The sequence below is a fragment of the Myotis myotis genome, unplaced genomic scaffold, assembly GCF_014108235.1.
Source record: "Myotis myotis isolate mMyoMyo1 unplaced genomic scaffold, mMyoMyo1.p scaffold_m19_p_1, whole genome shotgun sequence".
In the NCBI taxonomy this organism is placed as follows: domain Eukaryota; kingdom Metazoa; phylum Chordata; class Mammalia; order Chiroptera; family Vespertilionidae; genus Myotis; species Myotis myotis.
This window is the reverse complement of record NW_023416313.1, coordinates 167974393-168079223: the sequence shown is the minus strand read 5'-3', so window position 1 is coordinate 168079223 and position 104831 is coordinate 167974393. Positions and strand designations below refer to the sequence as shown.

The window sequence follows — 104831 nt, the reverse complement described above, 5'->3', positions numbered from 1 at the left end:
GCTTTATTGTTGTAAGCTGTCTCTGTGATAAGGATCAGCCTGAGGTATAAATGTAAGGTCTTTTCTGAGCCTTCGCCTTTCCCTGAGCATGCACAGTCACTTTCTAATTATCCCCATACATGTAGTTTTTTTTCGAATGTCCTGGTCTTTAATATCTGGCTCCCAGAAAGGAAAAATGAAGAGGAGAAGGTGCCGGTGAGGAGATAAAAGGTAGCGAGGCAGTTAGGGACGGGTCCTGGAGAAGGGAAACTAAATAGAGAAATCCAAGAATATCAGGACATTGCAGATATGACAGGATAGAGTTTGCTGGCTGTGCCCTGTTCTGAGAAAAACCACAGAAATAAACAAGATGACCCAGGGCTGAACCCAATTGAGCGAGGAAAAGATAGTGACGTCACCTCAGACCTGACATGTCAGTCCTCAATCAGGTCCGTCCCACCAGTGGGAACTTGAGCTTTAAAATGCATGGATGTTGCTAAGGCGGAATTATTTGAAATGTTCAATCAGGAGCTAGCAAAGCATATATTTACCCCTGGACAAAGAAGCTTCACTGGCAACCAACTTGGGCCCCCTCCCCACTGTGGGGAGTCTAACTCTCTCAATAAAATTTTGTTTTCACTTACCTCTTTGTCCATGAATTCATTGTTCAACTTCACGAGACAACAAACTCAGACCCAAACAGAAAAATTGGTATCACCAGCTCTTTAAATCCCCTGGAAGTCACACCAGCTAGAAGGTAAAACACAATTATGGGAGGTGCAGCAACACCATAAATGACCACCTGCCTCTTTGCATCTCTGTGATCAGAAGTCACAATTAGTGATCAGAACCCATATTTGGAAGACAGGATCCTTTTTGACCAACCTGATTTCTGCAATTTTGTGCAAGCTGCTCAAAACTGAACATGTGCAAAGCTGCCTGCCACATGGCTGGGAATAGGGAGTAAGTAGCTGCTACTGTGCTAACAGCTGAAATTGACCAAAATTAACCATCCAAGCCTTCTCATAGAAGTTGTAAGCCTTATTGATAGACTCCAGAGTTCCAAAATAGTTTACATCAGACAACTTCTGCCAATGAAATTGTTGTCTTTGTGGGGAGACATTTCCTGTTGCCTCTTACTCTACCATCTTCCCAGAATCATCCTTGGCACATTTACTCTAGAGTCTCCTGCCTACTCTCCCGTGCCCTATCACATGTACATATCCATGACCTCCATCCTTCATGGAGATCATGGATATGTATCTCCTGCCACTTAGGCGTCCAAACCATTGAAGAGGTCGTGAATTCTGCTCAGCAATGGTCATTGGCCAAATGCAGGATTTTCAGTCTAGGACAGCCGTGGGCAAACTACGGCCTGTTTGAAATGAATAAAACTAAAAAAAAAAAAAAAGACCGTACCCTTTTATGTAATGATGTTTACTTTGAATTTATATTAGTTCACACAAACACTCCATCCATGTTTTTGTTCCAGCCATCCAGTCCAGTTTAAGAACCCATTGTGGCCCTCTAGTCAAAAAGTTTGCCCACCCCTGGTCTAGGAGGACTAAGTACCCACCTCTTTAAATCTCTCAGCTCCTCAATCATGCATCCTTTCACATTTTCTACCAATGTGATCAAAATCCCAAGAAAGAGGATCTTCATGCTGTGTTTGTGTATGTGTACACATATGTGTGGATGTACAAAAACTTCTTTTCTAACTCCCAAAACCACAAAAAATATATATATTTAGTGTAAAATCCTATTGAGACATTTCCCCAACCTCTTCGAGTTAACTACAAACAACAGGATTGCTTGAAAGATTCTTGGCAAAACTTAACATCTCCAAGAACTTGAACAAGGAAAGCCAGCCCATGAGCACACGTGCTTGATGCCCCTGAACTTGGAGCAGGTTCTCTGACCATCAGTAGTGGAGACAAGTGGTGACATTTCACCTCCCACCTCTCCCCTCTCTGCCTCTCACCCTCTGTATGATGTCGGTCTCACTGTGGGCCAATTAACACTGGGTTGATGTGAGGGGAGATTGCAGACCCCTTCACTCAGCAGGGAACTTACTGGGCTGCTGAACTAGGCCTTTGTGAGGGACTTGTTTCCCCTGACTCTCCTCCCCCACTGTGTAACTGCCCTGGGAGAAAAGGCTTACAGGGGAGTGGGTGTCCCTCACAGTTGAGGCTGGCCAATTCCTCACTTGCCTGTGAGTTCCCAGAGGAAATGCAAACAAACCAGACTACACTTGGCTGCTGGCCAGTGAATCTTTGAACTTCTTCAATAAGTCTTTAAAACTTTGGTTCTGACCCAAATCTTTTGCTCCAACATAAAAACTGCTGGGCCTCAAGTCTCTCTGTGTAGGGAAACAGTGTGTCTGTGGCATCTGAATAAGGGTGTTTATCTAAAAATGGTTCCTTGAGTTCTACCAGATTGTACAATGAGCTCACTGTGCCTCACCTTCCGCCTTCAAACCTTCCTGAATATCTAGTGTGTTCACCTACAGCCCTCCCCTCGGCTGTTGGGTGTATTTACTTGTGAATGTTCCTAACTCTGTCTTCTTTCTTTGTAAGCCCCCAATTGTGCTTTGTAAAAGGGCCCAGAGGTTGCTGAGTTTCCACTGAAACCAGGATGAGAGAGAACAAATGCTCCAGCGGGAGGCGTTTGGAAGGTATTGGCCGAGGGTATTCCCTATGCAAAGTGGCTGTGGAGCTACCCCTGTTACAAAAAACTTTTTTAATTTGAGAAATTGGGAAGATATAAAGTACAGTTTTTTCTTTTAGACTAAATGGTACATTAGTTGTTGTCGTCGTTCGTTGTTTTCATTCTGTCTTTGTTGCTTAGTTTCAAAGCAGATTATATGGCAGATACCTGCTCTCCAAAGCCACATATCCTGCCCTGATAAACAAGTCTCAAGGGAGAACCAAGTGTTCTAGACCAGGCTTTCCTCTGAGTCCCAAACCAATACCCTCCCCACCTTCACTCCCACACCCTCCTGGAAATACTATTATTGGGTTCACTGTAAGACCGAAAGGAAGCCAGTTGCCAGCGAACCACTAAGCAGAGTTTTTTTTTTAATCTACCCTCCCGCAGCATGGACATTCCTACAGCAACCAAATCCTCCCAGGGTGTCTCCTTAGGTACTAGACTTGAGACCTCCTCAACCTGAAACCTGACTGCTCCAGACCTACAGCAGATCTGGGGATGAGAGGCATCAAGCCAGTTCTCCCAAAGAGTCCTAAATAGCTTGAAATGTAAGTGGGAGCAAAGGAGGATTCCAGACTCAAGGAAGGAAGAGAAAATCACAGATAGCACCCTAGGCGTCTTTTTAAAGAAAATTAGAGTGATCAATAATTGTTAACCCACCCTAGCTGGTTTGGCTCAGTGAACAGAGCATCAGCTCTCAGACTGAAGAGTCCCAGGTTCGATTCTGATCAAGGGCACATACCTCAGTTGCAGGCTCCATCACCCACAGGGGTCAGGGAACATGCGGGAGGCAACCAATCGATGTCTCTTTCTCACATCCATGTTTCTCTCTGTGTGTCTCTCCCTTCCTTCCACTCTCTCTAAAAAACAATGGAAAAATGTCCTCAGGTGAGGATTAACCAAAAAAAAATTGTTAACCCATTTCCATAACTGCTCTCTTAATCAACACCTCCATAGAGTCAGGCCTGCTGTTCATTTTCATCTGAGTGACTTTTAGTGACCATAGCTGGAAACAGACTCCATTTCAGAATTAGTTTTCTTTATGGCACACTTCCAGCATGTCATAGGGCATTGAGTGTTGTGAAATAACATTTTGTGTTACCCTTAAAGTGTCAGCTTAAACTTATCCTATATAATAAAAGCCCAGCTACCAAATGGGGGAACGACCAGAATGACTGGTCGACCAGTCACTATGACGTGCACTGACCACCAGGGGGCAGATGCTCAAAGCAGGAGCTTCCCCCTGGTGGTCAGTGTGCTCCCACAGTGGGCTGATCCCCATAGGCCATGCCCCCCACCAGTGCACAAATCCCGTGCACCAGGCCTCTAGTATAATTGTTCTATTTTATTAGTAGTTATTGTTATTCTCTTACTGTGCCTAATTTACAAATTAAACTTTATCATAGCTTTGCAAGCATAGAAATAATATCATATATAAGGTTTGGTGCTATCCAAGGTTTCAGGCATCCACTAGGGGCCTTGGATGTTTCCCCCATGGATAAGAGGCACTACTGTACAATATTTATTTTATACACTGGTGGCCTGGTGCACGGATTCATGCACATTGAAAGGAATTAATTAGAGGAAATAGTTGGTTTTCAGACATATTCTGTCGCTGATGCTGGCTGTGGGGAGGAACCTCAAGGAATCGAGCTCCCTCCTCCCTCCTGTCAGGGTCCGGGGTGCAGGTGAACAGTGTGCAGGTGAAGAGTATTCAGGGCTGTCAGGGTGCCGGCAGAAGCTAACCAATGACTGACTCTGTGAGGAATCGGGCTCCCTCCTCCCTCCTGTCAGAGTCAGAAGTGGGGAGGGCCGACTGGGGGCAGGGCCGGCTGGGGGGAGAGGCTGCGGGAGGTTGGGGGAGCCAAGCCTGGATCCAGCTGGTTGGACTCCACAGTGCATGGGTAGGGTCACTAGGCCTGACTGGCAATCAGGACCTATCAGGGCTTTCCTTCCCCTAGCTGCCGGCAGCTGCCCCCACCCCCACTGCTGCCACTGCTTGCCATCTATACAGCGCCGTCCCCCCTTCCCCCCGCCAACGGTCACCTCCCTCTGTGGGCAACAGGTGTGGGGTGCAATTGCTTGGCTGGCCTGGGCCTCCCTCGGCAGGGCAATCGCTGGCTGGCCCTGCCCACCTGCCACAGCATCTCTGGCCGGTGGCCTGGGCCTCCCTCTATGGGGCAATCAATCGCAGAGTACCCCAATTGATTGCCCCGCAGAGGGTGGCCTGGGCCTCCCTCTTTGGGGCGATCACAGAGACCCCCCCCCCCCCCGATTGATCGCCCTGCCAGCCAGTGGCCTGGGCTCCCTGACCAATCACATCGCACCTGCCTTGGCTGGCCTGGTGCCAGTGCATGTCATAGCGTGGTCGTCCAGATGGTCATTCTGCTGTTTGGCCGTTCAGTATATTTGCAAATTACACTTTTATTATTATAGATATTTTTTACTTAACTGAAAGCAAGTTGCATACATGATGTCCCTTTATCCCTTTATCCCACTCCAGTGGATATTTCCTAAAAACCAAGCCATTTTCTAACTTAATCTCAGTACAGTTATGAAAATTAGGAAATTATCATTGATATAGTATTTTATCATCTGATCTCAGACATTATTCAGATTTCCTTCATTGTCCCAATAATGATCTTTTTAACAAAAGCAAATTTAAAGTACAGTATAAGAAACATAGTTAATAATCCTACATAATAAAAGGCTAATATGCAAATTGCCCCCTTGACTGGGAGTTCAACCAGGAGTTCAATCGTGAGTGTGACCAGAGGGCGGGGCCAGCCAGCCAACCACCTATGGCCCCTCCCCCTGGCCGTCCCCATCCCGATCGGCTCCCCTGACCCTGATCAGGGGCAGGGCCGGCCAGACAACTGCCTGCAGCCTCCCGCCCCCTCCCCGCCCCCCAGCTGGCCCCGCCCCCAATCGGCCACCCCACCTTGATCGGGGTGGGGCCAGCCTGCCAAACGCCCATGGCCCCTCCCCCCAGCTGGCTCTGATCGGGACAGGCGGGCTGGACCCCACCTGTGCACGAATTTGTGCACCGGGCCTCTAGTATGTACATAAATGTGCTGGGCCTAGTATTTCATGAGACCACCAAATCATTTACAAAGATGGACAGCATCACCAGAGAAAAGAGGAGCTTCCAAAGATGCCTGCTCCTCACATTCCCTATTTAGGCATCCTTTTTCTTTTTAGATGTGGCGATAATCACATCATCTTCCCACCACCCCCAAGAAGGGTTTACTTTAACCACCCATAAAACAACTTCATATTCTATCATAATATTTGTGGATTATATGTGATACTTGACCTCATTTTGTTCTGTTTTCATTTTTTCTGTACCCATTATATTCAGATATTTACATAGAAATTTCTAAACTTGGCCAGAATGCTGACAGAGCAGACAAGTTATGTGAGCAGATGAAATAACATATTCATGGATATTTATGATGTTGTAACTTTCTAAAATGCTGTGAAGTCAACTCCTCATACAAAGATAATATTGCTAGTGCTGGTATTTATGGCAAGTCATAAATGAAAAGGTGGGGTGCCTATTTTGGGTAATGGCTGCTTTTAGGGCTTTGGAAGAATCAATCCCTCACTGTAGGTCACTTTGACATTACTCTCTCCTATCGAGAATTTCAGGATGGCAGTTTGAGAGCAGGCTGATCTTGGACGGAGGCAGCCCAGGCTACATGTAAAGGGGTGCAGTCATTGTCACCTGCCCAGGTAAAGAGTGGTTTCTGCTGTCCTACCTCGGCTGCATTGAGGTAGGTGGGGAGTCACACTGTGCACTCGCTTCTGCTTCTATCCTTGTGCTAGTTATCCCCACAAGAGCTAGGACCTCATTGCTCTGGAGCTCAAACACAATTACAGAAATACAGAAAATCCAGTGAGGGATGGCTCAATGTCCCTAAGGAGATTACTACCATGGGGTGAAGGTGAAGTGGGCAACATTAAGCACAAAAGAATTATGACCAAAAGAAAACAGGGGAGCTGTCTGAACCAACCAACGTTCAATCAGAAAAACAAAAAGCACTCCAGACATTTCAAACAGAGAGGGTTTAGTACAGGGAATTGATTACCAAGTTGATGAAAGAGCTAAGAAGCCTAACAGGATACAGTAATGCACCCCAGAGATTGGCAATAACCATGAATCCAAATTCCACCAATCTTTAGGGCTGGAGAGACCAAGCAAAGGAGGCAATGTTACTTGCTCTCAGGAGCAAGGGCATCCAGTTTGGATAAAAATGTGAAGTAGATTTTGAGTACATTCCAACCTCCATTTCCATGTAACCCCCTTTTTCAGGACTCCCAGCCGGGGGGGGGGGGGGGGCAAAGCTTTCTTTATAGATTACTTAAAAGGTCAAAGAAAGCCATTGTACCTCATCAGTCTAGATTCCATTAGGTAACAAAGAAATGCCAGATCCTCTTAGGTCTTTGAATAAATATAAAGGAGAGTAACAAATACAAGTGTGGCAAAAGTAGGCTTATAGTTGTTTGTGAAACAGTTTATTCTTTTTTTAAAATATATTTTTATTGATTTCAAAGAGGAAGGGAGAGGAAGAGGGAGGGAGAAACATCAATGATGAGAGAGAATCATTGACCAGCTGCCTCCTGCATGCGCCACACTAAGGATCGAGCCCTCAACCTGGGCATATGTCCTAACTGGGAATTGAACCATGACCTCCTGGTTCATAGGTCGACACTCAACCACTGAGCCATGCGGGCTGGGCTGAAACAGTTTATTCTTGCATTATTTTGCATATAAACTGTAAATCTACTTTTGCCTCATCCTGTATATATTGTTATTAACATAATAATCATTTATCCTATATAATAAAAGGCTAATATGCAAATCAATCGAATGATGGAACGACCAGTTGCTATAACATGCACTGACCACCAGGGGGCAGACGCTCAATGCAGGAGCTGCTCCCTGATGGTCAGTGCGCTCCCACGGGGGAGCACCGCTCAGCCAGAAGCTGGGCTCATGGCTGGCGAGCGCAGCGGCAGTGGCGGGAGTCTCTACCACCTCCGTGGCAGCACTAAGGAGCAGCAAGGGATCCCAGACATCCCCCGAGGGCTCCCAGACTGTGAGAGGGCACAGGCTGGGCTGAGGGACCACCCTTCCCCCCTCCTCCAGGAGTGCACAAATTTCGTGCACTGCGCCTCTAATATTAATATAAAAACATAAAAGATTTTTTCAACCTTTGCCCCTGCCCTCACCTACCCGAAGCTGGCTCTCTCCCATAGTCCATCAGAAGTACGGAGACCAGATGTCATGGTTTGCCAGGGACAACTGTAATACACTTATTGTCCTGGTATCCCATCTTTTTAGTATGTGTCCTGGAATTTTCATCTCTTTGAAGAGCTAAAACTTGAAAATGCTAAGAAGGAAATATAGGTGAAAAATCTGTGTGACCGTGGATTAAGCAACATTTTCTTGGATATGACACCAAATGCACAAGCAACTGAACAAAAAATTAAAAACCTTTGTGCTTTCAAAGGACGCTATTAAGAAAGTTGGAAAACAACCCACAGAATGGGGAAAATATTTGCAAATCATACATCTGATAAGGGTCTAGTACAGGGGTGGGCAAACTTTTTGACTCGAGGGCCACAATGGGTTCTTAAACTGGACCGGAGGGCCGGAACTAAAGCATGGATGGAGTGTTTGTGTGAACTAATATAAATTCAAAGTAAACATCATTACATAAAAGGGTATGGTCTTTTTTTTTTTAGTTTTATTCATTCATTCACGGCTGGTCTAGTATCTAGAATATCTAAAGAACTTATAGCTAAACCATAAAACAAGTAACCCAATTTAAAAGTGGGGAAAGGATTACTGATATTTCTCCATGGTGTTAAGCACATGAAAGGATGCTCAACATCATAAAATTAGGGAAATGCAATCAAAACCAATGAGATGCCACTTCACCCCTAGGATGGATATATATAAATAATAGACAATAACAAGTGTTGCTGAGGATGTGGAAATATTTGAATACATTGCTCTATAGGCCACGCCCACCTTGTTCTCCAATGGGGGGTCTGGGGGCAACATGGGAAGCCTGGTGTGACCACTGGCACTTGTTCCCTCTCCTCTCTAGGCTTCTGGGACTGGCAACCACACCTCCCTTGGACCAGACAGTAAACCTCAAAATGTGGCCTCAGACAGCCGGCCCCACCCCTGGCCGAGAGATGCATCCTGAACTCCAGTCCTACAGCACTGGGCTTGTTCCCAGCACTCTGGACAGGAGCTGGTGGTCTGATGATTCTATATTGTGCCCTGTTGGGAGCAGGCAGGGCACATTAGCTGAGAGACTTTATATTCAAAGGGTCTCAAATTGATGTAACTGAAATAATTCATTTATTTTAAAAAGGTATTTCATGTATATAAATAAAAGAGTTAATAATTTCAAACACATTTATTTCATTAAATAATTATACATATACTTGTGAGTGTATCTGTGTATGTATTCTAGATTAATCTGATTATCACTTACTTTTAGGTGAGGGTTGTTCTAATACGAAATACACACAAAATATCAGTGAATAATCAATTGTCAATGAATGACTCATTGAAAATAGTATTCCTCTGGATTCACAATTACCTGCTTCAATTAAATAAAGTAATTGTAGCATAACTTAATTTCCTGACAACTGGCAAATTAATCTAAAATTTAAAAAATGGCTGAGAACCAAGATGGCGGCATAGGTTAACGCCGGAGTTTGCTGCTTTGAACAACTACTTCAAAAGTGAAACCAAAAAACGGAAGGGACATCACCCAGAACCACAGGAACGCTGGCTGAGTGGAAGTCCTACAACTAGGAGGAAAGAGAAACACATACGGACACTCAGAGGAGGCGCAGTGCTGAAGTCAAATTCTGAGGTGCGGAGTGCGCGGAGCGGGCCGGCGGCGGAGGGCGCGGTTGGCGTTTTCAATCGGGAGGGAGTCGCAGACTCTGAGCTCCAGATCCGGGCGAGTCTTTAGGGACCCAGACTCAAACGGGAGAAGCGGGACTGTCTGGCTTCGGTCAGAGCGAGTGCAGCTTTCTCTCTGAGCTTTGCAGCGGGTGCTGGGACTCAGAGAGGCAGAGCCCCTGGGGACAGGACTGAGAGCCGCCATAACTGCTCTCTCCGGCCCACCCTGTTGATCCTGTGCGACCCGCCCCGCCCAAGCCCTGCACACAGGCATTTGCCGGATAGCCTCAGGCAAACGCCAGATTAGCACCTCCCTAGGGGACAGAAGTTCTCTCACTGCTGACACAGCTGATTCTCATAGCCACTTGGCCTGGAGGTGAAACCCTCCCTGGAATTAGCTACAACAATCAAGATTTAACTATAAGACTGCTAACAAAGACCACTAGGGGGTGCACCAAGGAAGCATAACAAAATGCGGAGACAAAGAAACAGGACAAAATTGTCAATGGAAGATATAGAGTTCAGAACCACACTTTTAAGGTCTCTCAAGAACTGTTTAGAAGCCGCCGATAAACTTAATGAGATCTACAAGAAAACTAATAAGACCCTCGATCTTATATTGGGGAACCAACTAGAAATTAAGCATACACGGACTGAAATAACGAATATTATACAGACTCCCGACAGCAGACCAGAGGAGCGCAAGAATCAAGTCAATGATTTGAAATGCGAGCAAGCAAAAAACACCCAACCGGAAAAGCAAAATGAAAAAAGAATCCAAAAATGCGAGGATAGTGTAAGGAGCCTCTGGGACAGCTTCAAGCGTACCAACATCAGAATTATAGGGGTGCCAGAAGATGAGAGAGAGCAAGATATTGAAAACCTATTTGAAGAAATAATGACAGAAAACTTCCCCCACCTGGTGAAAGAAATGGACTTACAGGTCCAAGAAGCGCGGAGAACCCCAAACAAAAGGAATCCAAAGAGGACCACACCAAGACACATCATAATTAAAATGCCAAGAGCAAAAGATAAAGAGAGAATCTTAAAAACAGCAAGAGAAAGAAACTCAGTTACCTACAAGGGAATACCCATACAACTGTCAGCTGATTTCTCAACAGAAACTTTGCAGGCCAGAAGGGAGTGGCAAGAAATATTCAAAGTGATGAATACCAAGAACCTACAACCAAGATTACTTTATCCAGCAAAGCTATCATTCAGAATTGAAGGTCAGATAAAGAGCTTCACAGATAAGGAAAAGCTAAAGGAGTTCATCACCACCAAACCAGGATTATATGAAATGCTGAAAGGTATCCTTTAAGAAGGGGAAGAGGAAGAAAAAGGTAAAGATACAAATTATGAACAACAAATATGCATCTATCAACAAGTGAATCTAAGAATCAAGTGAATAAATAATCTGATGAACAGAATGAACTGTTGATTATAATAGAATCAGGGACATAGAAAGGGAATGGACTGACTATTCCTGGGGGGGAAAGGGGTGTGGGAGATGAGGGAAGAGACTGGACAAAAATCGTGCACCTATGGATGAGGACAGTGGGTGGGGAGTGAGGGCGGAGGGTGGGGCGGGAACTGGGAGGAGGGGAGTTATGGGGGGGGAAAAAAGAGGAACAAATGTAATAATCTGAACAATAAAGATTTAATTAAAAATAAAATAAAAATTAAAATTTAAAAAATGACTGTAATTTCTCAATTTTCTTTAGACTACCTAGATTCTCAGCATTCAGAACAGCTTTAAATCTGGAAGTAACCAAGAAAAGAAAATGTAAAACGTGTCTCTCTCTAGCAAAAAAGGATGAACCCATCCAGTGACAGGCATGTGAATCTGCTCACATGAGTTATGGCACCTTCTAGTTGGCAGAACTCCCAGCTGCTTCTCACCAAAACCAAGAGGTATGGAAGGAAAAAAAACTGAAATAAAATAGGCAGAGGATATTTAAGGACAATCATAATATCCCAGTCTAAGTACTATCTCTACTGCTATATATCTGTATGACCTTAGGAAAGTCACTTAAGTTCTCTGAGCCTCAATTTTCTCATTAATAAGATAGGAAAACAGCCCAGCTGGTGTGGCTCAGTTGGTTGAGCAAGGTCCCATACACCAAAAGGTTGCCAGTTGATTCCTGGTTAGTGCACATCCCCAGGTTGCAGGCTCAATCCCTAATAGGGGATATACAGGAGGCAGCTGATAGATGCAGCTCTTACATGGATGTTTCTCTCTCTCTCTCTCTTCCCCTCTCTCTAAAAATAAATAAAAATATCTTTTTTAAAAAATAGGAAAATAGTATCTGTGTTCAGGGATTTAGGGAAATCAAGCACATGACTGTGTTTGGATTAGCTTTTCATCCAGTGGCACTCAATAAATGTTTCCTTGTTTTTGTAATGACAAATTAATTTCTTTGGAGACCTTTAGGATTTAATTAGGGATTATTATTCTAGACTAGAAGCCTGGTGCACAAAATTCGTGCACTTGGGGGGGCGGGCGCCTCAGCCCAGCCTGCATTCTTTTGCAGTCCAGGAGCCCTCAGGGGATGTCCAACTGCTACGGAGGCAGGAGAGGCTCCCACCACCGCTGCTGCGCTCACCAGCCATGAACCCAGCTCAAGGCTTCTGGCTAAGCAGGGCTCCCCCTGTGAAAGTGCACTGACCACCAGGGGTCAGCTCCTGCGTTGAGCATCTGCCCCCTGGTGGTCAGTGCATGTGATAGCAACCAGTCATTCTGCCATTCAGTCAATTTGCATATTAGCCTTTTATTATATAAGCTAGCAGATAAATTATAGAGAGAGGTAAGACTGAGGGGTACTTGCAGTCTTCAAGCTGGGAACCCTCTAATGTGAGGGAGTTTGATACTTTAAACCAACTTTGTACTCCTTAAGATAGAGGGCAAATAGGCTCATTTCAAATAGCTAACTCAGACTAACCAGTGATGGATGCCTGAAGAGATGTGGTTAGGAAGGAAACTGAGTCTTGAGTCCAGTGGTAGGAGGAATGTGGTAGGTTGCAATGTCTGCCTTGAGCTCAGAAGAGGAAGTGAGGGCACCTTCCATTCCTGATCTTCTATGAACAAAGGACACACCTGCCATTGGCTGTGGTAGCCATCTTCCAAGAGAAACTCAGACAAGTAATACTACTTCTTAAACCAAGAAATAATTTAGTAGAGAATCACTTCATTTAAAGAAAAATCTAACAGAAATGCCAAGACTGGTCAGATCCACAGCGTGACAAGGACACCATGAATACAGAGGAAGAGGTTGGGAAGGGAAACTCTGTTGTGCAGCCCAGGAGCTAACAACACTTTCAACATGTGTAACTTTCATGTCTGTTAGGAAACTTTAAAAATAAGAACGCTCTCCAAAAAAACAAACAAAAAGCCCCTATTATTATGCACAGACAAATCAGTAGTTCAAAGTCCACAGTATTCTCCCAGAAAGAAAATTCCCAAATACCACTCCCGATGCCAGGGAGAGTTCAGCTCAGACCAGCCCACCATAGAATTCTTAGCCTGAGGCTGCCTCTGCTTGTGCCCTCCTGGCTAGTCAGGCAGTGCTTGTGGATGCAAAACTTCAAAGGCTTCATTCTGATGAGATTTCAGAAGTCGTTTTCTACTCCACTCTGCTTTCTTAACACCTTACTGCCATGCCAAACACATAAGGGGCTCTTACTTTTTATCCTAATTGAACTTTCTGAAGGTAGGCTTATATCTTTAACTAGGAGCCCAGTGCACAAATTTGTGCACCTTGAAAGGAACTATGGGCTGTGAGGCTTCGGTGGGCACAGAGGCGGGTCTCGGCCCATCCGCCATGCCCCCTCCCGCCACGGCCCCGGTCCCCTGTCTGCCGGCAGCCCCACTCCCGCTGCCACCATTCCCATGTACTGATGGCGCCGGCCCTGCTCGCCCCCACTGACAGTGCGGAGCAACTGGGGCCAGCGCCAGCAGCGGGTGCAAGTGGGGCCGGCACCGTCAGTGGGTGCAAGCAGCAGTCGCTGCCCCGATCGCCCCTCAGGAGCAGGGGGAGGTGGAGAAACCCTCAGGGGCAATCGGGGCTGGCAGCTGCCACTCGCACCTGCTGACAGCGCCCAGCAATTGGGACCAACGCTGGGCACTGGCAGCAGGTGCATGCGGGGGCTCCGGCACCGGCTGCAGGTGCGAGCATGGCCAGCGCCAGCAGTGAGTGCAATCAGTGGCTCCGGCACCAGCTGTGGATGTGAGCGAGGCCTAAACAGGCAGTCAGACATCCCTCTCACAATCTGGGACTGCTGGCCCCTAACTGCCCCCCTGCCAGCCTGATCACCCCTAACCACCTCTGCCTGCCAGCCTGGTCGCCCCCAACTGCCCCCCACCCTGGTTGCCTGCAATTGCCACTCCCCCTGCCAGCCTGGTCGCCCCCAACTGCCCCCCACCCTGCTGGCCTGGTCACCCCACACAGCCTGCTGTTCAGTTGTTTGGTCATCCCTTACTAACCCCTCTGCCGGCCTGGTCACCCCACGCAGCCTGCTGTTTGGTCATCTGTCCAGTTGTTTTGGTCATGACAGCCCCTGGCTTTTTATATATTAGGATAACCTGACCAAACCTAAAATATACAGAGAAGGGTTCTGTGTCTACACACAGTAATACATATCTCTTTCTCCCAAATTCTATATGGAATTTGATCAAGGGCCTCAGGAATTCCTAGAACAGGATAGGGATGTGTCCCTCACAAAAGTATAACCTGGCTGGGGCACTAACCCTTCTGGCCAAGAGTAACAAAGACTGGATTTACCCTCCTGCCTTAAACAACTAAGAAACTAGAGAAATTATATGAAATCATGAATTTTTTAGGAATTGAAAACTAATCAACACAGGACTGATTTCCCTGAGAGACAGAAACAAGAACAAGGCAAGGCCCGTGACTGCCCCAGCTTACTGCCTACATGCAGTTTCCAGGGCACAAGATAAAGAGGAAAAATTCTAAGAGTTCAGGGAGGCAAGGATGGCTAGAATTTGGGGTGGAAATAGTTTATGTTTCCACCAGCCACAGTGCCATCATGATACAGAGGTAGAATCCTCAGATGGGTGTTGTCTTAGTGGGGATATAGTATCACTAGACTAAAGGCTGCTCTAGACTCAACATAATAAAGTTTATAGGCAGCTCTTGAAATGAGCAAACTCCAAGTGATCGAACTGTGCACCAAAACAAACTCTAACACTACATAAAAGAATACAGTAAAATCCAGCACCCAACAGGGTAAAACTCACAATGTCTGACATCTAGTAAAAATCACTAGGCGTGCAAAAAGGCAGGAAAATGTGACCAATAACTAGGAGAAAATGCAATCAGCAGAAACAGACCCGGGCCCCATTATGCAGTGGTTAGCATTCTGGACTCTGAAAAAGACAGAAAGCACAGAGATGCCAGAATTATCCAACAAAAACATTACAACAGCTATTACAAATACACTCCACAAGTTTAAGAAAGTAGTAGGAAACATAAGCATGTTGAAGAGAGAAATTGAAGATACAAGAAGGACCCAAATAGGAACCTCTAGAGATGAAAATTATTATATCTGAACTGAAAAACATATTAATAGCAGTTTAGACAAAGGTAAGTTAGATATAGAAAAGAGACAAACACAGGAACAAATAAAAATTCTTCCAGAAGTAGAGGGAAATTCTTTCTTTTAAGAAGACATAATTCTCTCTGAGTTGCCATTAAAGTTTAAGAATAATGGATTTAATGTTAGGATTAGCAGTAAGGGATAGAATAATCACTGATTGCTTTTTCTAGATTTAATCTTTACAGGACTATACATTGAGATTTTTTAAGTAAAAAATATGCCATTATTGATTTCAGAGAGAGGGAGAGAGAGAAACATCAATGATGAGAGAATCATTGACCAGCTGCCTCCCACACACCCCTACTGGGGATTGAGCCCACAACCCGGGCATGTGCCCTGGCCAGGAATAGAACAGATGACCTCCTGGTTCACTGGTTGACACTCAACCACTGAGCCACACCGGTCGGGATAAATTGAGATCTTGGTTAAACATTAGATCCAAGAGAGGACCATCCAATAGAAATATAATGAAATGCAGTCACATATGTAAGTTTAAATTTTTCTAGCAGCCACAGTAAAAAAATAATAAGAAACATGTAAAATTAATATTTATGTGTTTACTATTTTACATTTTTGTACTAAATATTTAAAATCCAATGTTTATTTTATACTTAGAACACGTCTCAATTCTGACTAGCCACATTTCCAGAGTTCAGTTACCACACACGGCCAGCGGCTAACGTATTGGACAGCATGGGTCAGCAGTTGCATCAATCAGGGTAAAGCTGGGTGCTGAAACAAACCCCAAAATCCCAGTGGCTCAACACAACCCAATAGTTATTCTTAATTCAGGTTACAGTCCAAGGAGGTTGACAGGGAAAGAACTCTGCTTCCGCCCCAAACCCGAGCTTCTTCCAGCCAGTGGCTCCACTGTCTCCTTTCTGGAGACTGTCACTGGACTTGCTTCATCCATCACCTGATGAACAAAGGTAAGGAATGCCACTGAAGGAGCAGCAGCTACCAGCTCACAATCTCCACATGGCTAATCACAACTATACAAGAGCCCAGCCAAACCACATACACATTTAAGATCTCTGCTCTCTCCTATTACATCACCAAAGAATGGAAGGGAAAGGAGAAGAGTGAAATGTCACATCTTGTGGATGGTTCACTGTGAAAAGTCTTTGGAAAGGAGAGAAACTAAAACTGAGCAAATGATGTGTTTCCTTCTCCACAGGCAGTGGTAGTCTTGCTGCCCCATCTTCTCCAAAGAAGATACAACAGAGATTAACATATTGTAATTATTATAGATAATCCTATGTCATAAAAGGCTAATATGAGTGACTTAATAAACTATCAATAAGGGGAAACGATTGTTATACCACTTAGATCAAAAAATAACACTTTGCCAGTCACACAAAAAGCCCCATTCCAATCATCATTTCCTGCCCCCAAAATAATACTACCGAGGCTGTTAATTCAATCACTTTCTTGTATTTCTTTTAGTTTTAATACCCAGCTGTGCATCCCTGGACACTATAGTCTTGCCCATTTTTAAGAAACTTGATATGTCCCTTTTAATCTGAAGATTCCTCTTCATGCCTTTCTTTTCCTCATCTGTTGAAGAACCCAGGCCATTTGGCCTCTAGGATTTTCTAGTCTGAATTTTGCTGATTGCAAACTTGTGGTGCAGTTAAACTTATTCCTCTGCCCTCTGTATTCTGAGTTGCAAGTTGGCAATTCAATCTAAACATTTAAACAAACTCACATTACTCTATCATTTTGGATAAGTCCATAGGTGATTTGTATTCTTTCATCAGGAGACACAAAACATCTGGTTGCCTTTCTTTTCAGTATTAGCAGTCATTAATTGGTGTCCACTGCCTAGATCTATTAATACACTGACCATTGCAAAGTATAAGTATTCCATCATTTGTTTTCATTTATTAGGAGGAATACTTAAAAGGTGCTTCTCTTGCCGAAACCGGTTTGGCTCAGTGGATGGAGCGTCGGCCTGCGGACTGAAGGGCCCATGGTTCGATTCCGGTCAAGGGCATGTGCCTGGGTTGCGGGCACATCCCCGGTGGGGGATGTGCAGGAGGCGGCTGATCGATGTTTCTCTCTCATCGATGTTTCTGACTCTCTATCTCTCTCCCTTCCTCTCTGTAAAAAATCAATAAAAATATATTTAAAAAAAAAAAAAAAAAAAAGGTGCTTCTCTTCATCTATTTTGCTACCCAGTGGTTTAATTTCTGTATTTGGTAGTTTTCAAGACAATGAATTTATTCCCTAGTAAGCATTATGAATTCAAGGATTTAAGCATATTTGGATTTCAATGCATACCTGTACTGAAGCTCAAATTGTGTAATTTTTGGCCAGTGGGAGTCTCTTCAAGTTAGCTACTGTGTTTTTTGTTATGACTTAGTAGTTTTTGATAGTTTATTTACTACTATCTGGTATAAAAGGCATTCAAGGCTCATTTTGTACAATTTCTGCCCCAGACCTGGAATGAACCATTTCTACAAGAAGCCTTAGCTTCTTTCAGTGGGACATGGTGTTATAGTATTTCAGGACCATAGTGTGGGTACTAGGGGTGTGTATGTGTATCCTCAACACAAAATGAAAACTACAGAGTTTATTCACCCTCTTCAATAACTTTACTTTCTTCCACTGAGAATCCAAAGATACAGATTATGACAAAATTAATATAGCCCATAATCAATCATTTGTTTTATCCCACATTAGAATCTTAGATAATACTACCACTACCAATCACTAAAGGTGCTTTTTAAATTTTGCATATGCTTTTCCTACTTCCCTCTTTTTTTCAGTTGTACTGTATCTACATTGTCAGTGCACATAGCCATTACATACTATACTTTCTTCCTTTTAATTCTCTCTATTCCTAGTTCTGCATGTATTTCATGCTTACAACCAGCTCTTCTGAATCTCATTCTCTAGTAAGTTCCTCAGGAAGGGTTCATAGGAACGGTATTCTGTGACTCCTTATATGTTGACAACAGTTTGTGCTCTTTATACTAGTACTTGAAAATCAATTTTACTGAGCATAAAATTCTTGGTTTACATCTTTCCTGGAATATTTAAAATGTATAATTCTATTTTCTTCTGGTATAAAGCACATGTCAAAAAGTCTGATAATAATCGAACTTCTTTTCCTTATAAGTCACTGGCTCTTTTTTCTTAGATGGCCAACAAATTTTTTCTATTTTTAAAATGGTTTAGTAATCTTACTAGAATGGCGTCTTGGTGTTTGCCAGTTGAGATCCTCGGGTATGCACTGTCTTTTTAGTTTCAAATCTTTTTTTTTTTTAATTGCACTTTCAGGAATGTTCCCTGAAATTATTGCTTCATATTAGTTTTAGTTCTGTGCTTTGAATGTCTTCTATAGGAGCTCTTACAATCCATATGTTGGACCTTCTTTGCCTAGCTTCAATATTTAACACTTTCTTTGAATATATACCAACATTTCACTTCATTTGAGTTTATATAGCTCTAATTTATGTTGTTCTTCCTCTTTCTTTCTCTCTCTCCCTCCCACTCCCACCCCTACAGAGTTTATATGGGATTTGACCATAGTATCTTTTTCTGTTGTTTATATCTCTACAAAATTAGTTTTCCTAAATATTTAGGAGGGATGTTTCAGAGTAACTTTTCTGACTTTACAAAGTTTTTTTCTGTGTGTTTTTTATAATGTTAAAATACTAGTAAAATGGCAACTTGCTTTCTGATGTTTTCTGACTGTTTTTACCCATTTTTATCTGGACCTTCTTTTTCCTGTATTTTTATTGCCTTCTCTTTGTTTTTTGTTTTTTCTCAAAATGATGCTAAGAAACTGATATAGAAACTGACAGATCATGATCACACGAACCACCATGTGCATTAACTCATTTCACAGTCCTATAAGGTAGGTATTATTATCCCCATTATACAGATGGGAAACTGGAGCACAGAGTATTTAAGTAATTTCCACAAAGGTAAAAATTAGTAGTAAGTGGAGCCAGGAATCAAATTTGACAATATGATTCCAGCACCTATGTATCTTGCTCAATTTTGATACCTCTCCAAGCAGTTTTTTACTCAGTATGTTGTCCTTTTCTGGAAGAGAACCATAACTAGTCAGTTTCAAGGGTTCATACAATCTAGAATGCTTCAGACCTTACTGTGACTTGCACTCATTCCCTGTGAATTGTGCAAGACCCTGTCCCGTTTCAGATGCTAACCTCAATTTGACTCACTGTGCCTTCCAGAGACCTGTTGGCTATTGTGGAGTAGTCCTGTTCTCGGGTCTATTAGATAACCATTGCTTCCCTTTGCTTCCTCCTGCAAAGATGCAAATAAGATGCACATATTTTGGCTTTGATGACTTGTTACCACCTTCTTGCATTTTGAGACCCTGTCACTTAGTTTTGTTGAAAAATTGTATGTGGGTTTGTGGTTTTGCTATCTAGTTTCTCTGACCATTTTTGTGTGGAGATTCAGGGAAATTCAAACCCTAACTGCTACTGCCACTATCTCTCCAGGACCTACAGCATTTTATATACTCACATACGATTCCTCCCCCACACTGCCCAATCTTTCCAAATAATTCCCTTACTTGCCTCCCAAACACTCAATAGCGAATTACTTGTAATCGATCTCAATTGCAGGAATGGGGATGGGGAAAACACAATCACAAACAATCCCATTGAGGAAGAGGAGGGTGAGACTGCATCTAAAACAGTAGTAGTGGCTGTGCATTGTAGTTACCTGTGGAGTTTAAAAATTACTGAAGCCTGAGTCCCACACCTCAGAGACTCTGATTTAATGGCTTAGGGTATAGAATTTTTAAAAGGTCCCCAGTCTAATGGACAGCATGGTGATTATAGTTAATAATACTGTATTATATACTTAATTTTCTAAGATCTTGTGTTTTTACCACACACACAACAAGTAACTATGAGGTGATGGATGTGATAATTAACTTGACTGTGGTAATAATTTCACAATGTATGTGCATTAATTAAGCCATCATGTTACACACCTTTAAAAAAACCACATTGTACAACCTAAATGTAAATCATTTTTGTTAAATGATGCTTTTTTTCCCACACCATGAAGCAATTCTCTAGTTCTTAGCAGACATACACTAGGTGTCCTACAAATACACTCAATTCTGACACTATCTACTTGGAGACAGCATCACAAGTTAAAGGCTCAGTCCCACAAGACTGCCCCCACTCCAGATGCCAATCGCAAGCCCAGGTTGTCACCTGTGCTTCTGACCAACTGGCTATAAATTGGAGGCTCTCACAACCCCCTTCTCAATTAATTTGCTAGAGTGGCCCAGAGAATTCAGAGAAATATTTACCAGGTACTTCGGTTTACCAGTTTATTACAAAGAATATTATAAAGGTTACAGATGAACAGTCAGATGAAGAGGTACATAAGGTGAGAAACAGAAGGGTCCTGAGTGCAGGAACTTCTGTCCCAATGGAGCTGGGATGCATCACCCTCCCAGAATGTGGATACTTTTACCAACATGGAAACTCATCAATCCCATTGTTTTTATAGAGCGTAACCTCCAGCTCCAAACCTCCCCTCGCCTGAGGTCAGTGGATGGGGCTGAAAGTTCTAACTCTAATCATTTTGTCTTTCTGGTGACCAACCTCATTCTGAGGCTAAATACAGGCCCCACTCTGTCAGCTCATTAGCATAAACCCGGTGTGCTCAAAAAGGTTCCGTAGCAGTAACAAAAGATACTCATTGAAAGGACAGAGCAGGACTGATGGCTGTGTCCTTAACCCCTCTTCCAAGAAAAAGCCACAGGGTGTATCAGTTACTCAGCCTGCCCTTACCTCGGCCAATGGGAAAGCGGGGGAAACTAGCCCAAGGCCAAAAGTATGCTGGCCACCACCCTCTTTGTGTAACCAGACCCTAGCTGCACCCTGCCCCCACCCCCGACCCCAAGCCCTATAAATTCTTTGTTCTCTTGGGACTCGGGGCTCTCTGTTGCACCCAGTAATGGAGGCAAGGGGGGGACCAAGCGAGCTTGTATAAAAGACCCTCTGCTTTTGCATCGGACTGGCTCCCTGGCGTGGTTTTTTGAGGATCTTGAAATCTGGGCATAACATTTTGGGGGCTCATCCAGGATCCCCAACACCACCGAGGGGCCCCCCAGTCTGGAGGGCCTGACTGACCACGGTAGGTCCTGTTTGTGACGTGTGTGTTTTGTTGTGTTTTGTATCTATCTTGCGTGAGCTCACTTCTGAAATCTGTAATCGTAATTGCCCGCATGATCTAGGGGATCAAGGGCGGGAGGAGTCGGGGGACACCTCGATCCTCCATCTGGAGGGGTATAGCTTTGCTTCCGCGGAGTTGGAAGGTCTGTAGAAACCCCCTCAATCTGAGACGGGCGGAGGAGTCAGGGGACACCTCGATCCTCCATCTGAAGAGGGGAAATTTTGCTTCCGCGGAGTCGGAAGGTCTGTAGAAACCCCTCAATCTGAGAAAAGGCGGGTCGCTCCCGCTGGTTGGCGCGCAGCCATCGTCTAGCTTTCGGTTTTTGCTTCCATGGAGTTGGAAGGCTGTACTTTCTTGGGCCCTTTAGTTGTGTGTGTTTCCGTTTTATTTTGTGGACTTGCTGGATGGACGTTATGGTGGACTCAGACTGCTCTTTTGGGTATTGTGATTAATCATTTCAAGGAGATTGGGGGAGGCTTTAGAGCTCCCTCAGGAATGGGGAAGTTGTTAGGAATCGAATGGATTGTTTAAACTCTGAATGAATGTCTGGTGAAAGTGTGGAGGGAGGGGGACTGCTCTCCCCCCTCCTTTGTGTGGCGGTCGGGCGGCCGCCTGAGTGAGGGTCTGTGGAAACAGGTCACCCCCTCCCCAAGTATTCTAAAATTAAAATCCTTCTTGTAATCGAAAAGCTTTTACAAATTTATAAATGCATCCGGGATTTCTGTGCACATGTAAAGGGAAAAGGCCAGTTTAAAAACGAGTGCACATAGTTTTGAGCTGAACTTGACTTTTTGCTGTGTACAGAATAAAAACCCGAGACTGTTTTGGCCTTAAAAATGGCGAAGATGAACCTGAAAAAGAAATACAGGCTGGTTTCCCACGGCCATTTAAAGTAGCTCTTTTGAAATTTCCCGCCCTGAGGCAAGTACCACCAGGAAGTTGATAGTCAAGTTTACATATGAATAGCTATGACTTCCCCAGCAGGAAAACTGTGACCATTTTGAAATTTAGCAGCTATGCCAGGCTTATTGGCTGGAAACTTAAAACTTTTAAGTTCAAATCATCTAAAAGCATTGAAATTTATAATACTGAAATGTTGATCTAAATATGCCTAGTATGAGGTCTAAATGATAGAAGTTAATCTATTAATTGAAAATGCCTTTGCTTATTGATCTGATTGAGAAGAGAGGATTGATTTTGTGACCTCAACTGAAGATTTTTGATGCAAGGACCAGTTTAAATTTAATTGATATTCTTTAAAATGATTATAAAAGGTATAAACAGCTAATATATGCCTAAGTTTAACCTACGTTCTAGATAATGTGTTTACCCAAAGCTGTGGTTTAAATTGCATGCTGTCTCTGCTTAACTAGGGAAATTTCTGTGTCTCTTAAAATGTATTGCTAATCACCTAAGAATTAAAGCTAAGAATTCTAGCTACCTGGAAAGCATGGCCTTGGTGTGATAGGAGGAAAAAAGAAATGTTAAATGGATAATATACCAGTGAGCTGGGACTGGTCACTAATGATGGATTGTGAAAAGGGCTGAACATGGCCTAACTTCTCCTTCCTTGGTACCCCTGAAACGTCAGAGGATCCAATGTGTTTAATCCTCTTGAAGGACACTGAATGGTTCTTTCCTTCCTCTTTAACTTTTAGGGGATTGTATAAATGGATTACTGATGTAGATTATCAAGAATCTCTAAGGGGCCCTGACCGGTTTGGCTCAGTGGATAGAGCGTTGGCCTGCAGATTGAAAGGTCCCAGGTTCGATTCCGGCCAAGGGCATGTACCTTGGTTGCGGGCACATCCCCAGTAGGAGGTGTGCAAGAGGCAGCTGATCGATGTTTCTCTCTCATCGATGTTTCTAACTCTCTATCCCTCTCTCTTCCTCTCTGTGAAAAATCAATAAAATATATTTAAAAAAAAAAAAAAAAAAAAGAATCTCTAAGGGACTTGTCCTGTATCTGGAGGAATGGCTTCTAGATGGTATTCACTGTCTCTGGGACTTCCGGAGGGAAGTCGAGACTCGGACTGGCTAAGGGTTCAAATCTGGCCTATCTTTTAGAAAGATAGAAAAGAAGGGGAAGAACCAAGATGGCGGCATAGGTTAACGCCGGAGTTTGCTGCTTTGAACAACTACTTCAAAAGTGAAACCAAAAAACAGAAGGGACATCACCCAGAACCACAGGAATGCTGGCTGAGTGGAAGTCCTACAACTAGGAGGAAAGAGAAACGCATACGGACACTCAGAGGAGGCGCAGTGCTGAAGTCAAATTCTGAGGTGTGGAGTGCGCGGAGCGGGCTGGCGGCGGAGGGCGCGGTTGGCGTTTTCAATCGGGAGGGAGTCACAGACTCTGAGCTCCAGATACAGGCGAGTCTTTAGGGACCCAGACTCAAACGGGAGAAGCGGGACTGTCTGGCTTCAGTCAGAGCGAGTGCAGCTTTCTCTCCGAGCTTTGCAGCGGGTGCTGGGACTCAGAGAGGCAGAGCCCCTGGGGACAGGACTGAGAGCCGCCATAACTGCTCTCTCTGGCCCACCCTGTTGATCCTGTTAGACCCGCCCCGCCCAAGCCCTGCACACAGGCATTTGCCGGATAGCCTCAGGCAAACGCCAGATTAGCACCTCCCTAGAGGACAGAAGTTCTCTCACTGCTGACACAGCTGATTCTCATAGCCACTTGGCCTGGAGGTCAAACCCTCCCTGGAATTAGCTACAACAATCAAGATTTAACTATAAGACTGCTAACAAAGACCACTAGGGGGTGCACCAAGGAAGCATAACAAAATGCGGAGACAAAGAAACAGGACAAAATTGTCAATGGAAGATATAGAGTTCAGAACCACACTTTTAAGGTCTCTCAAGAACTGTTTAGAAGCCGCCGATAAACTTAATGAGATCTACAAGAAAACTAATGAGACCCTCGATCTTATATTGGGGAACCAACTAGAAATTAAGCATACACGGACTGAAATAACGAATATTATACAGACTCCCGACAGCAGACCAGAGGAGCGCAAGAATCAAGTCAATGATTTGAAATGCGAGCAAGCAAAAAACACCCAACCGGAAAAGCAAAATGAAAAAAGAATCCAAAAATGCGAGGATAGTGTAAGGAGCCTCTGGGACAGCTTCAAGTGTACCAACATCAGAATTATAGGGGTGCCAGAAGATGAGAGAGAGCAAGATATTGAAAACCTATTTGAAGAAATAATGACAGAAAACTTCCCCCACCTGGTGAAAGAAATGGACTTACAGGTCCAAGAAGTGCGGAGAACTCCAAACAAAAGGAATCCAAAGAGGACCACACCAAGACACATCATCATTAAAATGCCAAGAGCAAAAGATAAAGAGAGAATCTTAAAAACAGCAAGAGAAAGAAACTCAGTTACCTACAAGGGAATACCCATACGACTGTCAGCTGATTTCTCAACAGAAACTTTGCAGGCCAGAAGGGAGTGGCAAGAAATATTCAAAGTGATGAATACCAAGAACCTACAACCAAGATTACTTTATCCAGCAAAGCTATCATTCAGAATTGAAGGTCAGATAAAGAGCTTCACAGATAAGGAAAAGCTAAAGGAGTTCATCACCACCAAACCAGGATTATATGAAATGCTGAAAGGTATCCTTTAAGAAGAGGAAGAGGAAGAAAAAGGTAAAGATACAAATTATGAACAACAAATATGCATCTATCAACAAGTGAATCTAAGAATCAAGTGAATAAATAATCTGATGAACAGAATGAACTGTTGATTATAATAGAATCAGGGACATAGAAAGGGAATGGACTGACTATTCCTGGGGGGGAAAGCGGTGTGGGAGATGCGGGAAGAGACTGGACAAAAATCGTGCACCTATGGATGAGGACAGTGGGTGGGGAGTGAGGGCGGAGGGTGGGGCGGGAACTGGGAGGAGGGGAGTTATGGGGGGAAAAAAAAGAGGAACAAATGTAATAATCTGAACAATAAAGATTTAATTAAAAAAAATAAAATAAAAATAAAGAATTAAAAAAAAAAAAAAAAGAAAAGAAGCATTCCTAGACAGTTTTCTACCGCCTCTGTTCAGGGACTTGTTCTGTATCTTGACACAACTGAAACTGATTTGTTGGTATTTTGTGGTATAAATGTGGCATGCACCTCAAAGTTCTTAATGGGGAATGTATCTAGTTATCATGTCTATTTAGTCTTGATTTCCTTGTTCAATATGAGTACCGTTTCTATCTGGATGAGACATAGGTCAAGAATCCCATCCTGGGACGTGGGAAAGGGAGGCCCCCACATCTGTTCCTGTCAGACCCCCATCAGGGGACTTGGGCAGTGTTCCTGTTACCTGCTCAAGATCCCAAGACTGTATTTGTTCATGTAAGTGTGGAAATATATTCTGTGCTAGGTTGGGATTTTGGAATTCTGGGGTAGACTTAAAAGATATTTGTAACTTTTCTAGTCTGATTGGGACATTTAAGGGTGGGGCTCACAGTTCCTCAGGGCAGAGATTCCATGGTCCCTTCCCCCTGCCTGTGCTGAATTAAATAATACAGGCCAGTGTCATTTAGCTTGCTGGTTAAAGGAAAACAATGGGCCTTAGAATCTGTAAAGGTGGGCGGGAATGAAGCTGGTCAAATGTACTGAAAGAGTTTGGTACCTGTTGCTGCTAGCAAAGGAGGGGCTGATACCCACTTCTAGTGCACTCTCTTGAAAGAGGCCTGGTTGCTGCTCTGCCACAAAGGGAACTGGTAGAAAGACAAAAAAGCAGAGCGCTGTAACTGATAAACAGGGTTACCCTGAAGCCATCAGGACTTTGAAGTTCTCCAAGAGAGGAGGAATCTGACTCAGAGACTGGCGAGGACTGGGTGGCTTTTCTTTAATAATCTCTTTCCTTGAGAGGGCTCCAGAGGGCGCATGAGGACATTTGGCCGCGCCTCCGCGCCATCTACGGGACCAGCCCAACCCCAACTCCTCATCAGCATAGACCAGGAGATTGGGTCTACATCAGAAGGCACTGCTGGGAGACCCTAGAGCCACGTTGGAAGGGTCCCTACACTGTGGTGCTGAAGACCCCCACCGCTCTCAAGGTAGACAGAGTCGTGACCTGGATCCATCCGGAAAGACTTCATCACCAAATGGAGCATCGATCGATCAAGATCAACGCAACCCGCTCAAGCTCAAGCTACGGAGTGCTTGACCTGCCTGATGCCGGAAACATGACTCGCGATCGCTCCTGTCACCAGGAGCCCCCACAATACTGTGTAATACACTTAGATAATGCCTGCATCTTCATGGACATGACTCCAAAGAGACAAGGACCATTTATAGGATCACATGTTTAGTAGAAAATTTGGCTACCTGAAGCGGCCATGATACCAATATTATGTTTCATTGTATTGATATGTTATATTAACCTTTGATTCTTTTGCAGGTTTGAATGTATGTTGGCTGTCCTGGAAGGGAGCTGTGTGGGGTGACCCCCAAAAGTAAAGGGTGTCTAGCTGCCAAGAGGGCAAGTGCCCAACTGGGCAGGGAAGGGTGCCCATCAGGTTTTGGTCTCTGTTGAGAGACAGCTAACAGTTGACAGCCTGTAATACTGTCTTGCAGGCCTGAGTCACCATGCCCATGTCAGGGGTAGTAAAGCTGGAAAAAGCCTGTTTAGACTAGAAGGTCTGAGGCATGGTTATGCATAGAAAGAAGGTTTTATACCAACAATTACTGTTTTGTTTTAAATCCATGAAAAGGAATTAGCAAGGAAAGTCAGAAAATCTTAGAGTAGGTCAGTATGTTTTTCTCCTTATGTAATTCCTCCGGAATCTGGCAATGCTAAATAAGTACGTTTCTTTGCATAGATTCAATAATACTGGTTCCTAGTAGTGGTTTTATTAACGGAAAACTTTGACTGGAGTATCATGTTTTAAAGAGCCCTGTCTGAGCGCTAAAGACTTGAAGCCAGTAAAAATGCCACGAAGAAAGCCTGGTATCCTGCTTGGGAGCCCTGAAGATGGCTGGCGCTGGAGCGTCAGGCCCATGCCCTACCATCACTGGCAGTTGGTAAGAGTAAAAGGGGAGCAGTAAAGATGCCTCTGCATCCCTGCGGAACCCCCACACACTCTGGGCCGCAACGAGTAGGAGGGCTACTGAGATGGGCCTTAAAGCCTGGAGCGTGGGCTCAGGTGGAGTTGCTACAGGTGAAAGATTCACCTAGCTCAGCAGATACCGCAGGCAGGCCTGATGGCAGCTGGATGGCTTGGCTTCCTGGCCCTACGGGGCACATTAAGGTTCAACCATGAAATCCCAGCAAAGGTAGTCAGTTACCATTCTTGTTGTGTTTATGCAAACATCAGGACAGTAGATAAATTAATCTTGATTTGGCTTTTTTTGATAGCCATGGAGGAATTTTAAGAAGAAAAATCCTATTTCAATAGAAGTTATTAAAGCCAAAATGGTTTCTTTCCCTTCCACCGGACCATTTGTTAAGCTTATAAGAATAGTTCAATTGATAGTTCTGTGTGCCCAGTATGGGCCTCTAGCAACGGTGGAATAGAAATGCAGTCCATCTCATGATTGAGCCGGAAGTTCCAAGACAAGGGGGGAATGAAAGGACAGAGCAGGACTGATGGCTTGTCCTTAACCCCTCTTCCAAGAAAAAGCCACAGGGTGTATCAGTTACTCAGCCTGCCCTTATCTCGGCCAATGGGAAAGCGGGGGAAACTAGCCCAAGGCCAAAAGTATGCTGGCCACCCCCCCGTCTTTGTGTAACCAGACCCTAGCTGCACCCTGCCCCCAGACCCCAAGCCCTATAAATTCTTTGTTCTCTTGGGATTCGGGGCTCTCTCTTGCACCCAGTAATGGAGGCAAGGGGGGGACCAAGCGAGCTTGTATAAGAGACCCTCTGCTTTTGCATCAGACTGGCTCCCTGGCGTGGTTTTTTGGGGATCTTGAAATCTGGGCATAACACTCATCACTTCTGTAGGTGAAGACTGGTCCAATGTTTGGGTTCAAATCATTTCATTTTTCCCATAGCTCACAATAACTCTTCTACTTGACCCCATCAACCATTAGTCAGTCAACTAGATGAAAAAAATAAATTCTTTTTTTTTTTAAATCATGTTGTTGTTGTTGTTTTAATATATTTTATTGGTTTTTTACAGAGAGGAAGGGAGAGGGCTAGAGAGTTAGAAACATCGATGAGAGAGAAACATCCATCAGCTGCCTCCTGCACACTCCCTACTGGGGAGGTGCCCGCAACCAAGGTACATGCCCTTGACCGGAATCGAACCTGGGAACTTCAGTCCGCAGGCTGATGCTCTATCCACTGAGCCAAACCGGTTAGGGCGAAAAAATAAATTCTTATACCGTGATAATCTATCATCAAGGGACCAGCTCGTCCTAATCACTGGTTTTGCCCTTACCTTCATTCAATTACGTGGTAACAATTCAGACCAAATGCCTCTCCCTAAGAACACCCATGCCTTGCCTCTGTTCTTACTTGTCACATAGGCATAGAGAAATGTACAATTAAATAGCTTTCTAATTACTTTTCTCTCACTGAAATATAATCTCTGGGCTCCAGCCTCTAACCATTTGGCACATGTCCTGCCAGACCCCATTAGGGAAAAACTTCCTGAGGTCAGCCATTTAGTCACATTGGCAATTTAATGTTTTAGGGAAGTAAAAGTACTCATCCACTTAGGAAAATAGTTTAAAATAACTAAAGGAAATTGATTCCTTCCCTTGGAACAAAGCCCACAAACAAGCTGCAACCCACTGCTTTTTCAGCGTTACAGCCGCTTCAAGCAACTCCTGAGTTCGACATCATCTGTACTTACCTCACATCGAGGCCCATCTTCAAGTGCTCAGGGTTCTCTGGGGCTCATTTTTTGGGTACCCTCCTATCTTGGATTCATGCACCTAGCATACATTTTCCCATGTGACACAAATGAAACACATTTCCTTTTAAGTATCTCCTTTTCCTGATGCTTTATCCCAGAGGGCCTGCTCCTTCCCTACTTTCCTGATGCTATTGACCTATTAATGTCAATATAGTTGTCTCTTCCGTTATCAGTGTGCTTTTCTAAACAGGTGATGCTAATTTAGCTGGTAAATCTGCCTTGTCATAGTCACTAGCTCCCAGTATTTAACTTTAACTTCACTGATCAAATATCTGCTGCTTTCTGTCCTAGCACTAGTTCTTCTAGACCAGTAAAACTTTACGGACATCTGCAATAACTCAGGTCCCCCTCCTCCAAATCATAATTTCTCTTTTTTTAATTTCTTTTTAATATTTTTATTGATTTCAGAGAAGGAAGAGGGAGAGAGAGATAGAAACATCAATTATGAGAGAGAATCATCGATCGGCTGCCTCCCGCATACCCCACAATGGGGATTGATTGAGCCTACAACCCTGGCATGTGCCCCGACCTGGAATGGAACCGTGACCTACTGGTTCATAGGTCAATGTTCAATCACTGAGCCATGCCGGCCAGGCCCAAGTCATAATTTCTAAGAGATCTCTTAAATGCCATGGAAGTTTTCACAGGACTTAGCCTTCAGGCTGGCAAGAATCTCATCAAGCAGTTATGTTTCTTCTCTCCAAACTGGCACAAGGTATTTTCACTGGAACCTTTTTTACTGATTTATATCTGTAAACCACATCAGATCACTTTATTTCTGAGAAAGCCACAGTATTACTAAAATCAATCCCTGGACATTATTTGGTTTCAGATTACTTATTTTGAGGGGGTAGGTCATTCACTCAATAAACCAATTGCCTATTACTGAGTGCCTATTATGTACCAGACAAAAGGGACATAAAAATATACAGATGGTTCCACCATAAAAAGCTCAGTCTCTCATTATGCACACAAACAAATAACTTTCATTCAATCATTAACCCTGGTCCATTTGGCTGCAAGCCACTCTGCCCTTCAAGAGCCCTTTTCCTTTCAATTACTACTGTGGGCATTTAAACTCCTCGGTGCCCCAAAGATGAAGCTTCACATCTTATGTTTTCCTGCCCTACATTTTAGCCAATAGGAGGCATAAATCAGTGAGATTTAAAAGCCACTTCTGATCTAGCTTTGTGTTTTACAATATGCATACAACAAGATGGCCAAAAGATCCAGAGTCTTATCTGACTTACTGTGGTTCATCCATCTGGAGGCAGCTGTAAGGAGAGGGCATTAAAGAAAGAGAACTCTGGGATCTCTGGCCAGGCTAGACTGAAAGCTGGGGGTCTGGACAGGCACCTGAGGATCATCCACACTCTAACCTGTCGGAAGCCCGCAAAGTTCTCTCGGAACATAACATAAAAACAGCAATATCTTTATTTTTAATAACCCATCAGGCCAGATTCTTATGGGCCTTAATGAGTAACTTACTCTTTTCATCCCATTCCAGTTGTTTCTACTCTTTTTTAGCTAATGTTTATCAAATTACTGAATAGTACTACTTATTATTCAGCTATTTAAATAAAAAATACACAGACCAAAGAACCGTATAGATCACTTTGTATTTATTAGATGTTTCACTGAATTATTTCAAATTACAGAATTCAACTCCAAAACAAGGTAATCAATGGTTACTAAGTTGTTATTCTGTTGCATTTTTCCCTCCTAAAATTTTAACACAGCAAAACACCTTGAAGACATATGAATAGGTTCAGTGCACTTTAGTGGCTCACAATCATGAGATAAAGACCACATTTATCCATAAAAATTAAGACAAATAGCTCGATATTTTAAAATATTATTAACATGAAATAAAATAAAGGAAAAAAACAAAATACTGCATTTTTACCACAACTATTTGGTAGATGATAGAATATTGTTTCAAACAATGCTCCTCTGAAGAGCATAGGCTGTGGTTGGCACGCTTGGCACTTAAGCACTTGGTACCTGCTCAGCTCCCATCTGCAGTTTTTTAGAAGGATCCTTACTCAGACCCACGTTCCCTGAGCCTGCTCTGCCTGCCTCCACAGGGACTATTCTGCTGGGAGCTTGATCCTTCAACCTGCTCTTAAGACTTTGCTACCTTCCCTTCATTCCCTCCAGATTCACACTTGCTGCCACCTGCATTCTCAGCAAAGATGCCTGGCACAAAATTCACACAGGTGAGTAACCCCACCCCCTAGCTTTTATTCCAAATGATGCCCCTTCACTTGACTAAATGATGACTATAAGGTGAGGAGATGATCTACCAACATCAATCATTCTCCCTACTTTGTAGTCACATCTATAATACAAAAAACGATAGTGATGTCTGATTTAGAACTTAAAACACTGAAATACTTTAGACAGAAAATATAGTGCTCTGAAGTTCTTTAAAATCTACTCTTTCCTACTATTGTTTTTAAAACCATAAAAATATAAAAATTGTAAACATTCTACTAAACATTTCAGTAGAAATCCTGTAACCCTACTTTTTATTTAGTGGGTTCAGAAAGAACAAAATAACACCACTCTCCCTTTGGAAGACCCAAAATCATGTTCCCAGCCCTCACCTACCACTGCACGTCTCTCACCACTGGACAATCTATAGGCCAAGCATGTCTCTCATGACAACTGCTGCTGCACCCTTGTAACAACGCAGCAGCTCATTGTAATCTCTCCCAGATCAGCTGTCCTCGGGTTTGCTGGGCACCTTACATTCACTGCTCTACACTCAACCCAGCCTGAGTGACCATGCAAACACATGGAAGTAAGGGCGCAAAAAATCGGGGCATCTCCTGTGCCACAAACTGCATCCCTCTGCAAAGTGAGAGGGCACTTCCTGTCTCTTTGTCAGAGTAACAGCAGAATCAGGTGGGGGTGCTGCCGACAGAGGCAGAAATAAAGAGGAAGCTGATGCTGCAGCCGCCAGCGCCCACCACACCTCCACAGACAGCATGTCCCCTTCACCGCGACACTGCTAGGAGCTTGAGGATGAATCTCACCTTCTATTTAAAAGGAGAAACCTACACAGGAAACTCCAGTCACTTCTCATTGCTCTTATATAAAGATTTTGCTGTTTCTAAAAGCATGAAAGTAACAAGGTATGACATATTTTTTAAATGAATAACTTAAAACTTAATTTTAAAAAATACTGTTTTGTTTTTAGGAAGGAATATGCTAGACACAAATAACTAATGAAATATATCAGCTCTGGGGAATCCCCTTAGCGTCTTTCAGATCAGCTATGATTAGTGAGATAGCCTATAACCAGAATTCCATACCTGGTCGACACACAGTACCAAGTAACCAGAGCATTAGCTTCAATAACTTAAAACTATATTACCTGAATAGTCTCCATGGTGAAGTGTCAGAAAAAGAGAAATAATAAATATCTCCACAGCACCATAAGGTTTTATAAAATATAATTTCTGTTTTTAACCTTAATGTACAATCTCAAGATTATGGTCCATATTAGACTGATAACAGTTCTGACAGAGGCCACAAAGGCACAACTATAACATGAAAATGATGTCTTTTACTGAAGACCTGTATGGTATACTTAGTCACTGTTGCGGTGGCATCCACTGCATACTAGTGGATTTAAAGACCAGGAAAATGGTTTTACTATGTATACTCTAATCACAAATTTCAACTTGCTAAAAGAACCAAAGTGGTAACTAAGAGATTTGCCATAACTAAGAAGTCCTTTTATATGTTTGCTTTAGTACTGTGTGCGCTTGTGGGTTTTGTTTCTCTATGATAATATTTTGTAAATGGCTCTGAGTTTTTAACATAAAAATACAGTGATTCATTTTTAATATTAAAAATAAACACAAATGGAAAACAAACTTTCTAGCCAAATTATCTGCAATTACGTATAGCAAGTTATCTATAATAACTGTATCACAGATTGGATCCCCAATACCCAGCATGCTCATGGATCTTTTGAACTAAGTGTGTGCTGTGCCAACTTAGTTCAACACCGATCTAAGCAAAACATAATTGAAAATAATGACGTGCCTACCAAAAAGCACACACTGCATTCCAAAGCCAAATGTGAATTAGGTCTGGGGTTATCAATTCCATGTCTTCCCCACATTAATGCAGAACTCAAACTTGACTTTACTACAAATCGGCTAACACTAGAGTAAATTTGCTATAAAATTACTTATAACAAAATAAATATTTTCAGTCCCTCTACACTAAGTTATATATAAAGCATTAGCAGTTTATAACATTAGCTCAGGTCACTCTTTAGGACCCAAACATACTGTACAATCCTGAGTAAAAGATTAAGGATACAGTTTCCTGGGGATCTTTCTTGATCAGGAATCATAAAGGAAACACATAATACCACAATTTGCAATTATCCCCATTTTCATTAGAAGTACCATGAATTATTTACTTTGGTAAATAAGTTTATATATGTAAACCATTTGTTTTGATGGAGTAAAATATAAGAGCTTCTGCTAGGATCCCTCCATCACCTTTTGACACTGATACAATAAATAGTCAGGAAGAGTAGAGCAGGAGGATCTAAACCATAGGGCTAATACGTCACCATGAACTCGGAAATGCAGCAAACAGGGGATGGATGGGAGCAGCTGACAGGCCAACAGCCCTTCACTGCCTACAAACAACAAAAATTAAAAATTCTTTAATACAAAGGAACTTCAGTAGACAGTTCTACAAAGAAGACACACAATGGCCAATAAGCACATGAAAAGATAATCAACATCACTGCTCATTAAGGAAATGCTTATCAACCCCATAATGAAATACCACTTACCACTTCACACCCATGAGGATGGCAATTATCACAATAAATAAATACAAGGGTTAGTGAGGACATGGAGAAATTTGAACCCTTGTACATTGCTGATGGGAATGTAAATGGTGCCGTTGCTGTGAAAAACGATATGATAGCCTGGTGTGGTTCAGTGGTTGAGCGTTGACCCATGAACCAGGAGGTTACTGGTCCAATTCCCAGTCAAGGCACATGCCCGGTTGCAGGCGTAATCCCCATAAGGGCTGTGCAGGAAGGAGCCAATCGATATTTCTCTCTCATCGATGTTTCTCTCTATCTCTCTCCCTTCCTCTCTCTCTAAAATCAATACAAAAACATTTTAAAAAATAATGATACTACTTTTCCAAAAATTACATATAGAATTACCATATGATCCAGCAATTCTACTTCTGGGACTTGAACTCTGGTATCTGTACACCTCTATTCAGAGCAGCATTATTCATAGTAGCCAAAAAGTGGAAGCAACTCAAGTGTCCATCGACAGATGAATGGGTAAACAAAATGTGGCCTATTCATACAATGGAACAGAATTCATTAGGAAAGCTTGACACATGCCACAATACAGATGAACCTTGAAGATATTATGTTATGTGAAATAAGCCAAACACAAAAGGGCAAATATTGTATGATCCCACTTCTATGAGGTACCTAATGTCAAATTCATAGAGAGAGAAAACAGGATGGTAGGTGTCAGGGACTGGAGAGGGAGATGATGAGAGCTATTGTTTAATGGGTAGAGTTTTAGTTAGGGGAGAAGGAAAAGCTCAGGAGATGATGGTGGCAATAGTTACACAACACCACGAATATACTTAAAGCTACTAACCTGTACATTTAAGAAAAGTTAAAGTAGCAAATTTTGTTATGTATATTTTACCACAAAAATTCTTTAATAAAATCTGAAGAACACACTCCTCTAAAAGATACTAACAACAGGAAATACGGCTCTAAGATATCTGACCCTTGTGAGAGCTGATCTGTGCTCTGGCTGTGAGAAGCCCTCATAAACACAGGAGGGCCTTTTCGTAACTACGAACCTATAATGTCAACAACATGGAGTCTCAGTTTCCGTCGCAGTGTCTTCAGGGCAGAAGGCAGAGCAGCTTGAGATTCTGACATTTTTACATTTTGCTTCACATCATTTGCAAAGGATAACCAGAGTTTGCCAAAGGCTTCAGTTGAAATTTTTAATGGTCTGAAAATAATGTTTAAAATTAGATTGATGTCCAAAAGAATTAAATAATTCTAAACAAAAAACATACATTTTAAATGATTCCCGGGAATAAAACAATTACTGTAAATCTGGGTCCCACAAAAAATTAAGTTTTTAAACTAAATATGATTAGAATGCTAACCATTTTTTCACCCTCCAACCTGAAGCAAGAAATGTTATTAAAGTGCAAATGTTTTTTCAATAAATCACCTAGTTCTTTTCCTTAGTATTAGCGATTTCAGTAAAATGTTTCCAAGTAATTTCATGAATCATTCAAATATAACAAAACTTTTCTTTCAGCCCTAACTGGTTTGGCTCAGTGGATAGAGCGTCAGCCTGCGGACTGAAAGGTCCCAGGTTCGATTCCGGTCAAGGACATGTACCTTGGTTGAGGGCACATCCCAGTAGGGGGTGTGCAGGAGGCAGCTGATCGATGTTTCTCTCTCATCGATATTTCTAACTCTCTATCCCTCTCTCTTCCTCTCTGCAAAAAAATCAATAAAATATATTTTTTAAAAAAAACAAAAGTTTTCTTTCATATACATTCTGGATTAGGGGATAAGGAGACACTCTATCAAAGTCATATACAGGAGCATGAATATAAAGACCAAGCACCTTAAGTAAATTAGACCAACAGAAAAGATTTTAGCAAATGCACATATTTTAAAAATGATTCATGAGACTAAAGATCAAATAGCTAACACTGTGGTATACTGAGGTGGAATTATAGAGAACTTTTATGTTCTACTTATATTTTTCTACAGCATTTAAATTTTTATAATATGTATATATCAATTTTATAATTAGGAAAATATTTTAATAATATGTATATATCAATTTTATAATTAGGAAAATATTTTTAAAGACAGAGGATTTTATTAATATACACAGAGGAATTGTTATATATATTGTGCTTCTTCGGGTTATGAATGCACACCATGGGAGATACCTCACAGTCAAAGAATGTAAGTTCTTATATAGCAACATAAGTATAAATACTCTGACAGATTAATAGACATGTTCATACTGAAAGACTTTAGAGAGTAGGCAAAAACTGAAGTACTGTAACACAACCAGAGTGTGGAGAGTTTAAAAGTTTTACAGACAATCCCCGGTATTCTGCATTCTTGGTTCAAGCAGCCTTCATTTAAAAAAATGTTTGAATACAGCCCTGGCTTGTTTTGCTCAATGATTAGAGCATCAGCCCGTGGACTGAAGGGTCCCAGGTTCAATTCCTGGTCAAGGCATTGTACCTCAGTTGCAGGTCCATCCCTGCCGGTCGGGGCATGTGCGGGAGGCAACCAATCAATATGTCTCTCTCACCTTGTCTCTTTCTCTCCTCTCTCTCTCTCTCTCTCTCTCTCTCTCTCTCCCTCCCTCCCTCCCTCCCTCCCCCCCTCCCCATCCCTTCCCTCCTCTCTAAAAGTCAATGGAAAAAATATCCTCAGGTGAGAATTAAAAAATGAATTTAAAAAAATGTTTGAATACAGTACAAAAATATATTCGTAACACTAAATGAGAGACGAGTTAGGCAGTTTTCAATTATTTTGGTAACACTGAACAGTGCCTAGCATAATGCTAAATACTAATATAATCCTATATAATAAAAGGCTAATATGCAAATCAACCAAACGGAGGAACAACCGGTTGCTATGACACACACTGACCATCAGGGGACAGACACTCAATGCAGGAGCTGACCCCTGGTGGTCAGTGCGCTCCCACAGGGGGAGCACCGCTCAGCCAAAAGCCGGGCTCATGGCTGGCGAGCACAGCGGCAGTGGTGGGAGCCTCTCCCCCCTCTGTGGCAGTGCTAAGGACGTCCGACTGACGGCTTAGACCTGTTCCTAACGGGGAGCGGGCCTAAGCCATCAGTTGGACATCTCTGAGGGCTCCTGGACTACGAGACAGCGCAGGCCGGGCTGAGGGGAACCCCTCTAAGTGCACGAATTTTGTGCACCGGGCCTCCAGTGTCTAATAAAAGTATAACTTTGCTGAGTAATTTTCTTGCAGATCTCTAAAGTTTAATAAACAGAATTAATCAAACAAAATACAAATGAGAAATTTGAAAAGCTTTAAGAAAAGCCATGTGGAATCTTTAAAGTTATTTCAGTTTAAACATTACTTTAATATCAGTTTCTCTCAGAAGTTTTCCAGGATCACCAACCAACCCCAACCTAAATCAGGTCCCATATTATAATTGGTCACTGTACCATTTATTTTCTCTACAATTCACAATTACATATGCGTTGATATGATTGTTCAATGTCTCCTCCCTAGGCTGGACAGTAGGGGCTGTGTCTGAATTGTTATACTCTCTAGCACCTAGCATAGTACTTCTGTCCAGAGAGGAGGCCCAATGAACATATGCTGAATGACTGAATAACCTGAGTTAACATTCCAGAAAATACTTACCTAATAAAATCTAACAGTGATAAGTTCACTGAAAATTCTAGCTGAACAGCATGAGTGTTCATCATTTGGTAATTTATAAAACCAGAAAGATTCCCTTCTGTAAAAGGTTTTTCCATCTGCACACTATATTGAAAGTTTTTTGTGTTCTCTGCTTCTATTATAGGCAAGCAGCATCCGGGTTGCTCAGTGATCTGTAGATAAAAGTAATACAAGTATTGAAGAAGGGATTGATAGAGACTATCATATGAATACCAAATTTCTATTTAATTTAAGTAAAGCACATTACTGTGAGATGTTAATAACTACATTATGAAGATGACTAACAACTTCACTTGAGAAAAATTCACTAACACAGATAATCAAGAATAGTACACATATAAAAAAAAGTAACAAATGTCATTACAATGAAAGCCTCTGTATAATTTGAGAACAAAAAAGTATGTATTAAACTCTAGTCTTGTGGCTCTCGATCCTGGCTAGCACCAGATCTTTAAAGCTAGGAGAGGTAAAAGATATATACAGGTGCCTTCCCTTTCCATTTTCCACCCTTACTCAACTACTGGTGCTAGAATTCAGGCAACTGAATTGGGTTTTGTTTTGTTTTAAGTTCCATAGGTGATTCTTATGCAAATCTAGAACTTCTGCCCTGGTCAGGCCAAGGTACTATCCCATTCAACACAATCTAGCTCATAGAAGAAATTAGGTCAGTTTTGTGGAATACTGATCTACTGGTCAAATCTCATTATAACTCCACCAAGGATAGCCACATAATAACACAAATAGCATTATTTCCAGAAATCACAATGGAGGTCTCTTGGAGCCAGGCAAGAAATGACTGAAGCCTGAGCACTCTATGATGCAAAGGCACTATTAATATCTTCACTTAAAATGCCAGGAAACTATGGCACAAAGCAGGTATATAACTTGATAATGGAACACAGCTAAAAAGCAGCAGAAGCAAGATTCAAAGGCAAGCAGTCTGAGTCAAGCGTCTATATTTGTAACTACTGTGCTCTATCAAAACTCATTTTATATAGGGTGGAGCAAAAGTAGGTTTACAGTTGTTCACATGGAAAATAATGCAATAATTAATAAATAATACAAGAATAAACTCTGTTTCACGTATTCACAATTGTAAACCTATTTTTGTCACCCCTGTATTTGTGGCCTTCTCCAATACAACCTTTATTATGTTTCCTTGAATCTTTTGAATAATTCACCCCTACACAAATTAAATAATCTGTCATATCTTGTACTTTCTTTTTTTTTTGCTAAAGAGGAAGGAAGAATGTGAAAAAAAATGCACAAACCATCAGAAGAGCCAACAGCAGAAATGCTAAGCACTGTACATTTAAGGCAAGAAATAACAAACGATTGTCATACCTTGAAATTTTCTGCAGGAGCAATTTCTAAGTTAACACCTTCCAATTCTGAACCACTCTTATTAGAAACTAACCACACCATGAGTAAACAATCATCTTTCCAAATTCTGTAAGAAGACAATGACATGGCTTCAGTGCCGCAGACCTCCGTAAGATCTGAGTGCATGTGGTCAGTAGTTTCTTCCAACAAAGAAGCTAGGGAGCTCTCACTGGCAAGTGAGGCTGAGGTGGACCGGGGAGGGTGAAACACTTCCATGTCATCAGCAAACAAGGAAGGTGCGGGTCGCCTGCACTCTGAGAGTTTCTCCACCAAGGGCGGTTCTGCGAGTGACTCGGAACCCAGAAGTTCTGCACTTAGAGCAAATTTCTCTAATTCTTTGTCTCTTCCATCCCGCAAATTATCCAAGTAATAATCTTCTTCATAAGTCACATTTGTAGGAGAACTAAAGGAAGAACGGGTCATATTATGAGCACTGGTTTTTTCTCCACTTATGGCTTCTTTGACTTTTGATTTCCTTCTGAACTTGTGAGAGATGGTATCTGCTTTTCCTAGCTGTGAAAATGAAACATAATAATATAAAAAGAAAGCATTCTTCTAATCATGAGTTTTAAACATTTTTCTATAATTTCAAATGAGCAATTTAATAGCTTGCTGAAGTTCTATCTATAAAGCACAGAATAAAAAAGAATCAGAGATAAATAAAATGTTAAGCCCTGAAATTCTGACAGCTATATAACATTGAACTACTAGCTAAATCCTATTTCTCATTTAATAACACATAAAATCAGCCTGGCCATGGGTGGGTGTTTGAGTGTCAACCATGAACCAGGAAATTATGGTTTCATTCCCAGTCAGGGCACATGCCAGGATGCGGGCTCAATCCCAGCAGAGAGTGTGCAGGGAGCAGCTGATCAATGATTCTCTGTCATCATTGATGTTTCTCTCTCTCCTTCTCCCCTCCTCTCTGAAATCAATAAAAATATATTTTAAAAATAAAAGTAAATAACACATAAAAGAAAGAAATGTTAAAAAGTCCAATGTAAATAATTCTAAAAACTTGCTAGATTTCAGAATACTAGAGTACAGAATTGCGTAAATTAAAAAGAGTGAAAAACCCAGCTATTTTTTTGTTCTTGAGTTTTCTTATAGAGTTCTCCTCAAATACAGGGATGGCTCAAACCCTGACTCAGTAATATACAATAATCATGATTTCATGGCCTATGAGTCAATAAACAGGGAAGAAAAACTGGTTTTACCTCAAGAATCAACTGGCAATGGCTGACTGGAACACATAGCAGGAAAGAATTCTATAAGTGACTAGTGATGTTTGCTATGGATTCTAGAGATGGGAACAGTAAATTTGCCATCCTTGAGCTAACCCTCCTGAGGAATGGCTTGCAAATCTATGTAAGAAGAGTGACTCAAGTGTCCCCTTGCCTCTCAAAGTCCTATCTAAAATCAGTAGAACAGACTGGCACTCACTACTCTAAGTCCATGCCTACACCTTCCTGGGGGCTGTATCACCACATGGCTAACCTTCACATGACTCTAGTTTACCAGAATTCTAGGTCCCTGTCCATACTCTCTCATTCTTTCAAGTCCCAACACCTCTTCCAACTCTCAAAAGTAAGGCATGAGTCTGTCTCCTCCCATTCAATTCAGAAGTCATCACACAAAAACTAACAGTTTTAAGACAAAAACAAGTGGGGGTGGGTGGGTGAAGGATTTCCATTCCAGTAGCCATAGAACTTGAATTAGACAGACAGTAGTCCCCCTTATCTGTGATTTTGCTTTCCATGGTTTCAGTTACCTACAGTCAACATCAGTCCAAAAATATTAAATGGAAATTTTCAGAAATAAATAATACATAAGTTTCAAATTGCACGTCATTCATAGTAGTGTGATAAAATCTCTCACTGTCCTGCTATGTACATCCCAGGACGTGAATCATTCCTTTGTCTAGCATATCCAGGCTGTATATGATAGCTACCCCATTAGTCACTTAGCCCCCTGGGTTATCAGATCAACTGTCTCAGTATTGCAGTGCTTGTAATTCATGTGCCCATATTTTACTTTAATAATTGCCCCCAAAATATAATAGTGAAGCTGGCAATTTAGATACACCAAAGAGAAGCAATACAATGCTTCCTTTAAACGAAAAGGTGAAAGTTCTTGATTTAATAAGAAACAACAACAAAAATCATATGCTGAGGTTGCTAGAAACAAATCTTCTGTTTGTGAAACTGTGGGGAAGAAAAAAGAAATTTGTACTCGACTGTGGTAGCAACTCAAACAGTAAAGTTACAGCTAGTCAGTGAAAAGTACTTAGTTAAGATAGAAAACACATTAAATTTGTGGCTGAGAGACATGAACAGGAAACATGTTTTAAATGATGGTAATGTGTTGCTCCAGAAAGTACTAAGCCTACACAAAGACTTCAGCAAAGGATCCCCTGAAACGAGTGACAACAAGCCATTTACTGCAAGCAATACTGTTAGGCTAAATTTGTTTTTTCTTAGGAGGGAATGAATATCAAGTCTAACAGAAATGGGATCTGTAAAAGACAGAGATACAGTAAAGAATATAGCCTGGAGTCTGGCCTAGTGTTGACAGGGATGGAGAGAAAATTCCACTAAGGGAGAAGGAGGATGAAAGAACTGGGATCATGTAAAACTGAAGAAAATGTAGCTCTAATCACAATTTTGCACTAGGTATGTTCATCAGGCCACCAAATGGAAAATGACATGGAATTTTCAGACACTCAAAAATAGTACCTTGCCCAGCAGGTGTGGCTCAGTGGTTGAGCATCGACCTATGAACCAGGAGATCATAGTTTGATTCCCATTCAGGGTACATGCCCAGGTTTCATGATCAATTCTCAGTATGGGATATGCAAGAGGCAGCCAGTCAATTATTCTCTCTCATCAGTGATGTTTTTATCTCTCTCTCTCTCCCTCTCCCTTCCTCCCTGAAATCAATAAAAATAAATATATTTTTAAAAATAGCACCTGCCCTTCTTTTACTATGAGAATAATACATTAGGATAAAAACTTTTGAAAATCACTATAATCGTAATGCCTGAATGTAGTTTCCATTTTTGTATAATTCACTCAATCTCAAAACACTTTTATCTTCTTAACAGTTATAGGCAAGATGTAAACAGAATTTTATATTATTTTTAATATACCCTAAGTATTTTTTATTTTACAATGCAGTACTTATCATTTTTAATGGCTGAGTAGTATTCTGAGCTGATGTAATTTATGTACCCTTTCTCCTGTTAGACACCTAAATTGACTCCTATTTTTCACTATTAAAAACATCATTTTGAGAAGTACTTTTTTCACAGACAAATCAATATTGTTGAACTATTATTGTTGACAGTATTTCCATCAAACCCCTCCCACTGAGAACTGTTCTCCACCCACTAGGGTGAGAATACTCTTAGTTACAGTTATAACTTTATTTGGGCCCTGCCCCTTGCCTAGCTGACTAGACAGACTAGAGAGAACTCCTTACTCAAGCTGAGCCAATTAGATTTTCTCTTTCAGGAATACAAAGGTGTGTCATTGGTGGCTCTGGAGCTGGGAAAGCGATTTCCCACTAGATAGATAGATAGATAGATAGATAGATAGATAGATAGATAGATATAGATAATGGCCTAGAGCTTTCATAGAGCAAGGTTTTTTATATGAAACAGGGGACACAGACTCTCAGAGGAATATAACTGGCTACTTACCAAATTGACTGTACTTTCTGATCCTAGCCCAACAAATAATGATGATGCCAGCAGCTGCTTTTCTTTCTCCTCTTTAGACTGGGTAAGGGCTTGAGATGGGTCCTTTTTTGTTATCGTTTGGTCGACATTCTCTATTATGCTCTCTTGAGAAACAGGCGGAGCTTCCGTTTCATCACCAGTTTTGCTTTCCTTCTTGGGAAGATAGCCCTCTTTCCCCCACAATTTCTGTATACCTTCCAGCTTCAAGCTACTTGTCCTAAGGAGATTGATAATGAAATCAAGTCAATTTAAGTAACTGCTAAGCAATTACTTTCTTGAGGCATTTTTTAAAATCTGTCGTTGCCACGGCCTTTTAAAAACAGCTTTTTATTTTATTTTGTATGCCCAAAGCAAAATCTAGATCTCTAGATTTTATTTTAGTTACAGCCAACCCCCCCCCCCCCACCATCCTTCAGACAAAGGATTTAAGGCAACAGAACTCTAGACATAGTTTAAAATTTAGATCATTTAATTTTCATTTAATTGCTTACATAAGGTGTCCACAAATAGAACTACTGTAAATCAGTTCCTTAACCCCAATGACTTTGCAAAATATCTTCAATTCTGATGAGTTAAAGATGAGAAATGACTCTTAAGTTTTTTAGCTATAATCACTCAATGAAAGAATTAGCTCTACATAAATTCATCAAATAAAATCCTGTTGTAAAAAAAATAATCATTCAAATCCACTCCAATGTATAAACTTACCTTTAATCCAAAAGGTTTTCTTGATATGAACACTAGCTACATTTTCAACCATTACAATATACCTTTATAAAAATGAAGCGAGGTTTGATTTATAAAAGAAAAAAGATTTTTAAAAAAAACATGAAGATTAGGAGGTTTTTATACCTGAGTTGAAGAAGAATTAAAGTAGTGATTAGAATTTGGACTCACCTACTGCTGTCCCAAAAATGACAGCTATGAATCTGCAGTGTCTAATATAACCATAAGTACAGGCTGAAACAGCCAAAGATTGCCTCTATTATGTTCATATAAGAACTGTGTGTCCTTGGCACTTGGCTCGTTTAAGTAGCCCTGCTGTGGTCCAAAATAGCATTTTGGAAATTTTCACTACAAGATAGGCAGATCATAAAAGAAAGACTCAGAAATGTTTGTACTGATTATGATTCCCTTCTAATTAGTTAGAATCGTGATCACTTTGATTTTCTGTATAATGCCAGAAACAAAAATAGGTAGTTATACTTCATACTGAGTGAAGAACTAATAGCTATTAAGTACTAATTGGCTGAAAGAAAATCTGAATGTTAATAAAGAATGACCTACAGGGAATCAGTCCATTCCTCCTCAATAAATTTTGCTGCTAAATGGTCCTTTACAAGTATCTCCATTTCTCTCTTTCTTTCAGGTACCAAAGAATTTTCTAAAAAGTTATTAAGCCCAGACCAGGTGGCTCAGTGGTTGAATGCCCACCTATGAACCAGGAGGTCACAGTTTGATTCCCAGTCAGAGCACATGCCTAAGTTAAGGGCTCAATTCCTGAGGGGGTGTACAGGAGGCAGCCGATTGATGATTCTCTCTCATCATTGATGTCTTTCTCTCTCTCTCCCTCTCCCTTTCTCTCTGAAATCAATAAAAATATTTTTTTTAAGATAAAAATAGCCTGGCCAGCATGGCTCAGTGGTTGAGCATCCACCTAGGAACCAAAAGGTCATGGTTTGATTCTTGGTCAGGGCACATGCCCAGGCTGGGCTGCAGGCTTAATCCCCAATGGGGGGCCTGCAAAAGGCAGCCTATCAATGATTCTCTCTCATCATTGATGTTTCTATCTCTCTCTCCCTCTTTTTTCCTCTCTGAAATCAATAAAAATATATTTAAGAAAATAAAATAAAATAAAAAGTTATTTAAAAAATAAAAACTGTTATCTATCAACCTCTTACAAGAAAACTGGTTGTCCTTGCATGAGCAGATCCAAAAGTGCTCATGGTAGCCACTAAAATGACCCCCAGTATCTTTAGGGTGCTCACCAACAGCAATTCAAAGGGATCCATAATGTTCACAGCAGGATTATATAGAGCTTCTATAACCCAGCTTTCCAAGACATATCCTTTAATGATTTTTTTTAAAAGCAAGTCCCCAAGTTTTACTAATAAATGATTCAAATACTAGTTTTTTTAAAAAGGCAGGTGTTTTGGACACCAGGATGCTCCATACAGATCTCCCTTCAATGCAGAGCTGTACTGTCCCTGCTGTTGGCAGTGCCACCCCCCCCACTGCCTTAGGCAGAAGGCCACCTCACCGAAGATAACGCTGCTTCCGGAGCAACCCACACGCAGCAACTGATGAACTTAAGCACAGAGCCCTGTCCACCCATTTTGTCCACCTGAGGATACTCTGAAGGGCCATTCTAGCTCCAGAGCTCCCCATGGGGTCAGTAAAATCTGTCATTGCACTGCATGGCATCTGAACTACTTCCTCTGCCCAAACCTGTTTCTTTCCCCTTCCTTCCATAGGCAGACAAGTAAATAAGAGAGCAGCATAAAGCCTTCATATACAAAATATGATATAAAACATACTGTAAAAAAATGTTTTTAAACATGAGTCATCTTGGTCTGGATTTGGATAATAATAAAAACCTAATACAAATGGTATACCTTGTATTATTTTGACTCAGACCATTCAAACGCAGAAGTAAATTCTGGCCAAGCAACCTTCAAAAGATTGAGGACATATTTTACACTCAGCTCTAGGAATTGCCATTTGAGGTATGGTACTGCCTATAATAGGACTTAGGGTAAGAAATTCTCAATTGGGCTGGCAACTGCTTTGCTATCACCTTGCTAGAGACTACAAAGAGTGACAGTCTCCTCCCTAAAGCTGATTCACCTGGCCAACTACCACAGAGGTTTCTAATCTGAAATAATGAGTGAGCTGTGGTCCTCTTTGGAAAAGAATTTTCAATGCACCCTTGTGTTCCATTTTATGGTAATACAGCATATGTGTAATTCCTTAGCTGCTTTGCCAAATGCCCTGTCTCTGAGAGTAGTACATGTTTGCACATAGAATTTACAAGGCCCTGTTTAATACTTAGTTCAATACTAAAAAGCAGATGCTGTCAATTGTTGTGCAGGTAAAGGGACTATGTCTCCTCCCTGGGTTTGGAGCGTTGTCTCTCCTTCCCTTGCCCCTCAGTTCCCTATTTGAGGCACTTAATTGCTATCACCTCCACTAACACATGCCTACAAACCATACCTGCTTTCCATGCTTGGAATGCCAAAAATTAAATGTCTGAGAAAGAAATGGGTGTCCACAGAGCAGGAAAAAAGGCTAAGGAAGAGAATTTGAATTTATGCCACTTCATTCAGCATATCATTCTACATTCCTCATGATCTATGTGTTTTTGATCTGAGAAATACTTCTTACAACCATCTCCCTGGAAGACTGACAAATGTAAAGATGAACATAAAATAAGGTGAATGACTCCTTAATGAACATATGAAAACTCAAAATTCAAATGTCATCTTTGAAAGTTGTCACCTTTGAGATTTTATCACATTTATTCCAACAATGCTGCCATTACTCAAAACACTTGAACTCTTTTAGAAGAAGCTCCTACACAAACAAGAAGGCCATTTTCATTTACTTCATATCACAACAGAATAGTGACCAAAGTCATCCAGATTAATCAGAAATTTTATTTGATAAACTCAGCTTTTGGATAACGATAATGATGACAGCTACCATTTATTAATCACTATGTACTCAGCTATATGAGGCACTTTGCATAATTATCTCATTTAATTTAATCATCTTTCTGAGAGTAATTTATTTATATTTCCAAAATCAAAACCTACTTAACAAGGTTACCTTTTGGCTGCACATAAGACATTTAGACATCTGTATCACCAATTTTCAAGGAAAGGGACTCTAAAAGCATTTTGAGTAAAGCACACAACTTCCTCAGGTGAAGTCAATCACCTTATTTTATGTTCATCTCTATATCTGTCAATCTTCCAATGAGATGGTTATGAAAAGTCGATTATGAGAAATGTAGAATTATATGCTCAATATTCACCTGGGTATGTAAGTTGTGATATACTTCTTTAAATATATTATACACACACATATATACACACACATATACATACAATATGTAGTAATAATACACACATCATTACTATGTGTAAAGGTCGTATACATCCTATGCTATCTTGGAAATAAGCAATCTCTCTCTCTCTCTCTGTCTCTCTCTCTCTCTCTCTTTTATTTTTATTTTTATTTTTTTGTTGATCCTCATCCAATGATATTTTTCCATTGATTTTTAAAGAGAGTGGAAGAGCCCTAGCTGATTTGGCTCAGTAGATAGAGCGTCAGCCTGCGGACTGAAGGGTCCCAGGTTCTATTCTGGTCAAGAGCACATGCTGGGGATGTGGGCTCGATCCCCAGTAGGGGGCGTGCAGGAGGTAGCCAATCAATAATTCTCTCTCATCATTGATGTTTCTTTTTTAAAAAAATATTTTTTTATTGATTTCAGAGAGGAAGGGAGAGGGAGAGATAGAAACATCAATGATGAGAGAGAATCACTGATTGGCTGCCTCCTACACCCCCACCCCTCCCCACACTGGGGATCGAGCCCACAACCTGGGCATGTGCCTTTGACAGGAATCAAACTTGGGACTCTTTAGTCCGCAGGCTGAGGCTCTATCCACTGAGCCAAACCAGCTAGGGCATCATTGATGTTTCTATCTCTCTTTCCCTCTCCCTTTCTCTCTGAAATCAATAAAAATATAGTTTTTAAAAAGAGAGAGAGAATGGAAGACAGGGAGAGAGACAGAGAGAGAAACATCGATGTGAGAGAGACACATCGATTGGTTGCCTCCTGCATGCACCCCAACCAGGGCCAGGGATTGAGCCTGCAACCGAGGTGTGTGCCCTTGGCCAGAATCGCACCTGGGACTCATCAGTCCATGGGCTGGCTGATGCTACATCCACTGAGCCAAACCAGCTAGGGCGCAAACTCTCTTAAAGTGTAAAGGCATACTGTATCGTATCAATACTTTTTGGAGAGCAATTAATAGAAACAACAGCCCAAGCAGAATTTATCTTTCAGGAACCCCTCTACATTTAAAGACATTTAAATATTCCCATGTTCTCAATTTTAATAAGAAAGGAACTTACTCTTTCAGCCCTATTTCTGCACTGTTTCCAGATATATCTGAACCCAGAGAAATGCCAGCAGGAGACTGTCGTCCAGTAAAGCCAGATGAAGAAAAGGAGAGTCCATATGGTTCAAAATTGAGAACTAGAAATTTAAAACAATAAGAATGGTTTATATTTAAAACAAAGCCAAAATTATTTTTAAAAAGGCAAAAATTATCAAAGTTACCATCATTACTAAAATAAAATAACTGAAGACTAGAATCCAGTGACAATTTTTAAACTGGAAGGGAACTTGGAAATGATCTAACCAAAAATTTATAACAATAACAAAGCAGCTATGATTTATTTAATACTACTACAGTCTTCATACCATTAGCTGATCAAAGACAGTACTTCATTTTTATCATTTTACCTCCCTTAGAACCTAAAAAAAAAATTCAATTAGGAAAGAGAGCTAATAAACCAGATCTATTGAAAAGTTGCTGCTCTCAAGCAAAAACGTTTAAGCAGCTATGAACGAAGAGATGGCTGCATTTTGCTTAACAAAATGGCACATTCCTGTACTGAACAGACCGACATAGCCCTCGATGTGAAACCTCCCCTCCTGATGAGGAACAGGCTTACTCAGGTTCGGATTCCATTGAGCCTGTACACCCAAATGAACTCAGCCAGAGCCTTGAAAATTCATGTTATTGTGGTAGAGCAGATGCCAATATACATTCTCTTCTTTCTCAGTAACAGAACCCTTGATTCTTAGCTAGGTACATGGCCACCCAGAAAAGAGATGGCATTTCCAGACTCCTTTGACATCTTTCTTCCCTCCCTTCCTCTCCTATATTCATGAAGCCAACATCAATCCTAGGCTGGATACTTATATTTCTTTAATGGGAAAGAGCAATAACCTTCTGCTTTGTATAAGGTCCCACTATGTATATTTGTTTTCCTAACTGCCTCATATATCTTTTTTCTTCTTAAATCATAAAAAGTACCTAAGAATATATTAATGTGGATATACTCATTTTACAAATGAAGAAATTGTGGCAAAGAAGTTGCCACGAACTTACCCAAGATTACAAAGAAAGGAAATGATACAGGCAGATAAGAAAGAAAGAAAAAAGAAATGAGACATTCTGGTTCCAGAGTTTCACTCTCAACTACTATATTACATTGCCTCTTCCAAAGACACATAGCCCTCAATGTGAAATCTCCCTTACTGACGAAGAGTATGTGACCCAAAAAGTACCAATTAAATGTTTGTTTGTTAGCTAAATGAATGATATAGAAGAGGAAGCAATGTGCAGTAGAAAAAAGTAATGTGCAAATTGATAACCAGGAAAAATGAGTTCTTGATGTAGGTCAGGTGTTAACTAAGTATATGAACTAGACCTTTATTCCTTTATAAAGTGAAGAGTTCAGACTAGGTCAGCAGTTTCCAAATGCTGATTTGATAATCAGAATCAAGCTGACTTCACCGATCACCCATAGACCTTTGTGTACATACAGCGAAGCTTTCAGAGATTTAAATATAGAAGGTATAGGGACAGGGCTATGTCCTGTCTTATAACTGATTTCTCTCCCCATGATGTAACAGATAGCCTAAGCTCATGAAATTTGGATTTTACTTTAGAAAACTTTTGAAAAATAGATTTTGGAAGAAAAGGGAAGAGCCTAATTTGAGAGCTTAACCCCATTTATAATGATGTTCTATGGGGGAACAGTACTTGGCAAAGGAATTCATTCGTTTGGGGAATTCCAGGATTATCTATTATATTTACATCAGCCACTTACCTTATTTTAAGAATAGAGACAGGCAATGGCAGGAACTAGGCTCTTCATCCTATCTCCCCTTCCCTACCTGACCCCTGAACTGTAGTAATAGCAGGCTGATGGCCCAGGCACACTGGAAATAAGGAATATGGCAAACGGACCACATCTCCCACTCTGGAACTCCAGATTTTCACTCCTTGCCCTGGATGTCATAAGGCTTCTATATGCACTACAGTCACAGGTCGAGCAATTATAACTCAAAATTTATTTACCGCCCCCTCCCCCCCCCACACACACACACATATTCTATCAATACAGGGTATCACTGTGCTAAACAATATGTCACAAACTTTAAAAGAACAAATACTTCTACAAAAAGATAACATCATGCTTATTATTATTGTTTGTGCTTTTTGGTCTCATTTTAGGATCAACCATTTAGTTGTACTCATATGCCTAGCACAGAGCCTAGAAAATATTAAGTACTCAACAAAACCATTAAATTATTTAAGCCATTAAGTAATTTCCTCTTTACTAAAATCATGACAGAAATCTTTCCCTGACAGCTACATTTCTTAAATTCTTTCCTGCCTTCGCTGTTCCTAACGTCACTGATCACATATTTTGTTGGAGGAAGTGTTCTAACACACTTAAGATATACAAGACTGCACAGAATGAAAATGAAACTCACTAGTCCATAGAACCAGTTTCTTCCTAAAATTGTTTCACAGGTATGCTCATACTACTATCTGTCAGCCCTCTATCACAGTGACCAACATGATAATTCCACCTGCCAAGCAGGTCTTTTGAAATTCCTGGATGGCTGTCATATCTTAGGCACTGCTGTATAGGAAACCTATGACTTTAGGAAAACCTCTAGGCTAACTGTTTTTTCCTGGGTTTCCAACGACCTAGTCAGGGTAAACAAGTCACAACAGATTTAAAGAGGAAAAATAAAAGTAAATACCCTCAATTATTTACTTACACACATAAAAAAAGATGCCCCACCCTGGCCGGTGTGGCTCAATGGTAGAGTGACAGGTTCAACTCCTTGTCAAGGGCATTACCTGGTTGCAGGTTCGTTCCTCAGCCCCAGTACTGGCACATGCAAGAGGCAACCCATGGATGTGTCTCTCTCACATTGATATTTCTCTCCCTCTTCCCCCTCCTTCCACTCTCTCTAAAAATCAATCCTTACCCATGGATATTTTTTCCATTAGGAAAAAAAAAAAAGAGATCCCTATAACCTAGCCTATAAACTCATAAAAATTACCTTTTTCCTGGGAAAGCTTTTCCTCCTGCCGTTGGTGGTGAGGTTTGTACGGTGCTGCCCCCTGACTGAGTTCTTCAGCCACATGACTATCCAGAAAAGATAAGGAAGCATCTACCTATATCAAATTGAAGCAAAAATCAGGAATTAAAAAATCTGCCCTAAAACAGTAGATTGTATGTTCACATAGGTACTTTCAGCCCATATATCCTAAAAACATTTTTTAGGTGAAAAGCAGAGATTCAATTCCAAAAATACTACCTAACTCTGTAGCTTTCTGAAACATCTATAATCAAATCACTTAGCTAAGTCATTTGCAATTATTACTGAGTTTCACTGCAACAAGGAATACATTTTTGAGCATCCAATATATTAGGGCATCATGTTAGCTCCTATGATAGAGACAAAAGAAGACACAGTACCTGCCCTCATGAGACTTGTAACCTACCAGAGGAGAAGACACATCATATACTAAAGCTATAATCTGTATTAGTTTCCAGCTGTTGAGGGATAAAAGGGGAGAGAATAAGTTCCTTATCTCTTTCAGCTTCTAGAGGGCTGCCAGCATCCCTTGGCTGTGGCCACATCCCTCTGATCTGTTTCTATAGCTACTCTGCCTTCTCTACACTGAACTCTTGCCTCACTTTTCTAAGGACCCTTGTGATTATCTCATGGACAATCGAGGATAATGCCATCACAAAATTCTTATCTTAATCACATCTACAAAGTCCCTTTTACCATCTAAGGTACATACACACAGGTTCCAGAGATTGAGATGTGAACCTCTTGGGGAGCTATTATTTGGCCTCCCACAGTGCCTTTTATTTAACTACCCAATTCCTTTCTACCTGAAAATGCTTTTTCAAAAATCTATGGAAAATTACTTAACTAATTTCAACAGGAATAGAGAAGTACTAGAGAATGATTAAATGGGGGGGGGGGGGGACAAGAGATGGAGAATGAGTAAGGGAAAAAGGAGAAGAGAAAAAGTAAGAAGAGAAAGAAAAATGAGATATACACAAGAGGATAGTAGTGATAACCTCAGAAACCAGAATAGCTTCTCCTGATTTAGCCAAACATATGCAAACAACTCAGATAATTTAGAACAGCAAGTAATTCTCAAACATTTAAGTGGCTTGTCACACTCTGAATCTGGAAAGGTTTAGTTTCACTAAGATTCTTGGAGAAAAGAGGAAGTGTGGTTATTTCCTAATTTAATTTTATATGCAGCATATTTATTGATCATCTCAACGAACGTCTCTGAAATGTCTGCCAAATGTTAAAGCAAGGCCTTTGCCTTTGAGGACCTATTGAGAGAACGAAGGAACAAAGCTTCAAAATTAATACAAGTCATGAAAATCTGATTCAGAATTAGTGGGAATACCACCCATCCTCTCTATCAACTATATGACATCTAACATAAAAATTTGAGCAAATCTGGTTTCCTTTTGGAAGTTTTCTGATTTACACCAATCTGAGGGACAGACTGAGTGCATTGGGTTAAAAGGGGTGGTAGCTAAAAGGAGGTGGGAGAAAGAAAGGTTGGTGATCAGATTCCAAAGTGGTAAAGAATTTAGACAGTAGATGGACAAAATAAAATGGAGAACTATCTTTTACATTCTCAAAGAAAAGAGCGGAATAATAAAACGACGTATTAGAGTTCAAAGGAGATAAAAATTCTTGAATTATTATATATTCAAAGAGATTGTCAGAGCACAAATCCTTCATTGCAGTTCTCCAGAAGAGACACTCTTCAATTCCTGACTTAGGAGCACTACTGCACAGAAGCTCTCAAATTCTCTTCTACTAACGAGAGAAAAATTCCAACCTACAGAAACTATATTTTGATACATTTCTGACATAAAAATTATTGTTTAAAGATTATGCAATTTTTAAAAAGGTAGAACACAGATGTCTTACCACCATGTCTTCACAACTCTTATTAACTGGAAGCAAACTCTTCATAAGTTCTGCATTCTCATGCAAATGCTTTAGTTCAAATGCATGCTGTCTCAGACAAGTATCCAAAGATACCGTAAATTCCTGGATTAATCTCTCAACAATGTTAGAAGAGTGTGCCTGAGGTGTCAATTTGGTCACGGCAGCAATTAGCCAGGCTTTTGTTTCTGAAGAAATGGAGTCATTCATAAGTAACTTGTAGAGCTTGGTTATAACTTCTTCTGGCGTTTCCTTATCTAAGAGATAGGAATACTCCCCTAATACCTATGAGTAAAACAAGGAGATGTTTATATACAAATATCAAGTTATACAGCAAACTATACTTGGAAATCTAAACAAAGTGCCTATTGCTGAAGTGAATCTAATCTAGATTAAACATATTCTCGTGGTAAAAAAATATATTAAAGATCAAATTGTACATATTAGTTCAAAATTATATCAAGAATTGGAACTTAATACAAAAATGTTTTCTACATCTTAATCATTAACAATATACAAAACAGACACCTTGACCAGTTAGCCTTCTTCTGAACTTCCAGGTTTGGCTGTTGGTTTTTACCAGCATTTTCACATTCTGTTATTACTTTCCAGTAAAGTATTTAAATGAGTGGTTTCACATGCTAGCATGCATAAGAGTCACCGGAAGTGTTTCATTAAAATGTAGATTTCTAGGCTTTAACCACAGATATATTAAAAGAGATTGTCAAAGAGTACAAATCCCTTCACTGCAGTGCTCCAGAAGAGACACTCTTCAATTCCTGGTTAGGATCACTACTGAACCAAAGCTCTCAAATTCTCTCAGACTAATGTGAGAAAAATTCCAACCTACAGAAACTATAGCATGCCTGCGGTGATAATCTGCACTGCACGTTTTGAACAAGCATCAGCTGATTCTGATGAAGATGACCCACAGAACTTTGAAGAACACTGATTTATGTTACATATCATTTTTCTTACATCTAACTTATCCAGGAGATATATAATCCTACTCGTCTAAAAATCACTAATAAAATGAGAACTCATGGACTGTGAGACCTTTCCTAAATAGTATTTATTAAGTATTTTCATGTCTTTGGTGTAACATTAGCACTAGCAAGAAAAAAAAGGGAGGTGAGGTGACAGTCAAGGAAGGATGTATCGCTTAGTAACAAGAAGAGGAGGAAAAAGAAATACGACTCATTGTCCTAGCAGGTTTGGCTCAGTGGATAGAGCATCAGCCTGTGGACTGAAAGGTCCTGGGTGCCATTCCTGTCAAGAGCACATGCCTGGGTTGCAGGATCGATCCCCAGTAGGGAGAGTGTAGGAGGCAGCCAATCAATGGTTCTCTCTCATCATTGATGTTTCTACCTCTCCCTCCCTCTCTCTTACTCTCTGAAATCAAAAATATTTTTTAACAAAGAAATACGACTCATTAAGTTCAATCCTTAAATAATAAGATAATTTTTGAGTGCTTTAATAAAAGTAGTTACCTCTCTAGAAGAGCAGGTAGCCTAAATCCCAGTTCAAAAATTGGTGAATTTATATTTCTAGGAAGATGGAATAGAAGCATTTTCCCCCTATTCTTCCCATGAAATACACCTAAAAACCCTTGATGTTATAAATAAAACACAGTAAAAAGACTGTAAAAGGTGAAAAAAGGCGAATCGCTAAGGACCTTGGGACCTAAGGAATAATACAGTGAGTTATCTGTTGCCTCATACACCCCAGACTGGATACTAGAGAACTAACAACCTGGAAACACCAATGGGCTCAAACAAAAAAGTCCCAGGAAAAGCCAGCCCTCTAGCCAAGTAGCCAAGAAGACAAAAAGCTTGGACTCCAGCTAAGCACCACAGAGAAAAAAACGGCAGCCCTACACGTACCAACAGAGGCAGAGTGAAGGGCCAAGACTTGAACCCCTGCCAGGCTGTAAGAGGCACAACTCCCCCACAAGGATGGTGACCGAGAAGGCCGAGCGGGGGGGTCAGGACTTTCATCCCACCGAGCTGCAGAGTCCCACTCTTTGGCAGTGTCCACGAAGGCCCCACAGGAAGCCTACATCACCTCCACCCAGGTAGAAAGAGGTGCCTGCCCTTCCCCTCTCTGCTGGGGATGCGAAGCCTGTGGAGCAGGGGTCCTCAAACTATGGCCCGCGGGCCACATGCAAATACAAATATTGTATTTGTCCCTGTTTTGTTTTTTTACTTCAAAATAAGATATGTGCCGTGTGCACAGGAATTTGTTCATAGTTTTTTTTAAACTATCGTCCGGCCCTCCAACGGTCTGAGGGACAGTGAACTGGCCCCTGTTTAAAAAGTTTGAGGACCCCTGCGTGTGGGGAGTCAGCACTTTCCCCACTGCTCAGCAATAACAAGGCCACCCCTTCACAGCGTCAGCAGAGGCCACTTGTTTAACCTTAACACCCCTGTCGCCACACCATCTCCAAAGGAATGCAGCCATCATTTATGGAACACACCACCCAACGGCAGCAGAATGCCCATTCTTTTCAGGCACCCAGAGAACAGAGCACCACCCAGACAACGGCACAGGCCGTAAAACAAACCTCAACAAGTGTAAAAGGAACTGAAATCACACAGTATTTTCTCTGACAATAGAATCAAACTAGAAATCAGTAACAGAAAAGATAACAGGAAATTTTCCAAACACTTAAAAATAAACAACTCTCTTCTACACAATCTTTCCAGAAAATAGAAAAGAACACCCTCACTCATTTTATGAAGCCAGCATTACCTTGATACCAAAACCAAACAGAGAAGAAATATGAAAACTACAGACCAATATCTCTCATGAACAGAAATGAAAAAATTGTTAATGTTTCAAGAAATATACAAAAACAATTAGAGATTGCCAGGCAACAAACATAGAAACCAAAATTAAAAATACATTTACTACTTCTCTAAAGAAAATGAATTACTTAAGTATAAATCTAACAAAACATGTACAGGATTTATATACTGTAGAAATAAAAACACTCTAAATATATGGAATGTAAATAAATAAATAAATAAAATGACATGTCATGTTCATGGAGAAAAAAAGCAAATGGCCACCAAATATAATAACCAATTTAGCATAAGGATTATCAATGCTAAAAGCACTGGCGAAAGAGAGCTGAGGAAAAGATGTTCACAGAGCCTCACAGAATCACCTCACAGATTAGTTATAAATTACTGAAGAGAAAGCACTCCTTGACAATGGAGAAATCTAAAGGTCAATGTCTTCACCAAACAAACTTACAATCACTGATATTTGAAGGAATTGAAATTATATGCATCCTGATATAATGCAGTAGAAAGTACATATGATTGCCAATGTAGAAGTCTTGCTAAAAATGTTTAACAGAACCAGAAATAATCAGAGAAATTCAGAAATGTTGGACATTCTACAACTCAATAGTATTCATCCAAAAAAATCAATGTCAGGAAAACAAAAAGAAACTGAGGCTCATTATAAAATTCTTAAAAGGCTAAAAAGGATATAAATAAACAGAATTTGCAAACCCTTACTGGATCTAGGATTGGGAAGAACAGAAAAACAGCCTTAAGGAGACTTTTTCTTTTTTTGACAACTGAATAAATCTGAATATAAACTGTATCTTAGGTGATATTAATAAATTAATATTTCTTAGGTATAATAATGGTTTTATCATTATCTAGAATAATGTCATTCTTATGAGATTCATGTTCAATTTTTTTATGGGTCAAGTGTCATGATGTCTGCCACTCAATTTTAAATGGTCCAGTAAAACAAACTGTATAGAGGTAGACCTAGATATAGATATAGGTGTTGACAGAATAAAGCAAAGATGATTAAAAATAATAACTGGGATGCCCGGCCAGTGTGGCTCAGTGGATGAGCATCAACCCATGAACCAGGAGGTCATAATTCAATTCCCTGTCAGGGCAAATGCCTGGGTTTCAGGTTCAATCCCCAGTAGGGATCGTGCAGGAGGCAGCTGATCAATGATTCTCTCTCATTGATGATGTTTCTATCCCCCTCTCTCTTTTTCTCTCTGACATGAATAATTTTAAAAAATAAAATAATAATAATAACTGGGAATCTAGAAGAAACGTATAGTGGTTCTTGTTATTACTAGTGTTTCAACATTCCCACAGATAAGAAAATTAAAATTCTTAAATAAAAGTGTAGATAAAATTTAAGTTAACATGCTAAGTTTTGGCAAAACTATAAAATATTAAAATGTGCATATCCTATGACCCAAAAGTTGCACTTCTCCAAATCTCCCCTATAAACACCCCTATGCAGAGAAGGAATACACAAAGATGACAGATATATGTGATTGTATGTGGTTAAATTACATAAAATTGTGACTTTCATCTTACAAAGAGATGATTTCCCTTGCTGGCTTTCATGAAGCAAACAGTCATGTTGGGAAGCTCACATGGCAGGAAACTAAAGGTCATTCTAGAAGCCTACAATTGACAGTGTAAACCTCAAACCCTCAGTTTTACAGCCGAAGAAACTGATTTCTGAGCTTGGAAGTGGACTCTTTACCAGTCGAATGTCAGATGAGACAGCAGCCCCAGCCAATACCTTGACTATAACCCTAAGAGGCCCTAAGCAGAGAATCCAGCTAAGCCATGCCTATACTCCTAACCCACAGAAACTATGAGATAATAGATTTATGTTGTTTTAAGCATTAAGTCTGTGGTAAGATTATTTTACAGCCATTGTTAACTAATATGTCATCATTACATAAGTATTCACACATTCAAATATAGATTCACAATGGAAACACAACAAATGTGTTGTAGACAGAGAAATCTAAACAAATACCCATATTTAAAAGACTAGACATGTGAGATAGCAGGAAGAATGAGCAGATAAGTAAATAGTTAAGTGACAGAAGGTAGTTGGCCACTGGGAAGAGAGGGGGAAATTGACAGCTGAAGGAGTTAGCTGAGTAAAACTGAATGATTTCTGAAGGGAATATATTGTTAGCATTTGCTTTTATATATAATTTTATAAACATTTATGATTGAATATACTTTGCTCACCCAACTCATAACTTGAAGAAATCTCTGTGGATAGAACACATTTTCCACATCTAGTAAAGTGAGATAAGACTGAACTGCATAAAGTCTTAATTGTTGATCTTCTGTTTCATCATCAAAACCTACAAAGAAATTGATACATTATTTTAATTTTCATTAAACTCTCTAAGGACTCTGTAGTAAAAACCTTTAATTTAAAAGTCTTTACAGAATGCAATTGTTTACTGACCTTCCGCTAGCAGTCTCAGGAAGTTATTGGGAATATCAGGATTCATCACATCTCCTCCTACTGAAAACACAGCATTCATTGTCTGAATAAACCATGCATTATCAGGAGCATATGTGTCCACAGTGTTAAGAACAAGTACACTTCAAATGCCACTTATTAAAACTATATTTCTGCATCAACCTTTTAAAAATAACCAATTCATCCTAGTTTGGCATTTTTACCTTTAATCTCTGCCAATAAATTGTTCTATATTCCAGTTTTATGTAAAATAGGTGCTCAATAAATCTTATTTAATAAATTTTAAAAACTAGTTCATGTTGCTTTATCTAGCACTCTGCCTTGTACATAACAACCATCCAATAAATAAATGTAAAGTAATTGAAAGAAAGGTTACAGCGAATTACGGACAATACATAATGGAAAATAATATACACTCCAAAGAGACTGAATGTTGTGATGTATCTACTTGAACAAGTTGTTTAACCTCCTATCTAATCTGCTTCTCTTCAGTTCTAATATTTTATCATTTTGCTGGCCAAACCTAGAGCACTGGCTAGGATTTAAGCAATTTCCAAGATAATTTAATTAACATTATTCATTCATTCTTCCTTTGCTTTAACACAGACATCTTAAAGAGAATGCAACCCTAAGAGGCCCTAAGCAGAGAATCCAGCTAAGCCATGCCTATACTCCTGACCCACAGAAACTATGAGATAATTAATTTATGTTGTCTTTTTTTTTAAATATATTTTATTGATTTTTTACAGAGAGGAAAGGAGAGGGATAAAGAGTTAGAAACATCAATGAGAGAGAAACATTGATCAGCTGCTTCCTGCACACCCCCTTTTGGAGATGTGCCCACAACCAAGGTACATGCCCTTGACCGGAATCGAACCTGGGACCCTTCAGTCCACAGGCTGACGCTCTATCCACTGAGCCAAACCAGTCAGGGCAATTTATGTTGTCTTAAGCATTAAGTCTTGACCAGTAGAAGTTCCTGACTTTTAAAAAACTAATGTGAAGAAAAGTAACATGTGAATGGAGTTCCCAACTACTTTATTATGACAATTTCTAATATAAACAATACAGGGGTGAGCAAAAGTAGATTTACAGTTGTAAGTATGCAAAACAGAGTATTATTATTCATTAATTATTCTATTATTTTCCATACAATGTAAACCTACTTTTGCCAACCCCTGCAGTTGGATAAATGTTAGCATCCTGATCCCTCCAGCCAACCCACACACCCCTAAAAACAACAACAACAAGAACTTTTACTCAGAAAAGAAGCTGAGTAGGAAGTAAAGTCAAAGACAAGGAGGGACTGATAGAGAAATCAGGCAGAGGCTCCTGTATCTTCTTGCTCATAATACTGACCAACTGAATGAAAAGAGCCAGGAAAAAAGCCATCCCCTAAGAAGTCTACACAAATTCCTATTTTTGACCAGAGAGGCTTAAATATCAGGAATGGAAATTACTGCTGCGTCTCTGAACTCAACTTGCAAGTGAACATGTCCTTAGCAATCATTTTAAACCACTGTGTAACTAAAGGCATTGTATGATTATGGTTCAAACAAAGGATATTTTTCAGCCAGCTCAGCTATTTTGCCAACCAAATTGACGATAATATACTCTTCTTTGCTCTGATGTAAATATTCAAGCATTTTCTGGACAATCACTGTTATATTCTGTGCATTAGTAATTCTGTAAAGAAGTTCCAGTGTCTATTTAAGGAAGAGAAATAAAAACAGTATTATAAAACTATGCATGATAACACCAATAAATACAGTAACACATATTTATAACATGGTTGATTCTTCCACTTTTATATAGATCTCCTGAGCAGGTCATTTAATAGGTGTGCAAAAAATGCACAGAACTTAATAATGGTAACTATTAGAAATAAATAGAACTTAAGAAAAATAAAATTACTGTTAAAAAAAATGAATTATGGCCCTTGTCGGTTTGGTTCAGTGGCTAGAGCATTGGCCCACGGACTGAAGGGTCTCAGGTTCAATTCCAGTCAAGGGCACGTACCTCAGTTGCAGGCTTGATCCCTGGTCTGGGACGGAATGTGTGTGGGAGGCAACCAATTGATGTGTCTCTCTCACATAGATGTTTCTCTCTCTTTCTCTTTCTCTCTCCTCCTCCCTTCCACTCTCTTTCTAAGGATCAATGAAAAAAATATCCTCGGGTAAGGATAAATACATAAATAGTAAGAATAGTTTTGTTTCAAACACAGTACCTTTTAAAATTAATAATCTTTTTTTAAAAATTACAATTGCTTAACGCAATACAATGTTCTCTCAATAACTATTTTTAACTCATTGCTTTTAAGTAACTTACATGTTTAGTGTCTCTTTTTATCTTTGGTACTTTTAAAATCAGAAATTCTCTACATGAGAATTAACAGAAATATTTATATAGACACCCACACAATTTTATAAAAGGAAAAAGTTGAAGAAAATTAAGCAAATAATACACCTTTCCTTCCAAGAAGTTAACATCATTTTAGGAATGTTTCACACATTCCTACATATGTAATAGGGAATGCATTATCCCATTTTACAAATATTATAGAGAACAATGAAAGATTATTAATCATCATATAATATATCTTAAAATTGTACTAATAAAAAAAAACTGGGAATAAAATGCAGGTCTCCTATTGGACCAAAAAGATATTAATGAATCTATACAGGTAATTGGACCTAATTTCTCCAACTCATAATTTAAAACCATTCCTGTGAATACTAACACAAGAAGTTTTTAGAAAAGTTCCTTAAATTTAGCAGAAAGAATAAAATGCTCTCAAAAGTTAAAATACACACACACACACACACACACACACACACACACATACTCACTGCCCATCACTTTAATTTCTCTCCATAATGGTAACAAAAAGTTTTAAAATTGTAATACTTTCACATACATAATTCAAAATATCAGTTTACCTCTCTTTTAATAATGGGATCAGGATGGTCTAAGCATTCAATTATTGTCATCTGGTGTTGAAGAGCCAGAGTGGGATCCTGTTGGATAACATAGGTAAGAGCCTTCAGTCCTAAAAGCAAAAATCGCATTGTATGAAGTGACCTGCAACAAATACCCAGCAAATCTCAAAAGCTCTCTTTGTAATTTTTGTGAAAAGAACCAATCATCTTACCTAAATATTTGAGATTTATTTTAGGTGACAGGACAAATTTTCCAATGCACTTGGCAGCCTTCTCAAGTAATTCTGATTTGGGATAAATAGAATAGACTGTATGCACACATTCAAACAGAATGGCTAGAGAAAGAAAACATAAAAATGTCAGGGATCATGTTAAGGCATAATGAAAGAAAACATTTGTGTGGAACTCATAACAAAGCAAACTAATTAGAAGGCCAGTTGTAGTCAAAAATCTTTTTGGAAAATTTTCAAAGATATAAACGTTACTGTTTTCAGACTTATACAGTTTTTAAGATATGTTAACAGAGTACAGTTTAAAGAGAATTACGTATAGTAACAGATAAAAATAATGCATTCATTCATGCAACATTTACTGAACACCCCTATGTGCCAGACATTGTTCTAGTAGTACGGATACAGCAGTGAACAGAACAGAAAAAACCCTTCCCTCAAGGAGCTCACAGTCCAATGACACATAGGTAACGTTTTCATTGTTCCTATATAAATAGATATTTCTATTTGAATGCTTTAAAATAATTTATTAAAATAATTTACTTATTTAAAATAATTTCTTTTCAGACAGTTTCTACCACTTCTATACAAAAACTCTATATGTGATTTATTTCAATATAATCATTTTGGGATACTTTAGCATTTATTTCAAAGTAGAGTCACTGCTCAAAAATCTTCAAATCACTTCTTTAAAAATTAACCACAAAGAATATAAAACAATCTATTGAACACTTTGATAGTGTTCAATATGATTTCCTTATACAGTCAAAGATCTGATAACTATGACAGGTGATCAAAGTGATACTAACATTTTTTTCAAACTCTTTTAAAGAGCATTAGTTGTGGGGCTGGGCTTTGCCACGGTAAAGAAGAATCAAGTAGGCACCACTAAGTCCTGCATGGCCTATTGCAATCATAGCATGAGAAGTGAGACAGATTCTGCAGCCTTAAAAACAATTCTAATGCAAGTTGAAGCATATCAAATGTCCCTGACAGAATCACTCCTTCTCTATTTCCAAAAGTTTAAAACAGGGGTCCTCAAACTATGGCCTGCGGGCCACATGCAAATACAAATATTGTATTTGTTCCCCTTTTGTATTTTTACTTCAAAATAAGATATGTGCAGTGTGCATAGGAATTTGTTCATAGTCTTTTTTAAAACTATAGTCCGGCCCTCTAATGGTCTGAGGGACAGTGAACTGGCCCCCCGTTTAAAAAGTTTGAGGACCCCTGGTTTAAAACATAACAATCGGACACTTCTTTGCATGCATGATAGATTCTGAATATTCAACTAGCTATTTTTTATACTTGCCTATCAATTGAGGCACACATAAATATTGTGTAAAAAACTTTATATAAACCCTTTCTATAGAAGGAGAAATCAGAAATATAAAGTGCTAATTAAAAAGAAAACTGACTTCAAAAAAAAAAAAAAGAAGGGAACTGACTTGCCCTGGCCAGGTGGCTTGGCTGGTTGGAGTGTCGTCCCATACACCAAAAAGATTGCTGGTTCAATCCTGGGTAAGGGCACATACCTAGGTTGCGGGTTCAGTCCCAGATCGGGCTGCATAGGAGAAGCAACCAATCAATGTTTCTCTCTCACACTGATGCCTGTCTCTATCTCTGTCTCTCCCCCTCTCTCTAAAATCAATAAATATATTCTCAGGTAAGGATAAAAAAAAAAAAACAGGAGGAAAAAAAGGTCAAGCTTTTTTTTCTTTAATTAAAGAAAAACCTACAAATTAAGTTAACTTAAAAAGATACTTTGTATATTCGGATGCCTCACTATAAAATGTCTGCTCTGTGCTATGAAAAAGTGGACTTTACAACTTTATGAACTACAGAGCCTTAACCAGCTACCCTCAGCCTATTTTTGTAAGCCTGTGAACTAAGAATGTTTTTTACATTTTTTAATTGATATAATTGACATATAACATTATATTACTTTCAAGTATATAATTACACTTTCTTTTTAATATTTTTATTTATTTCAGAGAGGAAGGGAGAGAGAGAGGAAAACATCAATGATGAGAGAGAAACATCGCTGATCGGTTGCCTCCCACACACCCCACACTAGGGATCAAGCCTGCAACCCAGGCATGTGCCCTGACAGGGAATCAAACTGTGACCTCCTGGTTCATAGGTCGATGCTCAACCATTGAGCCATTCCAGCCTGGATCTAATTACACTTTTAAAGGTTGTAAAAAAAGAAAACACACACAAAGGAAAATATGTGTCAGAAACGTATGTGACTTATGAAGCCTAAAATATTTATCAAACCCTGAACTAATAATGTGACAGCCCTGAGCAAGATTAAAAATGATGATGCTCTGCCCTGACTGGTTTGGCTCAGTGGATAGAGCATTGGCCTGTGGACTGAACGGTCCCAGGTTCGATTCCGGTCAAGGGCATGTACCTTGGTTGCGGGCACATCCCCAGTAGGAGGTGTGCAGGAGGCAGCTGACCGATGTTTCTCTCTCATCGATGTTTCTAACTCTCTATCTCTCTCCCTTCTTCTCTGCAAAAAATCAATAAAATATGTTTTTTTTAAAAATGATGATGCTCCATTTTCTATCATAATTGGCATTTCTTCCTTATTGGATTCCTGCCATTCAGAACTCTATTTTACTACAAAAACTTCTTGTTACTCATCTGAATACTAAACTTTTATATATAGACTAGAGGCCCAGTGCACAAAAATTTGTGCACTCGGGGGGGAGGGGGGTCCCTCAGCCCAGCCTGTGCCCTCTTGCAGTCTGGGACCCCTCGGGAGATAACGACCTGCTGGCTTAGGCCCGCTCCCGGGTGGCAGAGGGCAGCCCCAATCCCTAGGTGCAGCCCCTGGTCCGGCTCAGAGCAGGGCCGATTGGGGAGTTGGGGCGCCGCCACCTGTCATGCACAGAGCAGGGCGGATCGGGAGGTTGCGATGCCACCCTCAGTCACGCTCAGGGTAGGGCCAATTGGGGGGTTGGGGCACCGCCCCATCACACTCAAGGCAGGGTCGATGGGGAGGTTGTGGTGCCACCCCCTGTCACGCACAGAGCAGGGCCAATCAGGGGGTTGGGGCGCTGCCCCCTGTCACACACAGAGCAGGGCCAATCAGGGGGTTGGGGGGCCGCCACTGTCACACTCAGGGCAGGGCCAATGGGGAGGTTATGGCTCTACCCCATCACACACAGAGCAGGGACCGTGGGGGGGGGGGGGTTGGGGTGCCGCACCCTGTCACACACAGAGCAGCTGGGCGATCAGGGGGTTGGGGAGCTCCCCCCTATCAGGCACAGAGCAGGGCTAATCAGGGGGTTGGGGCACCTTCCCATCACGAACAGAGCAGGGTGGATAGGGAGGTTGTGGCCCCACTCCCTGTCACACACAGAGCCGCAGGGCGATCAGGGGGTTTGGGCACTGCCCCCTTTCACACTGATCCCGGTGCCGGGAGGCCTCGTGGCTCCGCTGATCCCGGTACTGGGAGGCATATTACCCTTTTACTATATAGGATAGAGGCCTGGTGCACGGGTTGGGGCCGGCTGGTTTGCCCTGAAGGGTGTCTTGGATCAGGGTGGGGGTCCCCACTGGAGTGCCTGGCCACCCTGGGTGAGGGGATGATGGCTGTTTGCAGCTGGTCACACACCCTTCAGGGTGGGGGTCCCCACTGGGGTGCCTGGCCAGTCTGGGTGAGGGGCTAAGGGCTGTTTTCAGGCTGGCTGGGTGACTGAAGCTTCCAACTGCTCCTTTTTTTCTTTTTTTTTCTTTTTTTATTCTGGGCCAGCTTTAGCTCTGGCTCCAGCTCTGAGGCCTCTGCTGCTGAAAGCAGGTATCTGGTTTGTTTGGGTTCTATAATCGAAACACTGTATCAACTCCAGCTCTGAGATCCCGGCGGGCTGAAAGCAGGTTTCTGGGGTTTTGTTTAGCTTCTATATTTGTAACAATGTTTCAAACTGCAAGGTCAGAGGCCGGCAAGGCAGGTAGGGAACGTTGGTTTCCTCCATCACTGAAGCAAGCAAGCCTCATGTTAGCTTCAAGCTACCTGGCTGCCGGCCGCCATCTTGGCAGGCAGTTAATTTGCATATCTCGCTGATTAGCCAATGGGAAGGGTAGCGGACATACGCTAATTACCTGTTTCTCTTTTATTAGATAGGATGCTCATAAGATTTCTAGAAAGCTAATATAGGTAAAATTAATAATTCAAAAACTGCATTTACTGGTCAACTTAGGTGTAAATGACCTGAAAATGAATTTAATAGATGTTTAAATTATTTTCCCACCTAGAACTAAGTCCTTTTATTCTCCAACTCTACAATATCTGAATATCCTATATAATAGTAGAGGAATATGCTAATTAACCCAGACGCCTTAGCAGTCACAACCAGTCAGGCGTGGCCCGGGAGTGGCCCCTGGCAGAAGTGGTGCCTGCAGCACCACCCAGCCCAGAGGCCGCCAGGCCAGGGATCGTGAACAGGCACACTGCGCCACCTGGCCTGGGAGCGGCCCCCGGTGGAAGCGGCCACCAGCGGGGGCGCATGCAGGCCCGTGGCGCCGCCGGGCCGGGGGTCCACCGGTCCCAGATTATGAGAGGAATGTCCGACTGCCAGTTTAGGCCCGATCCCGCAGGGCAGTCAGACATCCCCAGAAGGGTCCAAGATTGGAAAGGGTGCACACTGGGCTGAGGGACACACCACCACCCCCGGTGCATGAATTTCGTGCACTGGGCCACTAGTAAGTTTATAAAAACGGTCTTCTTTCCACAATGGTTCAGATAAATGTGCTTCTGAAGATTTCTAAACATAAAAAACATAGCTTGGAGCTTTATTTACTCTTCCAGAGCAACCCAGGTCCTAACCAAAATATCATCAAGTGAAAATTACCAAATTTAAAACTAATAGCTTTCTAACATCCATGACATTGTGAATTTATCATAGATATGTTGGGTTGGAATATGCACAACATTTGAAGAAGTTCTACAGGTACCTTATCCTTCAGATGACGTTACTTTCTTTTTAATTAAGTTACGTCTCTGTCTACTGACACGACTCTGGCAGGGAGATGGGGTGCCACCCAATGGAGCCCAGGTTTTCCACGCTGCCTCTATGACACCTTCAGAGGAGGGAATCCTGATTCATTCTGGGTGGGAGGTGCGAGTAGCTGCTAACACTACCCTGCCTGGGAGAGGAAGGGATACTTCATTACTGCTCCCTATGTTGCCTCCACTGACATTGAGGGGGTGGCCTTCACTAGCTTCCTCTAACACCAGCCCAGCAAAGGGAGGGAGAGGTACCTTGCTCCTCCCTACTCCTGGATAAAGCAAAATCCAGGCTTCCCACATTATCTCTACTGATAATGAAGCGGGGGTGCCTCCATTAACATCTGGCAGGAATGAAATTCCTACTTCCCTCCTAGGCTTCCCTGCCACCAGCCCAGTGGGATGGTTGGGGCAACTCCTTACACCTGGTGAGGGTGGAAATCTCAGCTCTCCTCTAAGCCTTTGCTGCAGTTGGTGGACCCAGTTTTTCTGTGTGGTGCTTGGTTAGGATAGAGGGGCTATTCTCTAAATGTTTCTATCTTCCTAGCTTGTCCTTTTCTTCTTGGGGTGTTCTGTCTGCACCTGTTGGCATTTCCAGGTTGCTGTCTGGGGTATGCAAGGCAAAAAGAAAACCTAATACTCACCATAGTGTCATTCCTTGTGTACCAAGGTCCCTAACCTGTCTACCTTCATTTCCCCACCTTTCAGAGTCTTATGTTTATTTTACATATGATGTCCAGGGTTTCTAGGTATACTTATGGTGAAAAACAGGGAAAGGTACTTATATCTACTCCTGATGGTTCTGTATCTTGTACTCCATTTTATGTAATTCTCCCAATTTACCAGTCTACTAAAAATGTCATTCTCATCTTATCAGTACCCTGCCCAAAAATCTTCCATACCTCCAGATTTACTAGTCCAAACTCATTTGGCTACCATGAAGAGACTTCCACAACATGGCCTTTCCCCTGCTCCCACTATGAGCTGTCCATTCAGGCTAGTAAGTCAGTGTTCTCTGAAAGTGTATTAAATATCTCCAGTTCTGCACCATTTCTCATGTTCCTTCTTCCTAGAATTCCCTTCAACATCCCTCTGGCTACCTAAATCCTACCTACCTTTCAGGGTCCTATCTATAATAACAAAAGCGTAATATACCAATTAGACCGGACGTCCTTCCTTCCAGACAAAGCTGCAGCAGGCGGGAGCCGCAGCAGAGGTGGCAAGAGACCCCCAGCCACGGCCATGACAGGCAGGGGCTGGGGCCAAGGCCCTTGCATGAATTTCGTGCAAAAGGCCTCTAGTTACATTAATAAAGCCCCATGATCTCCATCACCTCTGAACTCTTGCAATACTGACTCCCTGTACCATCCCTCTACATTCTGTCTTATACTGGTATTATGCTTTCATAAGTAAGTTATATCTTCCATTATTTATAATAATGGAACTTTCACAAAAATATGGTTTAGAAAATATCAAGGCTGAAACTCAAACAGATAACCAATAAAAGTAAAATAACTTCCTCTTCCTTCCATTCAGTTAAAACATATTACTCATTGATCAATCCAGTGCCAGATACTGGGATATGCTGATGAGTAAGACAGACACAGTCCCTTCCCTTATGAAGTTTATAATTTAAAATTCACATTCTTAAGCAATCAAATATTTATATTAGAATTACTAGAGAGTACTATTGATAAAACTCATGTTAGCTATAAACTATATTAATATAAATATGGAATAAAAAGCATAATGTTAGAAATAAACAAAACTACCAAAACTGTAAGGTTTCTGTAGAAGGTGATATGCTGGACTGACAACCTACAAAGAAGCAAACTGTTGGTGTTGGATGGTTCCAGCAATCTTAATAAGAGAAGGGTGTCCTGCCCTAGCTGGTTTGGCTCAGTGGATAGAGCTTCGGTCTGAGGACACAAGGGTTCCAGGTTCAAGTCCAGTCAAGGGCACATGCCTTGGCTGTGGGCACATGCCCAGTGGGGAGTGTGCAGGAGGCAGCTGATTGATGTTTCTTTCTCATCGTTGTTTTTAGCTCTCTATCCCTCTCCCTTCTTCTCTGGAAAAAATCAATAAAATATATTTTTTTTCAAAAAGAGAAGGGTGTCCCAGTGGACAACATTAAGAAATATCTCATCAGGTATACAGTATTCTCCAAATCAAAAGGAACAGGTAATAGCAGTTATCTCCAGAAAGGGGAACTGGGTGGTGGGTGATAAGGATTGAAGGGACATTTACTGTTCACTGAATACCCTTTTGTACTTTTTGAATTTTGAACCATGTGCATATATTACCTATTCAAAAAAATAAAAACATTAAAGCTGAAATGCAATTATAAAAAAAATGGGCTTTCTTCAAGAAAAATAAATTCTTAACTAATTTTAAACAGAATTTCTGGAGAGCCTTTAAAACTTTTACCCTAGACAATGACTGATTATATCTCAGGAAAACTTTTTAACTTCCTTTAGCTGCCTGAAAAGACTCTGACACTTCTCTGGATCTTCTGACAGCTCCTAGCCAAACCACCTGCCTTGGTAAGGGTCATCCTTACCTCTGGGCCCTTAGTCTTCTCATTACATAGCAGGATCCTAGATCCGTGGTCGGCAAACTACGGCTCGCGAGCCACATGCGGCTCTTTGGCCCCTTGAGTGTGACTCTTCCTAAGCCTTAGGAGTACCCTAATTAAGTCAATAACAATGTACCTACCTATATAGTTTAAGTTTAAAAAATTTGGCTCTCAAAAGAAATTTCAATTGTTGTACTGTTGACTATGTTGACTAAAGAGTTTGCCGACCACTGTAATGTCAACTGTTCATTATACTATCCTATCTAATAAAAGAGTAATATGCAAATTGAATGTCACTCCAACACAAGACGGCCGCTCCCATGTGGACACAAGATGGCCGGCAGGGGAGGGCAGTTGGGGAAGATCAGGCCTACAGGGGGAGGCCAGCAAGAGAGGCCCAGGCCAGCAGGGGGAGGGCAGATGGGGGCAACCAGGCCAGCAGGGGAGGGCAGATGGGGGCAACCAGGCCAGCAGGGGAGGGCAGTTGGAAGGAGACCAGGCCAGCAGGGGTAGGGCAGTTGGGGATGACCAGGCCAGCAGGGGAGGGCAGTTGGGGGCAATCAAGCCAGCAGGGGGGCAGTTAGGTGTTGATCAGGCTGGCAGACAGAGCGGTTAGGGGCAATCAGGCAGGCAGGCAGGCAAGTGGTTGGGAGCCAGCAGTCCTGAATTGTGAGAGGGATGTCTGACTCCCCATTTAGGCCTGATCCCACACCGGGCAGTCGGACATCCCTCGAGGGGTCCCAGATTGCAGAGGGCGCAGGTTGGGCTGAGGGACATAGCCTCCCTCCCCTTCACGAATTTCATGCACCGGGCCTCTAGTATACTCATAAGTGCAGGGGCCATGTCTACCTTATTCTTCCTTTAATCTCCCATACTGAGCATGGAGAAATATAAGTCAATTAATTCTTTCCTCAATCTGTACCTAGTTTACAAATCAAGGTTTTGTTTTGTTTTGTAGGCATTCAATAAATACGGGTTGAACAAATGAATAAACCACTCTTACTGACTTTAATCACCATTTATACATGCAAAACCTAACTCTATCCTCTTAAATTTACTATCCCAATTCACTACCATTTGCATTATTTTTCCTGCATGAGTCTTACGCACACAAACCTTTCTCCTTATTCCTACTGCATCTTTGTCAATCTTTTCCTTCAATTAAACTAGTTCAATTTCTGCCCTCTACCCTACACTTCTACAACCATTATTCTTAAAGACCAACAGTTTATCATTGTCTGAAAGAAACAGCAACACTCTTCATCCCCATCTTCATGGTACTCCACCAGATTAAGAAATGACTTCTCGAAAACCAAGATGGCGGCATAGGTTAACACAGGAGATTGCTGCCTCGAACAACCACTTCAGAGATACAACTAAAGGACGGAACGGACATCATCCAGAACCACAGGAAGGCTGGCTGAGTGGAAATTCTACAACTAGGAGGAAAGAGAATATCATACCCAGACTCAGAGGAGGCACAGTGCTGAAGTGAAATACTCAGGTGCGGAGTGCGCGCGGAGCGGGCTGGAGGTGTAGGGCGCGGTTGTTGTTTTCAATCAGGAGGGAGTTTCAGACTCTGAGCTCCAGATCCGGGCAAGTCTCTGGGGACCCAGACTCAAACGGGAGAAGCGGGACTGTCTGGCTTCGGTCAGAACTCGAAGGCAGCTTTCTCTCCGAGGTTTGCAGCTGTTGCTGGGACTCTGAGAGGCAGAGCCCCTAGGGACAGAACTGAGAGCAGCCATAACTGCTCGCTCCGCCTGCCCTGTAGATCCCCAGGGATCCGCCCTGCCCAAGCCATTTGCTGGATAGCCTCAGGCAAACGCTAGATTAGCACCGCCCTAGAGATCCAGCATAGAAGCTCTCCCACTGCAGACACAGCTGACTCTCATAGCCAGGTAGCCTGGATGTCAAATCACCCCCGGTATTGCCGACAACAATCAAGGCTTAACAACAAGACTGCGCACAAAGACCACTAGGGGGTGCACCAAGAAAAGATAAAAAAATGCGGAGACAAAGAAACAGGACGCAAATGTCAGAAATGGAAGATATAGAGCTCAAAACCACACTTTTAAGGTCTCTCAAGAACTGTCTAGAAGCCACCGATAAATGTAGTGAGATCCTCAAGAAATCTAATGAGACCCTAGATGTTGTGATAAAGAACCAACTAGAAATTAAGCATATACTGACTGAAATAAAGAATATTATACAGATACCCAACAGCAGACCAGAGGAGCGCAAGAATCAAGTCAAAGATTCGAAATGTGAAGAAGCAAAAAAAACACCCAACTGGAAAAGCAAAATGAAAAAAGAATCCGAAAATACGAAGATAGTGTAAGGAGCCTCTGGGACAGCTTCAAGTGTACCAACATCAGAATTATAGGGGTGCCAGAAGATGAGAGAGAGCAAGATATTGAAAACCTATTTGAAGAAATAATGACAGAAAACTTCCCCCTCCTGGTGAAAGAAATAGACTTACAGGTCCAGGAAGCGCAGAGAACCCCAAACAAAAGGAATCCAAAGAGGACCACACCAAGACACATCATAATTACAATGCCAAGAGCAAAAGACAAAGAGAGAATCTTAAAAGCAGCAAGAGAAAGAAACTCAGTTACCTACAAGGGAATACCCATACGACTGTCAGCTGATTTCTCAACAGAAACTTTGCAGGCCAGAAGGGAATGGCAAGAAATATTCAAAGTGATGAATACCAAGAACCTACAACCAAGATTACTTTATCCAGCAAAGCTATCATTCAGAATTGAAGGTCAGATAAAGAGCTTCACAGATAAGGAAAAGCTAAAGGAGTTCATCACCACCAAACCAGGATTATATGAAATGCTGAAAGGTATCCTTTAAGAAGAGGAAGAAGAAGAAAAAGGTAAAGATACAAGTTATGAACAACAAACATGCATCTATCAACAAGTGAATCTAAGAATCAAGTGAATAAATAATCTGGTGATCATAATAGAATCAGGGACATAGAAAGGGAATGGACTGACTATTCTTGGGGGGGGAAGGGGTGTGGGAGATGCGGAAAGAGACTGGACAAAAATCGTGCACCTATGGATGAGGACAGTGGGTGGGGAGTGAGGGCAGAGGGTGGGGCGGGAACTGGGAGGAGGGGAGTTATGGGGGGAAAAAAGAGGAACAAATGTAATAATCTGAACAATAAAGATTTAATTTAAAAAAATAAATTTAAAAAAATGATAAAAAAAGAAATGACTTCTCATTTGAGTTAATACCTCTCAATGCCTCTTCTACTACCCTTCTGCATGGCATGCAAATTCAAACTGTTTCATATCTATCTTTTAAATATCCCAATTTCTTCACCCAGCTTTCTCACATTGATCAGTAGAAAACTAATAGTTCCTCCCTCTGGCTATTACAATTGGAAGTGTTTTTGGTTACCTTTCTGAGTTCTCCCCACTTCTCCCCTCAAACCTGTCTCCTATCACTAAATTACCTTTTCAGATTACATAAAATATATATAAAGAGCTCCTGTCTCTTCACAAAATAGTGTTATTATTCCATATATATATATATATATATATACACACACACACACACACACACACATATATATATTATCTATATCCTACTCATACTTCAGTTGTGTTCTTAAATATCACTTTTTCATAAAAACTTTCCCTGTTCTCCCCCTCACCTAAAACTAGCTGCTGTGTTCTCCCACAGCACGCTGTAATTCTCCTTTATAACATTTACAGCACCTGGCCCTTTCTAGTCAGTGAGCTAAATGATAATAACACTGTTTTATTCACAGCTGTATTCCAAGTATCTTGCACAAGACCTGACAAAATACAGAAATTTAAAAAATATTTCACAACTAGTTGACTAATTGATGTATTTAAGAACTTTCCTATTAAATATGGAACAGGTCTACTAAGTTGATGAGTATTTTCAATAAAAAGATAATTTCTCTTTAAAAATAAAGTCTTAAAAGAGAGACAAATATAAAAATGAATTTAGGTCAACATTTAAAATAATGCCATAGCCCTAGCCAGTTTGGCTCAGTGGATAGGGTGTCGGCCTGCAGACTGAAGGATCCCGGGTTTGATTCCAGCCAAGGGTACATGCCCGGGTTGTGGGCTCAATCCCCAGTGGGGGGTGTGCGGGGAGCAGCCAATCAATGATTCTCTCTCTCATCATGCTTCTATCTCTCTCTCTCTCCCTCTCCCTTCTTGTCTGAAATCAAGAAAGATATACTTAAAAAAATAATAATAATGCCATAATTTCAAATAATTTCCACTAGTTATTCAATGCTTCCACTGAAAAATAATAACCCACCCGGCTAGTGTTGCTCAGTGGTTGAGCATCGACCTATGAACCAGGAGGACACAGTTTGATTCCCAGTCAGGGTGCATGCCCGAGTTGCGGGCTCAATCCTCAGTGTGGGGCATGCAGGAGGCAGCCAATCAATGATTCTCTCTCATCACTGATGTTTCTATCTCTCCCTCTCCCTCTCTGAAATCAATAAAAATAGACTTTTTAAAAAAAAAAAAGAAAGAAAAATAATGACCCAAAGAATCACCTTAAAAATTGACACAAAATTCTATTGGAATTTGTAGTATTCTAACACAGATTCAGCTATAATACTGAAAAATACCGTTAGTCGTTAGAGTAGCATTCACATGTTACCTACCATATGTGACATTGTGATTTAACTCGGCTCTTCGTAAGGATTCATCAAGAACATCATACATTAATTCACTTGTCCTGTTTAAAAGATATTTTATTTGCAGTAAAATTATAGTATTATAACCCAATAAAACATAGTCTTTCAAACTTCTCCCTCTTTAAAACTGAGGATCTACAGAAAAGAAGTGAAAAAAATTCATTTTTTGAAGCTATGGGAATGTCACTTTTTAAAAATTCCATTTGTTCTTTTTCATGAGTTTAACTTCCTGCTTTATCGAAGTTGACTAGTCAATGAAGATAAACATGTCAATCAACTCTTTCCTAAACCTGTACCTAGTTTACAAGTCAGGCTTTTGTTTGGTTGAACACACTATCTTTTATAGTTTTCTTTATAATAAAATATTCCTACCTGTTTGAAGTTGCTACAGTAATACCTCACAGATCCAGATTATTCCAGACAGTACATTTTCTGTATTTAAACCACATAATTTTTTTAAAATATTCAAACACTAGTCTATGAGCAGCATTGAGTTCTTCAGAAAGAAAACTTTAGCTTTCATTTGTGTTAAATATAAAGAAAATTAACAAATTTGTCCATTGCTATGCCATTATGATCACTGATTACTGTTGCAATAACTGGGTGGAGGTAGATGCTGTAAGAAATGCGGTGCTTTACAGAGTCCTAGCACTCATCCTCCTGCCTAGAAAAGTCCTCTACAAGATGCCAATGTGAAAACTATGGCTTCTCAGCTGGTATTTTTGTAAGTTTTACAAATTCAAACACTACTAACAGAAATAAAAGCTACTTCAACCTCGCATGCACAAAATAGTCTTACAGAGAAAGTACACTGTAAAGCAAACAAGCAAAAACATCAAAATAATCTGGGGCTACACAAATTACTTCATCATTTGTATCTTTATCAAAAATTTCTTCTTCTCCAATACACAACTATCAAATTCAATCTGAAGTGTGTGTACTTTGATTCCATCTTGATCAAAGTATAAATATCCAGTGAGAATCCATAACCATTTTCTAAAATCCTTCATTTTACTGTGTAAGCATTTCTTCCAGAGAAAATAACCATATAGTAGATGTTACAAATTCTCTCCCCTCGCCCCCCAATTTAGTTAATTCTTCACCTGGATTACAATCTAGTTTCTTAATTATAAAAGCCAATATCTGGCATAAATCATATTTAACCACATGAAATGTAGAAACATTTGCAGACATGATCAAGCTAAATATAAATAACCTAAGAAGCAAAATGCTGTAAAACACAAGAAAATACTCAAACAATAGATATAAAAACCCATCAATAAATAATTACTAAATTATTTCTTTCAATTAAATACATTAGAATCTGTTATAACATTTTTTCTTTGCCACATTGAGTTAATCATTTCTTAAGAAATATAAGGTTTATGTTAACATAAAATCTCATTAGCGTTGGAACAACAAAGGAGAAAACATTTTAATGTTCCATAACATTGTAAGAGTTCCCATCTTTATTCACTTTAATTGCACCTAATTTCTATTCAGCTGAGCCCTTTGAAGGTAAGCGCTCTTAGTCATCTTTGTATGTATGCTCCAAATTCATCCATGAAAGAAAGGGAAGATGATGAGTTACTACATTTAATAAATTCACTAAAAGCCTCAAAGTTCTGCCCTGACAAAATATGATGGCATTAAATCTTTTTAGACCATTAAGGCCTGGGTGCATTGCTATGAAATTTGTGTTTTTAAAAGAGAATTCCAGTGAACTCCAACTAGAGCTCCACAACAAGATAGGTTGGGTTACATAAAATAATATGTATTTAGGACAAACATTTTTCATGTGTGTCTGCTCCATGAGATCCCTAGTTTCAATCAGGGTTGAGATTCATAAACACAGAAAAAAGTAAAATAGCAATACACCAAGAGTGATATAGCCCAGTTAGCACTTATCAGGAGTGTAAAGGGCAAATGGATGCTGACGAGGCATTACTAGGAGCGACATCCTCAAGGAAAATCCCTTCGTAAAGATAGGCTAAGAATCAGAATGTAAATGAATCCTACTGCATAAAAGAGAACCGAATCTCATAAAGTCAAAACACTGAAACTCTTGAGGGACTCAAGCCATGGTCCTTACTCTCAAGAGAACTAAATCTAGTTGGACTTGCTCTCAAATAGTTCAGAAAAAAAATGAAAAGAATGTGTGCCCTACCTGGATTGGCTCAGCAGTTAGAGCACTGGCCCTGGGGTTTGATTCTGGTCAAGGGCTCATACCCCGTTTGCAGGCTCAATCCCAAGCCTGGGTCAGGGTGCATGTGAGAGGCAACCAATCGATGTCTCTCTTACATTGATGCTCCTCTCTCTATCTCTCTCTCCCCCTCCTCCTCCCTCCCTTCCACTCTCTCTAAAAAAAAAATCAACAGAAAAATATCCATGGGTGAGGCTTAAAATAATAATAATAATGTGTGCACACATGCACATACAGAAAGAGAGAAAATGCAAACAATAAATCTAGATAAAGGGCATAAGAGAGCTCCTTGTACTATTCTTGGAACTTTTCTGTAAGTTTGAAATATATATAATAGGTAAGATACCCATAAAATATAAATTATTGGTTAAAGGAGTATTCAGACAAATGAATTAAGGTGAAGCATCCAGCTAGAGCCAAGGGTCAGCAAACTATAGTCCGCAGGCTCACTTAGCTTGTCATCTATTTTTGTATGGCTGCTGGCTAAAAATGGTTTTTACATTTTTAAATGGGGGGGGGGGGGTGTCAAAATAGTAACATTTCACAACACATAAAATGTATGAGATTCAAGTTTTAATGTCCATAAAAAGATTTTTTTATTAATTGTGCTCATTTGTGTACTGTCTATGACTGCTTTGAGCTACACAAGAGCAGAGTTGAGTGGTTGCAACAGGCAACATATAGCTCACAAAGCCTAAATATTTATTACTATCTGGCCCTTGACAAAAAAAGTTTCCCAACCTCTAAAGTAGAATGACTAAGAAAGTTTCAGAGAAGACATAAAGCTTCACCGGTACCTTTCACTAGGAGTAGGATTTAGATAAGCAGAGAGCCAGGATTATCCCAGCAGCCTGAATTATATACTTCTTATAAAGTGGCTTATTTATCACTACTAAGCCAACCCAAAGCATTAGGAGAGTCTGGCTTATCTTGAACCCTCCAGGTGACTATCAAATTTACTTAAGTTTACCTCTGATCGTCTTTTCCTAGAAGTCTTAGTATTCTCAAGAGCTGGATTTGTAACCATGGTGCTGGGACACTGTGGTAATTGAAATCTACTGGGAGCTTTCCTCCAACTACTTGCTTCAAAATTGTTACAAAACTCCCAGTCAAATCTTTATATCCAGATGAATTCTCCTACATCCAAAAAATAAAAAACAAAAAACATTCTGTTAATAATAATGTCTTACTACATATAAAACAGACTTGGTTGAAATGCCATATAGAATCTAACTTAATACATGTTGGCTTAGAAGTTCCATGTTCACATTTAATGAAAGTGTTCCAGTCTGATTAATTTCTTCCATGATGAAACTCCTCTGGCCACTGATCCAAAGCTGAATCATCCCCCAAAAAACTTCCACCACTCCCTACTTGTTCCCACACACAGTATAATCACATTTCAAAAGTTCTTATAATTACATTTTATATAGAACCTTTAATAGTCAATACTGGCAATAAATAAAAAGGTAAAAAGAACTGGCATACTGAAAAAGGGCTGTAATATCTCTACTTTTGAGGAAAATTAAGACTTGTTTGCAATCTCTAAATTTTGCAAAAGTCTTCTCATGTAAATGAGCTAAATGTGTTCTGGGTAGAAGAGTATAGAGCACAGCTAAGACTACTCAAACATTTAAGCCCTCCAAAGTCAGTGAATCTGTCTATTAAAAACTAATCAGCCCTACAGTACTTAAATATGTTGGGATTCTGAATGAGTGTACCTTAATTATATATCTGACTAATCTCTTGGCCTGGGGGAATTAAATACAAATTCCTCAAAATGAACACTGGATTCGTCATCATAATTTTATTACATATCAAGAACACATTTTTTTAAAGGAAATAATAGCTCTTTCAAAGTTTAGTAAATGTTAGAGGAAAAATAAGATTGAATATCAAATATCTATTTATATCATATTGTTCTAGAACACAATGCATTAAAGATACCTTCAATTCTATAATTTTAAATTGAATTCAACAGCATATTCCATTTCATTATGAGGTACTCATGAAATCTCTCACAAATATATACTTTCAGATATAAAGTGTTTCAGGCAATTCACTGTGGCTGAATTAGTAGAAATCCATGTCACCAATTAGAAAATGTTTTTACCATACCATTCAACCCTCCTAGCTTTTCTGATATAGTATCAATGTATGGCATCAACACTAGTCTCTACCTTGCAAAACCCCTACAGGCTCTGCTCATTTCTATAAGCTGTTATGCATCACATAAAGTTGTATAAAACACAATCACTACTTAAAAAACCACAAATCTGAAAATTTCAATCGCTTTCCTACCTATCATTTTTCTATGCTTCTTCAGTAACATGAAAAAATTTTAGGCATTAAAAAAAAAAAAAAAAAAAAAAAAATAAGACTGCCATGGCAGGTGTTGCTCAATGGTTGGAGCACTGGTTGCTCTCAGGTTCAATTCCCAGTCAGGGTACATACCCAGGTCATGGGTTCAATCCCTGGTCAGGGTGCATATGGGAGGCAACCAATCACAATCACATGGATGTTTCTCTCTCTGCCTCTCCCTCTATTTTCCTCTCTAGAATCAATGAAAAAAGCATATGCTCAGGTGAGAATTTAAAAAAAAAAGACTAATTCTATAATGTGCCTACTACTAAAGCTATCAACAACTTGCAAAGATTACTATTTAAAAGTCAATAATAGCCCTGGCTGGTTTGGCTCAGTGGATAGAGCGTCAGCCAATGGACTGATGGGTCCTGGGTTGGATTCTGGTCAAGGGCACATACTGAGGTTTCAGGCTTGATCCCCAGTAGGGGGCGTGCAGGAGGCAGCTGATCAATGATTCTCTCTCATCTCTGATGTTTCTATCTCTCTCTCCCTCTCCCTTCCTCTCTGAAATCAATAAAAATATATTTTTTAAAAAATAAAAGTCAGTAATAAAACATTGAAATTAAGCATTTGACTGAAAAACCTGAGGGTTTTTTTTATTATGCCATAATTATGTTTTTCTAATGGCAACTACTGAAATTTTCAACTTACCTTAATCATCCTATGGTATATGTGCAAGGAAGCAGCCATGACTCCAACATCTCTGTCACAAAGTGCTTTCTGAAACTTAATATGGATATGTTGTACTTGATTAGGAGCAATGAGATGGAATTTGTATAATGCCAGAACAGCTTTTCTTCGTATAATCTCCCTAAAGATAAAAAATGAAATCTGAACAAACCATCTGAATTTTCAGGCATTTAATTTTAAAAGATTACAGACCAAATGATTTCAATATATTAGCTATCACCTTAATCTAAAAAGAGAAATACACATTCATTAATTTCCTTTCTTAAATGTAGGGCGCCGCTATAGGGTTAAGCCTCGGACTGACCTGTTGGCAAAGCCACCAACAAGTCCCAGCTTAGAGGGCACAGTCCTCTTAGTATAATTAGGCTTGACCTTATGAACCTCCCTAGATCTTATCTGGGAAGCTAATGGGCTGAGGGAGAAGTAGCAAGTGCTGCCAAAACAGGTGAATCTCACAAGAACATTGTAACTATGGTGACCACTACCTTGTTTACCTCTGGCTATAAAATAAAGGCTCAGCTTGCCTCTGGATCTCTCTCTGTGGCCTCAGCCAGGCACAGGAAGACCCACCAAGACCCAGCTTATTCTCTTTGTCATTTCTTCATCCTTCACCGCCCTCACTCAGGCTTTCAAACCCTTGGCGGAGCTGGCTCGGCACATGTGGCGCCCAAAGCGGGGCATGAGTTTGGGGGAACTACAGTTGTCAGGTGAAAGGACGCTCCAGTGAAACAAATGCAGAAAACAAGAAGGAAGATAAGGAGCGAAGTTCAGTGATATAACTAGCTGTAAAACATGGGAAATTCAGGATCGTATATACGTATCCATGCTTAAGGCTATGTTCCAAGCACAGGGCTGTTCTGTGAGGTATCAACAGCTTTTCGATTTGTTGGATTTTGTAAGTAAAAAGGGCCCATGGTTTCCTGAGGAAGGAAAGGTAAATGTAGAGACATGGGAGAAGGTAGGAAAACAACTTAGAGATTCGTGTTTGTGCTGACACTGGACCAGCCTACATTCAGGGAATAGTATCAGCTGCTGCATTCGCTCGTCAGCAGAAAAAGAAAGGGGCTGCTGTGGCAACCAATGCCACCTAGGCAGGGAAACTTCAAGCAGGGCTGGCCCCACCAAACAGTAGGGGCCTTATCCTTAACCCCACTGCACCCTTTCCAGCCGGCTCAGTAAATCTTTATCATGCCACCCCGGGAAGCGCAGGATTGGCAAGTTCTCCCTGGGGTGATAGATCAGGACTCAGGCAATAGCAGAAAGAGCCAATCCTACTCTTAAAATGCAACTATAAAAACAAAAAAGGGGGGGAGAAGAATGCTGTGTGTTAAGTTGAAGAATGTTATGTGTTAAATTTTTTGAATTACAATACAGACAGAAGCCAAAAGGCATTGGGCCTCCAGTGCAATAGCCGTGTCCACCTAGGTAGCCCAGTGGAGTGATGCACAAACCAGACAAGAGTTTTACCAGATCTAGTAATAATGTGGGGAAGAGGTTGTGTTTTGTATCTTTCCAGAAGGAGCAGCGCAGCCTATTTGAGGGCCAGAGCATTACGTGTGTCACCACAATGGACCCAGAGAAGCTCCTTGTCCCTTCATCCCTTCGCTCAAAAGACTGAGAGTTGCCCCGATGACAGCAATACAGAAAAGGAAGATGACGAAGGCTACGCAAGGGACCGAGGTGCCAACATGGGGTCAGCTGAAGAAGTTAACAACTGAGGCCCAGCAGATGGTAGAAAAACAAGATGTGGAAGCTACTCCCTCAATCATGTTTCTGGCTATGCTAGCATTGGATAGCTGCCAGTCTTCTGCAAAATTTTGCGCAGCCAAGTCTGAGGACTCTGAGTAAATCAGCAGAAGAAACTTTCATTTAGCAGAAACTCACTTATTGCTGTTTTGCATTGGCACTGTTTTGTTATTCTTACTAGTTTTAAAAATGTTAACACATTGGCATTGTTTTGTTAATAGCCAGAGCTTTATGTTTAAGTTTTAAAATGTTAACATGTCTGTAGTTTGGGTTTTGCATTGGCATTGTTTTGTTATTGTTTTAATAGCCAGAGTTTTGTTCATGATGCTTAAGTTTTACTGCTATTACTTAAAATCAGAGAATATCAAAATTGAGATTATTCAAAGCAATCCTCTGTGTTCTATTCAATAATTCCTTTCATAAGATTCCTAACAAATGGTCATCTAGCTTCTGCTAAATTCCATTAACAAGCAACTCATATCTTCCTAGCCAAACTATGCCATGATGAAAAATTACTTTCACGTAGAAAAAATTAACACACTTGTCATTAGTATTAATACTATGGTGACTGTAAACAACATCCCAATGTCTTGCTAGTGGGTATTAAGCAATATTAATTAATCTGGGAGAGAACAGGTAAATGAGATCAGAAAAAAATGAACTCTGAACATGCTCAGGAATGCCTAAGCCTGGCCCTAAGTGATGGTACTAACACAAGACCTTAACACATTGTATGCGGGAAACGTATTTATACGTTTTACGCTGACTGGTAGTAGAGCAGCATGGGACACGTATTAATACGTTTTTTATAGACTAGCGGTAGAATGCAGGTAACATATAAATACGTAAACTAAAGTTATCGTAATTTTACTGAAAGTTCCCATTTGCGCAAAAAATTAGCAAAAATGGCCCGCGCCACCTGTTAGCACGCAATAAAAACTACCCGCAAACAATGTGTTAAGAGACGTGGATTCGAGCTCTAAATCTGGCATGCCAAAATACAGCAGGGATTCAAAGTCGAGTCCAAACCCTGTCTCACATCTTCTCTGTGACATCCACTAGCCTACCTGTAGCTCTACCTGTCCCATATTCTTTAGCTTCACTCTATAACATGGAATAGATATAGCCATAACTGCAGAATCAGAGTTTCAAGTCTAAACTTTAACTAGTAGAAGACGGGAAGTCCAGGATTTGAAATTAGAGTAGATGGGAAACAGTAAGAAAAAACTTAAAAGGGTAAATGGGAAGCAATAAAGAAAAAAAATCAATTCCCAGAAGAATCTATCTACACTAATAAAAGACTAAGATGCTAATTGACAGTACCTTCACTGCACCCATCAGCCAATCAGAAGAGTATGCAAACTAAACCAACAAAGATGGCCATTAAATTTGCATACTGCAGGCAGGGCAGAGCAGTGCGAACCACCATCCGGGCTTCCCGTGTGTGACCCGGGGCAGCGGAGCGGGACAGCGCGAGCCACCACCCGCCCCGCCTCCATCCGGGCCTCCCGTGGATAAGCCAGCAGGTGATTATGCCCCGAGGGGTCCCAGACTGGGAGAGGGCACAGGCTGGGCTGAGGGACCCCCCCGAGTGCACAAATTTTTGTGCACTGGGCCTCTAGTCCTATCTAATAAAAGAGAAACATGGTAATCAGCCATACCTCCGCTACCCTTCCCATTGGCTAATCAGGGCGATATGCAAATTAACTGTCAGACAAGGTAGCACCCGACAGCCAGGCAGCTTGAAGCTAACATGAGGCTTGCTTGCTTCAGTGACGGAGGAAACTAACGTTCCCCGCCTGCCTTGCCGGCCTCTGAGCTTGCAGTTTGAAACATTGTTACAAATATAAAAGCTAAACAAAACCCCAGAAACCTGCTTTCAGCCCGCCGGGATCTCAGAACTGGAGTTGAAACAGTGTTTCAATTATAGAACCCAAACAAACCAGATACCTGCTTTCAGCAGCAGAGGCCTCAGAGCTGGAGCCAGAGCTAAAGCTGGCCCAGAATAAAAAAAAAAAAGAAAAAGAAAAAAAGGAGCAGTTGGGAGCTTCAGTCACCCGCCAGCCTGAAAACAGCCCTCAGCCCCTCACCCAGACTGGCCAGGCACCCCAGTGGGGACCCCCACCCTGAAGGGTGTGTGATCAGCTGCAAACAGCCATCATCCCCTCACCCAGGGTGGCCAGGCACCCCAGTGGGGACCCCCACCCTGATCCAGGACACCTTTCAGGGTAAACCAGCCGGCCCCCACCCGTGCACCAGGCCTCTATCCTACATAGTAAAAGGGTAATATGCATCCCAGCACCGGGATCAGCGGAGCCGCGAGGCCTCCCGGCACCAGGATCAGTGTGACAGGGGGAAGCGCCCAAACCCCAATTGCCCTGCAGCTCTGTGTGTCAGGGGGTGGGGCCACAACCTCCCTATCCGCCCTGCTCTGTTCGTGACAGGGGAAGGCACCCCAACCCCCTGATCAGCCCTGCTTTGTGCCTGATAGGGGGGAGCTCCTCAACCCCCTGATCGCCCTGCGGCTGTGTGTGTGACAGGGTGCGGCGCCCCAACCCCCCCCCACGGGCCCTGCTCTGTGTGTGACAGGGTGCGGCGCCCCAACCCCCCCACCACGGGCCCTGCTCTGTGTGTGACAGGGTAGAGCCATAACCTCCCCATCGGCCCTGCCCTGAGTGTGAGAGTGGCAGCGCCCCAACCCCCTGATCGGCCCTGCTCTGTGGGTGATAGAGGGCGGCGCCCCACCCCCCCCACACGGGCCCTGCTCTGTGCGTGACGGGGGGAGCTCCCCAACCCCCTGACTGACCCTGCTCTGTGCGTGACAGGGTATGTAGCCCCAACCCCCCTGATGGGCCCTGCTCTGTGCGTGACAGGGTACGGAGCCCCAACCCCCCTGATTGGCCCTGCTCTGTGCGTGACAGGGGGTGGCGCCACAACCTCCCCATCGACCCTGCCTTGAGTGTGACATGGGGCGGTGCCCCAACCCCCCAATCGGCCCTACCCTGAGTGTGACTGAGGGTGGCATCGCAACCTTCCGATCCCTGATCCGCCCTGCTCTCTGCATGACAGCGGGCGGCGCCCCAACTCCCCAATCGGCCCTGCTCTGAGCCCGACCAGGGACTGCACCTAGGGATTGGGCCTGCCCTCTGCCACCCAGGAGCAGGCATAAGCCAGCAGGTCATTATCTCCCGAGGGGTCCCAGACTGTGAGAGGGCACAGGCCGGGCTGAGGGACCCCCTCCCCCCTGAGTGCACAAATTTTTGTGCACCGGGCCTCTAGTCTACACTAATAAAAGAGAAAAATGGTAATTGGCGTACGGCGCTACCCTTTTCATTGGCTAATCAGGGCTATATGCAAATTAACTGCCAACTAAGATGGCAGTTAACTGCCAACAAAGATGACAGCTAATTTGCATATGTAGGCACAATGCAGGGAGGCGAAAGGGAAAGCAGGAAGAAGCCCCCTGCCACTGACAGTGATCGGAAACCCAGTGGGGAGCTAAGAGGTGGGCCCTTGGGCCGCCTTTGCCCTGCCCCCCAGCCATGATCGGAGAATCAGGCGCCTTTGCCGCCCTGGCCAGTGATAGCAGGAAGTAGGGGTGGAGCCAGCGATGGGAGCTGGGCACGGTCAAAGCTGGCAGTCCCGGGAGCTAGGGGTCCCTTGCCTGGGCCTAAAGCGGAGCCCACAATCGTGGGGCTGCTGCAGCTGCAGGTCCCCACTGCCCGAGCCGGACGCCTCAGCCAGAGGCGTCCTGCAGGGGCGGGGGCGGAGCCCGTGCGATCGCGGCGCCCCCCCCGCTGCCACTGCGGGTCCCCACTGCCCGGGCCGGACGCCTAGGCCAGAGGCGTTAGGCCTGGGCAGAGACGGAGCCTGCAACCGCGGGGAGCTGGGGGTCCCCTGCCCAGGCCTAATGCTTCGGCCAGAGGTGTTAGGCCTGGGCAGGGGCAGAGCGGGAGATCGCGGGGAGCTGGGAGTCCCCTGCCCAGGCCTGACACCTCTGCCAGAGGCTGATCCAGTGATTGGTGATCGGAGGGTGATGAGGGTCAACTCCTCTGGCCGAGGCATCAGGTCTGGGAGGGGGGCTGGGGGTCCCCTGCCCAGGCCTGATGCCTGGGCCAGAGGCATCAGGCCTGGGTAGGGGGCGGAGCCGGGGATTGGGGGGATATGATGGTCCCCTTGCCCAGGCCTGAAGCCTGGGTCAGAGGCGTCAGGCTTGGGCGGGGGGTGGAGCAAGCGATCAGAGGGAGATGCGGGTCCCCTGCCCAGGCATGATTCCTGGGCCAGAGGCCTCAGGCCTGGGCGGGGGTCAGAGCCAGTGATCGGGGGGAGATGGGGGTCCCCTGTCCAAGCCTGACACCTTGGCGGAGGCGTCAGGCCCGGGCAAGGGGCCGATCAGGCGATCGGAGGGTAATGGGAGTCTACGCCTCTGGCCGAGGCATCAGGCCTGGGCAAGGGGCAGAGCCAGCAATCGGAGGGGTCTGGGGGTCCCCTGCCCAGGCCTGACGCCTGGGCCAGAGGCATCAGGCCTGGGCTGGGGGCAGAACCAGTGATGGGGGGAAATGAGGGTCCCCTGCCCAGGCCTGACACCTCTGGCAGAGGCGTCAGGCCTGGGCAAGGGGCCGTTCCTGCTATTGGAGGGTGATGGGGGTCAACGCCTGAGGGCTCCCAGTATGTGAGAGGGGGCAGGCTGGGCTGAGGGACACCCCCCCCCCCCCACACACACACACACACACACACACACCCAGTGCACAAATTTCGTGCACCGGGCCCCTAGTATATATATAAAAGGCTAATATGCAAAGTGTCCCCTCAGGAGTTCGACTGCTCATTATGATGTGCGCTGACCACCAGGAGGCGGTGGAGAACGAAGGAAGGCCCTGGCTGGCAGCCAGAAGCCAGAGAAGGAAGGCCCCAGCCAGCAGCCGGAAGGCCCCAATCAGCCCTGATTGCTGGCCAGGCCTCGGGACCCTACCCATGTATGAATTTCGTGCACCAAGCCTCTAGTTTCATATAAAGAATCAGAATGTATGATTACCACAGAGTGGTGGTATGAAAATATTATATAAAAATATGTTCTGCTATGATCAGATCAACCTATAATTATCTAAGAAAAGCTAATATATTATTTCCAGTAATTAACTGTCATTACCCAGCATTTGTTCTAATAGGTTTGACATTAAAAAAAACATTATAACAAGTCTGAAAAACCTATAAAGTTATTCTACCATTCTTAGTGAAACTATCATTTTAGCTTTTTCTTTAAAAATACAAACCATGCCGTGATTGGTTTGGCTCAGTGGATAGAACATTGGCCTGCAGACTGAAGGGTCCCAGGTTTGATTCTGGTCAAGGGCATGTACCTTGGTTGCGGGCACATCCCCAGTAGGGGGTGTGCAGGAGGCAGCTGAAATAATATATTAGCTTTTCTTAGATAATTCTCTCTCATGGATGTTTCTAACTCTCTATCTCTCTCCCTTCCTCTCTGTAAAAAATCAATAAAATATATTTAAAAAAAATAAATACAAACCATACTCAGCTAGTGTGGTTCAGTGGTTGAGCATCAACCTATGAACCAGGAGGTCATGATTTGATTCTGGTCAGGGCATATGCCCAGGCTGCAAGCTCAATCCCTAGCAGGAGGTGTGCAGGAGGCAGCTGACCAATGATTCTCTCTCATCACTGATGTTTCTAACTCTCTCTCTCTCTCTCCCCCTCTCTGAAATCAATAAAAATATGTTTTAAAAAAACAAACAGCCCTTGACGGTTTGGCTCAGTGGATAGAGTGTTGGCCTGCGGACTGAAGGGTCCAGGGTTTGATTCTGGTCAAGGGCACATACCTCAATTGCAGGCTTCCTGCCCTGGTCATGGGTGTGCAGGAGGCAACCAATCGATGTTTCTCTCTCACATCAGTGTTTCTGTCTCTCCCTCTCCTTTCTACTCTCTCTAAAAATCAATAGAAAAAATATCCTCGGGTGAGGATTTAAAAAAAAACACAAACCTATAAGTCAACAATTTATAACCTTAGAACACTAAAAACACTGACTTAAAGAGGCATAAGAAATACAGAAATGTTGAGTAACACATAAATCTTTATCACGAATGTACGCATAACTAAAACACTATAATCACAAAGGAAAAATAGAAAATAATTGAAAATTTTTTCCTAGCTTTAAAGGTTACAAAGTTAAGAAACAAAAGAATTCAAGTATGTGGGGGGCAGGGGAGGCCAGGGAAATGTCAAGGGGGGAAAAAAAAGGAGACATATGTAATACTCTAATACTTTAAGCAATAAAACAAAATTTTTTAAAAAAAGAATTCAAGTATGGTGAAGACAAAAGAATTCAAGTATGGTGAAAAAACAAGCCAAGCATTAAGGAAAGAGTTACGGAACCTTACAGGATAAGATTAGCAAAATACTAAAAGTTAAGGTTTATTAGGATTTATTCTACTATAAAATAGTATTTGAATACTGCAGTTTTAATATAAAAGCATCCCCAATACATGAAGCTCTCTGCATTCATAGCATTTGAATTATTTCTAAATGTTTTCTATTATTTGACTCTATCCTCAAACCATTTTGTGAGAATTAAGGAGCTTCAAGCAACCCCACACAACCAAGGGAAAACCAAGCCCACGGCTGACTAGAGGTAGAAGTGGGAGGAAAGCCAAGGACTCCTGACACTAAGCTCCTCACTGCCTCTCAGTTTAACTTCAGAAAGCTGCCTGGTATTTTTCTAAATCCACGTAAAAATAAAGGATGTTGCTATCAGAGACTTTTGTATTTTATCTGACAAAGAATATCCTCTACCTTGGTAGCACTAAGTTATAATAAATTTTTAGTATAAATTTTTGTTTTGAAATATATATAGTATATACACCTATCCAAAAGAATTTACTTACTTAGAATGTTGAAGTTTATCTTCTATTAATGGAAGAACAGCTGGAATCATTTCTTGAGGGAAAATCTGGCTAACGATAGTAAGTGCCATACATACTTCCACCAGGTTAGTGCTCTGCAAGTCCTGACACAATCATTAAGCAAAGAAAACATTCAGTGCAAAGTTTAAAACTAGGTATAGTGAGCGCAACATTGCAATGGCCCCACTTACTTAATAGTTTTCTACTAACTTTATAATTAAGTTGTACATTTACCTCATCTTTTATAGAAATATCTCTGTTTCATCTGCTTTAACAGTCAATAAATAAACACAGCCAAAAAGCAATTGATCCAAAAGGAAACTGTATTTCTGTTCTGACAGTGGCCCAAGTAGTTTCCTTTAGAACAGCTTTTAAAACCTTTGTAAACTAAAAGCAAACCAACTTTATGAATTGTCCTTGTTAAACAATGAGTGAAAGTTTAAAAGGAAGTAATTCTCAAATATTCTATATAATAAAACCCTAATATGCAAATCGACTGAACAGCAGAATGACCAATTGCTATGACATGCACTGACCACCAGGGGGCAGACGTTCAACACAGGAGCTTCCCCCTGGTGGTCAGTGCACTCCCAGAGTGGGAGCACCACTCAGACAGAAGCTGGACTCATGGCTGGCGAGTGCAGCGGCAATAACAGGAGCCTCTCCCACCTCTGCTGCAGGTAGGCAGTAAGGAGCAAGGGGTCCTGGACTGCGAGAGCACCAGACTGCGAGAGGGACGTCTGGCTGCTGGCTTAGGCCTGATCCCCGGGAAGACCAGGCTTAAGCCAGCAGGCAGACATCCCCTGAGGGGTCCCAGACCACGAGAGGGTGCAGGCCAGGCTGAGGACACCCCCCCCCCCCCGCCGTGCACAATTTCGTGCACCAGGCCTCTACTATACAATAAAAGGCATGAATTCATACATACTTAGATATGCACAAATTTTATTAATCATTCTAACAGAAAACGAAAAACTATTTTTAAAAGTTTGGAAAAATTTAAGCTACTAGTAATCTTAATAGAGTATAAGACTTAAAATTCAGAAAGTACTATACACACACAGACTCACACATCAAAAGACTGACACAAAGTAAACAGGAAAATACTCAACAATTCAATTATACTTCATTACCAATTTTGATTAAAAATTTAACAGGAGCCCTAGCCAGTTTGGCTCAGTGGATAGAAGGATACTGGGTTCAATTTGGGTCAAGGGCAAATGCCCAGGTTGCAGGTTCGATCCCCAGCAGGTGGCATGCAGGAGGCAGCCTATCAATGATTCTCTCTCATCATTGATGTTTCTATCTCTCTTGCCGTCTCCCTCCCTGTCTGAAATCAATAAAAATATATTTTCAAAGAAATAATTTTTTAAAAATTTAACAGGAAAAAATATTGTATGGATTAAATTGTGTTTTTATTATCTGTACATTCCAGTTCCAATTATATTCTACTAGAGGCCCGGTGCATGGATTCATGCACCAGTGGGGTCCCTCAGTCTGGCCTGGGGGGATCAGGTTGAAACCAGCTCACCAACATCCCCTAGGGGTCCTGGATTGTGAGAGGGTGCAGGCCAAGCCAACGGACTCCACCGGTGCATGATCAGGGCAGGGGAGGGACTCCAGGAGGGCTCCAGGGCATGTCAGTCCGAATCGCCCAGTCTCAATGGCTGAACCCCAGAAGCAAGCTAACCTACCAGTTGGATCTTCTGCCCCCTGTTGGTCTGTGCACATCACAGCGACTGGTTGAACAGTCGAATGAATGGTTAGACACTTAGCATATTAGGCTTTTATTATAAGGGTTACTTCTAGAATTTAAAATAATTATTCAGTTTACATCTACATCCCTTTAGAACATATCCCAGAGAAAGAGACAACAACATGGAAATATCCAGAACTAAGAGTCTGGAGAACTGAGTTATAAGTCTAACAATAACAGCAGCAGTAGCTATTACTACTTTCATAGTGTTTCGTACAACCTTCACAACTTGGTTAAGTTCTATTATTATCCCCATTTTGCAGATACAGACACTGATCTAAAAGATCTAAAATAAATAAATAAAAGGATTTTTCTACGCCCATTCTGTAAACCTACCTTCTTCCAAAAATATCTAATTCAATATGACTAAGGAAAAATGTCAGGTGCCTGCAGAAATAATTTCTGACTTCATAATAACCAACATACAATACAGTACCTTTACAACTGTATTCACAAGGAGAAGCAACAGTTCATGACTTTCATGTAGAAATAAAGACACTGCCAAATAACCTATAAAATTTGAAGGGAAAAGTCTCATCACAATGTTCCCAAGAATTTAAACAAAGCAATCATATATTCCAAAATTAAGTGTCAAAGATACCAGTTGTAGGTAAATATGAAAACAAATTGTAAAATATGAAGATCAAAACCTCTAGTAAGGAAGATTTCAAGAGTTCTTCATCCTGAAATATTCCAGAATTACATATTTCATAGGATATACCTAAAGTGGAAAAGAGACTGTGTGCACCAACTTAAAGCTATGTAGACATTAGAAATACAAGTTATGTTTTGTGCATATCTCTACACAATCTATCAAAACATTTTCTGTCCTGTAGCCAAACACAGAGTTACTCAAAAACTAATAGCTACTAGAGTTAAGTGTGTTACTGGCTATCTGTGTTGTTGAATGAGCTACCACCTAATATCAAGCCATATGATGTAAATCATATACTAAGCCATAAACAATACCTTATTTCCTCAATTTGAAGACATACTAGTCACCCTTCATGCTGGAACATTTGTTAGACAGTTACTATGGGTCAACTACATTATAAGCCTCACCTCATTTAATCCTCACAACTCTATGAGATAGATATTATTACCCCTGATATAATGATGAAGCCCCTAAATGGTAGTTGCCCAAGATCTATACCTATTACAAGGTAGAGCCAGGGCTCAACCTAGCCAGGAAGAGTTAGTTCATGTTTTTAACCCCTATATTCTTCTTTCTCTCCACATAGTCTACTGTGAGGCCCTATCCCCTGAATCCTGTCGTCATTGTTTTTCATTCTTCCCAACTCTTTTCAGCCCTTTCATTAGGGTTTCTATTGTTAAGTATACCCATCATTACCCAGCGCCTACACTATATGTGTGTGTTTGGGAACATGGGAAAAATATGGAAAGTTCCTATTCTGAGTCCCTTAAGATGTTGCTTTCAGGTGTATCCTCTGCTTGGCTGAAATAAATTTATAAAAATTCTCTACAAGTTTGGATGTTTTTCTGTTGACACTATCATCAGAGACTGGGAGTTGATGCCAAATGGATCTGTACAGAAACCTATTAAAAGCAGCTCTGGAGAGGATTAAAAATGGCGGCGGAATAAGTGCATGCTGCACGAGCAGGCTCCCAGGAACAAACTTGAAATTACAACTAAAATACAGAAAAACTTTCTGAATAATCAATGGGAAACTCGCTGGAGAGAACCCTGATACCCAAGGACCAAAAGTGGAGACCGAATAGAGACTGGTAGCAGGGGCAGGGGCAGAAAGGGCTGTCTGGACACCCACAGACAGCAACTGAAGTTCCAGAGAGGTATTTCAGCTGTGGGGAGTTGCCACTGAGAACTCTGGGGTCTAATCCCCAAGCTGGGCCCTCCCCCAACCCCCAGCAGAGAGCACCAGAACTGAGAAGGGGACCCACATAATTTCATGGATTGGATATAATCAACATCATTAAACTGTCCATACTATCCAAGGCAATCTAGATTCAATGCAATCCCCATTAAAATACCAAGGGCATATTTCACAGAGCTAGAACAAATACTCCAAAAATTTATATGAAATCAAAAAAGGCCCTGAATAGCTGCAGCAATCTTGAAAAAGAAAAACAAAGTTGGGGGAATTACAATACCAGATTTCAAGCTATACTACAAAGCCACCATAAACAAAACAGCCTGGTACTGGCACAAGAACAGGCACATAGAAATGGAACAGAACAGAGAACTCAGGAAATCAACACAAGCCATTACACTCAATTAACATTTGACAAAGGAGGCAAAAGCATACAATAGAGTCAAGATAGTCTCTTCAATAAACAGTGGTGGGAAAATTGAACAGATACATGCAAAAAAAATGAAATAGACCACCAACTTACACCAAACACAAGAACAAACTCAAAATGGATAAAAGACCTAAATCTAAGTAGTGAAACCATAAAAATCCTAGAGGAAACCATAGGCAGCAAAATCTCAGACATCTCTCATAGCAATATGTTTATGGATACATCTCCTAAGGCAAAGGAAACTAAGGAGAAAATAAACAAATGGGACTATATCAAAATAAAAAGCTTCTGTACAGCAAAAGAAACCATCAACAGAACGAAAGGGAGCCCACTGTATGGGATAACATATTTGGCAATGATACATCTAAAATGGTTAATATCCAAAATATATAAGGAACTTATACAACTTAACAAAAGGAAGACAAACAATCCAATTTAAAAATGGGCAAAGGACCTAAATAAACACTTCTCTAAAGAGGACATACAGATGGCCAAGAGACATGTGAAAAAATGCTCAAAGTCACTGATCATCAGAGAGATGCAAATTAAAACAACAATAAGGTATCACCTCACACCTGTCAGAATAGCTACCATCAACAAATCAACCAATGACAAGTGCTGGCGAGGATGTGGAGAAAAGGGAACCTTAGTATACTGCTGGTGGGAATGCAGACTGGTCCAACTGTTAGGTCTGAGCAAATAATTGAATCGATGCCCCCTCCCCTGGGAACTGACCTTTAGGCCACTTCACAATGGACATTTCACTTGCTTAGACCACATTCCACTTGCTAAGACCATTATCTCTCCCCTCCGGAGTTTTCCAGAATCCACACCTGCACAGAGAATTCTCCACCCAGAAAAAGCCAGCCTAGAGTCCTTTAAAAACCTCTGGAGCTCAGCCCATCTGGTATCCAGATGACCTAATCTATAGTAATAAAAGGGTAATATGCTAATTAGGCCAGACATCTTCCAGACGTCTTTCTGGACAAAGCCACAGTGGCGGGGGCCAAGGCAGAGATGGTTAGGGGTGATCAGTCCGGCAGGGGAGAGCAGTTAGGGGCAGTCAGGTCAGCAGCAGAGGGCAGTTAGGGGCGATCAGGCCAGCAGGGGAGGACAGTTAGGGGCGATCAGGCCAGTTAGGGGATGATCAGGCCAGCGGGGGGGGAAGCAGTTAGGGTGCAATCAGTCCGACAGGGGGGAGAGGTTAGGGGGGCAATTAAGCCAGCAAGGAAGCAGTTAGGGGGCGATCAAGCCGGCAGGGGAAGCAGTTAGGGGCAACAGGCAGGCAGACAGGCGAGCAGTTAGGAGCCAGTGGTCCCGGATTGCGAGAGGGCGGAATCGGGCCTAATCCGGCAGTCAAACATCCCCTGAGGGGTCCTGGATTGGAGAGGCTGCAGGCCGGGCTAAGGGATTCCCCACCCACACTGCCCATGCACAAATTTCATGCACCAGACCTCTAGTAAATTTATAATTCTTCATCCCTTTTGGCCTCGTGCATTCCTCCTTTGGTGACCCTAACAGCAACCATTATGAAAAACAGTATGGAGTTTCCTCAAAAAATAAATATGGAACTGCCATTTGACCCAGTGATTCCACCTCTTGAATATATCCTAAGAAACCCGAAACACCAATCAGAAAGAATGTATGCACCCCTATGTTCATAGCAGCATAATTTACAATAGCTAAGATCTGAAAACAGCCCAAGTGCCCATCAGTAAATGAGTGGATAAAAAAGTTGTGGTATATTTATACCATGAAATACCATGCAGCCGTAAGAAAAGAAGAATCTCTTACCCTTTGAGACAGCATGGAGGGACTTGGAGAGTATCATGCTAAGTGAAATAAGTCAGTCAGAGAAAGACAAATATCACATGATCTCACTCATATGTGAAATCTAAGTAACAAAATAAACTGATGAACAGAGTGGATCCAGAGACATGGAAGCATGGAACAGAGTGTGGAATCTCAGAGGAAAGGTGGAGGAAGGTGGGTGGCAATCAACCAAAGATCTTGTATGCATATATGCATATAACCCATGGACACAGACCATAGGGTGCTAAAGGCCTGGGGCAGGCTGGATGGGGACAATGGGGGGAAAAGGGGGACATATGTAATACTTTCAACAATAAAGATTAAAAAAAGAAAGAAAGTTCCTATTCTCACAACCAAGTAGTGTGACCCACTGCAACATCTTTACTGAAGGTCATAGGAAGTGCTGTTACTCCCACAATCATGAAAGGGAAAATAAAAACCTAACCAGGACCAAGAAAGAGATGAGAAAAACTCTAGAGAACATTAAAGCGGAGATTAGGTCTTAACAGATTGCTAAGAACTGACCTGTTCAGCTAGGGTATCACCCACACCCAAGTCACCAACGTCAAATTACAAGAACAACAAACTAATCCAAAGACTATCTACATGAAATCTTAATTCTGTTACAAAAATTTCCTATTTCACAATTAGGAAACGCGGGGGGGGGGGGGGGGGGGGCGATTCTATGACAAAAGAATGAAAACGGTTTCACAAAAATAAAGAATGACAGCTATGATTATAGAGTGTATTTGCTATGACTAAGAGTTAGGTATAGCATAAGAATATAGGCTTTGACTCATAGAAATTTGGGTTCACATTCTGGTTCCACCATTCATTAGCTCTACGACCTTGGACAAGTGACTTGATCTTTCTGAGCCTCCATCTTCTCCTCTGTAAAATGAAATACTATCTCACAAGATAGAGCACCTAACATAATGCCTGACTTAATGGGTACTGAAATTCAGTTACTTAAAAATATTAATATGAAAAATAAGAAGGCGTTCTTCATCAAAGAAAACACCAAAAGTAGCATTAATAATCCCACGAGAGTTAATGAGACAATTGTACCAAAATGAAGACATGTAAAAGGTGGAGAGACACAGAGAGACAAAGAGCGATGTGAAAGAGACACATAGATTGGCTGTCTCCCCACATATACTCGACCAGCGCCAGGATCAAGCCTGCAACCAAGGTACATGCCCTTGACCAAAAATGAATCCAGGACCCTTCAATTCGTGGGCTGATGCTCTATCCACTGAGCAAAACTGGCTAGGGCCACATATTTTTAAAATAAGTGAAAATGAAAAGAATTACATGAAAGTCTAAAAAGCAGAATATAGAAAGAGTTGTACAAAATATCACCAACAACAACCATCCAATATTTATTGACTATCTAGTGTTGCCAAAATTTCCTGCCGTCAGAGATCTTAGAATTAGTTTGGGAACTAAAACATTAATATGTGAAAAGACAACACCATAAGATAACAGATGGTAGGAGCCACCTGAATGATGACAGAAGAGTTCAAACTTGATTTGGAATATGAAGAGAAGAGACAGGATGCCAAAGGACATTCTACTTGAGGGAAGAAAACAAGTCTAGAATTGGAAGCCTATGTTGGGTAGAGTGAGGTTCAACGAGTGGAGTATCGTATGCATATAGTCTGAGAATCTTTACCAAGACATCTCCCACCCCATCCCACCATATGAACGGCACAAGTCACTACAACTTGTGAAGAATGCTGGTCCGGGACAGTATGACACTATCAACTCCTTTCAATAAAGAACATGCTCTAGTCCTCTATTATTCTAAAGTGCTTCCTTCTTGGGATTCTGATATAAAGCCAAATCTATATGAATAGAACTTTTTAAGTCCTTGAAAGAATTTTCCTTAATAGCCCTAAAGGTTGATTATAGAGACAAAAAATTTTTTAAATGCCTCTAGGCCTTGGCCAGGTAGCTCAGTTAGTAAGAGCATCGTCCCCATACGCCAAGGTTGTAGCTTTGATCCCCATCAGAGCACATACAGTTAACCAATAAATGCATAAATAAGTGAAACACACAAAATGCTCTTTCTCTCTCCCTTTCTCCTCTCTCTCTCTCCCTCTCTCTCTCAAATCAATAAATAAAAAATTTTAATAAATAAATAAAAAGATGCCTCTAATCCTTATAGCTAACATATGTGAAACTGAGAACAAGATATTTAAAATTATTCAAGTCAATTTCAGTTTTATTCTATAAAGAAACATTTCTGATCATTAAGTTCATGAGGTTAGACAGGCTTTTAAAAATTAGCTTTACTGAGGTTTATATAATTTGCATACAAGAAAATTCACCCATTTTTGTTTAATGAGGTTTTTTTAAAATATACTTTTAAAAATGAAATTCGTGCAAGGGGCTTGGCCCTCGCAGCCGAGGCTTCTTCCAGAAGGTCGTCACCTGTCCAGTCTAATTAGCATATTATGCTTTTATTATTATAGATTGATTTCAGAGAGAGGAAGGGAAAGGGAGAGAGAGATAGAAACATCAATGATGAGAGAGAATCATTGATCAGCTACCTCCTAAACGCCACCTGCTGGGGATCGAGTCTGCAACCCAGACATGTGCCCTGACCGGGAACTGAACCATGACCTCCTGGTTCATAGGTCGACATTCAACCACTAAGCCAGGCCTAGTTTAACGAGTTTTGACAAATATATATATTGACATCCAACCACCATCATAACAGGCAATTTTTAATCTCTATAACTACAAAATGCTAGGAATCAGGAAAACTGACTTTATTTATTGGCTCTGAGTTTTGAAGTACTATTACCTTTTTAGAGCTTTGGAAACTATAAGGCAATGCTCTAAAAACATACTATACTAGAGGCCCAGTGCACAAATTCGTGCACAGGTGGGGTCCCTCAGCCTGGCCGGCGATCGGGGCCGATTGGGGCATCTCACCCAGTCCTGATTGGGGCTGACCGGGGCCAATCGGGAGGTTCTAATCGGGGCAATCGGGGCCAACCAGCTGGGGGGAGGGACCACGGCAGGTTGGCCAGCCGGAGGGAGGGGTCACGGGAGGTTGGCCGGCTGCGGGGAGGGACCGCGGGCTGTTGGCAGTGGGAACGCACTGACCACTAGGGGGCAGCTCCTGTGTTGAGTGTCTGCTCCCTGGTGGTCAGTGCGCATCATAGCAACTGGTCGACCAGTTGGTCTTAACGGTCACTTAGGCTTTTATATATATAGATACCTGCCATCATTCATTTTATATAGTAATTGGAACTTTAAAGGCAACATTAAGTCTTGAACACATACATACCTACTCTTTTTTCTAAAAGGTTTCCTTGTTGTGCCAACTTGATTGCATGTATGTAGCCAAAGGAAGCATCATATCCAAGCATTTCACAATATATAAGTCTCACCATACATTCCTTCATCATTTTCTGAAAAGAAAAATATCCAGTAACTGTGTAAATAAATAGAATGTTTTATATTTTAATTCTGTTGTAATCATTTAACAAGGAAATCCTTTAATCCTGGCACTGAAAAGAGTGTGTGTGTGTGTGTGTGTGTGTGTGTGTGATAAATTAATCACCTTAAGTCAGACTTTATAAATAAAAGTTGCTCCATAGCCCTAACCTGTTTGGCTCAGTGAATAGAGCACTGGCCTGTGGACTGAAGGGTCCCAGGTTCGATTCCAGTCAAGGGCATGTACCTTGGTTGCGAGCACATCCCAAGTGGGTGTGTGCAGGAGGCAGCTGATCGATGTTTCTTTCTCATCGATGTCTCTAACTCTCTATCCCTCTCCCTTCCTCTCTGTAAAAAATCAATAAAATATATATTAAGCCCTAACCGGTTTGGCTCAGTGGATAGAGCATCGGGCTGCAGACTCAAGGGTCCCAGGTTCAATTCCGGTCAAGAGCATGTACATTGGTTGCGGGCACATACCCAGTAGGGAGTGTGTAGGAGGCAGCTGATCGATGTTTCTAACTCTCTATCCCTCTCCCTTCCTCTCTGTAAAAAATCAATAAAATATATTTAAAAATATATATATATATATATATATATATATATATACATATATATATATATATATATATCTGTTTTAAAAAAAGTTGTTCCCTAACTTAACTACCAACAGTATTCATTTTAGTAAAATAATTTCAATATTTTGTTAGTCGCAATACTATAAAATAAATCAACTGTAGCTATTTATAATTCTAGATGACTCTCATGTAAAATTTGGTCATAATGTGAGACATATGATGATCCTCAGACAAAATATTGCCCATAGTAATGTGAGTTGGCTTCTAGAATGCAGCACACTATTTTAATATATTTTATCAACTGAAAACATTCATAAAATTCCCACAAGTTGGTAGTAATTTCTGTAATAAAATATTTTTCACATTTAAAAACAAAATTGCACCCTAGCCAGTTTGGCTCAGTGGATAACATCGGCCTGCAGACCGAAGGGTCCTGGGTTCGATTCCAGTCAAGGGTACAATTGCAAGCTCCTCCCCGACCCAGGCCCTGGTCAGGGCTCGTGCAGGAGGCAACCAATCAATATATTTCTCTCACATCAATATTTCTGTCTGTTTTTCCCCTCTCCCTACCACTCTCTCTAAAAAAAAAAAAAAAAAAAAAAAAAAAGAAAGAAAAGAAAGAAAGAAAAGAAAAATATCCTCAGGTGAGGATTAAAAAAAAACACAAAAATAATAAATAATTGCATGTGAACTTTCTTCAGAATTATTATGCTGTATATAACATCCAACAGTTAGCTTTATAGGCATTCTTTTTCCAAAACTCTCACAATTATTATGAACTACAGGACATGATTTCATTAATGGTAGAGCCATTCCAATCTTTAATCTTTTAACTGGGTCTTTCAATATTGACAACACAAGAGAATAAGTTGTGTTAGAAGATTCTATTAATATATTTGCATTTTTAAGTATTTGTATCACTGAGTATTCATTCTAAATACTTATAGCATGTTTAATCAGAAATAAAAATAAAATGTGTTTCAAAATAAAAAAAAGCTCAGACTTCTAATATTTAAAAATTAAAGTTAGTATACTATAGGATTACTGAATCACAAATCCTTAGGAAACAAAATATTTTATGATTTTTCTAAAATTAAATCTTTACTGTTGAAGAGATTACATGTCCCCTTGTTCCCCTCATTGACCCCTTCTAGCCTGCCCCCATCCCCCTTCACCATACACTATTGTCTGTGTCCATGGGTTATGCATATATGCATATAAGTTCTTAGATTGATCTCTTCCCACCCACCCACCACTACCTTCCCTCTGAGATTCCAGAAACAATAAAATATTTTAATGTAAGCATAATAATGTTTAATATTTCATTATTATATATGTATATATGTGAAATAAAGAGTTTAAAAAGAAACCATAGGAAAATCTTAGGGGAATAAGGTTTAATTCAGGTCGCTTGTACTTAAAGTAATATAAATTAATTCATTACCACATTAAGACTACAAATACTAAAAACACAAGCTTATAAGATACTGGAAGACCCTCTTCAAAGGGATTCTATATAAATTAGGAGTGAAAGTGTTCACTTAAGCCATTAAGTATCAACCTTGGTTTTATAACATTTATCTCAGAGTTTTTCAAAAGTCATTATGTACTTACATTTATATTACAGACATTGCTATTCTCTTAGTTTTAGAGAAGAGGTATATCCCCATTGCAGGAGTTCTCTTTACAACTGTCTGACAAACTCACCCAACCTCTTCATGACCACCTCAGGGTCAGACTACCCTGTAAAGCATGTCCATAGCTGGATGGCCATAATTATAACATCTCCCTTCCTAACTTCCACCTGTTTATCTTAGTTCTGCCCTCACCAGGTTTATGCCTGGTAGCAAGAAAAATTATATTTATTGATGCCAATTATAGAAAATGGAAATCTAGCATAGTAAAAAAGTGGGAAACCATTTCTGCTTAACATTCCTATCAAGTACTATGAAACACGATATTATAGGCACACAGACTTAGGTACACACACAAACATATATACATAGGTACATCAAATTAGTTATGTTTTGAGTCTCCTTTGTCCACATATTTTGATCATAAAAGGAAATATATACATTCTCTCAGACTTTACAAGTGCTATTCATGTACAGGCATGTACTCATGCAAAATAATCACCCAATATTTTTATTAGAGGAAGAGGGAGAACATTCCCAGTAACTTACATACAGAAAGCACTCACTAAAACTCTGTTGAGGAAATATTGCTTGGGAAAATCTAATTATGTGAAACCATATTAAAATTAGCAAAGAAAAAAACCCACATAGGTCTTAATTTAACAAAGTAGGAACAGTCCTATAGTGACCTGCATAAAGTAGCCACTCATTAAAAAGTTTATGTGCCCTAGCCAGTCTAGCTCAGTGGTTGGAGTGTAGGCCCATAGATGGAGGGATCTCAGGTTCAATCCCTGGTCAAGAGCACATATTTGGGTTGCAGGTTCGATCCCCAGCCCCTGGTCAGGATACATGCAAGAGGCAAACAATCAGTGTGTCTCTCTCACATTGATGTTTCTCTCTCTCTCTCTCTCTCTCTCTCTCTCGCTCTCGCTCTCGCTCTCTCTCTCTCCCCTCTTCTTCCCTCCCTCCCACTTTCTCTAAAAAAAATAAATTAAAATAAAATAATAATGGAAAAAATATCCTCAGGTGAGGATTAACAAAAAAAGTTGATGAAATTAATGCTGTGTGAAAAATCTAACTATGTAGAACCAAGTTTAAAAACAACTGGATTGTGATTTAGCTGCTAGGCAATATACTTAGTTTTATAGCAAAAAAAAACAACACATTTTTTTTATCTTGTCAGTCAGTCAACCTATACTCCAAGATATATAAACCTATACTCTAAGATATATAACAGTAAAATGAGATCTGCAATGTGTCAATTTGGATCTGAAAATATTAATTTAAATGATATATATTCACCTTTTTCCAGAGCACAATATTAAAACAGTAAGATCAGCACTAGGGTTCCAGGAGTATCGCCACATTTATGTAAATTATCATCACAATGGCACTAAAATAACTTAGTCAAGCAAATCTTGCTCCATGCAGTCAGTCAATAATAAAAGGCTAAAGTTAACATCTGACTTGCTACCATCCATAACTGATTGTGATAAATTAGATTTTAGCAAGTGATCAATTAGATGTCACTATGGAGTCCACAGTGGACCAGATTTCAAATTCCAAATGTGCTGACGCTGACTATGCAAACTTACCAGTGTTGTTGTAGGAGCAGAAACAGCTGCTTTCAGATTACTTAGTTCCTGCTGGATTAGTTTCTCTTCCTCCTGAAAAAGTGAGCATATTTAAATGCATGAACAACTGCCTTTTTAAACTATACAGTATTTTTAAAACTTTTTATTTTTTTAATATGTTTTTATTGATTTCAGACAAAGGGAGAGAGAGAAAAACATCAATCAGCTGCCTCCTGCAGGCCCCCTACTGGATTGAGCCTGAAACCCGGGCATGTGCCCTGACTGGTAATCAAACTGGCAACCTCTTGGTGCATGGGTCAATGCTCAACCACTGAGCAACATTAGCTGGGCTGTAACAGTATTTTTAAAGGGAAAATATAATTAACAATATTTTCAATAAAAATAAACATTATTTTAAAGGAGAGTTATAAAAATTATGTGATTAAGATTTGCTTAAAGGCATTTATCCAATCCTCAGTCTCTCATTCTTGGAAAGAATATATATTTCCAGTCTAATCCATCTTCCTCTTTCTTCACTCAGTTACTGACCCCTTAAAGACAGTTTAGTAGGAAAAAAAAATTTTCTTTTAATAACAGTGGAGAAAAAGAAAAATTCTTCATGTAGTGGCCAACAAAAAGGTTCTCACACCTTTCCCTTAAAATTAAAAAGCCTTCATGGAATAGAGAAACAGGGTAAGGCAGAAACAAAATCAGTCTGTTTCCCTTACACTATATTCTTCTCTATCTTTTTCTCCTTATTTCTCACCTTTCCCTATAAATACATCAATGTGGCCACTTCCACTCTCTGCATTGTATTTTACCTTCTTTTTTTTTTTTTTTTTTTAATATATTTTATTGATTTTTTACAGAGAGGAAGGGAGATGGATAGAGAGTTAGAAACATCGATGAGAGAGAAACATCGATCGGCTGCCTCCTGCACATCTCCTACTGGGGATGTGCCCTCAACCCAGGTACATGCCCTTGACCGGAATCGAACCTGGGACCCTTCAGTCCGCAGGCCGACGCTCTATCCACTGAGCCAAACCGGTTTCGGCAGTATTTTACCTTCTTAAAGGCACTTGAAAAGTGGCCCCATTTTTGGCTAATATAATGCTATCTTTAAATTACACATTGAATTAACAGGTGTCCATTTGGTGGCTAACCAAGAACTACTGGTAAAGCACTACCACATATAGATACCTTACATATAGTTTCAAACCTCAATTTGGGACCAAATTTTTTTTAACTTATTTTTTATTTGTTTTTATTGATTTCAAAGAGGAAGGGAGAGGGAGAGAGAGATAGAAACATCAATGATGAGGGAGAATCATTGATCGACTGCCTTCTGCACATCCCCTACTGGGGATTGAGCCCACAACCCAGGCATGTGCCCTTGGCCGGAATCGAACCTGGGACCCTTCACTCCACAGGCCGACGCTCTATCCACAGAGCCAAACCAGGCAGGGCACAAAATTTTTTTTTTATTTCATTCAGCATCTTATAAAAATTAGCAAAGGACAAAACGTTAAGACAATATTAAGTCCACAAATAATGAATTCTGAATGTGAAGCAGACCCTCCCCAGGACAGCAGCATCTAATCTCAGTTTTAAAAGAACTTTTTCAACACCCAGAGTACTCTAAAGAAAAGCCTTCCCTCGCTGCCCTTCCCTCTCTCCTGGCACTTACATCACTGTATACTCTTCTACTCGTCCAAGCCCAAGATGAACGACCCATTCCCTGGGAAGAGAAAGTGTGTTTTTCTGTTTCCTCCGTGTCTCCCACATAACCTCTTCCATAAATACAACTGAACAAATTATGACACAGTAACGTGATTTTGTAAAGATACAAGCTCCTTGAAGCTTTGAATGAGTATCTTGCACAACCTGTGCAACTACCCAAAGTTGTGGGAACGTAATCACTTGCAAAATAACTCCTCATCTTCAAAGCCCATCTGAGGCAGTGACTCACGCAGTAAATTGTACATGTTGGGAGAATTATGCTTTTTTCTTTGCCCTACCCATTGGTCTAACTCAGTGGTGGGCAAACTGCGGCTCGTGAGCCACATGCGGCTCTTTGGCCCCTTGAGTGTGGCTCTTCCACAAAATACCACGTGCAGGCGTGCACGTACAGAGCGATTGAAACTTCGTGGCCCATGCGCAGAAGTCGGTTTTCGGCCTGGGCGAGTCTATTTTGAAGAAGTGGCGTTAGAAGAAGTGGGGGGTGTTGGTTGGTTGGGCAATGGGAGACAGGGCGCAGGCGGCCCCGGGATACCAAGTGCGGGGGAGGGGGGGGTGGGCCGCGGGCAGGGGGACATGCAGGATTCATGCAGGAGTTGAGTGAGCCAGTCAGTCAGCAGTCTCATTGTGCAGTGGTTAGTACTAGTCGGGTCCACAAATGGTGCGCAGGTGACAAAAGTACCTACTCGAAGCATAAAGTTACCTGTATTTTTCCAACCAGCTGCAAATCCTACAGGTATTTTTGTCATCAATTTAAGAATTGTAATTCTTTTGTGTTGGTGGCTTTATTATTATCAAATGAAACACTTGCCCTGACTGGTTTGGCGCAGTGGAAAGAGCGTCGGCCTGCAGACTGTAGGGTCCCGGGTTCGATTCTGGTCAAGGGCATGTGCCTTCCTTGCGGGCACATCCCCAGTGGGGAGTGTGCAGGAGGCGGCTGATCGATGTTTCTCTCTCATCAATGTTTCTTACTCTCTGTCCCTCTCTCTTCCTCTCTGTAAAAATCAATAAAATATATTTAAAAATAAAAATAAAATGAAATATTTTTTAGGTGCCCTGTTTGAGATGGCTACAAAGACGCAAAAACGGAAGACGAAAACCGTTAATTTAAAGTTGAATGTACCTACCTATATAGTTTAAGTTTAAAAAATTTGGCTCTCAAAAGAAATTTCAATCCTTGTACTGTTGATATCTGGCTCTGTGGACTAATGAGTTTGCCGACCACTGGTCTAACTAAACACCTCAAGCTCCCCCAAGATACTTGACAGCGGGTTCAGATGGCAGGGTCAGCTCCCGCGGGTGGCATCCGCAGAGGGAGAGCTGGGGGAGAGAAGGAACCGAGGAGGGGAGGAGGGAGAAACTTCGCGGGGCGGTGCGTGCTGACACCTGCTCCCGCTGGCATTCTCACGCCGTGATGTCTCGCCCAGCCCTCCCAACAACCTATGGAACATGCATGGTCTCTTCCCACCTCAGCGCCCAGGAAACACCTGCAGGCTCAGGAACCAGCGATCTGCCCGCCGATCCCGAGTCGGCGTCAGGGCCCTGCCCATGCACACCGGCCTCCCAGCTGTCAGTCCCGGCGGGAGAGTGCCGCGTCCACACGGACGCAGAGATGCACCGACACACGCTGCCCGAGCCCCGCGGAGGGCCAGCCCCTGGCTCCGGCGGACACCGGCCTCCCCGCGCGGGGCCTCCCGGGCGCCCCGACCTCCGGCCCGGCCCGGCCCGGCCCGCGCTTACGTGCTTGGAGGTGAGCGCGGTGATGCCGCGGATGAGGCCGCCCAGCCGCGAGGAGAAGGGCGCCCTGGCGGCCGCGGGCCCGCCCGCCCCCGGCGTCTGCAGGAAGAGTCCCGGCAGCGCCGTCAGCGTCTTCTCCACGATGTCGCTCATCGCCGCCGCCGCCGCCCGCGCCCCGGCCGCCGCCCGGCTTCATGCCCGGCCCAGCCCGCCGCCCGCCCGGCCTCCGTAGGCACTTCCTGTTTGTTTGAAGCAGAAATCTTTATTGATGCTCCGCGTGGACAAGCACAGTGCAGTTCTCGGCAGAGGCCGCGCGGGGGCGCGAGAGGCCGCGGGGAGAGGCACTCGCACAGCCTGCGCGCGCCGTTTCACGTCGGGAAGGAAGGAAAGGGCGCCCGAGGCCCCCACAAGGGCAGGTGCCTGTTTCTGGTCCCGCTGGGCCAGCGCTCACTCCCTCCACCGCACCCCGAGGTGCCATGTGCGGCCCCGTCCGCGCGGTGCTGGGGACCCCGGCGGTGTTGAGTGACAGACGGCCGGGCTGCCCTACGAGTCCGTCCCTCTCTTCTCTTGGGATTTAGGAAACCGCC

At 41.5% G+C, this 104831-nt stretch overlaps 1 protein-coding gene across 5 annotated transcripts; it reads right to left on the bottom strand.

The window, feature by feature from the left end:
- Window positions 1-30905: 30905 nt before the first annotated feature.
- On the bottom strand, window positions 30906-104452 carry AP4E1 (adaptor related protein complex 4 subunit epsilon 1). Of its 5 annotated transcripts, none has more exons than XM_036301400.1 (21): window positions 104248-104452; window positions 100792-100863; window positions 96836-96959; window positions 89879-89952; window positions 87672-87793; window positions 78987-79146; window positions 76942-77108; window positions 73736-73809; window positions 61463-61585; window positions 61251-61360; window positions 59878-60017; window positions 58294-58406; window positions 58068-58186; window positions 53011-53313; window positions 51094-51208; window positions 48072-48195; window positions 42894-43149; window positions 39155-39706; window positions 37772-37962; window positions 35181-35338; window positions 30906-33969 (listed from the first exon to the last, which is right to left on the bottom strand). In XM_036301400.1, the coding sequence occupies exons 1-21, from the start codon at window positions 104395-104397 to the stop codon at window positions 33809-33811; spliced, it is 3408 nt and encodes a 1135-aa protein (XP_036157293.1). In that variant the 5' UTR covers window positions 104398-104452; the 3' UTR covers window positions 30906-33808. The 5 variants fall into 5 exon arrangements, with proteins under 5 accessions (XP_036157293.1, XP_036157284.1, XP_036157301.1 ...); XM_036301391.1 differs by lacking the exon at window positions 104248-104452 and adding an exon at window positions 102458-102506; XM_036301408.1 differs by lacking the exons at window positions 96836-96959; window positions 104248-104452 and having other exon boundaries at window positions 100792-100856.
- Between the last annotated feature and the right edge of the window lie 379 nt (window positions 104453-104831).

Excerpts from the sequence above, each read along its gene's own strand:
- AP4E1 (XM_036301400.1), bottom strand. The coding sequence starts at position 104,397 with ATGAGCGACATCGTGGAGAAGACGCTGACGGCGCTGCCGGGACTCTTC. Across the intron at positions 43,150-48,071 it reads GCAGAAATAGGGCTGAAAGA|GACAAGTAGCTTGAAGCTGG; the intron begins GTAAGTTCCTTT and ends CAATCTCCTTAG. Across the intron at positions 35,339-37,771 it reads TCACTGTTAGATTTTATTAG|ACCATTAAAAATTTCAACTG; the intron begins GTAAGTATTTTC and ends CATTATTTTCAG.